This window comes from Chelmon rostratus, chromosome 13 (assembly GCF_017976325.1).
Source record: "Chelmon rostratus isolate fCheRos1 chromosome 13, fCheRos1.pri, whole genome shotgun sequence".
Lineage (NCBI taxonomy): Eukaryota > Metazoa > Chordata > Actinopteri > Chaetodontiformes > Chaetodontidae > Chelmon > Chelmon rostratus.
This window is the reverse complement of record NC_055670.1, coordinates 10787300-10929867: the sequence shown is the minus strand read 5'-3', so window position 1 is coordinate 10929867 and position 142568 is coordinate 10787300. Positions and strand designations below refer to the sequence as shown.

The 142568-nt window shown below is 42.8% G+C and overlaps 7 protein-coding genes across 13 annotated transcripts; 5 read left to right on the top strand and 2 right to left on the bottom strand.

The window, feature by feature from the left end:
* Positions 1 to 1547: 1547 nt before the first annotated feature.
* dop1b (DOP1 leucine zipper like protein B) lies at positions 1548 to 24569 on the top strand. Of its 3 annotated transcripts, none has more exons than XM_041950257.1 (38): positions 1548 to 1662; positions 5838 to 6015; positions 6620 to 6801; positions 6915 to 7085; positions 8068 to 8257; positions 8430 to 8528; positions 8906 to 9029; positions 9122 to 9228; positions 10452 to 10563; positions 10700 to 10820; positions 10933 to 11052; positions 11270 to 11378; positions 11708 to 11944; positions 12025 to 12329; positions 12418 to 12803; positions 13007 to 13278; positions 13376 to 13528; positions 13679 to 13779; positions 14817 to 15007; positions 15113 to 16721; positions 17008 to 17104; positions 17205 to 17396; positions 17592 to 17714; positions 17794 to 17928; positions 18015 to 18070; positions 18153 to 18257; positions 18385 to 18451; positions 18542 to 18701; positions 19125 to 19207; positions 19289 to 19398; positions 19481 to 19630; positions 20585 to 20646; positions 20825 to 20953; positions 21060 to 21196; positions 21636 to 21691; positions 21787 to 21930; positions 22062 to 22194; positions 23283 to 24569. In XM_041950257.1, the coding sequence occupies exons 2-38, from the start codon at positions 5878 to 5880 to the stop codon at positions 23538 to 23540; spliced, it is 6924 nt and encodes a 2307-aa protein (XP_041806191.1). In that variant the 5' UTR covers positions 1548 to 1662; positions 5838 to 5877; the 3' UTR covers positions 23541 to 24569. The 3 variants fall into 3 exon arrangements, 2 of the variants coding, with proteins under 2 accessions (XP_041806191.1, XP_041806190.1); XM_041950256.1 differs by having other exon boundaries at positions 1654 to 1784; XR_006007280.1 differs by lacking the exons at positions 22062 to 22194; positions 23283 to 24569 and having other exon boundaries at positions 1654 to 1784; positions 21293 to 21691; positions 21787 to 21879.
* Positions 24570 to 34218: 9649 nt separating this feature from the next.
* morc3a (MORC family CW-type zinc finger 3a) lies at positions 34219 to 51766 on the top strand. Its single transcript, XM_041950480.1, has 19 exons — positions 34219 to 34257; positions 35802 to 35874; positions 37345 to 37477; positions 37784 to 38010; positions 38375 to 38540; positions 41827 to 41971; positions 43115 to 43243; positions 43361 to 43480; positions 43584 to 43681; positions 43848 to 43952; positions 44052 to 44180; positions 45593 to 45670; positions 45791 to 45833; positions 46869 to 46979; positions 47153 to 47258; positions 47392 to 47464; positions 47552 to 48653; positions 49482 to 49675; positions 49801 to 51766. The coding sequence occupies exons 1-19, from the start codon at positions 34219 to 34221 to the stop codon at positions 49970 to 49972; spliced, it is 3243 nt and encodes a 1080-aa protein (XP_041806414.1). The 3' UTR covers positions 49973 to 51766.
* Positions 51767 to 67814: 16048 nt separating this feature from the next.
* chaf1b (chromatin assembly factor 1, subunit B) lies at positions 67815 to 76274 on the top strand. Its single transcript, XM_041950940.1, has 14 exons — positions 67815 to 67852; positions 68238 to 68383; positions 69077 to 69209; positions 69363 to 69483; positions 70112 to 70215; positions 70386 to 70482; positions 70636 to 70720; positions 71039 to 71132; positions 71763 to 71832; positions 71919 to 72010; positions 72110 to 72269; positions 72705 to 73280; positions 74906 to 74994; positions 75612 to 76274. Exons 2-14 carry the CDS (start codon positions 68258 to 68260, stop codon positions 75713 to 75715), a joined length of 1851 nt encoding a protein of 616 aa, XP_041806874.1. The 5' UTR covers positions 67815 to 67852; positions 68238 to 68257; the 3' UTR covers positions 75716 to 76274.
* A 1844-nt stretch (positions 76275 to 78118) lies between these two features.
* si:dkey-229b18.3 lies at positions 78119 to 87353 on the top strand. 2 transcript variants are annotated; one of them, XM_041950666.1, is made up of 7 exons: positions 78119 to 79500; positions 79731 to 79804; positions 80054 to 80282; positions 83128 to 85121; positions 85346 to 85558; positions 85964 to 86104; positions 86359 to 87353. In XM_041950666.1, the coding sequence occupies exons 1-6, from the start codon at positions 79137 to 79139 to the stop codon at positions 86066 to 86068; spliced, it is 2979 nt and encodes a 992-aa protein (XP_041806600.1). In that variant the 5' UTR covers positions 78119 to 79136; the 3' UTR covers positions 86069 to 86104; positions 86359 to 87353. The 2 variants fall into 2 exon arrangements, with proteins under 2 accessions (XP_041806600.1, XP_041806599.1); XM_041950665.1 differs by having other exon boundaries at positions 85343 to 85558.
* Positions 87354 to 103675: 16322 nt separating this feature from the next.
* On the top strand, positions 103676 to 131019 carry bcl9 (BCL9 transcription coactivator). 3 transcript variants are annotated; one of them, XM_041951158.1, is made up of 10 exons: positions 103676 to 103808; positions 105812 to 105982; positions 120566 to 121047; positions 123279 to 123592; positions 124303 to 124410; positions 124557 to 124743; positions 125387 to 125483; positions 125593 to 127774; positions 128330 to 128602; positions 128754 to 131019. In XM_041951158.1, exons 3-10 carry the CDS (start codon positions 120761 to 120763, stop codon positions 129791 to 129793), a joined length of 4488 nt encoding a protein of 1495 aa, XP_041807092.1. In that variant the 5' UTR covers positions 103676 to 103808; positions 105812 to 105982; positions 120566 to 120760; the 3' UTR covers positions 129794 to 131019. The 3 variants fall into 3 exon arrangements, with proteins under 3 accessions (XP_041807092.1, XP_041807091.1, XP_041807093.1); XM_041951157.1 differs by lacking the exon at positions 103676 to 103808 and adding an exon at positions 103853 to 104193; XM_041951159.1 differs by lacking the exon at positions 103676 to 103808 and adding an exon at positions 105631 to 105648.
* A 496-nt stretch (positions 131020 to 131515) lies between these two features.
* acp6 (acid phosphatase 6, lysophosphatidic) lies at positions 131516 to 138055 on the bottom strand. Its single transcript, XM_041950913.1, has 11 exons — positions 137939 to 138055; positions 136312 to 136537; positions 136058 to 136186; positions 135132 to 135262; positions 134889 to 134968; positions 134711 to 134798; positions 134389 to 134521; positions 133456 to 133556; positions 133269 to 133361; positions 133009 to 133174; positions 131516 to 132922 (listed from the first exon to the last, which is right to left on the bottom strand). Exons 2-11 carry the CDS (start codon positions 136528 to 136530, stop codon positions 132788 to 132790), a joined length of 1275 nt encoding a protein of 424 aa, XP_041806847.1. The 5' UTR covers positions 136531 to 136537; positions 137939 to 138055; the 3' UTR covers positions 131516 to 132787.
* Positions 138056 to 139271: 1216 nt separating this feature from the next.
* gja5a (gap junction protein, alpha 5a) lies at positions 139272 to 141434 on the bottom strand. Of its 2 annotated transcripts, XM_041950425.1 has the most exons (2): positions 140650 to 141434; positions 139272 to 140619 (listed from the first exon to the last, which is right to left on the bottom strand). In XM_041950425.1, the coding sequence occupies exons 1-2, from the start codon at positions 141412 to 141414 to the stop codon at positions 140263 to 140265; spliced, it is 1122 nt and encodes a 373-aa protein (XP_041806359.1). In that variant the 5' UTR covers positions 141415 to 141434; the 3' UTR covers positions 139272 to 140262. The 2 variants fall into 2 exon arrangements, with proteins under 2 accessions (XP_041806359.1, XP_041806358.1); XM_041950424.1 differs by having other exon boundaries at positions 139272 to 141434.
* Positions 141435 to 142568: the final 1134 nt, after the last annotated feature.

Below are 142568 nucleotides of genomic sequence, written 5' to 3'. Positions count from 1 at the left end.
CTCATCACACTGTAAGACTGTTGCAGGTTTACTTTGAACACCAGGGTAATCACAGGGAAACAACGGTTGTTGTAATTCAATATTCTGTTCATGCATCATGTGTGCTATGTCGGGACATAGCAGCCTTAAAAATGACTAATTTATTTTGATATTTCAAACATAAAACGCTCTCATTGGCCACATTATCTTAGTGGCCAGTTGCAGCAAAGGCAGGTTAGAACAGTTTTACTTAATATAGGAGCTCCATCTAGAGACGTAACCTTGTACTTGCTGGTCCTTGTGTGCACACACTATCTGTCCTGACCAAACAAGTTATAACCAAAACCTCAGCTGAAAATGTATTATTGTCACAACCATTACCTTTAGAATACAAAGGAATTTTGTCAGGATGACACTGGAATGCAAAACAGATCTAAATCCTTCAGCATATAACAGGGAAAAGGTCTCACAGTCATTATGAGAGGATAATGGAGTGATGTGAGGCATAATAGACAGTGTTTCACTGAAATTAAAAATAAAAACTCACCCTGATTTTACACAAGTTGTGAGGGGAGAGATGGGAGAGGGGGAGAGACTGTGGAAAATGAGAGGAAGAAAATAAGGCCTTTTAGTGAAACTTAACCAAGCTCTGTTATGTGAAAAATAGATTTATCAAAAGTTAGTCTGCTATGTGAAACCACAGAGAATGCCAGATTTATCAGTATTGGCATATACATATGTCAGACGATGAGTATAAGAATATGCAGTTCATTTTTTTTCATCAGTTTGTATCTTGTCCAACTTCTTTGACAATAAAGCAAAGTGATATTTATCAAATTTTTATGTTTAAAACACATGTAACAGTCAAAATATTGGAATGTGGAACGTAACTAAGTAGTTACTCAAGTGCTGTACTTAAGTACAATTTGGAAGTCCTTGTACTTAAACGTTTCATTTTCGGCTTATATGATACAATGCATTACAATAGGTTAAACTACCCAGCAGTGTATAAATGATAAATAGGTGCTCACGTACTAATGTATCAGTAAGTCAGTCAAATCATAAAATATATAATATAGTGTAACACTAAAAGGTGGCCTTCTGCTCCTTGATGAGTACTTTCATCAGCAAAGTATATTCTGCTGGTAATATTTGTTGCTGCTAATAAGATTTTTTGAATGCTAGACTGTTTCGCAACAACACTGGAAAACATAAGACATTATGTTTTTGATTTGCAGCAACAAAATAATAATATTATGGCTGAGGCTGGTTTTTGAGTCGCTATCATAAACTGCCTGGTTGCAATGTGTGTTAAATATCTAGCAGTGAAGTGAGAGGTTTGTAAACGCTGTACATCCTGGACTAAACCAAAACCTCAGGGCAGCGAGTTCACCCTGACGTCGACATCTCTATTTTAACGCTGTTCGAAGAGGAACTGGTTTCTTTTAGCTCCAAGTGAGAATCTAATGTGCCGTAAGTGCTTTGTGTATTGACTCAGCGACGACGGTTTGAAGACAAACACCTCCTTTAATGTGAGAAAAATCCCCGCTCCACCCCTTTTCTACCAGGAAGTGAACAGTCCTGCCGTGTTCGGCTCTGAATCAGCTGAGTTTGAGGATCCCGCCCCGCCCCTGGTGCTCTGGTGATGTTTGGAGACACACTCATCTTCAGTCCAAATAACAGGTTTGTGTACTCCTTTTTTTTAAGCTATGTTGGCGTGAAATATGCACCACGAGGAGCGGGATGTCACTTCTTCGTGTCGCACTGCTTTGAAACGAGTGTGCTCCGGGCTTGTTTCGCAGTTGGTGAGTCATTGATGCACCTGATAGCTAGCTAATTTTGTTTACGCTGGTGCTGTTTGCGCTAACGGTTACTTTATATTCTGTCCTCTTATTACAAGAGTTTTCTAAAAACAAAACCATAGCATTTAACGTTATATTTACGTTAACGTCACGTTTTTTAATGTCTTGCTAACCATATCAATTTTCTCTTGTTTAGTTTTTGTATTTAAGAAAATATGCTTAAGCTAGCTGTATAACAACCGCATTTGACTACCGTTAAAATTTGTCTTTTAACGTTACTTGCTTCTTTTCTTGGAGGCAGTGATATTATCATCCAGTCAGTGGTCCGAGGTCGTGTAGTTACATAACTAATACACTCAGCAGTGAGCTGTAACTTAACTGATGCTAGAGTATGCTTACAGGCCAAAGCTGCAGTAGGCAACTATCTTTTGGCCACAGGTAATGTAGCATATTTTCTCATCTGCCATCTCACAGCTAAACACCGTCACATTGAAGCCTGTGGTGGTGGTGGTGGTGGTGGTGGTGTCAGTCAGGTGACACATCGGGGCTTGTTAAGTGCCATAGTGTGTGTGTGTCTGTGTGTCTGTGTGTCCACCCTCAAAGCACACACTCCTCTGCCTATCAACAACCTATAGAAACGCATGGTTTTACCGCACTTGCTGTTTTGCTGATGCATACATAGAGGAAGTGAGAATGCACATTAAGTTCTGCTTGGCCTACACAATTTGATTATCTAGCTGTCATCTGTGATTCATCTGGCTTTTTAGGATCCTCATTTGCTTGCATGGTTGCACACAAATAAGTTGTCTCTTTGCAGGAAGACTTGCGGTCCATCTAATTCGAAACATCTGAGCATCATCTCTATTCTCATGCAGCATAACTTTTTGTTTTGCATATTTTGTACCCACTCCAAATGTCAAAAATCAATGTTGTCAGTGGGGAAGAAAATGTTGGAAAATTTAATCTAGTGACAGGGCTACATTTAGGATTTTGCAAATACTGCAGTCACAAGTCCTGCATGTGGCTTGTATGGATTAGAAGTGTTTTGATGTCATTAGTCTGGTTTGGTTAGAGCGGACTAACCGGCTGGCATGCATGTTTGCTATTTGGTAACAATGGTGGCACAACAGTGCCAGTGAAGGCCACTGTATGAAATGTTTTGCTGTTAGTTTGATATTTGTAAAAGGTTAATCGCTAAGATGCAAAATGTCCTGTTCAGATCATGTTGTATATGTGATGGGCTGATTAATAGCCATCAGCCAATGCCTGCGCTCACAAGGCTGATTAAACAAAAACAAAATGTTTTGCATACTTGTCAGAGACAGTGTACATGTTTCATTTTCAAATACTTTGCTGTGTTCAAGTGAGTAACACATTAGTGTGAAATATATGTTCATTAGGGCCAAAAACAAAAAGATGCTACTGTGTGCACTAACATTTTTTATTTTCTTTATTTATTTGTGCAAGTTTATGCATTTTTGTTCTCTCTCAGAAACAAGGAGATGCTGCTCATTACTGATCAGTGCTGTTGTTAAGTACACTAAAACTTTGTTTTTTGTTCATAAAGGTTTTTTTTTTTACAAAGTTTATTTCTTTGATTATGTGTGCAAATTTAGAGTTTAATCACATTTTTTTACTTAAAAGAAGTGCACTGCAGACAGGGTGCAGATCTGCTTAAGCAGAGACAATGCAGACAAAAAACGCTTGTTAAATAAATGTTAATTTAAGTTAGTCAGTTACTAACATGCTGACATGCTCATGGTTTTTCTTACTTGTGTAGCCTGTAAAATGTCACAAATAATCAAAAACGCCCACCGCAAGTGAACAGAGACTAAAGTGATGTCCTCATTTTGCTTATTTGCTTTGTGTGAGAAACAAAGAACCCTCAGTATTCAGTTTTTAACAGTGTTAGAGTGTATCAGCAAATTTTCCATTTTTTTTAAACTTAAACCAGCACATGTTGGGTGTTTGTGTTTCATAACTGGTCAGTAGTTGGAATTTTCATTGATTATGTTTCTGTCAATAGACTACCACTAGCACACAGCTGCCCTCAGCACGTGTTGTTGGGTTTGACCACGATGGTAAAGCCGCTCTCAGCTCAGGCAGGAAGTCCAGATGTCAGTGCTCCTCTAATCCTGCCTCCCTGCTCCCCCATCCATCTCCCTGTTTAGCTTTATTCAAATACACTACATGTACACACACACACACCACTGCCTATGCCATGTGCTTGAAAGCACAAAAGCTACTCTTTCTAGATCATAGCGTATATTTAGCACTGGGGAATTTGTTCGTGTTTTTTTTTGCATGTGTAGCCTAAATTAAGATTCTTTTCCTATTTCATTTTTTTCCAGGACTTTTATAAAGCTGCAATAATTAATACTGATATAAACAAAAGATCAAAATACAACATTTAATTTGAAAGTGTCTGGTCCTACTGATAAACCCACACAGAATTATCACTGGACTCTGTATTTACCCTCAGCTCTACAGAGCTTGTTAGCTTCTTTCAGCTCAATTGCTTTGATTTTATGACCTGTAACTATACTGTGCTTCCAGGCACAGCAGACAGCTTTTTTCATTTAGAAAGCTGTACACTATCTTGTAGTGGTGTCGTTAGGCCCCAGCGTCCGAGGCTACAGGCCTGAATGCTTTATGAATAGCCTGCATATTTTTAACAAAAATAAGAACAATAAAAAGCATAGCCCTGAATCGATTCATCTGTCATACAGATCATGCATTAAAGCCCTCAAAGTAACTAATTAATACATTTTGTATCCTCTATGTGTTATTCAACCAGCAGATCTACTTCACACTACTTGACACACATACATTTTGTGTGTGTGTATGTGAGAGAGAGAGAGAGCACACTGGTTACAGAGTTAGTCTTTGTTGACCTCTGGTTGTAGCTAGCTAATTGAAGGAGGATATGAGAGTGCCACTGCCTTGTCTAAAAACTCAGGTTAGTGGAAAAAGAGGGCTCTTTTGCTAGCTAGCCAGACTAGTTCAGTGGTTGTCAAACATTTTTTTTTTCACAAGACTCACCATTTATGAAAACAAGTACAGTATCCCCAAGACAAACCTTTACACGTGCTTTTAGCATAAATAAGACTAGTTCTCAAGCTCCTAAGGCACATCAGTGTGCGACGGTACACAGTTCGAGAACCACAGGTCTAGCTAGCCTTCAGTCACTGTGATATTAATGTGGAACAGCACAGGAAGGGAGGACTTTACTTTGTCTTTGTAAAATCTTATTAATAAGACTTCAAGCCATAATGTATTTCCAATCAAGCCTATGTTACACCATTTTCAACTTATTTCAGAGTAATAAGTTGAAAATGGTCCAATTATTGGGTGAAAATCTAGAGATGTCTATGCTGAGCTAAGCCCCCAAAAGTTTTTAAGATCCAAACACCACCTTTAGCTATCTGCCCAGCACCAAGCAGCAGACATACAAAGGTAGCTTGTGTTGGTGAGCATAGTAGAGCACTTAACTGCTAAAGAGCACATTTTCCTCAGGAGTTGGTGGAGATTATAATGGAGCTATAAGGAGAGTTATTACTGGACTTATATCAACAAGTAGCCAGAAACATGACTCCAAATGAATGATAAGATTGCTGTGTGTTTACTGGATGTGTGCTAAGACAGCACTATAAGGTCATAAAATATATAGTATGTCAATGTTGTCCCAGGTTTGCAGTGTAGACTAGAGAACTGTCTCCCTCTGACTGTGCCCAGTCCATAACTTTCTCTGGAAGTGCATTCAGGGACACACAGTTTGTGTTAGATTACTCCTCCCTCTTCAGACGAAGAGACAGGTCAATCAGACACTGACCAGTCATGAATGAGGACATTTGTCTCCATAGCGGCAGGGCTTGTATATCAGTGAACAGAGTTAATTGGCTAATTTTATTTGGCATAAACAAGCATCAGAGGCTGAAGGATGTCCAACAAGTTACAGATAGACAGATAATGTCATGGAACTGATTGGTCTTGTGAGTTTAATAAACATATTGTGTCTTTCCTCAAAACCTCTCGTTTGTCTCACCTGTTTTCCAGAAATATTGTGCTGAACATGCTGGGGTCTGACTGATGTATCATGGATCCTGAGGAGTTAGAATTGCAGAATGACTACCGTTACCGTAGCTATGCGGCGGTCATTGAGAAGGCGCTGCGAAACTTTGAGTCGTCGAGTGAGTGGGCAGATCTCATCTCATCCCTGGGCAAACTCAATAAGGTACAGTATGATGCACAGAGTGGACTTACGTCATAGATACACTAGAACAGCTACTCTTTTTATCTGGATATCTCAGCACGTACTGCTTATGTTCATAGTAAGCATGAACATAAGCATGCTTAAGTTGGTCAATGTAATGAACACCTGTGGTCTGCTGTTTAATCTGCTGACGTTATTTTGTGGGTTTCAACTTCATAGCTGCTTTGTGTGTTTCAGTTCTCTGTACTTCTGAGGAAGTTCTTGTTTCTTAGAGAGACCGTCTCTCTCTTTAGTATAGAACTTTATTGCTCGAGTCTTCTTGCCATTTATTTTGGCAAATAAATGTGCAACTTTTATTTCCACTTGCTGAGCAGATATTTACTTGTTTTGATGCATAAAAAATGTTCCTTAAAGCACAAAAAGAATGTGAGGGGAAAGAAAATTTTCATCAGCTAAACATGAAACTGTACTACAAAAATATGCCCAGAAATCTCTTCCAATGTGCCTGTGTGAGCTTATTTGTTTTAGTAGATGACTTTATCAACTAAAATTTTTCAACTAATATCTTTGCTTTTTGGTTAATGGCAACCCAGTTTTTTTCCTTTTTTCTGTCTCTTTCTCTCAGGCCCTGCAGAGTAACCTTCGCTACTCCCTCCTGCCCAAGAGGCTGATCATAGGGAAGCGTCTCGCCCAGTGCCTCCACCCGGCTCTGCCGAGCGGAGTCCACCTCAAGGCGCTGGAGACCTACGAGGTCATTTTCAAAATCATCGGTACAAAATGGCTGGCCAAGGATCTGTTCATTTACAGGTGAAGAAACTGCTATAAATCTTTTACTGCTTCAAGGAGAGCGCTTGCATGATTATGTGTGCAGCTTTATATAATCTAACTTGTGTATGGGTGTGTTTTTTACTGGTTTTCAGCTCAGGATTGTTCCCGCTGTTGGGCCATGCAGCCATTGCAGTGAAGCCTGTGCTGCTGACACTTTATGAGCGGTACTATCTCCCGCTGCAGAGGTCTTTACTGCCTAGTCTTCAGGCTTTCATAACTGGACTACTGCCAGGCCTGGAGGAGGGACTGGAGGTTTACGACAGGTACGTAGCACATGCTGTGTTTGTTTTAAATTTAAAGGAGAGGTCTGACAATATTCTGTGTGTTCTTATTGTCAGCAAATCGTGAAAAGACCAAAACCAGCAAAGACTTGATAGTATTGTATTGTCTGTATAGCCAAAGCCTGATATAGTTTGTTCCTCTGTGCCATAGAGATCCATTGTTGTCCATCTGGGTGGCATGTTATTTTGTTATCATGAACATGTGCACTGTAGTTTATTTTGAATCAATACCTCATACAGCATCCTGCTGCTGTTAATACTCACTAGATTACTGAATGTGTATTAATCCTCAAATGAAAAAAGTCCCCCAAAAATGCACCATTCCCTGGAAACTACAGCGCTCAACTGTTTTCGGAAACTGCTTAGCCTTTTCTGTTAAATGAAAGTATACACTGATGACTCAGTACTGAAGGAACTAATGGGCTCAGGGCTGGACAGGGTAGGGAAGTGGGAAAGCATTAAGAGGTGGACAGTTTTGGTTTCTCATTGGATTTGTTGACAGCCTTTTTCATAACAATATAATCCTTTTTTATCCATAATCTGTCAATCTTTCACTGTTTATGTTACACTAATATACACAGTAGTGCATGTAGACAGGAGGCCACAGCTTGGTATCAAAGAGTATAAGAGGAAGTGCTATACCAGTGACCATGCTATCATCATAACTGTATGAAGAAGCTGAGTTTGGGTTTCCAACTTTCTACATATGTGTCTGCAAAGACTGCCAAATACTTGCTCATGTTTGTTGTTTTTTTGGGTAATTTTGAGTGAGCCAGTTTTCCCCTTAGGATTGTATACTGCCTACACAGTACTTCCATTGAAACAATAGATGATTTTGATCAGAATTGATTGGTATGACATCACTTACCACGAGGCCGGCCTGCCACTAAGAGATATAGATTTATGAGCAGATGTGTTGGTGAACACATGACAAAGAGTTCTCTCCATTTTGTCTTCTGCTCAGAACTGATGCATTGCTGCTCAAGTTGTCACTGCTGGTGGGTCAGCAGGTCTTCTATGGTGCCCTGTGGGGTAGCATGCTGGTCAGCCCCGTGGTGCGACTGCCCGCCGCCGTCTTTATAGTGACACATTTTGACCGCATGTCATCCCTGCGCCAGCAAACACACATGCTAGGCTACGACCACAAGCTGGTGGTGAGTGTCTGCGTTTGTCTTACTGCACACATGTTGTATGAAGCACATCTGATAGTGAAGACCGCACTTAGGGGTGTATTTTTCTACTGCTGACATCTTTCAGTTTAGTTCTGTAGTCTGCTCCATCACCATCTTTCTTCGTCTGTTTGAACTCTCTTCTGTCTGTTTACAGGTGAAGTCGGTGTGTCTTTCCCTACAAGATTCAAATGTTCTGGTGCAGAGACATATGCTTGAAATCCTGCTCTACTTTTTCCCCTTTGCTGAATGTCTGGTAGGTACACAAATTAACACACTGTCTTCCAATCTATGGTTGAAGTATTCCAAGTTAATTGTTTCTCATTTTTCTGCTCCTGAAATCACTTGACAACTGGAGTTGTTTAGGGGGGGATTAAAAGCTAGAATTACTCTGTAATTATGTTCATGTACATTGCAACCTGTGTTACCATGATTGTCAACCATCCATTATTTGTTTCATTTACTCTGAGCAAACTGCAGCTTGCAAATATTGCGTTGTTACTTTTGTTAGTTATTGTCAATACGACATCTTTACTTTCTTTTCCATTGAATTTAGGGACTGTCCTGTCTTTACACCCCCATTCCTTCCTGTTGTTCCTCAACCAGCTGTCACCCTGTATGTTTTTTGTTTAGGACCCAGAGGAGTCCAGTATTGCCATGAGTGTCAAAGACATGATCACAGTGGTGTCTGCAGCCTCACTTACATTACTCCGCAGAGATATGTCCCTCAACAGACGCCTCTACGCCTGGATCCTAGGTGCTGATCGTTTAAACACTCTTCAGTAATGAGTTACCTGCTTAGTTTCCCAGTTTATTTAGTATTGTTTGCCTCTGGGTATGTGTTCTCAGGGACTGACATAAATGGAGGAATGGCATCACACCACACCCTCTCCACTACCACAGAAGAACATACATCCTTCTACTTCAACACCTACTCTAGAGATTGCCTTGTGCAGGTAACTTACTCATGTGTTAGCACACAGACACATGCTAAAACTAAAAAAATAACATGAATATATGTAGAATTTTATATGTTTGAGATTTTGTTAAAAACACTTACTTTCATGCCAAGAGTTAGATGTAAAGATCAATACCACTCTCATGTCTGTATGGCAATTATGAGGCTGCAGCCAGTAGCAAGTTAGTTTAGCTTACCATAAAGAATAAAACCCAACAGCAAACCTGGTAAGGTAACAAAGTCCATCTATAAACACCTCTAAAGTTCACTAATTGACATATTATATCTTGTTTGTTTAATGCGGTTAAAAGCAGAGTGTGAAGTTGTGGTTTTAGGGTGTTTATTTGTGGAACTATTTCTTGGCTACAGCAGTAACTTATCTTGTTATCGCAATGAGGCATCCGGCAGAGACAGCAGGAAGTGACTGCGTCCGGCTAAGAAATAGTCCCTCACACAACTATAATTAATAAATTAACATGTTTCCCAAAATGTCAAACTAAACTAAACTAACAAAAATGTCCACACTCAACAGTTAATGTAAAGATTTATAGAAAAACTTTTTGAACAGAGTAGATTCCAGCTTGTGCAGTAGATGAGAGGAAGCATAATTCACGTAATTTCACATTTTGGTCACACTGCAAAACTCAGCTCTCAAATACAAGAAGAAAAAGTAATAAAATGAGGGAAATGTTACTTAAGATAAGCAAAATGATCTGCAACAGAAGAGGAAAATTTCACTTGTCAAGATATTTAAATAATTAAAAATATCTAGTCTCAAAGACCTACAGTTATCTTAAAAGTATTGGAGACTAAAAATAAGTACATTAATCTGGAAGAAAAACTAATTCTGACTCCAACTAAGCGGTTTTGTGCTTGTCAGTGCCAATCAAACAGCTGTATCACTTTGGAAATTCTGGTTTCAAGCATCAAGTTACTTAGAAAAAGTAATGAAAACTGAGTAAGAAATGATTGATGATTATTGATTAATAATATTTCAGGACCTGTAGCTCGAAACAACTGAAATGGTCTAACATAAAAACTGCCTGGTAAGAAGATATCTCTTGTCATATAAAAAACAAGCACTTATTGGCTTGATGTAAGATATTTCATCTTAGTTAGATCTCACTTTTTGCAGTGCAGGTGTGTATGTTTGAACTGTTTACCAACGCATGTTTGTCACCGGTGTCGCATTTTCTAATCTGTTTGTTTCTGTCACTTCAGGCGCTAATTGACATTCTCAAACAGAAGGATGTGGAGAGTGACGCAGAGAATGTGATTGGATACCTCAGGCCCTTTCGCATCATCATCAGCCTGCTGGATAAACCAGAGATAGGTACAGTGTGGAGCACTGAGCAGGATCGTACACAAACACATCAAAATGCTGAATTACTTCATCCACCACTATTCGTTGATGTCTCAGCTTTACTCTTAGCATGTTTACCTCTGATAATGGTTGCGTTTTTGCTCAGGTCCAGTGGTCTTGAGCAGTGTGCTGTTGGAGGTGGTCCGAGCCTTCCACAGCTACTGTCGGGAAATGCTTGGGGAGGAAACCATCACCAGCTCAGGGCTCTCAGGCAACCAGCTTGCCAGGTGAGAGCGACAGATGATAGGACAGATGTAAGAATGTTCACTGTTGAATACATATTTAACTGAGCATGTGACAAAATTGCAACTGACAGTTTTCTTGTGTTGTCTTAAACAGTAAGATAAAAGAGAATAAGAATGCATCAGAGATCATAAAGACGATGAATATGCTCGTGAGCTCCATGAACAGTGAATACCTGTGGGAGTACATGACCCGACGCTTCTGCACATCTCTCAGGTATGGTGCAGATGGCATGAACTCTAAAACTTAAACCTATCAGGTGTTTACAGCACAGTATATGATGCCAACTCAAAAAAATGCAAGATTACTGGGAAAAGTCAAGATTTACATAGTGTAGCATCAGCATTACAACAATTATGTTAAAAAAGCCAAACCCTCAAACATTAGCCGAGAAGCATCACTGTTTTCATCTCTCTGTCTTTGCTCGATATAGTGACAAAGCTGACCAACCAGCGCCTCCTTGGCAGGACCGCAGTCACCCTGCTCCCTCTGTTGCAGAGATGTCCAGTCTCATCATTTTCCTACTTGATGTTCTTCCTCTGGTAAAAAGCTCACACACTTGCACACCAATGGTTCCCCAACCCATATGAAACCAAACTGATGCAGTGAAACTTAAACTGGCCCCAACGCAGAACAAATACTTGCTTATAATTCAAAATAGAGTCTATATTATTATATAATATAGACTCGCCTCGAAAAATGGTAATCTTTTCTTTGGTTGAACTTGTTAGCATTGTTCTGGTACTCAGTTAGGTTAAAACAAATATTAGTCGGCACTATTAGTCGGCACCAGTTGACCCATATGTGACTCATGCACACACCTAAAGAAATTTCTATACAACAGCGTTTCCTGTCTGTTTTTTTCCTACAGGAGCTTCATGCTGACATTCAGTCCCAGTTCCTCCCTGAGATGCTGAACACCATGCTGCGGACTCTGCTTAGCCACATGGACACTGTTCGCCTGGAAGATGTCACACAGGGTCTGCGTGCCTGCTTCAAGGTCCTGAGTAAGATCCAGATGCCTGTGGCTTATATGGATGTTGAGGCAGGGGCACACACAGAGAAAATGGAGTTACAGTCACCGGAGGAGGAAAGCAAAAAGACTCAGGTTGGGAATGTTATAGTCCATACCAACGTGTTTTCTTTTTATTTGAACTTTAAAATTCATATCAATTATACTCTGTCTAGGATATGGAGACTGAGGGAAAGAAAGATGGTGGTCAGGTTAATGGTCTGCATGGAGATGAGGAACTGAACAGAGATGGAAGAGATGAGGCAGAGCCTGCAGATGGTATTTACCCAACACTCAGGTCTGAAGACAGCGGATTGGGCATCAGCGCCTCACCATCAGAGCAGCATCTCCCACCAGGGATGGGGCTGGCAGCTGAGGGAAATGGAACTTGCAAAGCAGGGGAAGGAGTGTGGAGGAAGGGAGGCAGTGTAGACACCATGACCGAGTGTCTGCAGGACATCCTGGCTTTCATTACCACAAGGTAAAGTACAGAGCCAAAATTAGCTGGTATCCACACTGACTTTTATTAGCTGTGATTTCTAAATATTTTCCCTCCTACTGTGTTTCAGATACCTGCTGGTGCAGGTGGAGGAGGTCAGTGGACCTGACCCAACCGCTGCCTCGCTGAATCAAAAGACTTTGTTGGTGAATACTGGGGGACGAGAAATTAAAAACAAACTGACTGAACTGTTCACTCCAAACAAATTTAAACCTCGCCCTACGGCTGACGCCCAGCTCTCAGCAGCCCCCACAGACAAGAAAAAGGAGCGTGGGCATTTAGGGTGTCTGGACTGGGCGGCTGGCTACATGCCCCGCGGCAGGGCAGAGATCTCTGAGGCTTGTCGACAGGCCTTCACCGCCACCTGCCACCTCCTGCTGGAGTGCACCACCTTCCCTGTCTACCTGAGCGAAGAGGAGACTCTGGCTCTCCACACAGACGTGTTTGGTCACACAGGTTAGCACACAGTTTGATTGTGATCTTCCAGCTAACTTTAAGCGAACACACTGACCACCTTCTCAGCTACATGGGGTATTGTTTTTACAGGATTAGTTGTACCCCTCATGTTGAGTTAACTGATCTACATATGTAAAATCAGTGGCGTGCCCCTTTAACCCACAAAATTCTAACAATATTTTTAAAAATGTTGTTTTCCATAGGCAGTGACATGGACAGCTTGCCAGTGTGGTTGAGGTCCTTGATGACGCTGTGCTGCCTGTCCAGGGACTACAACATCCAGCACACAGCAGTGGCCTCCCTGTTGGAACTTATCAACCACTCCCAATCCTTAGCACTGGTCATCCAGGACAAGCACAGACGCTACCAGACATCTGACACCAACCCTCTGAGTGGGCGGCTGCAGATGGTCACTGTGCCACCCATCTTCCCTGCTCTGCTTCGTGCCATAGAGGAGCGCACAGATTTCTATCAGGTTCGGATTCTAAATAAAACATGTTGCCGTAACTTTAAGCTTTTGTATAATGTGATTTTTTTTCAAAATTTCTTTATGTTTTTTTCCTGTGACTCAGAGGGTGTCCCTGGTCCTGTGGAGCCAGTTGGACACAGAGCGGAGAGAACAACACATTTCCTGTGTGGAGCTCTTCTACAGGCTTCACTGTTTGGCTCCATCAGCCTCCATCTGTGAGGACATCATCTGCCAGGCACTATTGCACAAAGACAAGGTGAAATATACCAGCACACCATAGTTTGTTCACACATTTTTAATTTTCTCCCAGCATCTTCTAGATGTGTCAGTTTCACAGGGACATGCAAGCAGACCTACTAGGAAATGTGATGAGTTTGAAGGTGTGCCTTGTGTTTGTCTGCCCCAGGCTGTTCGGCTGGAAGCACTACACCGTTTCACAGTTCTATGGCACCTGACCAGGGAGATACAGACAAACAGGACTCTGTCTCTCAATCGCTCATTTGACCGGTTAGTACATATTGAAAAAGCAGTGTGCACTCAAGACAAGTGGAGGGTATTGCCTTTATTAGGGTATATCACTGTGTTTCTGTGTAATTCTTGAATACTGTATATTCTGTCTCAGTGCACATCTTATGCAGCTTACATTGTCAACATATGTGCCAGTGCTCTTCTAAAAGTGGCTTAGCCCGATGCAAAGTGGAAACTAACACAATTAAGATGAGAAAAGTTCAGCTTTGTGCAAATGTAAAACCTCAGAGCAAGAGCACTTATGTCACAACAAATATGCAGCAGTTAAAAACTGTCCAAATTCCCACGGTTGATATGTAAATATCTAAATCTAGTGTCAGTGTATATAACATGATGAAGTCAAACAGACTGCAAACCTGCAGATTAAGTAAATATATGACATACTGTCATCTTTGTATCCATAACCCACCGTGAGAAACATCATCATCAAACTCAACAGTTTGAAGGTATTTTGAGAAGGGCAATGTTTTTTTTTTTTGTTGGAGTCTTTAATTTGTCTTTCATGTGGTGCCACCAACAGATCAAAATTACTGTCTAACATTAGAGTTGATGAAAGGATACCTCTCAAACAAATTACCACATTTAGACTAATTTCGACTTTTAGCTGAATGCTAACCTTAAGCATCCTAACATGACAACATGCTAAATCTTAACCATGCAAACCGTTCATTTTCAAATTAAAGTTCAATCAAGAAGTATGATGAGCTGAGCCAGACAAGCTGATTTTGGGATATTCTAAAATGACCACTGTATAGGAGAGAACCCCTTTTAGGTAACAGTTCTAGCCTCAGGCCAAAATGATGTTCCTCCACTAGAAGTAAGATATTAGCCAACAGCAAATATGTCTCTCCTCTCTCTGTATTAACAGCCTGGATGGGGTCATACATTGCATTCCTACTGCTGGTGCAAATTTGAACCCCACTGAGCTTTCTTTGTGACTCTGTCTAACTGAGATCATTTTGAGATTGTTGATAGGGCTTTGTTTCTGACTGTTGAAATGTGTGTCTCTCTCTCAGCTCCCTGTGTGTTGTGGTGGACAGTCTGAGCTGTACAGATGGCTCAATAAGTGCAGCAGCTCAGTGCTGGCTGGTCAGGGCTCTTTCCCTCAGTGACGTGATTCGGATCCTGGAGCCTATTCTGTTGTTGCTGCTTCACCCCTCCACTCAGCGCTGCTCCATTCAGAGCATCAAACAAAATGTCACTGCTGGTAAGTGCATTTGCCAGCATGTGTGCCTTATATTGTGTAAATCAGAAATGGTTCAATTGGATGAACTTCTTTGCTCTGACTGTATGTACGTTTTGTTTCTTAAAGGAACCCTTAAGGCCCTAAGCAACAGAAGCCGAAACTCCACCAAAACTTCTGGGACATCTGTGGATACCATGACAACAGAGGTCACCACCTTAAATATCATGAACATTGTGGACCGGGAATCCCTGTGGGCCGAGTTGGACAGTGTCATAGAGTTGGCCAAACCGCTGGACACTTTGGTGGTTTCTAGAAGTGAGAGTGAAGAGACAGAAGAGGATGAATATAGACAGCAGGAGGAGGAGGAGGAGGAAGAGGAGGAGCCCGAGAGTGAGCACACTGAGTCAGCTGACACCAGTGGAGCCCAGGTATCCACTGAGAACTCCAGCTCGGGCTCTGCCCCCTACCGCAGCATTGACGAAGGAGGTGTGGTCAACGGCCTGCGGAGGGCAGAGTCCGAGCACACACAGGCATCTGATTCACTCTCAAGTGAGGATGAGGAGGATTTAGAGCTAGAGGCCATGGCCAGGTCTCGCCTGCTAAAACAGGAGCGTGAGAAGAGAGAGGCCATCGACTCTCTGTTCCGGCACGTGCTGCTGTATCCTGTTGCGGGCGGCTGGCGCCATCTGCTCCAGGGCTTGGCACTGCTAGACAGCCTGCTGAGGAGCAGTGCTGAGTGCCCTCTGGTGGATGCACTTTCCTCCACCTCTCTGGACACAAGCTCTGCAGCACATTTAAACCTGGTCTCCAACCTCCTGCAGCGCCACCAGCAGGCCCAGGATGGTCAGGGCTTCTATGGTTGCCTGCTTTCCCCTTCCTCCTCCCCCTCTGTGCCCCCATCCCTGCTCATTGAGCTGCTTGTGTCCTTGTGTCTGCGATTCCTGCGCTCTCATTACCCTTCCTTTCTGAACCTGGGTCCTCTTGACCTGCAAGGGAACAGGGAAGTTCAGGTAAAAAGTGTCGAGGTACTGACGCGGATGATGAACCAGCTTGGTTGCATGGTGCAGGGACAAGAGGTCAACAGGGCCAGTGTGGAGCCCATCCGCAGACTCCTCTCAGGATGTAAAGTACAGCAATATGCTCTGCTTACACTTTCTGCCTCCATGTATGTCAGCCAGAGGGGAACGGACAAGGGACCACCCAAGGGCATGGAGCTGCTGGATGAGCAGGGAGGCCTGTCAGAGGAGAGTCTGGTAAATCTTGGAGCAGGAGGGGGCCAGGAACAGTACCCCTTACAAATGGAATTACTGAAACTGCTCCATGCTCTCATAGTCCTGGAGTACCATGTGTGGCCTGGTGGGGCTGTCTCAGCAGCTGGGTCAGGTGGCCCATCTGGCCAGCCAGGGGAGCCACGTGAATCCCCAACTGCCAGCACCCCCCTGGCTCGTGAGTGGCAAACTGCAGTTCTTTTTCAGCAGTCCATCAAGGCAGCTCAGTACGTCCAAAGCCACCCCATCACAGCCCAAGGAATGTTTGTCTCTGCCGCGGCCAGAGCTCTGCAGCCACAGTACGGCTATTCCATGCACCCACATTGGGTATCACTGCTGTGCTCCTCTCTACCATACTTGGGTCGCTCGTTAAGCATCATCGTGGCTCCACTCATTAATCAGATCTGCAGGAACTTGGACGAGCTGGTCAAGCTCTACGAGCATGATGGAGGAAAGACAAATCAGAGGTAGGCTGATGCAGGCTCTCACTTACATAATTTTGTACACTATTTTCCACTTCCCAAAGTCAGTGTAAGTAAGTATGTGCTCGGAAGTGTATCATGGTATTATGGCAGGCATCAATTTATTAATGGTCAAAGAAGGAAAAGAAAACAGAAGTCAATGCATTTTGTTAAGTTGTGGAATTCAGACACTCACATTTTTTATCTTTACAGCTCGATGCTAATGTGATAAAATCACGTTATTTGTATTTCTTAAAAAAATGATTGATGTATATTTCTGTCTTCTGATCAGCCTGAGTGGAAGGAGGGAAAACATTGCCCCTGACTACCCTCTGACTCTGCTTGAAGGACTGACCACCATTACCCACTATTGTCTACTGGACAAGAGGGTGAGGAGTGAAATTCGCACACACACATTCTGATATGTACTTCTTACATCTATGAAAATGTGAACACTCATTTCCCTCTCTCTCTGTCTCTCCCTGTCAGTCCTTGGTTGCCTGCGATCCCGTGGATGTCCGTAATGCACGCAGCGCTGTGATCGAGGCACTACCGCACATGCTCAGTACTATGGCATTGTTATGGGGAGTAGTCATGAGGGAAGAGCTTCAGAGGCGGGCATCTGACTCTTCGCAGAGCAGCAGACACTCCTCTACCTCTGTCTACTTTAAAAGCACCAAGGTGTGTCTTAGATACATGCAGATTTTCGACATCTTCTTGTGCCAACACAAATGAATGTAATGACAGGTCTGTGTCACTTATGCTCTGTGTGTTTGTTGATCCTGTAACATGCTGACATCTTTTCTGTTTCCTGTTAATCCATGTGCATGTACTATTATGGAAAATTTCATCCATGCACATTGTGTGCATGTTAAGATCTTACGGCAGCGGATCCTGGAGTTCCTGGTCCCTCTGATTGGGCAGTATGGGATTCAGCTCATGGCGTCACTAGGAGAAGTTTGGAGCAGAAGAAAGAGTAAAAGGAGGAATAAAAACAAAGTAAGAACTGCAGTGAGTCTAGAAACGAAGAAAGGGCACAGTCACTCAGTCATCTGTCTCACACTCCTGTCTTCTTTAGGTTTTACCTGTGGCCAGTGAGTCTCGTTTAACCATTGTGGATTTGGTGAAATCACTGAACACCTTGCACACAGATACCATCCTACAACTGGTCAAGGAGGTGGTGAAAAAACCACATCAGATCAAAGGAGAACAGGTACACAAATGTACACACATGTACAGATGCTCAAAAACATGACTCAATTTTCCCTCGCTGACGTTTTCCACTTCTCTCTGCATCAGAAGTCAAGCTTGGTAGATATTCCCATGCTACATTTCAGCTACGCCTATATCCAGAGGTAAGTGGGAGAATACCATGCAAGTCCCCACCTCGGGTTGCTGGATGTTCATGTTTATAATAGTCTCTGTTTCTGTGTGCAGTCTTTCAGCTCAGGCTCTGCAGGAAAATGTTGCCCCTCTCCTCAGTCTTTTAAGGGAGTCTGTTCAACTCAACCTGGCCCCACCTGGGCACTTCTTACTGCTGGGGTCAGTTTTTACACATTCAGTGCTTATTATGGACTGAGCTGGTTGTATTTTTTCCAATTGTTAATCATGTTTTCTTGTTAATTTCCTTTGGAAAATTTGTTATTCATTAACGAGTTTTGCCTTGCAGAATTCTCAATGACTTCGTCAATAGGCTTCCCAACCTGGACAATAAGAAGGACACTAGAGATCTGCAGGTATAATGTGTGTTTTGTTGCTGTATGTATGGATTGTATTGAGTGAGTATGAGATGCGGTGGTAATATTGATGGTGATACTGCTTTGCAGGAGGTGACTCAGCGGATCCTCGAGGCAGTGGGTGGGATCGCAGGGTCATCTCTGGAGCAGACCAGTTGGCTCAGCCGCAGCCTTGAGGTTAAAGTTCAGCCACAAGTGTGCCCTGAAGCAGATGAACCCGATGATGCAGACGTGGATGGTGACCATTGTGGTAACTTTAGATGTCTCTGACGAATACATACATGAATTGATCTGCAATGCCCAGCCATTGGTTGAGAAAATTAACCCAGGGAATCGATATAGCAAAGACTGAGGAAAATAGTCATTACATTCTTAAAAATTGTGAACATATTTTAAGCTTGAAGTGTGTCTCCCCATTAAGAAAGACGCTGTGCACATTCACACACAAGGCACAGCAACGTAACTTCACACTGACAGGATTGGTCAGGATCTAATGTTAACTAATGTTCTGTGTTCTTCTACACATCCAAAAGGTCACATACACAGTCCTGTAAAACAGCTGTTTATCTCCTAATTGTCACTTATTTGTATATCCGCATTTTGTTGAATTACTACAAGCTTGTTACAATCACAAGTGAACTCACTCTTCTTTCTCTCCTTTTCTTCTTGTCAGAGTCAATGGCTCAATCTAGCACCATGGTCTCCTCTTCGGCTCCCTCAATTTACAGTGTGCAAGCTCTTGTACTCCTGGCTGAGGTAGGATTTTTTTAGGTTTTATTTGTGGTGAGAGAATGAATCTGTGAATCTTTGTCTTTAACATCTTTTCTCTCTGTCTAGATCTTGGCACCACTTCTGGACATGGTCTACCGAAGCGATGAGAAAGAGAAAGCTGTCCCTCTCATTTCTCGACTCATGTACTATGTTTTCCCCTACCTGAAGAACCACAGGTAAATACTCTTGTGGGGCTGTCTTAAATTAACAGCTTTAGTCTTAAAAGACTTGCTCTAACTTCGTCTTTGCTTGCTCTAGTGCCTACAACATGCCCAGCTTTGAAGCAGGTGCTCAGCTGCTGAGCAGTCTGAGTGGTTATGCCTATACCAAAAGGGCCTGGAGGAAAGAGGTCTTTGAGCTCTTCATGGACCCCCTCTTCTTCACCATGGATGCCTCCTGTGCTTCCAGGTTAGTATGTTTGTTTGTTGGATAGGACTTACAATCATTCACCACTCTTCTACAGCTAGGAAATATAGGACTGTTGCATGACATGAATGCACACAAACAGAAGAGTCACAAGTCCTACAAAATAGTTTATACTGTAGACACACTGGAATACTTTATCAGCATAATAGGTGTTAATTATGACAGTAAAGAGTGAAGGATGACGTCACAACGAGCCCCAGTATGCAGGATTGGGGCTTACCACTTGGACAGCAGAGTAGAAGAGAGCCTCCCATCAGTCTGCTGCAGAAAATGGAAACTGCGGTGGCCCTGAGAGCTCAATGCACTGCACCTGAAGAAAACACATGCAGATAGACAAAACATTAGCAAATAATTATAATCCCATTATCGGCTAACATGATGAAATTAAGACATTTTATATCCAAAAGGTCAAAGGTCACTGTGACATCATATTGTTCAGGAAGAACACTTTTCTGGCCATTCACCGCCATAACTCAGCAACCGAATGGGAGATTGGGACCATATTTCACATTTTGGTCAGATGCTGAATTGGTGACACTAACCTTGGATGTTTACCTTGAAACTGTGCTGACTTTATAGATCTTCTGTGCTGTCGGGTTGAAGATATTTGTGAAGCATCTGCGTTTTACAGTTTGTAGCTTCTTTGCAGCAGCATCCATATTTTAAGCATTGTAGTCCACAACAGTTCATGAGAGGTGTGGCAAGTTCACATCTGTGGCTGTAGGAGCAGGGAAAACCTTCACATGACAACATGAAACTGTTGAAGCCGTTATTGTAAAGAGTCATGTGTAAAATTATCTTAGGCAATTTACAATGTAATTATGTTTATTCGTGTTTTTATTTTATTTTTATTTTTTTATGTTATTACATGAATGAATTGGAGATGTTTAACCAATGTCTAATGTCCTCTGCTTGACTGCATCATGTTCTCTATAGTTGGAAATCCATTATTGATCACCTGCTGACTCATGAGAAGACCATGTTTAAAGACCTCATGAGTGAGTACAGCCTCTAGGAAATGTTTGTGGTGCTGTAAGGATACAGTTGTAATCTCCATGTGAGAGCTAATCTGTGACACATTAGGCTAATCATGGATGTTAATGAGATAATCAATTAATAAAAAATAGATCTTTTTGATAATTTGCTGTTACAAACTTGTATTTGTTTGTGCTGTAGGCATGCAGAGTGGCTCCCTGAAACTGTTTGCTAATGTAGACCAGAAACCCATGCTGCTGAAGCGCCAGGCATTTGCCATGTTCAGCGGTGAAGTCGACCAGTATCATCTGTATCTTCCCCTCATCCAAGGTATAGCGCAGGATATTTATGTAGATTTTTTATGTAGGTATGTTCAATTTAGTGGTGGAAATGGACATTAAACTTGCTGTATTCACTTCACTACCCCTCCTTTCAGAGCGTCTCACTGAAGCTTTGCGTATGAACCCCAGCGCTGCTGTTTCAGCCCAGATGTTCCTGATGTTTCGTGTTCTCCTGTTGCGGATTTCATCCCAGCACCTCACATCTCTTTGGCCAATCATGGTCACAGAGCTGGTAAGAGATCCCATCCTCTGAGAGCCAGGCCTGATACACAGGGCCAACAAGTCCATCCATCCATCCATTATCTATACACCGCTGAATCCTTTGCAGGGTCACGGGGGGGCTGGAGCCTATCCCAGCCGTCTCTCGGGCGAAGGCAGGGGACACCCTGGGCAGGTCGCCAGCCTACCACAGGGCTACACATAGAGACAACCAAGCACACCACTCATTCACACCTACGGGCAATTTAGAGTCGAGAGTTTAGGAAGCCGGAGAACCCGGTGAAAACCCACGCTGCACAGGGAGAACATGCAAACTCCACACAGAAAGAACCGGGGATCTTCTAGCTGTGAGGCGACGCTGCTAACCACCGAGCCACCGTGCAGCCCGCCAACAAGTCTCTATTTTAATTATTGTTTTATTATGAAAATTTAGCTCTCTATTTGTTTTCCAGATTCGCGTATTTGCACGTCTAGAGAAAGCTCTGCAGGCAGATAAAGACGTCTCAAAGTGAGTTAATTCGTTTATTCATATTTTGTAAACGCTCTGTTGAAGCTCTCACTCAAAATACTTTGTCTTTTCCTGTGTTTTTGTGAACCACCTAGGCTTGCTAAAGTGGTGCGTGGAGCCCATGACAGAAATGGGCCGGTGAATTTCTCTCAGGCAGAGTTGGACATGTACCTGTCAGCCTGCAAGTTTCTGGACACCTCCCTGGCTTTTCCTCCAGAGAAAATACCCCTCTTTCAGATGTAAGAGAGCCCAGTTCAGGACAAAAGGACCTAAAAAACATTTCATAGGTTCATGGTGTTGCATTAGTTATTTTGTCTGCGTATCACTTTCTGCCTTATCTGTCCTCTCTAACTATCTATTCCATGCACAGGTATCGTTGGGCATTTGTCCCTGAGGTGGATGTGAACCGCTACGGCGGCCCAGAGACTGCACTGATGGAAGGCGAGCAGGAATGCATACCCCATGTTGTCAGAGTCCTGGAAGGGATTCAACAGCGATACGGGGTAAGATCATATGATGAGATACGTAGAATTACTGTACTGGAAAATACTTGTTATTGATGGGAGGACATCTCAAGTTTGCTTTAAGTCAGTAGTTTTAACCTGGAATGTGGGACTTTTACATAATAGATGAACGTCTGTTGCATTCAAGGGCCTTTCCAAACAAATTCCAAGCAATTCTGATTAAACCGCCAGGTAACTCTGTATTTTACAGTTTACAGAAGTTTTTAAATCTGGTGTTTGTGATGACATTTCCACGCTGGAGCACCAATAGTGTTGTTTTATATCAACTAGCAGCGACTAGTTTGCCAGAGCTGAAGGGGGTAGCAACCATAGCGACAGAGTGGGTTACAGCGACTAGGAGTATGGAAGTATGGCAGAGCATATGGCAGAAAAACCTAAGAAGTGTCCAAGAAAGGAGAGGGGCACAAGCTCACCTGTAAGCATAAGTCATGATCATGTGTCAGCAGTTTTTATGTAATTACTCTTACTGCCAGAAGGGGGAGACAAAGGTTCCACACTGCAGGTTTAACCATTCAGTATAATTGTGCAAGTTATAACGATGTACAACCATGATTCCAAAAAGTTGGACACTGTTTAAAATGTCAATAAAACAAAATGCAATCATTCGCAAATGAACTGTGTTTACTGACAGCAGTTCTACAAAGCTAATGCAGTAACATCCTTTATACAGCCACATGTTCACAAAGTGGTGAACCTCGCTCCATCCTCGCTTGTAACGACTGAACCTTTCCAGGATGCTCCTTTCATACCCAATCATGGTACTATCACCTGTTACCAATCAACCTGTTTACCTGTGGAATGATCCAAACAGGTGTTTTTGGAGCGTTCCACCTCTTTCCCAGTCTTTTGTTGCTCCTGTCCCAACTTGTTTGAAACATGTTGCTGCATCAGATTCAGAATAAGCAGATATTAACAAAACTCAATAAGGTTGATGTGGTAAAATATTCAATATATTGTCTTTGTTTACAAATGAACATGCAAAGTCCAAAACTCATATTCATTCAGGTTTTGTTTTGTGAAATGACCAGAACTCACTCTGATTACCATGTGCTGTCCTGTTATTCCAGGCACTGAATGGGCTGAGTGAGGAATCTTCCACAGACCATTTGGAGTTCCCCCTCCTCACTCAGCACTCCCTGTCCTCCATCACCCAGCTGCTGCCTTTCCTTCGCACCCTTTGCTGTTCCTTCCAGGGCCCTCCCTCCTACAGCCACCCTATGCCCCACCTCCCAGTAGCAGACTACCCAGCAGCCAGTGCGCAAACAGTCCTGGATAAGCTGGAGCACATCACTGAAGAAGAGTTCCTGGACTCCATGGAGAGTTAGAACTCCAGCATGAAGCTTTCATGGACTAAGTCTTCTTCTCAAGCTTTTTTGACCCGCAGCCGAGTGGGATACCTAAAATAGGCACAACCGGTGATAATGTTGTTCTGTGATAAAAATGTTTGGAATTCTGTTTTTTAATGTTTTAACTTGTCTGATCTCCGCATACATTCATGTACCTCTGAGGTGCTCTCACACTGAATCTGTACTGGAAATTGCAAGGGACTTTGTAGTAGTTATTTCAGTGGGCTTTTTGGATGTCAAAGAAAAATGGTAGAACTATTAATTGCAAATTCCTGTAGAATGCCTCTTTCTGTCTGAAGGATGAGTATCATCTCAGTTGCAAAGCATTCACACATTTGATTGTGTCATAGTGTCTATACTGTTAGCTTTTTATGGTTTTAGACTTAAAAAATGTTGCCACTAAAAATAGTGATTATGTAAACCAACTTTAAATTCTTACCTATTATTGTTATTATAAGGCATGCTCCCAAAAATAACAATAGTTTTCAGTAAATATTTCAGTTTGACACCTAATAACAGATTCACTGTGAAAACCTTATTAAGTATTGTTAATATGTTCTTTTGACTATTTCATAACCTCTGGTTAACCGCTCTCTCTAGTACATACATACATATGTCTGATTGACTGAGAATGTAAAGATTACAGTATATGTCTGTTGTTGAGGTACTTTCTGTTTAATTCTTATTGGATACATCATTTTGGGACCTCACAAGTTAAGATAAGATTTAGGTTAAGGCTTCTATGAGTATGTTACTGAATGTGATTTGTGTACATCAAGAAAACCCTTTGAAATATTATTGGGTGTACCTCGTTAAAATACATGCTTGCCATTTTTGGTGTTTAAGGGAAATCAGCGTTTCTTTGTAGTTGTTCATGGATAGTTTTTACATCTGCTGTTGTCTTTTTTCCACAATACTGAATGCTTAAGTAATTTATTTTGGATGTTTAAAGGACCATGTCAAGTTTTGAATTAACAAAAAGAAGAACTCATTAAATAAAATATTAAGCTTAAATACTGTGTTTTCACTTCACAGCTTTAGTTTTTTTGTTTACCTGCATTCATGCTGGGACTCAAAAAACCACAGGACAAAAACACTGACCCCTCCTTCCTTGCATGGTTGCGTGCTGCAATTGTGTAGCTGTATTTGCATGTGGGACTGGCAGGCAAATGGTACATAGAAATGTAGTTTGTTAGGTTGAACAGTATGCTCCTCAACACTCATCTAGTTCCTTATTTCTTTCTGGTTGGCTGGGGGTGTGCAGGGTTTATCAGTTAACCCGGTAGCTTCTGGGTAGTACTTCTCCTCTACAGGTTCTCTTTACGTTTGAAATGAGCTTGACATAGACAAACCTGTAGCTGGACTGCCAGCCATTACAGGTAAAGCATTGTGTTTTATGCACATCATCCACACAATGCCACATTACTGCACACATCATCAGAACATGTATTAGCCATGTTTCAATGAACACCACAGAGGCATGTCTCTTCCATCATAAAGTTGTTGCCAGACTACAGATATTGAAACAAGAAATCCCTCAGGAGGAGCCAGAGAACTTGGCTGCTGGTTAAATCAGCTGCCATAACTCAAACCTGTGAATGCGTGGAATAATGGACAAATAACTGTGTAGTTGACAAAACTGATGGCAGGTTTTACAACACTGCTGAAAAAAATCCCTACAGACACTTACACAACTGACATGAACAAATACTGCACTCTCAAGAGGTCAGAGAGGTGAGAACAGGAAAAAACACCCTGATTGCTGTTTTTTTCTTAATTGTTTGTTTTGATTTTTTTTACTGAGACTGCATTGTGCTGACTTTCATCACTTTTAGAAAGTTGCAAACAGAAACCCCTTGGGACGTAAGTTGCAATGACACAGGCCTGTTTAATAGCCATAAAATGTGCTTGTTCACAGAGGAGCAACAAGAAAAAGAGAAGTATGATCAAGCAAGGCTGAGGTTAAAATCAAATCAGAAATTAAAAAAAAATGGCTGGAGGAAGAAAGAGTGGGATAGAGAAAACAAGGGTAAATAGTACAGAAGCAGTAGAAATGGAGAGAAAGACATTCTATAAAGGAATAGGTTTGGTCACACCAATCTGAAAAGTACATGAAACATAATGAATAAGCATGCTATAGGTGGATGTGGACATGGACTACTGGGTGCAGCTTGTATTTAGGGACACGGGGCACGCACCGTGTCACTGGTTTTTCATTTCTGTCCAGTAGAGATAGATCCTTCAGATTACTCTATTCCACAGCTATTTTTACATTTTTTGAAAACACACCAATTAATATCATTTAAAGTAAAAGTGCCGTAGCTGTTCTGAATCGCAGTTCATACCAGAAGTTGGCTGTAATGCACCTAAAAGCTGTTTGCCAACCGCCATTAACGATAAAAGAAGAAGAAGGCAATGTTGCCAGATTGGACGGTTTTCCGCGGCTTTGAGTTGCATTGAGTTGTTTGCCATGTGTTGAATTGACTTTTAAACACATATACATACTATACAATACAGTATTTTCATAAATTGTTGAATATAATTATGCAATGACATCCAATCATACAGTGTTGTCTCCTTGCATTAACATATGAGTGATTTCTCCTTGCGTATTAGTCAGACTATTAGGAAAGTGGTGACAATGCCCCCTTGGATATTTCTTCTGGCGTCGACACTGATGTGACATGATGTTTAAGCTTTTCACTCTGCTGAGAGGAGATGTTAGTAACCATCATCGCCATCCACCAGCGGCTTGCCCTGTGAATGTGATTTTGCAAATCTGTATTTTCATTGTAACAGAAATGTAGCAAACCCACTTTGTGTTTTGCGCTTGCTGTTTCTCGTTTTGTCCACCAGAGGGCAGCTTGCACTGTTTATGAGTTCATTTGAGAGAAACAAATAGTATTTTGACATGATTCTTTATAAATATATTTCATGATTAGAGTTGTGCTAAAAAATGTAATTTCATCTATATGTATGTGTATATTTTGTTCATTTAAGAGCTAAAAGGGTTCATCTTAAGAGTGCAAGATTTTATTTTGAAAGCACTATATTGTACTTCCGGTTTAATAGTGTCGCCGGGAAAATTCAGCCATGAAAACGGTATGAACGATTTGACGGTAAAATTCTAAAGTTGATTGTAAGGTAAACAAGGGTAAACACACGTGAAGCAGCAAAACAAAAACGTGACGGAAACAACGTATATTTTAGCAACCCCCCGAAGAGGCACAAGGTTGGTGTGTGATTGCAATTATATTTTTTAACAATGTGTATGTGTAGGAAATTTACGCTAGCTTGTTGCTCATATGTTTAGCGATCTTACGATATGTTGCTGAGTATTCAGTTACGCTTGCACTGTGATTGTTTACCAGTTGTTATATAGGAAATGGTATTAGAGATGTGATTTGTTGTTTTCTTTGTTTTCTTATAAGTTCTCACGTTGGTTTATTGTGAAATTTGAAGAAAGGAATAAACACTAAAAACCATCAGTCGAGTCTCTTACCATCTTTCGGAGGGTATGCTACAGTGAGAACTTCACCCAGCGAGGGACCAGTGACAACTTGTATGCAACATCAGCTGTTTGTGAGCTATACAATCGTCAAGACACGGAGCAGCGCTGCAGCATCGTCATGGGACGGTAAGGAAGACAACTACAGTCAAAATGGATGCCTTAAAGGAACGGATAAATAAACTAAAGGCAGAAATTGAGGAAAATAGAGGATTATTAAATCAAGGAGATGAAGAAGGCTTGTTGTCAAGGCAGGAATTAAAGGCGCTAACTGAGACTAAAAGAAAACAGTTAGTTGAGCTGGAACATGAAATGGAGGACACAGAGGAATTAAAGACATTACGTCATTCATCACGCAAAAGTGTACCCACAGAGAAATTTCTTGCCTACCAAAACGAAGAACAGAGTAAAAAGAGAAAAGGGCTGCTTAGTCTTTATGAACAATGGAAACTTCAAATCAGATCAACCAAAGAAAGTTTAAAGAAAACCACGTCAGATATGGAACTGGCTAAAATGGCAGACAACATTGAAAATGGAAAGGATAACATAATGAAAGTTTACCACGAAATAAGACAAGACACAACACCATCTACGGATCTAAGACGCAAAATAGATGCTTGTGATGCCGTCACCAGAGACATTATGAAAATAATAAATGAACGCTTATCTGGAATAGATGATGACTTTGATGCAGAGCGTGAAAGGCAGAAACTCCGTGAGCTACAGGCTCATGACTATGCCCACTCCATATATGGCACTGCTTCTCAGTCAACTAGCAGTCATTCTTCTGAATCAGTCATGGCCGCAAAAAGAGCTGAAGCAGCCGCAGAGCTTGCTGCAAAGGAGACTCAATGTAAACTAATGGAGGAAGAAAGAAAGCAGAAAGAAAAAATAAGGATGATGGAGTTTGAGTTAGAACGTTTACAAGCAGAAAGAGACATACAGGTGGCACGTGTCAGACTAGAGAGCTACGACAGAGAAATCAATCAGGAAGTCGACAGTCAGCCCTTGCAGCGACTAGACAGTCAACACATCAGACAAGACCCTGTTATTCCCTCTGTGCATGACCAAAGCCCTTTCATTGCCCCACCAAATCCCTCCAATGACATCTCCTCTCTAGCCCAAGCGATACAAGACAGCATAACCATTAACAGACTCCCCATGCCAATGCCCACTGTGTTTAGTGGCGACCCTATCCACTACATTGAATGGAGAGCTTCATTCATGTCATTGATAGACAGGAAAGGTATTTCGCCAGCCGACAAACTTTATTATTTAAAGAAATATGTCTGCGGCCCTGCACACAAATGTATTGAAGGCACCTTTTACCGAGACGATGATGAAGCATACAAAGATGCATGGAATAAGCTCAACCAGCGCTTCGGGCAGCCATTCGTCATCCAAAGGGCCTTCCGGGACAAGCTGTCAAAATGGCCAAAGGTGCAAAACAAAGACGCTGAAGGATTAAGGGCTTTCTCTGATTTCCTAAATGCCTGTCTCCAAGCCATGCCTCACGTAAAAGGTTTGGAAATCTTGAATGATTGTGAAGAGAACCAAAAGCTGACACAGAAAGTCCCAGATTGGCTAGCAGCACGCTGGAATCGCCAGGTCTCAATAGCCCTCATGGAAGGTGAAGACTTTCCCACTTTCGAAGTTTTTGCCACATTTGTGTCAGTTGAAGCGGAGATAGCATGTAACCCAATCACGTCCCTGCATGCTCTGCACTCATCTAACTCATCCCATGTCAAAAGAAGCACAAGTGAAACTAAGGGAAACAGAGTAAGTGTTTTCAGCACTCAAACAAACGCAAATACTGAAAATTCGAGGTCAAATGCTGGAAAAGAAAGGCCTCCCTGCATGTGGTGCAAAGACGACAAGCATCAACTACCCAAGTGTACGAGTTTCAAGGAAAATTCCCTCAATGAACGACGAGAGTTCATAAAAGACAATAAGCTGTGTTATGGATGTGTCAAACCTGGTCACAGTGCCAAAGAATGTCGTCACCGTCACACTTGTGAGCTGTGTAAAGGAAGGCATCCTACCTGTCTACATGATGAAAACTACAAAAGATATGAGGAAAAGGACAGACCTGTAGCCATGGACAGAAAGAAATCTACAGCTAATTTGATTGCAGCTTCAAACTGTGCAAATGAAATCGTGACTGCTAGCCCACTCTGTGTCACTAAAGAAGATCAGTCATGCAACACATCCATGATCGTACCTGTGTGGGTCTCCTCTGCTATGCAGCCATCCAAGGAGCAGCTAGTCTATGCACTGCTAGACACCCAAAGTGACAGCACCTTCATTGAGAGAGAAGTAAGTGATGAATTGCAACCAGTCACTTTTCCTGTACAACTGAGGCTTACTACGATGTTGGGAAAGAGCACGATTATGAAAAGTGAGAGAGTAGAGGGACTCCGCGTCAGAGGCTATAGTTCAAGTGTTTACATCGACCTTCCTCCTTCTTACACAAAAGACTGCATCCCCCTGAATCGTGATCACATACCTACCCATCAAACAGCGAAACAATGGCCTCACCTAGCAGCAATCGCAGATCAGATGCCACCTCTCCTGAGCTGTGATGTGGGACTCCTCATCGGGTACAACTGTCCCAGAGCAATAAAACCCAGACAAATGATTGATGGAATGGACAACGAGCCCTATGCCGTCCTCACAGACTTGGGGTGGAGTATTGTGGGCTGCTCCACACCTGGCCTCAATGAAAGTCAATCCAGTCTATGTCACAGAGTTGCAGTAAAAGAACTCCCTCCAGTAACGCCAATGGATGTGATAAGTGTACTGGAGTCAGACTTCAAGGACACTAAAGGAGATGACAAAATTGTCTCACAAGAGGATCTCATGTTCTTGAGCAAACTCAAAGATGGAATAAAGAAAAATGCCCTGGGTCACTACGAAATGCCTCTTCCTTTTAAAGAACGGCCATCTTTACCTGACAACAAAAGGCTCGCTGAAATCAGGCTCAACCATTTACAGCGAAAGTTCAGCAAAGATGAGAAATACAAAAGAGATTACACAACGTACATGAAGGAAATCATACAGAGAGGTGACGTGGAAGAGGTGCCGACAGATGGAGCTGAAGGTGAGCGGTGGTATATTCCACATCACGGCATATATCACCCTCAGAAGCCTGACAGACTGCGTGTCGTGTTCGATTGCTCTGCAAAATACTGTGGCACTAGCCTAAACGAACATCTACTCCCAGGGCCAGACATGATTAATAACTTGACAGGCATCCTCATACGGTTCAGACAGCATCCCATCGCTTTTCTATGTGATATAGAGAAAATGTTTCACCAGTTTCACGTCCAAGAGGAAGACCGCAACTACCTCCGGTTCCTCTGGTGGAAAGATGGAGATACCACCACACAACCTCAAGAGTACCGCATGAAAGTACATCTTTTCGGGGCGGTGTCATCGCCTGGGTGTGCGAACTATGGACTCCAATATTTAGCAAAAGAGCACAGCCACTCACACCCAGCAGGTGCCCAGTTTGTTGCAAAAGACCTTTATGTGGACGATGGGGTAACAAGTACCGACACTGTGGAAAAGGCCATTCAGTTGGCAAAGGAAGCAAGGGAGATATGCATTAAAGGGGGTCTCCGTCTCCACAAATTTGTGTCAAATAACCATGCTGTGTTGCAGAGCCTTCCCCCATCAGAATGTGCAGCAGAGGCAAAGACAAGGGATTTGACATTCAGTGACACACTGGAGCGAGCTTTAGGAATCCAATGGAGTGTAAAGGAGGACTGCTTCAGATTCAACAGCACCTTAAAGGACCAACCAGCCACACGTAGAGGCATATTATCAACTGTTGCTTCCATATATGATCCTCTCGGCTTTCTCGCACCATATGTCCTCAACGGGAAGAGAATCCTTCAAGAAATGTGCAACCAAGGCACTGGCTGGGATGAACCCCTGCCAGAAAGACTCAGACCACGGTGGGAGAGTTGGAAACATGACTTCATCAACTTGCAAAAGGTAAAAATAGCTCGCTGTTACTTACCTGCCAACTTTGGGGAAGTTGTTGAAACTGAGTTACACCACTTCTCAGATGCGAGCACCAGCGGATATGGCCAATGTTCTTATCTGAGAGTCAAGAACAAGAAAGGAGAGATTCACTGCTCACTGGTGATAGGAAAGGCTCGTGTTTCCCCCACGAAAGTGACTACAATACCACGGCTCGAATTAACCGCAGCAGTGATTTCCGTCTCCATCAGCAACATGCTCAGAGAAGAATTGAGAATTGTTGATGTGAAAGAATACTTTTGGACGGATTCAAAGGTGGTGTTAGGCTACATAAATAATGATGCTCGGAGATTTCACACCTTTGTCGCCAACCGAGTCCAGAAAATCCGCCACTCCACAAATCCCCAGCAGTGGTGCTACGTTCCTACGGATGAGAATCCAGCAGATGGAGCATCTCGAGGTAAAACTGTGAATGACCTACTTGCATCCAACTGGTTCACCGGCCCCATGTTCCTCTGGCAAAGGGAGATACCCAGAGTAAATGATGCAGTACCAGACCTCTCCATCGGGGATCCAGAAGTCAAAAGGGCACAAACCCTGCAAACAAAAACCACAGAAATAAAGAGTCTTGTTGACCGTCTGTCCAAGTTCTCATCATGGTCCCGAGCTACCAGAGCTGTAGCTCGTCTGCTTCGGAGAGCAAAAGGGATGACATCACAGACCCTTTCTACAGTGAGCGAAAGAGAAAGTGCCAAGCATGTCATCATCAGAGATCTGCAAAGACAAACGTATGAAGTGGAAATCAAGTTGTTGAGCAAAGGTAATCAACTACAGCGTCACAACAAATTACACCACCTTGATATTTTTCTCGACGCAGATGGTCTCGTTAAGGTGGGAGGACGACTCTGCCACTCGTCACTTACTGACTCTTTCAAGCATCCAATTGTCATTCCTAAAGAGCACCATGTGACAAAGTTAATAATCGCTCACAACCATGAAAGGACAAAACATCAGGGAAAAGGATTCACAATCAATGAAATCAGAGGCAGCGGATATTGGATTCCAGGAATGAATAGAGCAGTGGCATCATACATCCATCAGTGTGTAACTTGTCGTAAACTCAGAAGAGCTGCAGAGTGTCAAAGAATGAGTGACTTACCTGTTGAACGTGTCGAGCCCTCCCCTCCTTTCACATACTGTGGAATGGACTGCTTTGGCCCTTTCACGACTACACAGGGAAGGAAGCAGCATAAGCGATACGGACTGCTCTTTACTTGCTTTTGCTCACGAGCCATTCACATCGAGATGTTGGAAGATATGTCCACTGACACTTTCATCAACGCCCTGCGATGCTTTATTGCTCTTCGAGGTGCAGTTCGACAAATTCATTGTGACCAGGGCACTAACTTTGTCGGTGCTAAGAATGAATTCAAAACAGCATTGCAAGAGCTTGACACACAGAGACTGAACACATTCCTGTCACAAAAACAGTGTGACTTCATCATGAATGCACCCCATGCCAGTCACACTGGAGGCGTGTGGGAGCGCCAGATAAAGACTGTCAGAAGTGTCCTGAGCTCTACTCTGTCTCTTTCTCAAGGCAGGCTCAGTGATGCTTCATTAAGGACTGTATTGTACGAAGCTATGGCTATAGTCAACAGTCGACCCCTCACTGTTGATAACTTGAACTGCCCTGACAGCCTTGAACCACTAACCCCGAATCACCTGATTAACATGAAGTCCAGCGCAGCACTCCCTCCACCAGGCACATTCCCCAAAGAGGACTTATATGGAGCAAAAAGATGGCGTCGTGTGCAGTTTCTTGCAGACCAGTTCTGGAGCAGGTGGAAACGAGAATACCTGCACAATATCGCCACCAGACAGCGGTGGCACACGCCAAAGAGAAATTTAATGGTGGGTGATATAGTGATGGACAAAGATGAACTGTTACCCAGAAGTGAATGGAGACTCGCAAGAGTCATAGAGACTGTCAGTGGTAAGGATGGACTTGTGAGGAGGGTGAAAATCTCTGTAGGAGATAAGAGTCTGAACAGGAAAGGTGAGCGTCTTGCCAAACCTTCTATTTTAGAACGCCCAGTGCAGAAGTTAGTTCTGCTGTTTGAAGCTTCTTAAACTGTGGCTACATAAAGACAATGACACTCTTACTGAGAAAATTATTCTTTGTTCACATCATTTAATGTGAAGCATTCATAATTTTGGTGGGAGTGTAGCAAACCCACTTTGTGTTTTGCGCTTGCTGTTTCTCGTTTTGTCCACCAGAGGGCAGCTTGCACTGTTTATGAGTTCATTTGAGAGAAACAAATAGTATTTTGACATGATTCTTTATAAATATATTTCATGATTAGAGTTGTGCTAAAAAATGTAATTTCATCTATATGTATGTGTATATTTTGTTCATTTAAGAGCTAAAAGGGTTCATCTTAAGAGTGCAAGATTTTATTTTGAAAGCACTATATTGTACTTCCGGTTTAATAGTGTCGCCGGGAAAATTCAGCCATGAAAACGGTATGAACGATTTGACGGTAAAATTCTAAAGTTGATTGTAAGGTAAACAAGGGTAAACACACGTGAAGCAGCAAAACAAAAACGTGACGGAAACAACGTATATTTTAGCAACCCCCCGAAGAGGCACAAGGTTGGTGTGTGATTGCAATTATATTTTTTAACAATGTGTATGTGTAGGAAATTTACGCTAGCTTGTTGCTCATATGTTTAGCGATCTTACGATATGTTGCTGAGTATTCAGTTACGCTTGCACTGTGATTGTTTACCAGTTGTTATATAGGAAATGGTATTAGAGATGTGATTTGTTGTTTTCTTTGTTTTCTTATAAGTTCTCACGTTGGTTTATTGTGAAATTTGAAGAAAGGAATAAACACTAAAAACCATCAGTCGAGTCTCTTACCATCTTTCGGAGGGTATGCTACAAGAAACCTCCGTGTTTACAACATAACAAATTATTATTTTGGCCTTTTGAAAACATGGGGTTCTCTCTTAATATTCTCCTATCTGCACTCGTGAAACTTGTATTGTCTTAAATGTTATGTTACATTGAAAAATTGCCATGCAGTTTTAGAACTAATCTGGCAACACTCGAAGAAGACCTCACGTGCGTCTTCCTACTGCCGTATTTACGGAAAAATGGCAGCGCAAACAGAGCGCGGTGTCCCGCTGAGTACGGTGAGTGGAATTTACTCATTTGTTCAGTGGATTTTAACAGATAAACTATGACATAAACGGATGTGAACAATTACAAGCGGATAATGTGGACTGTGAGGTTACATATATAGTACGAATGCTGTTTCAGCTGCATTGCTGATCCATACTCCACATAGCTCTGTGGTCGCCTTTAAAGTACTGCGCCAGCTAGCAAGTGAGCGTTAACGTTAGTGGTGCCAATGAGCGAGCAGATAACGGTAACTGACGGTAGCTAAAATCAGCGTTCGTAGCAGCGCTGTCTGTCCGTTTATCACTTCAAACCACGGAGTTTATTAGGGCTAAGGGTGACTTCCGGTTTGCTAGTTAACGAAACTACTGATGTCTCTTCTGTCGCCCCACTTAAAAACAATTAAACAGATTATACCAACAGGCTGTGCGCTGGTTTAACTACGCTGCTTTTCTAGTTTGTATTTTAGAATCGCACGTTCTTTAACTTAGTTGACGCGCGCTGACAAACGCCAATCAAAATGCGTTATCGAGACATTTGCCAATTTAGATGGTGTTAGTTTACAGTGATTAAGCCAGCTGTTTTACCAAATTTTATGTACTTTTTGCTGTTTGTTTCTTCCATTTCCATTAATAAAAGTGCCAACGTCACACTGCTGTTGGCTTATTTATGAGGACGAGCTTCAGTTTCACTTTGAAGAAGACGTGGGCTGGTGCGAGGGAGGCGTACACATAAACACACGCACACACGCACATTTCCCGTCTCTTTTCACTATGTCATGTCAATTGACACGCCTAGGTCCAAAGACACTTTGACTGAATTTGAATAGACTGAGGTAAAGTATGAAAATAAGGCCACTTTGAACTAACAAACAGAGATTAAATCTAAAGTCACAAGTCTTGGTGTTATCCACAACTCAGATCTAAGATTGAAGTCGTACATCCACAAGGTGACCAAAACTTGATTACTGTAACGACTTATTACTGGCCTCCCCCCAAAAAACACTGAGACATCAGCGCATTCAAAACTCGGCAGCTTGGAGGTTTCCAGCAACGGTCAAAAGGAAATCGGGGATGCTGCCTTTGTCCATTGCTCCCCAAAGCTCTGGAACACACTGCCTATAGACTTCCCAGAAGCAGCTCGCTAAAAACTTATCTCTTCACTTTAGCCTGTAACTAACTAGCTATTGGTTCCTGATACACACCTGAAACGTTTGTGCTTTGCTTTGTGCAATTTTTACCTAGATTTTGATATTTGATTGTGTTTGTTTGTATTTTATTTTATTGTCTTTATTTTTATTTTTGTCCTTATTATCATTATCAAGTGTGTTTTACTCTCAGTCGTATTTTACATTCATTTTTGATCTGTTTTTTTTTTGTCCATTCTGTCTTTTCCATGTGAAGCACTCACTTGGCGCATGTCATTTCTTTCTTGTAAAGCACTTTGAACTTTCAATTCCTGTATGAAAGATGGTATACAAAATTGTATTTATTTTTATTATTTTTATAATAATTGTTATATTAACTATCTCGTCATTCTTAATGTGCTCCACTTGCAGCTTTGTCCCAAGTTTCTTCACACAAATTCTACCAGCCACACCTGGCCCTTCAGCGCCATAGCAGAGCTCATAGGTGAGTCATCATCACATTGTGGTATATTCAAGACAAACAGGCTGTCTTAAGTTTCGGTTTTACTGCATGTCCCCACGTGATCTGCATGATTGACTATTGGACGATATGATTATGATCTTATGATTGCTGTATCTACCCTTTATTATGCATCTATGGTCGGGGGAAGCATGCTTTCGGGTGGTCACATTTAGTCAGATACCGAATACACTAATCTTGGGTGTCCACCTTGAAACTGTGCTGATTGATACTACTGTCTGTGTGAAGTAATGCTTCACTGATTACACTACTTTCACATTACTTCACCATAATGACCACAGAAGTGTGACTAGCAGATTTATTGCAGTTACATTTGGTTTGTAATAATAATGCTATCGACTATAGCCTCAGCATAACCCGGTTTCTTTGGCTGCTTTACCTTGTGATTGCTATTGACAGGGATTTTACTGCCAAACTTTATCAGATGTCTTTTTCCACCTTCATGTCTTACAACAGATACACTCTCATTTAATCTATGCAGCTCTGTCTGCACTGGCTCCGTTTAGGCTCACTCCTCAGCTGAGTGTCATAGGCATAAGCATGACCTGAAGTGGTCACTACTCTTTGAATTATTTTTTCGACATTACATGGGTGAATGAACTGAATACATATATTTATGTTTTTCAACCTAGGTGTATCTAGCCTAGGTGGCTTTCTGCACAGATACAGCCACACACACACACACACACACACCTTTTTGCACAAAATTTGCTGAAAGCTGGAGCTATGGAAATGGCCCACCTCTGTACTGGGAAAAAATCAACTGTAGCCTGTTACTTTTGTAATGTGTTATTTTGGTGAAAGTAATCCAAAAGAAACAGAATCAGAATCCTTTATTGATCCCCCAGGGGAAATTGGGTAAAAGACATACGAGGCAGCCAGGAGTGGAATCTAGAATCTTCTGATCAATAGTCAGACGTGTTATCATAACCTATCCACTAGCCTTTAATATAATCAGTGACACATTACTCCACGCAGACAGTAAGTGTTGTTGCTTACTTTTGTCAATTACTTTCCCATGTCATTAACTAGTAATATATTACTACTACTACTTTCAAAATGTAATGTATACATTACATTTTGAAAGTAACTCACTTAATTATTAAATTAAGTAACTCACTTAATTATTAAATTAAGTAATACAATTAACATTGTCAACATAGTGATAACTTCTATTTCACCAAAAAATACACTTAATACATTTTATCAAATTCTTCACTACATATATTACATGAGTTTGGACCGACATGGCGTAGCCTTAAGTTACATGCAGACAGGCCTGCACCTTCTAACTGCGCCAGTGGACTCAACACTGCACAACTTTGGGAAGTCAGCTGAAACAGTAAAAGTAGGCAAAATATACTTGCGATAGATTAGATAAACTAATTCCAATTCCTGATCGGACTGTCTTCTTTTGTAACTATCTTTTGACAGACAATGCCTTTGATCCAGATGTCAGTGCCAGACAGTTGTGGATTGATAAAACTGTGGTCGAAGGACAAGAATGTCTGAGCTTTATGGATAACGGAAATGGACTGGACCACAAAACAATGCATAAGATGCTCAGGTACAGACAATGCTGGTTGGTGTTTTTGAGGGAAATTATAGAAAAATATGTTTCTGCACTGTCAACATTTTTAGAATAAGAAAAATGCACATTTATATTTGTGTGTCATTCGGAATTTTGGTGTTTGTGGATCAGAATCTATTATTTGTTGTAGAGTGTAAAGGTCCACTTGATGTTGACATTGCACTGCCAGCACATAAAACCTTTAGAAATGAATGTTGTACATGATGCTACACTTATGAATGAACCATGAAGTGATTCATAGATATACTCACTAAAGTATATGTGCATTTTTCCCTCCTCAAGCTTTGGGTACAGTGACAAGAGTGCTTTAAATGGTATCGAGCCAATTGGTATCTATGGCAATGGTTTCAAGTCTGGATCTATGCGTCTGGGCAAAGATGCCATCGTCTTCTCCAAGTCAAAGAGTTCCTCGTGCGTTGGGATGCTCTCTCAGAGCTACCTGGAGGACATTGGTGCTCAGCAAATAATTGTACCTATTGTCTGCTTGGAACAGGGAGAAACAAACAAATATATCCTTAACCTACTGCATCAAGGCATATTGAATCATGTAAAGCGACGAAATCTAAATGTAAATATTTTCTTGATTTATTGGCATCATGAAAGTATTGTGTTGTCAACTGAGTTGGATACAATTTGAATGTAACATATTGAAGTCAGGTTTATGATTTGATGCATTTTTCGTTGTGTTTCTTAATGCAAAAAGGATCCTGGTGTAATTATTCATTTTTATTATTTATTATTCAAGTATTCAGTGTGGGCTGGATAAAAAATGATCAGGAGTTTCACATGTTTCAGAGAGGCACATTTTATCTTAATGATGCATTCCATTTATCCTTATTTTGCATTGGAAGTTGTCCTTAATTTCAACTTTACTCAGTGTAAGAGAGGAGCACAAAGCCAGTCTGCAGGACATTTTGCACTACTCCCCCTTCAAGACACAGGAAGAACTGCTCATTGAGGTTGATGCCATCAGTTCCTCATCCACAGACCCACAGGAGACACCAACTGGCACACGGATCATCATCTGGAATCTCCGCAGGTCTGTCTGTAGTCCACACATACAAAGATGTATGTTTTATTTCACAAGTCAAGTGCTAAGGCATGTACGAACATTTTCACAACGTTGTACTCTGCCATTGTTCAAAACCTAATTTTTATATTTATTAAGTTTTAAGAAGGCAGTCCGGCCTTAACTCATTTTATCTTGGAAATAATCACTGGGAGGAATGAATTTAGATATCCCACCAATATGAGTTTGAATTATTCTGAAATATTGATTATAACCTTATTTGACATGTGTGGATTAGATTTTAAAGTCTGATCTGGATTAATAGTAAATATTCCACAGGGTGGCACCATATCAGTCTGCTTTTACTGTGACGTGACTATTTTGAATTACCCTTGTATAAATTCTATGTATGTGTGTAAACCATGGCTTGAACATGTATAAACATTAAAAAACAAAGCAGGCTACAATGAATTTCTGTGCAAAACAGCTTTTAGTGCAAAGATTTCCACACAAGAACAACTAATAACAACTAATACAGAACAAAAAAACATACAAACAAATAAACTGTTCAATAGACTGGTGGACTGTCCTGGGGTGCATTTTGTTGCTCTGTAAAAAAGTTAAACCCTGAGGAGGACTCTTGGACTGTCTTTGGGTTAATAGCAGCCTCTACCTGAGCATCAGTGCAAATTCTATACAATTGTTATTTTGGATAGAAAATCTTAGAAAACAACTTGCAAGACTGTACTTCAATTACAAAAAATATTTCAAGTATTAGAGAAATAGATACAACTAGAATAAATAAGAAAATATGAACATACAGCCCACTGTTACTACTAATATAAACTCTGCATAGACTGGTGGACTGTCCTACAAGTGTGTGCAAATGAGCTCCTTTTTGAAAAACAGGAGATCTGCCCCTTCAATTCTTAATTAAACAATAACAAAATGCAATGTAAACAAATACAAAGCAGTTCCATATTTTATGGCTTCTTCTGCCTGTCCATCTTGTCTTTGGGCAAATTAGTGGTAAGAAAGACAAGTGATCTGACCTTCGAAGGCTTGAGGCGACTTCTCTGAGATAATCAGTCTGGTTTTTGAGAATATTCTCTCAGAGGGAACTGATGTCGCCACAACACACAGCTTTTTGGCTATCAGCTTGCTAAGCCTAGGGTGCACAGGGGCCAGACTTTCCCACCACTTGAGGGGGTCCTCATGTTTTGCAACAACAGTCTCCTCTAACTAGGCTTGCACCTCCATGACAGCATCTGCCATGGGATTCCAAGCTGATACTGTTCCTGCTACCTGCTCGGGGTGGGAGATAAAACAATGGGGGATACAACAATTTTTTTATGAGACTGTGATATTAGATGGTTGTCATCCTAGATTTACAGAAAAAAAATGTGATACATTTTTGTCATCCTCATGGAAATAGCTCCTAACAATTGATTCAGCTGCGGCCACACTGCCTGCTTCTTCCACTTCGACTGGTTGCTGGATGGGTTGGCTGCTGTTAGGACTGAGAATTCCTGCTGCAGTTGATATCCTCTGGAAGGTCTCATCTGCAGTTCTGGCATCAGCGAAAGCCATCCTCTTAAATCGAGGGTCAAGAGCAGCAGCATCTGCAAGGATGTGGTTTGATTTGATGGAATCTAGTCGACATGCTTGCACAAAGACAGTTGACCAGGTCTTTTGCTGCCTGTGTTGTTGCCCTCCTCCGGGAATCATTTGTGGCTCTTTGCAGTCCCCTAGCCAGCAGTATGACTTTGGAGGTTGTCACGTGCATTGGTGATGGCCAGGGTGGACAGGATGAGATTTTTGTTGGTCAGAAAACTCTGCAACATTTAATACGTAGAGTTCCATCTTGTGACACAATCCTGTTTGAGTCGTAGTTCATCCATCTTCATTTGGAGCTGTGTTTCCTTCAGTTTTTGTGCAGCCGCTGTGCTTCTGTGAAAGTATTCCACTGCCTCTTTAACTTTATCGATGATAGATTGTGGACCTTTAAGGGCATCTCTGACCACAAGATTAATGGTATGGGCCAGGCATGAAAGGTGGCTCCATCCTGTTATTTGAATAGCCTTAATGTTTGCAGCATTGTCAGTTAAGCAGCACGGCACTTTCTTATCAATCCCCCACTCTGCTGCAACACGACAAAGCTTTTCTGCCAGGTTGTCTGCTGTGTGCCGCTCATTGAATTCAAAACAGACCAGTTGGCAGGAGGACATGTGGAAATCTTCAATAAAGTGGCATATTACAGACATGAATGAGGTAGTAACCCTTGACGTCCAACAATCTGTTGTTAGGCACACTGCTGACACTTTGAACAACCTTCTCCTAAGTGATGCTACTTCCCTCTCATGCATTTCAGACACTCTCTGGATTAGTACCCTCCTACATGGAGGAATATAGGAGGGGTTGAGAGCATAGCAGAAGTTTTTGAATCCTCTGTCTTCCACAATTTCAAATGGCTGGAAGTTGGTGGCTATCATCTTTGCCAGCTCTTTATCTATCTTCCCCTGTCTCAGTGGGGCCAAGACAGGAGCTGTAAAGTACTGACTGAGAGATGTCTGCTTTGTTTCTGTGGTAGCAGCAGCAGGTGCCTGGACAGGCAAAGATGTGGGCCCAGTGGTATCAGAGGCTGCTGTACCTGTAGCTGTAGCTGGCTCTCTTCTCACCTCTGCCACTTTTACTGTTGGATGTTGAGGTTTCAGGTGTCTGTGCAAATTATTTGTGGAGCCTGACTTAAAAGAAATATTTTTTGACAAATACTGCATTCAGCCTTACTGTCTGCCACGAGAGAAAAGTGCATCCAAATGCTGCTTCGTTTCCTTAACTGGCTCATATTGACTCTCCTCCTCCTCATTTAGACTGCTCGCTGCTGCTGCGGCGGCTCTCCTTTTTTTGTTACTGGTGCACCCACGTGAAGGCAGCGTGCACAACGTGGTGTGATCCTATTTGCATATCTAATAGGTACCGTGCAGGGTGCGCTGGGCTGCGCTCCTCCCTATGTAACTGGGAGAGAACGATTCCGCGCTGCGACTCGGTTCCCATCGTTCATGTTAATGAGCCGTTAAAGAACCAGTTTGTTCATGAACGTCACAACACTATCAGGTGTGCCCTTTCCCTCACCAGTAACAGAGATGCAATTCGCTCTTTTTTCTTTTTTTTTTTTGGCCTCTACCTTCAGATCAGACCGCTTTTTAAAATTTCTGGTACTGTTCTGTCTGTTGCACTCACTGCATTAACCACAGCAGCAGCAGCGTGCTGTCACTCGCTGGTCCATTCACCTATACCGTTTGTTTTGTTTTTTTAGCACATCTACTGGAACGACAGAGTTTGATTTTGAGACTGACCGCTATGATATCCGAATTCCATCTGATGTCTACGAGTCAATGAATGACCCATCCCAACATCCAGGGGTCACATCATACATCCCTGAGAGTGTTTACTCACTGCGGGTAAGGATCAGTAATAATACCAATAGGCACCAATTTATGCCTTATCTACACTCAGTCACTTGTTAACAAATGTGGAGTTTTTGCTGATATGTTGCCCATGGTTTTCCAACTTGCAATAGGAAAAAGTAAAGGGCAGTTCAAACCAAAGATTCACAAGACAAAAATTTCCCCATCTCAGCTGGGATCAAGACAGCTGATGGCGTAACCATGTAACCATGTCAATAATACAGCGTTCATGGTGTATCCTTAGGAGAAATGAGTGCTTTCAAGGGGAAGAAACTCTTGATTTCATGCATGAGGAATATCAAGGAAGGGAGCGCCCAGTTTCCAGAGTTGACACAGTAAACACCATGTTGGTGAAATATTATAGATAATACTCTGACGTCCCATTCAGGTGAAGGCAGCATGGAGCTGCACGACACAAAGCTGACAGAAACACTGAAGTAAATCACCCCTGCTATGTAAACGATAGACCATCTCGTTGTGTCGCATTTGTGTTTAAATTTGCATGTTTTGCAAGATTGCAGATCAAATTCTTTTGCAAGCTTGTCACATTGTGAATCTTTGTTGTAAACTCGCCTTAATCAAAGGCCCCCCTCACAAACACCTTAACTTCCAGCGCCCCTTCTGTTCAGGCAGTAGGACCCCTGTTGAGAAACGCTCCTCTAAGAGCAGGATTTTGTGACATCACGGCTCGTTTCAAGGCCAATCATTGTCTAATATCCTACTTAGTGTGATGTGGAAACTTTACACTGAGAACTGACATTTCAGTGAAGTAGGAGACATCTTGCAGTTCGACATTTAAATGAAAAACTGAGCAATATTTCCGTATTCACTGATGTTTTTCAGTAAAGTGGTAGGTGTTCTTCCAAGCATATTATTTTTGTGTATCATAGAACATGTTTGGCGGGGATCAGTAGTAACTAAAGCCTAAATACTAAATTAGCCAAAATAGGCTAATCAAAGTTTTTTTTCTTTTCTTATTAGTTAAGCTGGGCCTCTTGTTTTTAGTCATAGCCATTTGATTGTGGGTATGCTGTAACACAATATATTTCATATATTTTTTTAGCTTGTGATACTGACTTTATCACTTTCCATTTACACAAGTAACTAAATTGATGCTTGTGTTTTTAATGGTCGTAGGCATATTGCAGCATTCTCTACCTGAAGCCTCGGATGCAGGTCATAATACGTGGTCAAAAGGTGAAATCTCAGCTCATTGCTAAGAGTCTGGCCTACATCAGAAAGGACCACTACAGGCCCACTTTCTTGGTATCCTTTCATCAGATGCCATTTTTTGTTTACTGATATGCTGAGTATTGATAAATGTGTCTAATTTGGGACTTTCTGTATGTGTCGATTTTGGGTTTTCCTTAAATATTATTTCAGCCCAAACGAGTTCCTATCACTTTTGGTTATAACACCAAAAGTAAAGACCAGTATGGAGTAATGATGTATCACAAGAATCGGCTCATCAAAGCCTATGAACGTGTGGGCTGTCAGCTTAAGGTGAGTTTCTGTTGTTTTGGTGAGTGTGTTGGTTCATTACAGATATTTCCAAATGTTTTTCAATGTTATCATCTGTGTTCTTATGAATCCTTGCCTTCTGCAGGCCAATAACAAAGGTGTTGGGGTCATTGGGGTCATAGAGTGTAACTTTCTGGATCCTACCCACAACAAACAGAGCTTTATTGAGACAGATAAGTACAGGTAAATGCACTAACACCCTTTTCTGATCACATTTGTCTGATTATGGTCTAAATTGAGTTCATGTCAGTTTGAATCTTTTAAGATATTCTCATAACCGTCATCAATTTACTGGATAATTTGTCAACATGGGGCCAAAAATGCAGAAGTTTTTCATTTACTGTTACAGGAAAACTATGAACAATTTGGGAACCAAACTGGAGGATTACTGGCAGGAAATCCGCCACAAGAGAAACACGGAGCATCCAAACAGCATACCAGTGGAAGATACCATGTCAGTACCTTTTGCTGTGACTGGCATGTATTCTGCACAAGTGTTTTTCTAATCATATTGTCTGCATACTCTAGTACCTGTCTATATCTGTGTCCTCAGGAAGCGACCAGATCAGAACTGGGTGCAGTGTGATGAGTGTTTGAAATGGCGCAAACTCCCTGATGGGATCGACTGCAGCAAGCTGCCAGATAAATGGTACTGCCATAGGAACCCTGATCCTCAGTTCAGGTAAGCAGAGCATGGAATTACAATTGAAATCTGTCTGTCTGTCTGTGTGCATGTCTGTTTGTCGATTTTCTTGACAACCTTTCATCCAGTCGACTTCACACTCTGCAGGTGTCTTGCCCTGTTGTTGATGCTGCAAGATTATTGCAAGATTGTTGCAAGATTATTTCATGCTCAAATGAACATTGGGGAAAGTATTAACTTTAACCTCCTGTGACCCTGTAATGTTGTTTTATTTTGGGTTTGCTGCCCATTATCCTTCCTTCGGCTTAACTTAAGACAGGTTGTCAACAAGATATAAGACCTAATTAAATTTTATGGATGTAAATTCTTTATTTATACTTAATAATGTTTATAGTTTGATATGGCATACAAATTTGAGAAATTTTGCAATAGTAACAAGCTACAATGCTGCTTATTAGGAAATACTTGTTTGAGGGTATTGGACCTTTATCATCATTCATGCAGAGAGAGAGATGAAGACCAAGATAGAGAGAGATGGAGCATGAGAACATGGACAGAGGTGTTGACATGATATAAAAACTGTCTTTGATGATGAAGCTTAATGTTACTCTACACTTCTGTGCTTTATCAGTGATGTATGTGAACTACGCTGCAGACTGGAGTCTGTTAGCACAAGAATTATACATATAATGAAGAGACGGTGAACAAAGTTGGCAGAGTTCGCAGGAAAAGTATGAGGCGTAGGATTGAATCCAGTAAAACTAGTAATGGGCCTCGCTAGAGTAGCTAGAAAAAGTGGTGGTAAACTTACAATTATGTTTAGTTGTGGATGCCTATTCTAATGCCTAAATGCACACAGTTAGCAATAAGAAAGGTACTGCTTCTGTGACCCTAAGGTTAGCTGCTGAGTTGTCTCATCAGCATCAGAAACGGGGAAACAGATGGTGTTGCTGCTGCAGGAGTATGAGCTGAAGATACAGATTTAAGTTAAAGCAGAGACGGGATCTTCTTTTCTGTAAACAAAAGAATCTGCTTTGCATGTTTTTTCCATGGCTGCCTTTAATGCAGGAAGTGCAGTTCTGTTGGACCAGCAGTAATGTTGACTACAGAGGGGGAGGTCTACTACACCACCTCACATTTGGCCTCAAGTGACAAATCCAGCGACTGCAAGTTACACTTGGCCTCTTGTGACCCCAGTGACTCTAAAAGCTGCTGTTTTATAGTCAGGAGTACTAACGACCCAAGTAGTATCAATGTGATAACTGATAACAACCCCACAGAGGTTAAATATCTGGGAAACTCCACCAGTCAGTTAGGACTGAAGAGTGAGTAAAGTGTTTATTGATTACTGATATTAAAGCATTTGGTCAAAAATGGTTCGACCCAAACAAAGCTGAGACTCAGTGGACGTTTGCTAATGTTTTCAGTCTTTATCTAATTTGCTGTCCCAGGAACTGCCAGGTGGAGCAGGAGCCTGTGGACTCTGATGATGAGATGCGACCTTCATACCGCAAAACATATAAACTACAGTGAGTCCCATTGCAATACTCAGTAACAATTGCACATTGTTGTGTAAAGGTGCCAAAATTAGACTTAATGTGTTAATTCAGAGTTATGAATGAAGTGACTCTGTGATTTATTTTTTACAGAGAGAGGAAAGACAAAAAGAATCGAGAGACAAAAAGACAAAAGGTATGGACACAGTGTCTTCTGTAAATCACCAGCCATTTTTATACCTGTTTTTGATATTTGCTCCACATGGTACCTGTAACACCTTCTCGTGATTTAGAATGAATAGTTATTCTGCCTGGTAATATTGATTAGGGAAGCCCAGATCAACTGGCAGCCGATTGTTATCAGCTGTTATTCAGTAAACATATGTGATAAGGACATTTGTAATAATGCTTTTCTGCTTTCTAGATAGCGACCTCAAATGTGAGAGCTTTTTCTCATATCTAATTGTTATTATGCTATTTCTATCTTCGAGTCTGACATAGGCTAATAAAAATGACATTAAATATTTGTACATAAGTGAAAATATTAAACGATAATAATTGGCCGTTGGCCCTTGGACAAATGTAGTTGAAGGCCCCTGGCGCATGTCACGCAGGAGAGCCAGTAAAAAACAAATGGAATGGTTGGGATGTTGACATTTAAGGTGTGCTGATTGCTTCACAACATTGCACAACTGATGCATTGAGCAACATCCAAGAAAGCATTTCATCTTTAAAGTTTCTGGTAGCTGCCGGTAGCCTTTGAATTATTTTTTCCCCCCTGTTCATAGTTATCTAATCTTAACTAGTAAACAGTTATTTTAACTAGTTATTTTATTTGTGATACATTTGCAAAGAAACATGACAAAGCCAACCTATTAAACTTGCCTCTGTATTAGCAACGAATACATAACCTTTCAAATAAGTGTGTGCACACATGAGCCATCATAGGTGCCCTCTGGTACTTAGACAGATAGCACTACACCTCTGAACAAGATTGACTTTTTGTAGTTTGTAGTATAGCCTTGGTTACACTGATCTACACTGTTATACCAGTTTCTATAACTAAAAGACTATTGATATTGGCTGTGTATCAGCCAATATGGTTCATAGTCTATCAGCAATCTGCATGGGTGGCCAAAGAAACATGATCGGGATATCCCTAGTATTGATTTCTGATTCCATAAAGATTAACAAGGAATTAACAGTTCTTTCGGGATTTTTTCTTGTCAAGGATGAGGAGGATCGAAAGCGTCAGGAGGAGCAGTTCAGGGCTGATCTCGCCAGAGAAAAACAGGCCCTTCAACGGCAGCATGAAAACCTGACACGGAAGCTGCGTCAATGCGTATGTTTTCCTTTTGACACCAAGGGAGCGATGACTAAAGCCAACGCCAAAGATAATAATTGTGTTAACAGAAGTTTTGATAAATTCAGTTGCAGAAGGTGCTAATGGGTTAAAAAAAATAATCATTATGAATAATAAAAAAAAAACTGTTTTCATTTTGTTCTTTTGAACAGCCTGCCCATTCCCCTTCCACCCCCACTACCCCAAAGAGTAGGTTTAACACTGAGTCACCAAAAGGGGGTGCTGCATGGCCCGAATCCCCCACCATTTCACAGGCTGGTAAGCTATATTGCTCTTAGTGTGTGTGTGTGTGTGTGTGCGAGAGATAGAGAGAGAGAGAGAGAGAGACAGTGTGAGAGAGAAAGTTTGAAAAAGAGAAAGTGGAGATTAAAATGTCTGATTTTTTCTCTAGCTTGCAGCCCCTCCAGTAGCAGTGACCTCCCACTTATTTCTAATATACGTTCACTGTCAACAGGCCCCCTGAGGTATGATTTTGTTCTGTTTGTGAGCTTAAATATATCAATTTGACTTTGTTTAGGAAGCCTATTGACTCCGCTTTGTGTGTAATGCAGGAGGAAAAGAACACAACCTGCTACTCCACAAAGAACACCCAAAAGACCCAAAGTTAACGGCTTCCATTTGGGCACCTCAGATACATCCACATCAGTGGATGTGAGCCCACTGAGCTCCCCATCAGTGCCTGGTATTGATGATGACGATGATGATACTGATGATGACATTTTCATCTTGGAGACTGCCAGTACCCCTAAGCCACAAAAGCCTGGCTTTGATTGTACTAAAGTGAAGGCAGAGCAAGAGCAAAGTGACATGAGCATGCCGTTGGAGCGCAGCGAAGATGCTGCGCTGGATGCCCCGTTGGAGACGAATGTTGCAGGAGCAGGTTCTCCAGGGCGGGCGGATGTGGGAACCAGTCCCTGCCCAGCACCCCCAACAAAGGTGGCCACTTGCACCACTCAGACAGAAGTACCCGTAGTGAAGAAGGAAGAGGAGGACCAGTATCAAATTGAAAGGGAAGAGAGAGCAGGGCAGAGTGGTAAAGAACAGACTTCAGATGTGGACATTAATGTCTGTTCAGGGCAAAGAGTAATTAAGCAAGAGAGCAGCGGAGACACTAGTGGTGAGAATCAAGGCAAGCTGACATTGCAGAAAGGAGTGACGTGTTATCTCAATTGCGAAGACGATGCTCGACCTTCCTGTGCAGATCCCTGTGACACAAGAGATTCTCCACTTCACCACCCCAGTATGACTGAGGCACAGGAACAGCAGGACCAGCTCCTAGAGCTCATGCAGGCTACAGCCCAGGAGAGAGACTCCTTTAAAGAGCAGGTCAGTGAACTTACCAACCAGCTGCAAGACATGCAGAGCAGACTGCAGGAGCTGTTGCAGATCAATGTAAAGAGGGAGTGTTCTCACCAGGCCAGCCAGACGGAGGAAACAGAGGAAGAGAAGGACTACAAAAGTCTGTTTGAGAAGGCCAAGCAGAAAGTCGATGAATTGATTAAGGACAAAGAGGCTTTACTGGCAACCACTGAGACCAGGCCCAGTGTTGCCCAAAATGAGGAAAAGGACATTGATGAGATTGCACTACAGGTTGACAATCTGCTGCGGGAACTAGATCAAAGAAACAGGGAGAGGGATGAACTGCACTCACAGGTCAGTGTTCCGGCTTTATTTAAAGTACAAGATTGGCAATACTTTGTATTTTTACTAATTGTCAACAAATCCCACAAAAAGACCAAAGACAACCGTTTCTCACTGCTTTCAGACTTCCCCAACCTGACGTTGGCTTTCACCCCAGGCCCATTTGCTCTTACTGAAGAACTTTTTAAAGTATTAAAACAAGTGTATTCTTTCAATTACTGAAACAGGCTCAGTGATTTCCTAAAACAGCTGAGCGCTCTAGTTTTTAGAGAATGTTTCACCAACAGGAGTACATAGTGCATTAGTTAGGGATCATTTTCAGGTGCAGGTTTAGTGTTTTAGTAAACATCTATGGCAGCAGGACAATGTATGTGGCATTGGGTCAATTATAGAAGACCAACAGACTTACTTCCTTTCCAGTGTCTGATCTTTTAATGCAGTCATTATACATATGTTCATTATTCTATAATGCACAGTTGTAAGCAGAAAATTATATGAAACCATAAAACGTCATCCAAGTCTTGAGCATGTGGGTTCCTTCTTGGCCTTTGGGTACATCATGCCTTATGAAATAATCAAAACTCAACAGCTTTTAACCATATCTCATGGTCTTCTTCAATGAATGGAGCTGACTCATCACCTCCCTGTATGGTTATATATTACCATTGTCTTTTGCATAATTTGCTCTCTCCATACATACTGTATATAAACTTTGTTTGCTACACCATGTAGATTTGTGTTAATGTTTATGCCTTTTATTTTATTGATGCTGACCTGCTTAACCTCCCAACTTTGTTCATGTTCTTTCCTCCTGGGGTTCACTGTGTGCTGCGCCACCAGTTGGACAGTCTGGAGGAGGAAAGGGCAAAATTGACATCCCAGTGTGAGGAGCTCAGGTCGAGCCTGCAGCAGCAGAGAGAAGAGGGAAGCACATCTGCACACAGAGCCACTGATTCGTCTGTGCAGTCAGATCGACAGGCGGCGGGAGGGACAGCAGCTTCTGACACAAATTCAAGCTCAGATGCATCCAGAAGGTTGGATTGTCCTTTCATGTTGTGAATTGAATTATCACTATGTCATATGCCATGTTTGAAAGCAGCAAACCTGTGAACAACGATGCAAATATGATTTTCGCTCTGTGTGTCTCTCCTCCCCTCAGTTTGATCGAGCTTCGGCACAACATCGGCCGCCTTCTCGTCTCCTACGTGCCTGCGCTGGACCTATGCCAAGTGAATTACGAGTGTAATGTAATCGATGAGATCCTAGAACAGGTTCTCTCCAATATGGAGTCTGTTGCATCAGTGGGGCCCAGTGTTGGAGCAATAAATTGATAAACAAATCATGTATCGTGCATCTACTGTAACTGCAGCAGCCCACCTGTAAATAATTAGCACAGATACCTATGAGTGTGATACATTAAGTCGTATTTGTTTAAACTGTGTACATGTTTACAGATTTTATATTGATATACGTAAATACAACACACAATGGCCTACTTTATTTATCTTAACAGATAACAGTTGGAGAAAAAATGTGTAAACAATATAATCACAGCATACATAAATTAACGGTTCATTAATCAGTTGACTCGAGTCACATTATTGCCTTCTGCAATCCAAACAAACAAAAAACAATGCTGTCAGTGGTACTTTGAAAAGGTCTGGACTCCCAGTGAGTGTTGACTGTTTCCTGTTTGGTTTGTATTGGAAAATATTATGTATTGAGCCTGTCAAATATATTTTTATATTTCTCAACTTTACTCTGTGGTTAAATGCTCTGTGGATCGTTATCCTTGTCAATCCCTCTGATAGAAAAAATATTGTAGAAGATGGGGTCTGCAGTGAACCTTACAGTATGTTGGGGTGATACAAACTGAAACTTAACCGAAAGAGTTATCAAGAACGTCCCTTCTAAGTCCTGAAACTGGTCGTACTTGCTTGAGCAATGTTTAATACAGTTTTACATAATACAGTTTTAATACAAGTTTTTGGGTGTCTGTTGTGTTAATCTTTATGTTTTTGGGAAGGCAGATTAAGATCAAGCTCTTTTTTTTGCAAGACCAAACTGAGAACAAATTACATTTATTCAAGATCACAAGAAAACCAGCAGACACACTGAGGTCTCCTCATCTTCATCACAGTCCACTTGTATAACTGAGGTGGTGTGCAAAATGAGTAAATGTAGGAAGTGTATACAGTCACTGTGCAGCAAAGATTTTTCACATCTGGGCTGGACATTAACCATGGCCACCAATTATCCGCTGTATGTGAACCCCTGTGGCCGCCAAGTTTTAGCAGGTCTCTGCTGACAATGAGACTGCCTGTCTACATAAAAGACCCCATAATGTAAGGCACAGTTCCACAAACATCCCAATTCATTCTGTCCTTCGTTCAACAGTCTATGAAAACAACAGTACTTTCTACATGCTTGCTGCTGATATGTCGAGGCTACTGAAGTATTAACTGAAGCATCTAAACCTGCTCAAACAGTGGAACCGCAATCATAAAAGGCTTTGAAAGAACCAAGCATATTTTAGAAAAGAAGACTACAAATACTGGTTGTATTATGGGTGTTCTACTGCTTTTTGTCATGTTTTTATTGCAGACATGACAGGGCCACGCTTAAACTGTCAGTCTGTAGTCTGTTTAGCTTAGTGTGTCATGCATCTTCACATTTGGCAAATTCTCATAAAGTTTCATCTTCATGATTTCTCCTGTGTACATTGATCCTCAGGAGCTTTTTCAAGAATGTGATTTGAGAAAAACAACTGCTGCAAATATGACTCCACACTTCTGTGAATTCTTGTGTGTGCTGACCATGAACCAGTAGAACTGATTTCGTTGACATGCTCGATGACGAGAAGGGATTCTTGATTCTTGAAATGAAATTACAAACCGTGTTTTACAGATTTAGGTTGCAATTAACACCATTTTCACAACATAATTAATTATACAATATGAGTGAAATTGAAATTTTTTGGGGGGTTGCAACAAATATAATATAGCAATCTAATGTATTTGAATGCTTTATTGCATGTTTGTCTCTCTTCCTGTCAGCTCTCTATTGTTTACATTTTGACAAATTCATAACATGCCCCAAATATCCTTCAAATAAAATAATTAACAGTATTTAAGGGTTTAATCTGCAGCAAAAACATGAAGCATCTCATTGATTTTCTTGTTTCCATAGTAACAGTTAATTTTTGTATCATAATGCCACTTTTCATGACTTTTGATGCAGTTGTCTCGCCTTTCAGGCAGTCACATGACCCCAGTAATAAAAACAAAATCTCCCATGAAACACTGCTGCTGTGAAAACCAAAACGACTATTCGTAATGAGTTGGGTTTAAAATTCATTTCCCAGTTAATTGGTTTATTTCTATGTTTTAAACTTCTTATTAATTGAATTATCTCTGTCTTATTTATTTGTTTAAGTCAGATTTCAGGTTTTAAATCTCGCCCTGAACTTATCACAGCGCAGCAAGAATGATTCAATGGAAATGGACACAAAGTTTGTCTTGAAGTCTTCAAAAGGTGGACATTTGCTTTCACCACTGATCACTACACAAAACTAACTTCACAAATAAATAACAAATGACTTAATTAAATGCAACGCATTTTATCCTGATTAAAGCAGCAAATGGATGTTTAGGCCTTCAAGCCCAGTGAAAGAGTGAGTGAAGATGACTGTTAAAAGATCAGGGTTGATCAGTTTTAGTATGATTAAATGTAGGCAATCCAAACCCTGAGTGTCGACAGTGTTCATGTTTTGCAGTCAATTTCTTATTTCCTGTTGGTTCATTTTAACCTGCAGCAATCGCTTCTTATCTTTCTTTATATTGTCCTACTTCTATGTTTATTGTTATGCACCAAAACAGCAAGGTCAATTCATCCTATGTGAAAAGCGACTTGCCGATAAAACTGATTCTTTTGGCTGAAACCAAAAATCAGAACCACGGTTGGCAGCAGCGCAAAGAGCTGAGAAACATTCAGCACCTCGGACAGAGGCAGCTCACAATATGACTGAACTGCTGCTGATTCTGCCAACACACTCACACTTTATTCCTAAAACTGGATTTTACATATATATACATAATATAATTTTAAATAAGTACAGATGGCCCAGCACTGGCAATTATCTACTTTGTTTATTCATAACAACTCATTATTTTATTGTCTTTTGACCAGCAGACTTTTAGTCTGAGTTACACATCTGCAGCTATGCAGAAACAGTTTCAATTGCAATTTTCAAATGATTCATTTTTTTTTTGTTGTTGTTTTTTGTTGAATTTATTTTAATAGTGGGAGGAAACCGAAGCACTCGGAGAAAACCCACAATAACCACAGTGAGCAGGCGTGAAAAGGGCCTGTCCTACCCCACCCCCCGACCCTAAGACCACCGATGATTACTGCTTATTTTCACTTATTTTACTGTGTGTAATGCTGCTGCTGCACTGCAATTCCCAGCTTGGGATAAATAATGTCTTTCTATCTATCTATCTATCTATCTATCTATCTATCTATCTATCTATCTATCTATCTATCTATCTATCTCTCTAGACTACGGAGTAATTCATTTAGCCCCTCTAAAAAAAAAAGCTTTAACAGAGGGAGGAATCCGAAGCACTCGCTTCGCCTTGATCCTGAATTGTCTGATGATGGCCTTTTTCAAGGTGTCCTTGTTTGCCTCCACCAGGTACTCAATCAGGGTGTCAGCTATATATTCTATAATGTCTTCATTCAGCAACAGGGCGATTTTCACTGTGTCGGGGCCCATAGTCTTGCACATGCGCTTGTGCGCGTCCTTAGCTATCTCTTCAAATGTAGTGTTCCTCGGCCTGACAATGTCAGAGCCTATGATCTTTGTCTTGAGCATCGCTTTCAGTGGCAGCGTGATGTCACCGTTAGCGTCCCATGGCACCTCCATCTTTCCCTTTCTCATAATCCGCTCAACCATTGCTCCTGCCATCGTTGTGAAGGCCAGGTCGTCCCACTCTTCACAGGCCTGTGATGCGTCCTCACTTGGAAGTTCAGCAGCTTCATCTCTGATAGCTGGCACTGCTTCAGCCACAGGTGTCAAAGTGTCTCTTTCGCTTTCCAAGGAGCCCTCTGTGGATGCTGTCAGATTTACCACTAGTCCCATAATCTGCCTCAGAGTATCACTCACGAAGTCTGTCTTCCCCTGAAGATTTTGTGCCTGCTGGTTGAGCCAATTACATGTCAATTCCATGAAAGTGTCCACTTGTGTCTCAACCTTGATCACAACGGGAAGGAATTGTCCTTCTTTTGGACTGAGATGGCGCAAAGTGACCCCTCTCAGTCGCTGATACATAAGTGTGTGCCGGCCGTTGGAAATGTCGTCGGCAATTCTTTTGTAGAAGAACAAGTCATCTGTGCCTTTCGATGTCGCCTGATCTTTCTGGGGCGAGATCATGTCCTCCACCATCCAGTCCACCACATCCATCGGCTGCTTCAGCCAGGACGTTTCTTCAGGCGCTTGGAAGCAGTCACAATCCTTCATCAGTTCTGCCAGAGAGTGAATGAACAACTCCTTGGCAAGTGTGCGGAAAACAAAGGCTTTCATTTGCTTTTCCACGCTTTCCCAGCAGGATGCTTCGCTGGATATGTCCTCTAATTCGAGCCGCATCTCAGGTGCGGCGTCTGTCTCCAGTTTAAGTGCGATCGTTATAACTTTAACAATCTCAGACGCGGCCTCGTCTAAATCCTGGGAGCAGATGGTCTTCAGCAGCGCCCTTTCCTCTGCGGTGAAGTCGTTGTTGATAGCAATTATACCCCTCACCTGCTTCTCCAGGATCTTCCTGACTTCGACGTAGATTTGATCACCGAAGCTTCTGCCGGAAGAAACCTTTTCTGATTCATCTTCTCCCAGAGAAATGACGGGGGTCTGCCAATTGTCCACACTTTGAGCCATCTCATTGTCCTGGTCAACTTTCTTTCCCACGGGTTGTTTTGACTGAACCCCGAGCGGGACCTGAGCCTGGTCCAGCTTTTCTGTGTTGTTCTGAGCTGTATTCATGTTAGTATCTGTAACGACGTCAATGTTTCCTGAAAAATCTCTCAACTAAACTCTGAATTTCGGTCACGTATGAAAGCTAAAAGCTCGCAGATCGACTGTGTTCGTGTTCGGATGTGAATGTTTTCTGAAAACTCTCAGCTAAACTCTGGACTTGTGATCTATAGAAAGTTTGCTTTGATCTTGCTCCACGTCATACTTCAAAGCCAAAAATGGCCAGTCGCTAAGCCCCGCCCCCATACAACGGGCAACCTAGCAACCGTAACTAGGCAGGATGGCCAAAAAATGTGATGATGAAATGAAATGATGAAAAATGTCCATCGCACGTTCTCACCGGCTATCCATCTTGCTCATTTATAACTACTCCTTATGTTGTCCTGCTAACCAGCATCTACAGCTATGCACAAATAATAAGAAAGACACATTTTAGCAGATGGCAAACAAAGACTGTCTCCAGGGAAACAGGTCAAACTGTTGTCAGTGGCTGAGACCAGAAATCAGGACTTTGGACAGCAGCGACAGGTCAGCAACAAACAGGCCTGTTGCTGTGTTATGATGCTTGTTGTGATGATTATTATAGGTGAGGCTACCCAGCAGCATAAAGTCCTTAAAATGACCTTTACTAGATGCAACATTTAACCGATGCTTATACATGAACCCATCAATAATTCTAATCCAATGATGTTCTATTTTATTGTTTTTGAAATGGGCCGTTTTGCATCATGAACAATCTTACTTTAGCTATTTTTGTTCATTTTGATGCAAATACTGATGGACCTTTTCTTGTAATAGAGTATTTCTACACTTGGTAGTGCTATTTATTCATATCAGCTGAAACTACATATCACTTGCTCCCCAGTGAAAGGCCTAAACAGTCTGTTGTCATTCAGGATTTCATTGTTGGATGGGTCAAAGCCACTTTAGCTGCGCCTTTTCATTCCAGAAGTTACTGCTGTTTCCAGCTAGTCTCCCTCAGATGACTGTAGCGCGTCTGGTCGACTTTAACACTTTCCAAATCTGTTTCAATACAAAACACTGCAGTTTGTATTTATTACCACAGAGAGGACTTGAATTCAGCACAGGGTTGCACACAGCTTTTACTCCAGCCCTCATCACAGTCTACAGCTTCCTGACAGATGGTGTGTTGGCCTGGGCTTTCGTGTGTTCAGTTCTGGGAGGTGATCAGCGACGAGCACGGACACAGCGAGCTTCAGCTGGACGGGATCAGGGTGTTTTACAACGAGACAACTGGTGAGTACATACCCACGTGTCCTGAGGTCTGTGATAAAATGAGGTGAGACGTCCCGCACTGCAGCTTTTGGATGTGAATGAAATGCGGATACATCAAATCAAGCCGATGCTTTTTTATCAGACCCAGCAGCAGGTGGAGTCGTGTGAAGCGCGTCTGCACTGACACTCATAAACTGGATATCAAATGTCTCTGAAAGTAGATTTATCTGCCTCAGCACCAGCATATAGTGATGAATAAGAAACAAGTGTCCAAATGCTCGAAATCTACTTGGACCCCGATCACTTCCTTTACTTTATAATATGTATGCTTCATAATTGTCCCTGTATTGCATTTATTGTGTTTCAGATATAATTATTTCAAAATGGAAGAAAAACCCCTTGTTGTTCTGGAAAGAAAACCAAAATCGTTTCCCAAGCCTTGCTCGACTTGCATGCAAATATCTGGCCATACCTGCTTCCTCTGCACCTGTTGAGAGGATATTTAGTGTTGGTGGAAAGATATTCTGACCAGAGCTCTTCAAAACGTTTGAAGAGCTGATGATCATTAAATGTAACACTTTTACCCGTGAAGTAAATAAAACAATTCACCACAGCTTTGTGTTATTTGATTACTTTAAAATGAAAATATATATATTTTTTTAATATAAGTATGTATGCTTAACAATAGTCTCTGTATTGCATTTATTGTGTTTTGGATATAATTATTCCAATATGGAAGAAAAGCACATGCAAAGTATCACATTCTCATTGATATGTTGTTAGAATGAATCTCTCTGAATTGCAATGAAATTAAAATTCCACTTCCTGTAATTCCAATTCACATTCAATTCCAGATCCTCTGGGGGTGGAGCCAATTCAAATTCAAATCACTTCCTGAATTGAATTGAATTCTGAAATTCTGAATTTTGTACAAGCCTGGTGGAAAGATCTTCACCCTCTAGAGAAGGACTACAGCCACTACATTTTACAACTCAGCTAACTTTAATGATTGGGCATGGGACACAAACTACGGCTTGATCACCCTGTAGTTGGCCGCCTCTGATGAGGGTGTATAGCGAGTAAAGGCCGAAACACCCCTTGATTCAGAGGAACACTACTGAGGATGTGTCCCGAAATTTACATCTGATCCCACGCTAAAGAATCTCCCATGCCACTCATAACATCAAGCAAACATCATGTGAGTGCACACCACCTTTTGGTACAATGGACAGTTTTTAACATCACGTCCTGTGTTTTAATGATTCTGATTCTAAAGCTGCAGTGCGGGACGTCTCACCTCATTTTATCACAGACCTCAGGACACGTGGGTATGTACTCACCAGTTGTCTCGTTGTAAAACACCCTGATCCCGTCCAGCTGAAACTGTGTCCGTGCTCGTCGCTGATCACCTCCCAGAACTGAACACACGAAAGCCCAGGCCAACACACCATCTGTCAGGAAGCTGTAGACTGTGATGAGGGCTGGAGTAAAAGCTGTGTGCAACCCTGTGCTGAATTCAAGTCCTCTCTGTGGTAATAAATACAAACTGCAGTGTTTTGTATTGAAACAGATTTGGAAAGTGTTAAAGTCGACCAGACGCGCTACAGTCATCTGAGGGAGACTAGCTGGAAACAGCAGTAACTTCTGGAATGAAAAGGCGCAGCTAAAGTGGCTTTGACCCATCCAACAATGAAATCCTGAATGACAACAGACTGCTTAGGCCTTTCACTGGGGAGCAAGTGATATGTAGTTTCAGCTGATATGAATAAATAGCACTACCAAGTGTAGAAATACTCTATTACAAGAAAAGGTCCATCAGTATTTGCATCAAAATGAACAAAAATAGCTAAAGTAAGATTGTTCATGATGCAAAACGGCCCATTTCAAAAACAATAAAATAGAACATCATTGGATTAGAATTATTGATGGGTCCATGTATAAGCATCGGTTAAATGTTGCATCTAGTAAAGGTCATTTTAAGGACTTTATGCTGCTGGGTAGCCTCACCTATAATAATCATCACAACAAGCATCATAACACAGCAACAGGCCTGTTTGTTGCTGACCTGTCGCTGCTGTCCAAAGTCCTGATTTCTGGTCTCAGCCACTGACAACAGTTTGACCTGTTTCCCTGGAGACAGTCTTTGTTTGCCATCTGCTAAAATGTGTCTTTCTTATTATTTGTGCATAGCTGTAGATGCTGGTTAGCAGAACAACATAAGGAGTAGTTATAAATGAGCAAGATGGATAGCCGGTGAGAACGTGCGATGGACATTTTTCATCATTTCATTTCATCATCACATTTTTTGGCCATCCTGCCTAGTTACGGTTGCTAGGTTACCCGTTGTATGGGGGCGGGGCTTAGCGACTGGCCATTTTTGGCTTTGAAGTATGACGTGGAGCAAGATCAAAGCAAACTTTCTATAGATCACAAGTCCAGAGTTTAGCTGAGAGTTTTCAGAAAACATTCACATCCGAACACGAACACAGTCGATCTGCGAGCTTTTAGCTTTCATACGTGACCGAAATTCAGAGTTTAGTTGAGAGATTTTTCAGGAAACATTGACGTCGTTACAGATACTAACATGAATACAGCTCAGAACAACACAGAAAAGCTGGACCAGGCTCAGGTCCCGCTCGGGGTTCAGTCAAAACAACCCGTGGGAAAGAAAGTTGACCAGGACAATGAGATGGCTCAAAGTGTGGACAATTGGCAGACCCCCGTCATTTCTCTGGGAGAAGATGAACCAGAAAAAGTTTCTTCCGGCAGAAGCTTCGGTGATCAAATCTACGTAGAAGTCAGGAAGATCCTGGAGAAGCAGGTGAGGGGTATAATTGCTATCAACAACGACTTCACCGCAGAGGAAAGGGCGCTGCTGAAGACCATCTGCTCCCAGGATTTAGACGAGGCCGCGTCTGAGATTGTTAAAGTTATAACGATCGCACTTAAACTGGAGACAGACGCCGCACCTGAGATGCGGCTCGAATTAGAGGATATATCCAGCGAAGCATCCTGCTGGGAAAGCGTGGAAAAGCAAATGAAAGCCTTTGTTTTCCGCACACTTGCCAAGGAGTTGTTCATTCACTCTCTGGCAGAACTGATGAAGGATTGTGACTGCTTCCAAGCGCCTGAAGAAACGTCCTGGCTGAAGCAGCCGATGGATGTGGTGGACTGGATGGTGGAGGACATGATCTCGCCCCAGAAAGATCAGGCGACATCGAAAGGCACAGATGACTTGTTCTTCTACAAAAGAATTGCCGACGACATTTCCAACGGCCGGCACACACTTATGTATCAGCGACTGAGAGGGGTCACTTTGCGCCATCTCAGTCCAAAAGAAGGACAATTCCTTCCCGTTGTGATCAAGGTTGAGACACAAGTGGACACTTTCATGGAATTGACATGTAATTGGCTCAACCAGCAGGCACAAAATCTTCAGGGGAAGACAGACTTCGTGAGTGATACTCTGAGGCAGATTATGGGACTAGTGGTAAATCTGACAGCATCCACAGAGGGCTCCTTGGAAAGCGAAAGAGACACTTTGACACCTGTGGCTGAAGCAGTGCCAGCTATCAGAGATGAAGCTGCTGAACTTCCAAGTGAGGACGCATCACAGGCCTGTGAAGAGTGGGACGACCTGGCCTTCACAACGATGGCAGGAGCAATGGTAGAGCGGATTATGAGAAAGGGAAAGATGGAGGTGCCATGGGACGCTAACGGTGACATCACGCTGCCACTGAAAGCGATGCTCAAGTCAAAGATCATAGGCTCTGACATTGTCAGGCCGAGGAACACTACATTTGAAGAGATAGCTAAGGACGCGCACAAGCGCATGTGCAAGACTATGGGCCCCGACACAGTGAAAATCGCCCTGTTGCTGAATGAAGACATTATAGAATATATAGCTGACACCCTGATTGAGTACCTGGTGGAGGCAAACAAGGACACCTTGAAAAAGGCCATCATCAGACAATTCAGGATCAAGGCGAAGCGAGTGCTTCGGATTCCTCCCTCTGTTAAAGCTTTTTTTTTTAGAGGGGCTAAATGAATTACTCCGTAGTCTAGAGAGATAGATAGATAGATAGATAGATAGATAGATAGATAGATAGATAGATAGATAGATAGATAGATAGATAGATAGATAGAAAGACATTATTTATCCCAAGCTGGGAATTGCAGTGCAGCAGCAGCATTACACACAGTAAAATAAGTGAAAATAAGCAGTAATCATCGGTGGTCTTAGGGTCGGGGGGTGGGGTAGGACAGGCCCTTTTCACGCCTGCTCACTGTGGTTATTGTGGGTTTTCTCCGAGTGCTTCGGTTTCCTCCCACTATTAAAATAAATTCAACAAAAAACAACAACAAAAAAGAATCATTTGAAAATTGCAATTGAAACTGTTTCTGCATAGCTGCAGATGTGTAACTCAGACTAAAAGTCTGCTGGTCAAAAGACAATAAAATAATGAGTTGTTATGAATAAACAAAGTAGATAATTGTCAGTGCTGGGCCATCTGTACTTATTTAAAATTATATTATGTATATATATGTAAAATCCAGTTTTAGGAATAAAGTGTGAGTGTGTTGGCAGAATCAGCAGCAGTTCAGTCATATTGTGAGCTGCCTCTGTCCGAGGTGCTGAATGTTTCTCAGCTCTTTGCGCTGCTGCCAACCGAGGTTCTGATTTTTGGTTTCAGCCAAAAGAATCAGTTTTATCGGCAAGTCGCTTTCCACATGAAGATGAATTGACCTTGCTGTTTTGGTGCATAACAATAAACATAGAAGTAGGACAATATAAAGAAAGATAAGAAGCGAGTGCTGCAGGTTAAAATGAACCAACAGGAAATAAGAAATTGACTGCAAAACATGAACACTGTCGACACTCAGGGGAGTGTCGACAGTGTTCATGTTTTGCAGTCAATTTCTTATTTCTTATTTCCTGTTGGTTCATTTAACCAACAGGAAATAGAGATTTATTTCATTTAATCATACTAAAACTGAGTAACCCTGATCTTTTAACAGTCATCTTCACTCACTCTTTCACTGGGCTTGAAGGCCTAAACATCCATTTGCTGCTTTAATCAGGATAAAATGCGTCGCGTTTAAGTCATTTGTTATTTATTTGTGAAGTTAGTTTCATGTAGTGATCAGTGGTGAAAGCAAATGTCAACTTTTATTATTTCACCAGCAAGACTTCAAAACAAACTTTGTGTCCATTTCCATTGAATCATTCTTGCTGCGCTGTGATAAGTTCAGGGCGAGATTTAAAACCTGAAATCTGAGCTTAAACAAATAAATAAGACAGAGATAATTCAATTAATAAGAAGTTTAAAACATAGAAATAAACCAATTAACTGGGAAATGAATTTTAAACCCAACTCATTACGAATAGTAATTTTGGTTTTCACAGCAGCAGTGTTTCATGGGAGATTTTGTTTTTATTACTGGGGTCATGTGACTGCCTGAAAGGCGAGACAACTGCATCAAAAGTCATGAAAAGTGGCATTATGATACAAAAATTAACTGTTACTATGGAAACAAGAAAAACAATGAAATGCTTCATGTTTTTGCTGCAGATTAAACCCTTAAATACTGTTAATTATTTTATTTGAAGGATATTTGGGGCATGTTATGAATTGAGTGTAAACAATAGAGAGCTGACAGGAAGTGAGACAAACATGCAATAAAGCATTCAACAACATTAGATTGTTATATTATATTTGTTGCAACCCCCCAAAAAATTTCAATTTCACTCATATTGTATAAATAATTATGTTGTGAAAATGGTGTTAATTGCAACTTAAATCTGTAAAACACGGTTTGTAATTTCGTTTCAAGAATCAAGAATCCCTTCTCGTCATTGAGCATGTCAACGAAATTTGCATTGCAACCCCCGTGTAGATAAAAAAAAAGATAAGAGAGATAATAAAATAAAGTAAAGATAAGGGAATAAAGTAAACTAACATGCAGTAAAAATATGCGTAAATGCGTGAATGGTCTTGATAATGTGATTAAGAGAAGCAGGCTGATAGCAAATTTTAAAAAGGTCTAAAGCACAGGTGGCATTCATCCAAGAAACCCACTTGACAAAAGAAGAGCATGAGAAATTTAGAAAGCTCGGCTACATAAATTCGTTCTTCTGCTCACACAAACCTAGCAGGTAGTCTCTAATTCTGTCTCTAACAGAATTAGAGACTACAGTGATTACACTGTAGTCTCTAATTCTGTTAATTTTGAACTGATGGAGGAAGACTGTAATAAAGAAGGTAGATGTGTGATTGTTAAGGGAAGGATTGACAATACTATTGTCACTCTAATTAATGTTTACTCTCCGCCAGAGGGCGATCGGAAGTTCTTTCAATTATTGTTTGACATGATTACAACTAAAAGTGAGGGAATTTCAATCTGCTGTGGGGATTGGAACACAGTTTAAAATCACTCCAAGGGCACAACTAGTACAAAAATAAATAAAAACAATAAATCAAAAGACAATAAAAGGTTGATAAAGGGGCAAATTTGAGGCTATTTGGTGTGTTGAGAGATCGTCACCCTCTGGAGAAAGAATACACTCACTATTCAGCAGCTCACAAGGTTCACTCCCAGATTGACTTTTTTCTGATGAACAATATTGACAGGCATCAGATCATAGACCGCAGCATAGGAGTAGCTGATATCTCTGATCACAATGGTATAAAATAAGTTTTAGATCTCAGTTCAAGAATAGAGGTGATACAAATTAATGTTGTTCCCCAGTTGATGTATTAATTAATTATTATTAACCATCTTTGGTCTTGACAAAGTCCAGTTGACTTTTTTGCCATTCCTGGTATTGATCTCAACATGCATTAGGACTCGGCCTTGACTCAAAACTAACCGGACTTGGCTGAAGCGATCTCGACTACACCCCTGAGAGAGAGGTACGGTTGCTGAGTTTGCTGTACTTTCCTGCAGCTGCCACTAGATATGACTAAAGAGCCATTTGCAACTGATCAAACCTTCCCTGCTGTCTTTCTTGTTATCTACACGGGGGTTGCAATGTAAATTTTGTTGACATGCTCAATGTCAATAAAGGATTCTTTAATCTTGAATAGTGTTTTGCAATAAATGTAATGATAGAAACTGTCCAGCAGATGGCGCTGTCTAACTCTATCCATGGAGCAGAGATTCCTTCATATTTAGCTCTGTTGGTGTGTCGAGGAAGTCCAGCCTGTGTTTTTCTCAGAGGGATCATTTAGAAGATTCAGAAGAAGAAGTTGTTACATTTTCTTTGGATCCGAGATCAATTTTTGGCTTGGTTGAGTTGGGTACAGCTTTGATAAGACGATTTGAAGTAGTTGAATCCTTGATGCGCACACAATCACACACGAACACATTGGCACTGTTGGCATGGCGACAAAGCACAGTACAACCTCTGTGAAGCATCTAATGATGACTGAATCCCTGCGTCCTTCAGTTTCACAAGTTTTATCTCAATAGGAAGAGACCTGGTTGTAGAGAGGAGCTCAAGCAGTTGAACTCGCCATCAGTCCTTTTCCTCCGTCCTCTTTTTCTTCTTCTATCGCTCTTTTCAGAGTCTCTCCCTGTAACCCTCCAAAATGGCTTCCAAATAAAGTTCAGCTTGTGTTGTGATCAGGCCATCAAGACACCTGGAAGCAGAAGGAAAGGTGTGCAGGTAGCACATTGCTAGCACATGCTAACTCACAGTCAAAGGAGAACGGCAGGACCTCAAGATTCTCAAGATTCAAGCATGAATCTTTCAGTCCGTCAGATCATGTTTACCCTCAGTAGAGAAAGAAAAATAACTGACAGACTGAAGCCAGGTAGCGGCTGCTGTAGCAGCACATGAATGAACAAGGTGTCCAAATCACCAACTATCACATACGGCTACAATGTAAACAACTTTGGCCACCAAGTACACTTTAATTCATATTTTTTGGTTATTTGACGGTAAAGTTGGCAAACTATCCTGGATATATTGGGACTATATAAACTATATTTATAACCTGATTAGACTAATATGATGCAGATCTTATAGTGTTTGAAAATCTAGAAATCTGTAGTTTTGTTATTGCAGCACTGTCTTCAGATTTTGTCCCAGTACGTCTACCCCTGCTCCTCAGGCTCATCCTCAACGCTGTGCTTGTCCTGAAAGACACAAACAGCACAGACTCTTCACTGCGGCTCGGGCTCCCTCCTCTTGGCCAAGTGCTTCAGCAGCTCCGCCTCCTGACACTGGAGGGAGACAGCAGGAGGATTTACACTCAGCTTCTACCTGTGTGAGCGTGGTTTCGGTCAGGGCTGTCTCAACTGTGTGACTGTGAGTCTGTTGAGAAAGAACACTTGGTATTTTTTGGGCTTATTTTTTCATAGCATCATTTCTTAATTGACCACTGCATGATGTCACCTAAAATACATTCTCTATCCAACTATGCGGCAGACTTAATGCTGACAAACAGAACTCTGGCTAAAAGAGAAGCTCCAACCAAAATGTTCGTCTTCGAAAGTTTATCATCTCAACAGATATTCATCACTCATTACACTATAAAGTCAGTTGTTGGGTATATCAGTTTTAGCTCCACGACTTTTCTGTCTGTAGGTCAGTAAAAATGTGAAAGTGAAAGCTGACAGTGAAAAATCTCAGCTGTGGTGTCTGTGTGTGCAGGAAGGATGCAGGAGCAGAAGAGGGACACCAGGGGGAGCTCTCGCATCTTCTCCTTGTATGTTGGAACATTCAGAGACAGAAAAAAGAAAACTGCAGTTCAGCCATAAATATGTACAGATTCAGTCAAGTGAACAAGACATCATCTAACCAGGAAACATTACTAAAACCTGTCAGAGAGAATAATCAGTGAAGTTTTACCAGCTACAGTCATTCTGCTGCTGCTGCTGCTGGTGCTGTTTTAGTCAAAGACACTGTGGTGAGGTAGAGTCTGTTCCTGAGGAGAGACAAGGAGCAACACTGAAGAAGATCCAGCAGAGTAAGTGCAATATAACTACTCTCTGGTGTGAAGAGAAACCTGCAGAGAAAACAACAAACTGAAGCTTGTTAAGCTTCTTCAGAACCAGGGTGCCCTGGGTAACGCCTCTCAGGCATGACACAGAAACATCTTAGAAACATCATTCTAAGAATTTTCTTACAATTGTGTTACTAAGAGCAACTCTTTGCACTAGGAATATGTATGAATATGACCCTAGGCGTTATAAAGGTGCAAAGGGGCAACACATCATTATCATTTGTTTTTGTTGAAACGGGTCATTTTGGAGGCTGTTTAGTTTCTGTTGCTGTTGAATTGTATTGTATTATACTGAGAGGCGTTTTTAATATTTTTCCACCTCATCTGTATCAATAAGGAAGTGAGTTTGGAGTGAATATAACAGTTGCAGGTTCTGACCATGCAGAAAGGCAGATGAAAACAACAAGTGTGAGTTACATCCATGTCTGTCCAGACTTGTATAATATATGTAGTGAAGACTTTCATGGGATTTAATGAAGAAGAATTAAGTGTATTTTTGTTGCAAAATGGAAGCTCACACTATATTGAAATGTATGATTCTAGTGAATAATTTCCAGTGAGAAACATGCTGTCTTCACTTAGAGACTATTTTTCCAGAGGAGTACACAAGACTGATAGAGAGCTTCATCACATGGTACAAAGACAATCACCTGAAGCTCCATATCAGCAGAACCAATCAGCTTGTGGTATCGACTACAATGCTTCAAATATGGATGTTGCTGCAAGGCAGCTGCAACTTGTAAAACATGTATACTTCGCACACATCTCCAACCCAGCAGCACAGAGAATCTATAGAATCAGCACAGTTTCATGGTGGACGCCAAGATTGGTGTCACCCTGTACAGATAGGGATATGTAATGTATATATGTTCATCATTGCCCCCCCCATATAGATAGATGTTTGTATGTATGTATGATCAGATATATATAAGTATATATGTTCATCAATCACTGAAAACCAAAATGATTCATGAAAATCAGTTAAATGTAAATGTTCGTGCTCTTTATTCAGAAAACCCACCTGTCACATCTACGTTTATTATAAACACAGATGTTTCATATAAATATTTTAATATTTATCATCACAATAACAGTGTTACCTACACTGGTAGCAGTAAATCTCATAAAATCATTAGACAAATACATTGGTTTGGTGCTTACCTATGTCCTAAACATATAAGAAGTAAACATTTATAATCATCACATTAAAAGTTACATACGTTGTTTTTGATGCATATTTGTCTCCCAAATATATTAGTGTGTGTGAATGGGCAGATAAAATATATTAACTTAAATCACTTTGTAGAAAGGCACTTTATAAAGTTTGGTCCATTTCCTTGCATTCGTTTACGGGCAGATCTGCCTCATCCAATATGGCGGGCACGCTGACGTATCGCAGCAACGGGCCAACCTGCTTGATGAGGTGTCTACGTTTATATGTCTATGATCTTAATCCTTTCTAAATCCCCCTGTATGTCCACAGCACTATTAAAAACCATGGCAATAAATGCCCAAAAAACTCTGATCCATGCAGATATGCTGATCAGATCCATTCCTTTGCTGCTCCGGTTCCTTTAGACCTGCCACTATTTCACCATTTCTCTCTCATGACCAGTGTTGGACTAGTGACTTTAAAAATAAAGTCCACATTACTAGTTGCTTTAATTTGAATGTAATAGTTTGCTGTGTTATATTCCTACATGCGAATGTTACTTGGTAACATTAGTGCTTGTAAAAAAGTGTTTTTACTATTCAGAACATGGCGGTCTATGTTGGTCATTTTTGTTTTTGTGCTGGTTTATTGTCACACTTGTGATTCTTGCTGAGTGAACATCTCCTACTCCATACTCCTCCTTCTACAAGCTTTCCAACCACATGAGGATCCTTGAAAATCCTGCCTATTTGCATCACCATCATTTTCTGCTCAAGATAATGCTCTTATTTCCTCACTTTCTGACTGGAAACTACTAACTACTGCTAAAAGTACATTTTAGATACTTTGCTCTGTGCATTCTTACTATGTTGTTTCATAGGCTATATAAACATGGACAATATCCCTCTGATACTGTGTCATTGTAGGGCCAAGCATACATTGTATTGGTAATCAAACTGTCAGTTTTTTTCTGTGAACACCAAAATGTCTTGAACCTAAATACAAGAGTTAAAACAATTGCTTCTTCATGCTTTAGCTGAACTTGTAAATTGTCCTTAGAACCAATTCTTAAAGTTACTATAATTCAGAAAAATGGTACCTGTGAGCGTTATACAATATTTTCCTCTGAACTGTAGTGGAGTTAAAATATAAAGTTGCATAAAATGGAAATACTCATGTAAAGTACCTCAACTGAAGTACAGTACCTGAGTAAATTTATTTAGTTACATTTTACCACAGCAGAATAAACATTTGAAATCTTCATAGGTGCCTTTTATCATTCCGAAATGACTGAAACACAAACAATGGTATCAAACATGTTTTTTTACTAACTTGATAAGCACACAAACATTCAAAACAAAATGTGTTTCTGAAAGAAATTTCCAAATGACCCAAAGAAATTAACTGTCTTTGTTTTTTATAATCTATGACAATTAATGGCATCCACCAACTTCAATCATTAGCAATGTGTCAATTTGATCACAACTGAACTGTCAAATTTTCACCAAGATACTCATCAAGGTACCCAGACTCCCTTAAAAAAATCTCTGTTTCTAAACTTTATGACCTCCTCCCCCCTCCTGTAAAATCCTGTAATATAATTTTTTTAATTATTGTTTTTTTCTGCCTATTACTTTCGAGCAGGGTGAATAAAATTGCACATCCCCCCATAGTGACCGCCTCTTCCGCGTTTTCGTCCAATCACTGCAGCCCCCTCGACCGGAAGTTTTGAACAAATGGTACGCGGGAAATTAGTGATCGCTTCAGCTGGAGAACAGAGGAGGTAAGGCAGTATAAATTACTTCGAGCTAACCAGTTAAGAGAATAAACAGATAAAACTCCACTGTATTCGTAACGAACATACTCGTAAATTAACAGTAACGTATGTACACGTACCTGGTTTTGCCGTTTCTCCATAACGTTAGCCACAAACTATCCAAACAAACCCGTGAAGTTTGTTGCTAACAGTGTTAGCTAGTTGTAGCAGCCGGTTCCGGTGTCTGTGCTGCCAACGTAGCAGTTTTATCAAATTATTTTCTCCTGTGTTGCGTAATACGTAGTTCGTATCGTTCAGCATATAGAGATAAACAGTATGATAGCTGCTGAGATAATATCAGCCCATTTGAATCCATCAGATGTATTAAATATGCATGTTTTCCCCCGTTGAGGTCGGTGTTGGATATACAGAATGAAGGTGGTAACGTGTGAGATTGCATGGCACAACAAGGAGCCAGTTTACAGTCTGGACTTCCAGCACAGCTCCGATGGACGCATTCATCGGCTGGCCACAGCTGGGGTGGACACCACAGTCAGAGTGAGTGGAGATGGAGGAATGAATTTATCTTGTTAATGAATAGAATATCAAAACAATCCGACCAAGAGCCACTTTCATGTGTGTGAATCTGCGTACATGCATTTGTCTAGGATTGGAACAGTACAACACAAGGAAAAGCAAATGTTATTTTGCCTTTGTGCATGAAAAGCAAAACTTAAAAGCATACTTCATGTTTGCAGCTGTCAGTGTGCAGGCCCAAAGAAGTGTGGTTCGCTTTCTGTTGAAGAAAACGTGTAACATCAAAACACACCTTACAGATGTTAGCAAATGTTACACAGATGTTACTTCAATTAAAAACAATTAGTGAACTTGTGTTTGACAGATAAATAGACAGACAGACTTGATCCTGTAAGGGAAATTTTTATGAATCATCAACTGATTAAGAGTAATAAGAACATCAAAAGAACAATTGCAGATCTGCAGGGAAAAACACTGTATGTGGAGTAAAGATTTGTACAGTATTACTTCAAAAATGTAATTGTAGTAAGAGAAAAAACAGCAGTTAGAACAGGGTGCAAAAATGGCAGTGAGTACTATATCAGTATGTATGTTTACAAACAATATGTACAGACTGGTAGTGCATTAGTGTGTTCACCTGTCACACAGAGGTGAGCTCTTGCACAGTGTTATGATGATTTACTAATATGACCCTTTGTCCTGATGTTGATGCAGCTGTGGAGGGTAGAGACGGGCCCAGACGGGAAGGCGGCGGTGGAGTTTCTATCTAATCTGGCCAGACATACCAAGGCTGTCAATGTGGTGCGCTTCAGCCCTAATGGAGAACTGCTTGCCTCAGGAGGAGATGGTATGTCACAAATAATACACAGATGTGAGGTAAAATTTGTGCTATGTAAAATTTTAAGGTCTGGATTTAACAGGTACCGGTGGTGTTATTTTCATACCAGAACAGGTATTTTAAAATACACTTTAGTAATCATATGGCTTTTACGTTGTACAGATGCAGCAATTCTGCTGTGGAAGCTCAATGACTCAAAGGAGCCTGAGCAGGCCCCCGTGTTCCAGGAAGATGAAGATGCTCAGCTCAACATAGAGAGCTGGTCTGTGGTGAAGACACTAAGGTACACAATCCCATCAAACATGTTTTAAAGACAATGGCTGTCTTCTGACTGGCACTGCGTAAAAAATGCAGCCTTCTTATTAATTTCTGATGTGATCACTGGGCACAGTGTGGGGACAGCCTTTGCCTTAATGCTATATGCTATCATTGGGCAGTGCACCGTGTTGGCCAATCAGTAATGCAAGTGCACTTTCCTGGTAGAATACTTTGATTTTTTAACACTACCACTGTTTTGCTGTTCACCTTGCACTTGTCAAGAGAGGATAAAATGATTCCAACCTCAATGATAAATCAAAGTTGTAAAATCCTGCCCTGTAGTATTATAAGACATTGTGCAGTGATTTTGTATGTGCTGCTTGGATCCTATTTTATATTCTATATTCTGGTGTTGCCTCACCCTATTTGGCTTACTTTGCAAAACTGACAATCATATATCTCAGACATTTCTCAAATGTCTTGGTCAGTGCTTAAAATCCTCACGGTCAGACAAGTGAGAGAGTTCACATTCCAGAATTACAACCCACTATATAGATCTACTTGTTTTGTCCATTTTGCTATCTGATTGATTGAGCTTTCTAACAATATTGTGGTTTTACAAAGAGATTTCTTTCCATTTGATTTGTCCTCAGGGGACACATAGAGGATGTGTATGATATCTGCTGGACGCGGGATGGAAACTTCATGGTGTCTGGGTCTGTCGACAACACTGCTGTTATGTGGGACATCAATAAAGGTTTGCTTACACTTATAAGTAGATATGTGTCTTCCATTCATCTTCAGTTTAATCTGTTGTATTTTAGTGTTTTAGTAATGCAAATCCACAGCATACTGAAAAATATTTGAATGTATATGTTATTTTAGCTTTGCATTTATTATGTTGGTTGCAACTGTTTCTGTGTTTAGGACAGAAGCTGTGTATCTTAAACGACCATAAGAGCTACGTGCAGGGGGTGACCTGGGATCCTCTGGGGCAATACATAGCCACTCTCAGCTGTGACAGGTAGAACAACAGAGATTCAGACACCCTGTGTCAGACCCCTCTGTGGGTCTAATCCTCATTAAATGAATGTGTTTGCTGTTGCTTAGCTAGTCACTGACAGTGGAGTTTCAGCAGCTTGATGCTTAACACGTTTTCATTTTTCCTCCCATTCAGAGTGATGCGTGTTTACAGCACTCACACCAAGAAGAAGGCCTTCTGCATCAGTAAAATGAGCTCTGGGCCACTTGCAGATGGAGAGGTCAGTAGAAACTTTGTTTTTGATGGCACTTGAATCACTCCATAGTCTCTATCTTTTTCCCCCTCAATCTACTTAAATACTTACATGCTTACACTTATACTTTTTGCATGTGCCTTTTAGACATAATCCTACTCACACTCCTGTTTCTGTGGCCTGAAACGTGTTTATGAAGTTTAATGTTTGTTTTATAATTCCCTCTATTTGATCTTAAAATAAATGAAATCTCTAATGTTTTAAGAGGTCTTCAACTGTGCTGGTCAGTAGAGTGAGACATGTAACGTGCACGGTCTGCTGCTGCATTTCTCTTTATGTTTGCAGGTCAAGCAGTACAGAATGTTCCACGATGACAGCATGAGGTCATTTTTTCGACGTCTTTCATTCACACCAGATGGGTCTTTTTTGCTCGCCCCAGGTACGCACGCAGCCTGCTCGAAATGTGGCTTCTACCTGGCATTTATGAAATTTACTACCTGGATTCCAAAGAAGTTACGACACTGTGTAGAACATAAATAAAGAAACAGAATAATTAAACTGTGTTTACTGAAAAGTTTTACAAAGTGTTCCTGAGCCCATGTAGTAACATCATTTATACAGTCACGTTTTCACAAAGAGGTGAACCTCGCTCCATCCTCGCCTGTGAACGACTGAGCCTTTCCAGGATGCTCCTTTCATACCCAATCATCATGCTATCACCTGTTACCAATCAACCTGTTACCAATCAACCTGTTAACCTGTGGAATGATCCAAACAGGTGTTTTTGGAGCATTTCACAACTTTCCCAGTCTTTAGTTGCTCCTGTCCCAACCTGTTTGAAACACGTTGCTGCATCACATTCAGAATAAGCAGATATTTACAAAAATAAATGAAGCAGTAAACATATTGTCTGTGTGCTGTTTTCAGTTGAGGATATGTCACAAAGGATTAGCATGTTATCACATTCTGTTTTATTTATGTTTCACACAGCACCCCAACTATTTGGATTCGATGTATAATATCCTAGTAAGGATAATTTCTAACAGTTATATACTTTTTTTAACCTCAGCTGGATGTGTGGAGATTGGAGAAAACATCATAAACACCACCTACATCTTTTCCAGGAAGGGCCTCAAAAGGTATCTTTTGTAGCATGCCATGCTATCGTCAGTGCTGGATAAATTAGCGGCTATAACTGATGCTCCACTCTATGTCTGTGTTTTAGGCCTATCGCTCACTTACCATGTCCATCTAAAGCTACGCTGGCCGTGCGCTGCTGCCCTGTATACTTTGAACTGAGGACCAAGAAGGGAGAAGGTAGGGCATACGCCCCATTAGTTAACCGCAAGAATGATAATGAAGCCCTGTCTTTTTACTGTATGCACACTTTATTCTTCCTCCCTTTCTCCTCTGTAGATGGTTCTGTTCAGGCTCTTCCCAACGTATTCCAGTTGCCGTATCGTATGGTGTTTGCCGTGGCGTCAGAGGACTCCATCTTCTTGTATGACACCCAACAGACCCTTCCTTTTGGCCTGGTGTCCAATATCCACTACCACACACTCAGCGACCTTTCTTGGTAAACTAGGACTCCGTCTATTGCCTTCTTTTGTAGTGAATTCTTGCATAGCCAAACCCCTTTTGGAGTAGTTACTTTGGTCATGAATTAAGGTGTGTGTGTCCTGGTCCTAAGTGGTAATGATTTTAGTTATAAAATGCTTCACAGAGCAAATTTTACAGTTAGACAAGAATACTGTATGTACACACATTTTTGTTCATTTTTGTGTCACTATAATGTAGCTGGCTGTGTAGGAAGATGGTGTCCCCATTTTTAATCTGACCTACTATAATAAACAAACAACAAAATAATACTAAACTTAATTTATACAGCACTGAAAACATCCAAAGCACGACTTGTGTTGTTTGGGCGTTCTGTGCGTAACATGAATTTACCTCTGTGTGTTTCATTCCGCCCTCCACCCACTCACATTTGTTTTTATTATATCCTCTTTAGGTCTGGTGATGGTTCCTTCCTGGCTGTGTCCTCCACAGATGGATACTGCTCCTTCTTGTCCTTCTCTCCTGGGGAGCTGGGCACTCCGCTGAAGGAGCCCCCCGCCCTGGAGGTCTTCGCCCCAAACAGTGGTGTTGAGAAAAAGGGCAAGAAATCGGCCAGGACCTCATCTCCTGTGACCCAGCCACCAAACTCAGTCCCGACTCCCACATCCCAAACCAGCCTCGGCAAAGACGCCCCCTCTGTCACCCCCCCAGAGGAGAAAAAGAGCACCCCCAGTGCCAAGTCTAAACCTCAGCCCCGTAGGATCACCCTCAACACCCTGGAGGGCTGGGGGAAGCCCTCCACCCCTAAATCCACAGCTCCTTTATCACCTCAGACCCCTACATCTGCAAGCACAAGCGCACCCTCTACTCCCCAGTCCCGTGTTGGCCCTGTCACCCCTACCAACTCCTCTAAAACCCAGCGACGCATCACTCCCCTCACTCCCTCCACCCCTAAAGCCCTCAACAGTGCTAATAGCGCTGGGCCCACCACCCCTAAGGATACAACCACCCCAAAGGGGCCCACTCCAAGGTAATATATACAAGAGGAGTTATCGTGTTTTATTCTGTCAGTGTGAGTGAAGGGCAAACAGGGTTTTTCTGTGGACATAAGAGGAGGAAATAATGATGTAAACCCAGCACAATTTCCTAGACCCCCAGGGGGCGTCTTCAAGCTGCTTGTTTTGTTCAAAATCTTTCATTTCATTTGATTTAAAATTGAAAAAATATGCAAATCCTCACATTTGAGAAACTGGAAACATGACATTTTTGCTTGATAACTGACTGAATGAATTTACCATCAATCAGGTAATCATTTAAGCACTAGTGTATGTATATCACACTTTCTTTGTGTTTACTGTCTAGGAATGTCAACATTCATTTTCATACATTAATTACCTGGAATCATAACCACTACTTGCCTAATCTTAACCCTTACCATAACCTTAATCCAAGTCTTCACCCTATAATTTAGTGATTTATGTTATGGGGTCTTGCGTTTTGTCCCCATAAGGGAGGCCCCCACGGTGTGACTGTGTAAACAGATTTATGTCCCCACAATGTGAGTAATACACATGCACACTCTGCTAGCGGCTTTGCTAGCCTGGGGCTAACAACTCCCTAAGCCTGGGGCTGATTGCAGTGTGAAACGCCTGTGAGGTGAAAAAATGAAGCTCTGTATGGGAACATATCCTCCAGAACAGTATATACTGTTTCACTATAAAGTGAAATGTAAATTGTCTGATGCTAGTCATCAGTTAAGCAGCAGTGCTAGCACTCTGCTGTAACATATTAAGGACAGCACTGACTGCCATGTCCGTGAATGGCTCGCAGTCAAAGATCACAGCGCTGCTTGCCGGGGGGAGAGTGTGGGGCATGCCGTCGGAGGCCTCACTCAGCCGGTGTGCCACACGGTTGAGAGTGATGCTGCCTATCAGTGTGGCAGAGGTCGATGGATTCATAGAGTTTGCTACTTTAAACCGAGTATTCTTTTTCATTAATTAGGTGTATTAGATGGAAATTTATGGAAATTATTGAGCCATTCAAATGTGTTGTGAGTCAGCTTGAGGAAGTAACTACACAGAGCATACTGCATCCACCTCCCTGCCCCCTAATGATTAAAGTAACTAAGATGATTATCTCTAAAGATGCAGTTTACAGAGAAAAATACTATTAAGAAGTCTGCTTTAAAATGTTTGAAACACTTTTTAAAAATATACTTTTTCTTCTAACGATGCAGGACAAATATGAATAGCCATGATGGGCTTGTAATGTTTTTGTTGGTTTACATGTGCTCTGTACTACTAGTGAGAACAAAGCCCTGTCTGGTATGAAGGATTCGTTGGACCCCCCACTGACGATAAAATAATAATCCCTCTGACAGACTGCATATAGACAATGGCAGGTCTGCACATGCTTTTGTATTTGTCTTGCATCTGTAACTTGGAACGTTTGCTTTGGCTAGTCTTGACTAGTTATACTAGTGGGCAATGACTGAATCAGAAGAACAAAAAAGGATAAGTGAAATGGAACAGTGATTAACTTTGTTCTTTGTAGAAGACTACAGATTATTTTCAGATTCTACGCTTGTGTTTTCTGTTGATCTCATGCTTGAAGCGTCTTTACAGTTAGTTTTTTTTTTTTCCTGTTTGCTCACAGGAGGGTGTCTTTGACTCCCATCGCATCCCGATCTCCAGCTGCCGGTTTACTCTTCTTCACTCCCTCCTCCACTGAGAAGGCCAAACATGGTTAGTGAGGGCAACCATGTCAACTGCAAATATCGCACACGTTTTCTGATTGAATTTCATGTACGATTGTGATTCCTCCGTCCTCACTGGCAGTGTCAGTCCCACAGTATGTTATGATCAGGGATGCACCCATTCAACTTTTTCTCTTCTGATAGATCAGAGACCACAGCACAGGGTATGTTATGAGACAGAGCAGTGATCGCATACCAGTGCTGTCTTTCCCAAACGAGGCCAGGAGCTGCTGTGGCTCCAGAAAAATAACAGATAGCAGAAACAAACCTTTGAATGGCACCGACCAAGACACCGTCATGTCCTGTTTCATATTATCAGGCCTGGGCCAATCAGTGCATTGCTAATTGTGATCAGGCTATATTTGCAAAAACTGATTTTGTTGTGCCTTGATATACAATATTCCCAGCACTTTAATGACACCTGCTGTTTGTGTATTTCTTTAGTTTGGCAGAGAAGTAAGAGCTTAAAAATTCTTAACTTAAATGATATTACAGTTTCCATTTTGAGGCTTAGATCTGAGAACATGGTGACATTGTTGCACTGAAGTGGTGGAGGAGGTTACATATTGACTTGTGGGTCTGATCTCCTCATTTGTATTTGTCCAGAACGTCCTTCTCCTCCCACTGATCCAGTGTGCCAGCCTCCGGAATCCAAGCGGCCCAAGACCGGGGAGCCCGAAGCAAAGACCAGTGTCACCCAGGACAGTTAACTGGGATCAGCACGGTGCTACGGCAGCAGAAAAGAGCGCATACAGCAGAGGGCGACCGTTCAAGAAGCCTCAATGCAAAACCGCTGAGGCACGGCCCCAAAGATAGCTTTGTGCTCTGGGTTGATATTGTCTGTACTTCATGTAACTAGATGAAGCGTTAACCTCACATAATATACTCGGTTATATATATATATTTTTAAAAAGCTAGAAAAAAAAGTGTCCTTGAATTAACTTAGTCGTGTGTGTGTGCTCTGTATCGTACAGTAAACAACTTTTGATGTAACTGTATTATGTTTGATTTGTTTGACATTCAGATGCTCAAGTGCAGTTGTAAAAAGGAACATTCTGTCTCATTTCTTTTCAGAAACATGTGGTTTTGAAACTTAAACTGCCCTCGAAAAACGCAAGGAAGGGGGGAAAAAAAACAACAATCAGGCGCTTCAAGGTTTCATGCCTTGTGAGAGCTTTGTATACAACCTGAGTCTTGATTTGCTGAAGACTGGTGAGCAGCAACTTGAGTGAAAAAACGAGCATTTAAGAGTTGTTTTCTCATTGTCTAATAAAGAATGTTTTTAATAAGATGATCCTTTATTAATCCCACAGTGGAGAAATTTGCGGTGTTACTGCAGCAAAGGCCTTGACATATGGGGCATGTTTAAGTGGTTTGCATGGCTGTGGCATGATTCATGCTTTCTTAACTACAAGCAGCTGGCAGTGCAACCTTGTTTTCTATTAGGAAAATGATCATTCATATGCTGTATGGAGCATAAACTGATTGGAAGGCTCTCTTGAGACATCGTTACAGTTGTATTTAGTCTAATGGAGATCGCTTAGATGTGCATGGCTGTTTGTCTCCATTTATTTAGGACTGAAGATAGGATTTTTAACATGCTGAGGTCACAAAATTATGAGTGCAAACCAAAAAGACCTTTTTTAAAAAAATAGATTTTCAATGAACTGTTGAGTTAATTTGAATTATTTCTTTATGGTTCCAAAAGAAGATCTAAAAACAGAGTAAAAAAAAATGCAAGGATCATCCAGTCAATTACACAACACGGAAATTTTACTACTAAAACCTCCAAAGTCCCGCCAAAATACAGAAGACCTGACCTCTGTGTTATCAATAGCAACTCAGAGCGTCTTCCAGTATTTTCTAATTGTTTTGCTTAGGTTTTTTTGTGCAAACCTTTATTGCAAAGAGCCAAACAGATGTCCTAAATTCTTGACACAAAATGTTGTCCCTACGTACAAAACTAAAGCTGATGCTCAGAATATACACAACTCATAATAGCACAAGTTTCAATGCTTGTGATTAATTGAGTTAGAAATCAAAATCAATGTACATATCATCAATGCAGCATGTTTGCAAGCATTTCTCCTTCAACATTGCCCGATAATGACTGATGACTTCCTCACCATAGCAGCGGTGGAAAGAAAAGGAAATATTGGATATTCAGTAGCAAAAACTGTTGGTTACATGCTTTGCTTTTAGCTTGCTGTTTTTAAGACCTTACAAGTGACTGGAACATACTATAAGGTGTAGTGTCATGAATTAGAAAGAAAATTGGTGGTCAATACAGAACAGGAAGCACAAACAGCCAGTGAAATACCATCACAGTCATCACTTGGTCTACTCTGACTGTAGGATTTAGTGAGGTGTAAATTTAGACTCTACAGCTCATAATCTGTATTTACAAAAGCACAGCATACTACAAAAAATGAAGGCTTTGAAAATGAAGGCTTTCAAAAAATCATTCTTAAAATGCAATAATTGAAATTTAGTAATTAGCAATATGTTAATAGGCTACTGGGTGATGTATTAATTTGATACTTTTCACCTCTCATTTCAAGGGGCCTCTTCAGTTCTGACTGGTGGGTAGTTAAAGGTACACCTGGACGTTTTCAGGTATCTGCAAGCAAGTGCAGCTGCCCAAGACCCTCCTTGGAAAAGCTGTTCTAATTTTCTAAATTCTAAAATTTGGAAGGATGCATTTTCAAAAGTTTTGAAAATTAAAATTCCTTTGTGAAAATGGAGCCAAAGCAACTGTAAAATTAATGCTGAATTTCAGCATTTGTAATTGACATTCAGATGATAGTGATGGCTAACATTTTAAAACATGAAACCATTTGATGGGATTTGTTCTGGGTAGATAATGTAAGGTCATTGTCAGAAGACAACAACAACCCCCGCTTGATGGTATCTGCAAGATATCTGTATCACGTTTAACTTGACTGTGTAGCAAGTGAGGCAAATACTAGGCATCGTGTGCGACAACCTACCTTGCTGGGAAGGGACGAAAGCTAAGGTGAGTGGCAGCTCCATCAGCCAGTCACATTCCGCCTAGCATATGCTCTTTAAAGCTTCTGCTAATGGCCTTTGTCTGAAGGCGGGGAGGACTTGGCTCCGTTAGGCTGCCGATTAGCAACAAACAGAAGGTTACGAGTTTAAGAAATTGGACTATTTGACCGCCAGACCTGCTTTGCGGCAACGAGAGGTGTGTGAACTATGTCGGGTGTCTAACCGGAGCTTGTTGGGTCGCTTTTGAGGGGACCCGGCGGTGATTTGTAACATTTCGGGCTGATAGCGGAGCCAACCTCGCTTTTAGGTCGTTGAAGTGGCGATGCTGAGCTGATAGCTGCGTCATCATGTTGCTTCCGACTCGAGTTGGAGAAAAGAAATCTCAAGTTAACGCCAGCGGCGAGGCTGCCCGCCGTCATCCAGCCCCGGAGGCCACTCCCGACCCCTGAAATAGATGGAAGACGGACTGCTGGTGAGCGGTTAACGGCGAAGCCTGTCCCCGCGGTCGCCGTAAAAGTGGTGACTTTACATCACTTGGCTCGGCGCTGTTGGCGCGGTACTCTCTGGGCTGCATTTATTATCTACACTTGGATGGACGGTCAAACATTGGTGTTGGTGTTGCGCAGCGTTGCAAACCGCAAAATCGTACAGAAATATGACCAAATGTTTTCCGAACAGGAAGTGCAACTATACTGATATTTTACGGATTTTAGCCATAACTGTTTGGATAGTGGGAAGTGATGCCCTCACTGACAGCTAGGGTACAGAGCAGGACCCTTCAGTGAAATGCTTCTGACTCCTGCCTGATGGTGACTTTCTTTATTAGCCCCAGTTGAGAAACACGCTTTTATACAGCATAATGAGAGACGTTACGGCTCATTTGAGCTCAGTGGCTTTGTAGCCGTCCACTGGGATATGTCAATCTATTAGCGGGGTGTCAGTGTGTTTGTTGGGACTTATTGTTTGCTCGGTGGTCTGTTGTCTGCTGTCACCGCATCCACGTGGACTTGGTCGGTGGGTTGAGTTCGGCTCGCAGCTCCGGGCCGAGCAGGAGAGGGCTGAGTGTTTGCTAACAGTCAGAGAGGAGGAAACTGTGCTCCTTCTCAGCCCGGACAAAGTTACATGTCACATCACAATATAGAACCGGTTAAAATGGCTGGCGACTGCACCCACTCCAGCGCTTGTTACGCGAACGCAGAGACGTTTTGTCCGTCTAAACCCTGGACGGATGGAGACGGAGAAATGGAGTCAGCTGGCATCTCCAAAGGGCGTGGAAACCCCGCGCAGTGTGCGCCCAACTTTGAGGTGATAGACGGGCAGCTGTACCGCAAGAAGCTGGAGAGGGGCTTCATCAACTATCGGGAGGTTTTGGATGAGGACCGGAGACATGAGGCCCTCTCCACCTTTCATCGGCGGCGGCCTGGTCAGCGCCACCTGTCCCAGGAGGAGACCTACAAATGCGTGGCTGAAAACTACTGGTGGGAAGGTATGAACATCACTGCCTGCCTTACATCTGCTCTCAAAGGACAGCATGTGGTTTCTGAGACTGTAAACATACTTCTTACTGGTTATCTACATCTAATTAGAGGGTCTATTCAATTCTTATTGTCCGGACATGCAGATGTATTTGCCACAGAAAGACACTAATGATGGATGTTCATCATGGCCTGGTCTTGTTTGCCTTTATAGTCTGATGTTTGCATCACCTCTTCACAGGGATGTATTTCCAGATCAGAGATTTTGTCCTGGGATGTCCAGAGTGCCAGAGCCAGCGCATCAAGAAAACAAAGGTAGGAACAGGCTGGAGTCACAGGCTGACAAGTAACCCTGAGGTCGCTTTCCGTCACGCTCCCATCCAACTTTCAGCCCCTCTTTGTTTTCATCAGTGCCTCACTTTTCTGTTCCTCACACATTTTAATTCACACTTCCTCGCTCTCATTCTCACTTAATTCTGCTCTCACACTTTGATGCTTTCTCACGTTATATTCCTGTAATGAAGCCTCTTTATCTGCTTCTGTCTTGCCATCTTTGCCTCTCAGGAGCTGGGTACCAGAAGATGCGTCACAAAGACGATGGCGTCACACAGCGCTGACATGCTGAGCAAGCTGCGGAGTCAGCGGGAGGCGGGGCTGTTCTGTGACATTACCCTGCGCACAAACGGGCGACCCTACTTGGCCCACAGAGCTGTTCTGGCAGCCGTCAGCGATCACTTCCAGGAAATCTTCACAGAAATGGACTCCAACATGAAAGCAGACATTGATCTCACTGGTAAGAACAGCCAAACTGACACTTGAAAAACATCACTGCTTGTTCTGTGTCAGTTTAGGGTCTGATTCAGGACATGACTGAGCCTGCACCTTGTCCCCAGATGTCAGTCAAGTACCAGAGAAGGCAAACGATCCATGTAGGCGTTTAAGTGTTCCTCTTTGACTTTCAGCGTACCTAATTAATAATAGTAATGCGTCTAATTAAGGTGCCAGTATACTCCAACAGAACCTCTTGTCAGATGGTCAAACAGCTTCAGAAACCCCCTCCCTTCTCACCTTTCCAGTGTCAGACTTGGGGATCCAGCATTGCAACTGTAAGATATCGGCAAAGCATAATTCACACCTGTTTCATACAGCAATTATCCAGATGTGCAGAAGTGAAAAAGTAATTAGCATTAGAACTTCTCTCTCTGGCTCTCTTTTTCATTAGTTACCCAACAATTAGTGTCACTTATCATGCGTACAAACTTGTGTAAAACTATGAATTCGTTCCAAGAAAGTCTGTTTGTAAATGTGCACCATTATCCTCATATTTAAACAAATATTCTGTGTCAACCGTCTCTATGACTGTTACATTTTCAGCCTGGTTTCGAGTGTAGCCATTCATAACATCTATAAACACTTCTGCCTTCTGACACAGTTGGTAAACATGTTGTATAAACTCTTTTTTTTTTTCCTACAACCTCAATATAAAAAAGATTGGGACGCTGTAAAACATAATTGAAACAAAATGTAAATATTTGCTAATCGTTTTTTGACATATACTCAATTGAAAACGGCACAAAGACAATATATTAATTTTTTTACCTCATCATCTTCATTGGTTTTTGTAAATATCTGCTTATTCTGAATTTGCCAGCAACAAGTTTCAATTAAGTTGGGACAGGAGCAACAAAAGGTTGTGGAACGCTCCAAAAACACCTGTTTGGATCATTCCACAGGTAAACAGGTTGATTGGTAACAGGTGATAGTATCATGATTGGGTATGAAAGGAGCATCCTGGAAAGCTCAGTCGTTCACGAGCGAGGATGGAGCGAGGTTCACCACTTAGTGAACACATTATATAAAGGATGTTACTTCAGGGGCTCAGGAACACTTTGTAAAACTTTTTTCAGAAAACACAATGATTTGCATTTTGTTTTTATTGACATTTTACACAGCATCCAACTTTTTTGAAATCAGTATTATCGATAACTTCACCTTTATTTTCATTATTGATTAAACTCAATATTCAATTAATTGTTTTCTCTATGAAACATAAAACATAAAAAAATTGCAGGTTCCCGAGAACAAAAGATGACATTTAAATGACGTGCGAAGGTTGCGTGGTATCACAGTATATACTATGCAACGGTAGAAATGTGTCCACTGATAGAGATGAGGCAATACCGTTTCCACTAAGCAGTATTTACACACTGTAATTCACAGTGTATGCACTGCTACTCTGCAGCACAGCAAGCAAGTGGCCGTGTTGACGACATTACATGGAATGTAGCTGCTCTGTACCCTTTTTCTGCTTGTCTGTATATTGTTTTCAGCTCTTTCATGGCGGATATGTCCAAATACATGTGTGTCCTCAATAGTCAAAAGTGCTACATGTGCGAAAGGGCAACTCTGGACAATGTCTGGACCTTATTCTGCGGACATTGTCCAGGTTCATATGAGGAAATAGCTTTAGTGTCTGTACTATATATTCAGGGTGGGCAGTACGATGTAGTAATCCAACTGCCTCGTAAGGGCATTTGATTAGGGCGGCAGCAGTGCTTCCACATACTCATGTGACCTGGGTGTGACAGTTGGTGGCTATAATACACCTCTGTTACTGCTCTGCTGTTCTCATTTGGAACTTTAAAGCTTCTAACTTGAATGTTAGTTTTACTGTTTTGAGGCTTTTTGTCTTAAAACAAGTGTTTGAGGCAGTTGTTTTTGTTTGTATGGAAGCTCCAAATAAAAAAAAGAAAATAATCAAATGTGATAAAGCATGGCACGGTATGCTTATTGTAATCCATTTCTCAATTGAACTTACAAAGCAGTTCCTATACCTGGAGATATACCATTACTGTGATAGAAAAGCCCACCCCCATGACTTTTCAAATGCAGAGGCATTTAGTTTACTATCATCTTTGACAAAGTATAACATCGTTACATTTGATAAGATGGTACCTGCTACTTTTATGTGTTTAATTTACACTTGAAAAATGATAATCGTCTAAACTAATCATCAGTCTCTCTGTAAGTTTCTTTGATCTACATGTCCAGGCAGGAACAGAGGAGTTAATGCCTGGTTCCCATTATTTTGCTTGTGCAGTGGCTTTCCCTTTACTCTGGCAGTTCATGTGATACATTTATGTGTCACTGATGACCGCCTGAATGCAGTCACATGACAATTCCTGACTTAAATTGATACGGTTCATCTCTCATTATCATTCAGACAAAGGTTTGTAGGGAAGTGGAGCTGCAGATGATACACTGGTCATTCAGGCAAAAGGAGGCTGCATTTCTCAGTACTCTTTAAACGGGACTGCCTCGTCAGTTTATCATGATGTGTTTGGTCTAGAAATCCAGAGTTGGAGATTTCAGACCCAGAACTGGGACACAGCCGTAGTCTGTCTTCTCATTTACTTATGTCTTTGATGTGTGTCGTCAGACAGGAGCAGAAGTGGCCCTGATTAAAGCACTTGTTATATTGTCTCCTGTCTCTAGCACCATGTTTACTCTTCGCTCCCCTTCTGCCTGCTGTCTCTCTGATCCTCTGTTTACACCGAGTCACTTTCATCTCACGCATCTCACTCACTGATTGTCCAGGGTTCAGCATGTCTAATTTAAGTCTCTTTTTTTCCTCTCAGGTTTTAGTGAGGACAGCCTTCTGTCTCTGCTGGATTTCTCCTACTCCTCCACTCTGTGTGTTCGTCAGGAGGACCTACCTGAAGTCAGCGCCATGGCCCGCCACCTGGGCATGTGGCCTGCAGTGGAAGCCTGCTCCGCTCTCATGAAAGAGCAGGAACAGCAACTCCATCCTGGCAAGACCTTCACCTCAGCCTGTGCTGGTGCATGTCAAGAGCATCAACGGCAGCAGAGGCAAAGAGTTTTTGGATTAGAGGACAGTATGAACCACAGCTTCAGTCTAATGCTGGATGCATCAGATGAGTCTTTAGAAGGAAGTCCAAGACGCAATTTGCGCAGGACACCAAAACCTCAAGTCCATAATGGTCTCCCTCTGAGTCCCTCGCACAGGATGAAGCTCATGGACTTTAAATCTCCCTCTTCCAAGAAAGCTACTGCACCTCGGCACGCCATAGCTGCCCCACAGTCACAGAATTACTCCCCCATATCACCATCAAATACCCGTCTTCTCCGTTCCACTCCTGGGGCTGCCAAGGAGGTTCAGAGATTGCTTCCCGTGCAAGAGACCCCTCGACGAAACAAAAAACCTCACTCTATCACCCGGCTCTCGCATGCCTCCAGATTGCGGCCCAGTACTGTGTGCAGCCCCGTGAGGGTGAAGCAGGAAGTAGAGGAGGTTGGAGAGGATGAGGAGGATTATGCGAGAGCACAGGAGAAGTACAAGCTGATGAATGTTCTTGGGTTACAGAGGACCGCCCTCCTTCCCAGACCAGAAGATTTGATCGGCTGGAGGCAAAAGAAACGACTGAGGAAGCTAAAGGCTAACAACTATTCACTGACTAAGCGGCGGAAACCACGCTCCACCTCTCCAGGACTGCCATTTGGGGATGTAACGCTCGCACTTCCCCTCTGTAACCCTGTTAATGCGCGCCTACTCAGCAAGTCAGGAAAGAACAAGCCTTCTGGTCGAGTCATCACAGAGCAGAAAACAACAAACAGACCAAAGATCGTCCCGCGACACGTCCCTCCAAGTGACAGGAGCATGCGAAGTAAATGTGTGTTACCAGACATGTTTTCACCTTCCTTCGGGGGCAGGGAACTTAGGCGGTCCGTGAGGAAGGGTGACAGTGCCCACCCACCTGCCCGGCAGCCTCTGCGGCGCAACACCAACAAAACTCTAGTGAGGAACACAGTCCAGATCAAACCAGAACCAGCTGAATACTCTATCTCAGGTCTCCATCTTCTGTCAAGCACTCACCATGGCCACACGTCTCACAAATCCCCACCCTCACAGAGGGAGAGGACACAGGCTAGAAAAAAGGTCACTGTAGAAACGGTCAAAACGCTGCGTTACAACAGCAGCCGACCAGCAACAAAAGCCAAGCTTAAGCGGGGCTCCACAAGGGAGGTGGAGAAGACAAAATGTAAGCCCAGAGAGGAGGGGAGGAAGATGGGAAGCCAGGGGCTGAAGGGGCTCATGGACACTAGACCGAGAATGGAGGTTAATGAACCTGGTGGGCTCCAGTTTTCAGAGCAGGCACCTCCTCCGTCCATCTACAACCACCCACTGTACAAAGTCATCAAAAAGGAGCCGGCAGAACCCGTGCCAGTTGGTGGACCTTTCTCTGATCCTCCCTCACCAGACCTGGGCAAGCGCCAGAGCAAGCCCCCAATCAAATTACTGGACTCAGGCTTTCTGTTCAGCTTCTGTCGGCCAGCAGGGGGGGCGATGGCAGTACTGAAGAAAGAGGAGGAGAGCGTTGATATCTGCTTAACACGTTCTGTATCGCAAGTTGGTGAGAAATTTGGAGCAGAGGAGTCCCCCCACAGGGCACTGAGAGCCAGAGGGCCACCCAGCCTGCCTGTGGTGAAGAGGGAGAGGGAGGAGAGGAGCGTTAGCCAAAGCAAGGTTCAGAGACCCAGGCCAAACTCCCAAAACAACAGGCTTCACCCGGCCAAATCTACGAGGTCAAAGGCCCCACAGACCATGCCAAAGGTAGATGAAGGGGAGGGTAGTGATTTATGATGACTGTGATTTCTTTAGGGACCATCCAGGAAAAAGGCAGTAGGAAATATGTACTGTAGAAGATCACAATATTATAATCAGCAATCTGTAAAAGTAGTTGGAATAGGTATTTGGTGTATCTTGCATCTACAAAACGATTGTAAACTCATCCATTATTGTCCTCCCTCCCTATCTTTTTCTTGCATCTCCAGCAGCAAGGTAAACTCCCTCTGAACAGCAGGAGCTGTGTCATGCTGGATTCTGTACGCCGGGCAAGGCTAAAGCAGCTTCGAGGGCCTCGCAGTCAAGCCCCCAAAGTCCCAAAGGCGGCCCATGCCTGTCTTCAGTGCCCAGCCTCCTACAAGGACTGCGATGCTCTAATCATGCATCGCCTCAGGCACATTGAGGGCAAGCACTGGCCATGCCTGGTAAGTCCTGGCTTTATTAAACCTTAACAATCTAGAACTAACCGACTCTGAAGGATCGAAAATTGAGACAGGAGCGGCAAAAATCAGCAGGTTTCATTCCCACCAAGCAATATACCATGTACTTTAGACGGAAGTCTCATCGTGTAGTGAGACACTGAAATAATTTTCTTGAGTACAGTTATGAAGTACTTGTTCTTAACTTGAGTATTTCCATTTTATGCCACTTTATACATGTACTTTAGTACATTTCAGAATGTCCAACTTCTCCTTTAAGGAATTAACACTTCTTCCACTATTGCCATGGCCTCTCATTTGTATCCTCAGTGTAACTGGAAGCTTCTCCACTGTCCTCTTGTGTTGATTTCTGGGCTGTTAACCCTTTGTCTTACCCTCTCTGCTGTGTAGCTCTGCAGTAAGACGTTCTTTCGACTGAGGAATGTACGGAATCACATTCGCACCCATGACCCCAAGTTGTACAAATGCCGGAGCTGCATTGTTGCCGGTTCCTGAGGCAGCTGGAGGGTCGGCTCTAGCAGCGAGACTGAGGTGGGTGAATGTGGGAAGGCTGAGCTATACTCAACTGAATCGCCAATATGCTTCATTCTTGGTTTGCACATCTGTCATCGATGCTGTCTGAAAGTTTTAATTGTTGAAGGTGTGCAGATGTGTGTTCAGCTGTCACTCTTCAAACTTCCCGCAGAAGCAACTGTCAGTACGCTGCAGTGCATCGTGATCAACATCTGCATTGATTTTCTTCGAGGCACCTTGTCTGTTCCCTAACACTCGTGTTTATTTTCCAGGATGAAGGCTGTCAGTGTCTGACACCAGCGAACAGTCTGAAGCCAGAGGCACATGATCGATCAGCAGCTTGTACATAATGCATCCGTCACACACAAGCACAGCGGTCTGTGGAAAGGCATAATGATTCTAATCATTGCTGTTGTCAGTGATTGCTAATGTTATTTAAATAACCAAACCAAGATTGCTGGTCCTGTTTGCTTTTCCGTAGCTACAGAAGGTTAAACTTGAACATTACACTCAGGGGGCGGGGAATGTGATGCCACGGTATTAAGTGATTTAACGTCACGGTTGTGTATAAAATGAAATGTAAAGTGATTGTTATAACTATTACTGCTACTTATTGTTATCATTATTTTTCTATGTATAGATGAATTTTGAGTGCACTTAAATCATGGCTTATGTTGTAAACCTAAGAAGCGGTCATGAAATTGAAGGTTTCCGTGGAGGGAATACTTGAAGTGATGCGAGCGCTGGAGGGAATACTTGAAGTTGGAGGGAGTCTTAGCAGTGAGACTGTCTTTTGGGTGTTTCAGTGGGTGTTTGTCCTTTGGTGTTCTAACTTTTAAACAACTTGACTAGTCTGTCCCTCCTTTCCTTATTGATCCGCTAGTCTCTTGTAGCCCGTGAGTCTGGGATTTGGCTCAGGGCTGGTATGGTGACACCACTGCATGTGTATTTGCAGGCCATTTGTAGTCCACTGTCTTTTCTAAGGCTGCCAATTTTAAAAAGGGAAACATTTTTCGTTTTTAATGTGAATTTCTGAATATTAATCAACGCAGCTGTGTCATTACAGGTGTTTTATTGATCTCCCATTACACTTTAATCCAAGACTCTCGTAGTCTTGTTCTACTTCAATTTCCCCTCCTCCTTTACTGAGTAAATGCGATGTGTTCACATGAAGAGATGTTTATGTTTCACGAATTGATTTTAGAAATAAATGAGCTGTCTCTCGCTATCTGTCCAGACTTAATAAATTTTTGCTTTTTTCATCATGTCATTCTTGCTTTAATTGCATGTTTTTAATATGTACTGTACACTGTAACTGAAACAAAGTTAGTGTCACATTTCCTGACTATTAAAGCAGGATTGTCTTCATGATTCAAACTAAAATGTAGCCATGATGCAAGAAAAGCCAGCTTCAAGTTAAAGTAGATCATCAGAGGAGTTAAAGGTTTGTTGCCAAAAAGAACCGTAATGTTCTTCCTGACTAGTATTTCTTTATTACCAGTAGGTGCCACCTTTTCAAACGTCAGGTGTGATGTTTTGTTCATATAGATCATATGCAGTATAGAGTAGAGTTGAAACAATTATTAATCAACTATTTCAGTATTTGCTGCTTTTCTTTGTCTTGTGTAATATTAAATTGAAGATCTTTGGGTTTTATATAGTTACTCAAACATAACAAGCAGGAAGAAAATTTATGGAGATCAAACGATCAATTGAGAAAATAATCATTACATGCAGCTTTATAGAGGAGCTATTGTTTATCTGGTTTGAAAACATTTCCATCCAAAATACTGTATTAACTATGACTTTCTTCTCTTTTACACAAGTATTGTGGTGGTGATAATACACATCTGCAGTGGGTTCAGCGCTGCATTCATCCAGTCAGGAGGAGGATGGGGAGGTCGAGATCCAGGAGGAGTGAGGAAGAGCTTTAGTCATGAATCACATCTTTGCATCCTTTCTGACTGACTCATCAGCAGCAAAAATGGAGGTCTTTGTGTTATCACATGTGCAGCAAGACAAGATGAAACTTTGATGATCCGTCTGGAGGACATTTGGCCGTTAAAGCATTAAATTGGGACATGTAAGCCTACAACAATGAGGAGCAATTAATAGCAGCAGCGGGAGTTCAGTGAGGCGATCAAAACATGTAAAATATGCTAATATGACATCAAATATGTGAAAATTAAGGATATTGAATACATTAAATGTACTGAATTTCCAAAAATGTGAGTGAGTTTGGGGGAAAGTAGGTATGCAGCCTAAATAAAATTTTAATCTAACTGCAGATGTATATCACATGTACAGAGCAGAGAGTGACAAATTAGCGTTTTGTCCTGTTGTCATTCACATTAGCATAACAAGAAAGCATTGAAGGATGGAAGGGCGGAGGGGCGGAGGGGCAGAGGCAGGAAAAATGCCCTGCCTAACCAAAAAACATAATGCAGAAGAGAACAGATCAGAGAGGATGTATGATTAGGAAGGATTTGATGTGCGGTCAGTACAAAAGAGCATGTAAAGCAGGGCTATGCTGGAGACTTAAGGTGCTGCAAGGAATGCTAGCTCATTATATAGGGTGGGAGGTGTTGTCTCAGATGAGAGTTAAATCTCATCCTCCCTAAGCAGCTGTCAATGCAGTCTTTACTCCTTTGTTCATCCCACCTGCTTCTCTATGGAGTGAAATTAGTCTCAATACTAGTGATACAAGTGTGATTCATGAATAAATAAATGTCTACACGTAGTTTCCAACATGAAGTTCTTGATTTTAACAGCATTTCCTTTTGAAATGCTTCTTGTGCATATAAATGTCTGATACAAATTGCATTGTAGTCAGATCCCTATTGCAGATCTGACCAAATGGCTCAGCATCCGTGCACATTCCACTTCGTCCTGCTTGGTCCTGCACCTGTTTTTTGGGTTGTGTACTTTTTTCCCTCCAATTAAAGTAGCTTTTAAATACGTTTTTTAAAAATGTCTTTGAATCTATTAGAGATGGTCACATCTGCATGCACAAATCACATGACAGTATTTTGAAACTCTTGCAACATCCTGGCATTCACAAATACATGTTGCGTTTAAGTGCTGGTGGCTCTACAGATAAACTTTAACAGATAAGCTTTTTAGACATTTATATGCACAGGAAGAATTTCTGAAAAGAAAAAATCAAATATCGTTACATACACTTACTTAAGGCGGCGAATATGTGGAACACTTATTCAAGGTGGGTCCTATTCGTCTGTGTATATGAGATATGCATTTACAAATTGCCATAGATTGTAGGCTTCTAATTTCTCTCCATACTCCCCCTCCCCACCCTATTTCAAGCACAGGACGCATGTTGAAACCTCAGCATTTGCACAAGTGTCTTAGAGGCAAGTCACTGAAACCCGAACTGCTCTGCAGCTGAATCTCTACTCTCACAAGCTGTGAAGGCGACCAGTCAAAAGAGAATTTTTCAGCAAAGAAACCTCAGTGGTGTACTTGCTGTAATGAGAATGCTCATCAAACCAGACAATCCAGACAGAGGACGCAGGCACTTCTTTGTTCGCTCTGGGTTACACACAGCAAAGAGCATCATGATTCCCATTCATATTTCTCTCCCACAAACTTTAGATTGTTTCTGTATCTTATTCTGTCCCCGATTTCAATTGAGTAAACTGCTCTTTTGCTGTAATGTTGCACAGGTTTTGAAGTGGCTCTTATCCAACTTGAAGCCTGCGTTGGTGCCGCTCTGAAAACATGTGTTTCATTAAACCAACAGTACCCAAACCTGACACTAGATGACAGCCTACACTAGTGGATAACAATGGCTGCTTGGTAACAAAAAGACTACAATGCAAAATGGTTCCAGCCATACCAACCCCTACTTCTGGAAACCTCCAGACATTCCCAGTGTGGAGCATCTGATAGTTCATTATGGAGTTGCTTTCTAGAGCACATTTTAAAACAACAAATGTTGGCCAAAGAGCTAGAATGATAGTGGTGATTACTTTGTGAGTAGAAATCCTTCCATGACTTCTGGCAAGGCATAAAAAATATTAATTACCTTCATGTTCTTATATTTAATTACCCCTAAAAGCAGGCGCAACAGTGCTAATTAGAAAAACTGTGAAAAAAAGTTAAATGAATGTGGTTTAAGCACTCTTCATTCTCAAAGGTCAATGCTGAGTGACCCTGTTAGTGAGTCGTGGCTTTGAATAAACTGTGTTTGATTGCAGGAAATCAGTGAGCAATACACAAAAGTGATATTAGTAGCCTGACACTGCTTGTGCATAATGAAGATTAATGGTAGCGTGTTCATGTGTGCATTAATGAACTGAAAAACGAAAGTATGTTGATGTTAACCTTGCAGTACCATTAGCCTCAGTATCTGTTGCAGCTTATTATAGAGTAAAACTCTCAATGCCCTCACGCTGCAGCATTATTCGGGGGCCTTGGTATACTTTTTCCGACTCATAACCAACAGGGCTTACTTGGGTTACCCTTGTCCCACCAGCGGCTGCATATGTGGGCTTACGTGAGTTTAGGGAGCCATGGAGAGTACGCCCAGGAACAGCTGACAATTTATGCTAGTGGGGCCCCACATTCTCAGAGAGAGAGGGAGAGAGGGAGAGAGAGAGAGGGGGGGGGGGGGGGGGGGGGTAGGGGAGAAGGAGAGAGGAGGAAAAAGAAGGGGGGATGGAGAGGGTGGAAGGAGCAAGGAGTGAGTGTGGGTGGGAGCAGAGCAGACTTGGGGTGAAACGGTGAGAGAAGGAGAGAGAGAGAGAGAGAGGGAGAGAGGAAAAAAAGGGGAGAGAGGGAAAGGGAGGCTGTCTTGTTTGTAGCTTGTCAGCAATTGCTTGAGACAAGCTTCCCCTCCATGTGTGAAAGCTACTTGGCAGGAATGCTTGGGCCGTACCAAGTGCTGCCAGGCGAGAGGGGGGTTCCACAAGAGGAACAGACCCGGATTGAGGAGCCAGTGTGTGGCTGAAGTAATCCTTCGGTGGTGTCGGCTCTTTGATGTTGTATCTTTGTGGATGTGTGTGTGTGTGTGTGTGTGTGTGTGTGTGTGTGTGTGTGTGTGTGTGAGGAGAGGAGGGAGGGAGCAGTGTGTGGGTGTGAATGGGGCCGGAGAGAGCGTTCTGTATGGATATGTGCTCTCTCTCTCCCCAGCAGCAACAAAAGAGAGGGAATGAGACACCCCCCCTCCCCTTCCCGGCTCTCAAGAGAAAGAAAGCAAAAAAAAAAAAGGAAAAGAAGATGATGAAACCTGAAGTGGTCCTGCAGTGTGAATTGTGTGTGTGTGTGTGTGTGTGTGTGTGTGTGTGTGAGTATGTGTGTGTGCATACATACACACAGATGCTCAAATGTGCATCTACATATTTGTCTGTGTGTGTGTGTCTGCATGCATGCCAGCATGAATAGCTTCTCCAATTTAATCTGTTTACTAACAATCTGTGTGTGCTATTTATATGTGTGTGTGTGTGTGTGTGTAGCCCAATCTGTGGGTGGGTTTCTGCATGCAATTGTCCCTGTGTGTTTGAGTGGTGTGGTCATGTTATGTGTTTTCTCCCCAGTAGAGGCTGTTATTGTCCTAAGAATGTGTGTGTGTGTGTGTCTGTGTGTGTGCGTGCATGTGTGTGTGAGCGTGTGCGTGTGTGTGCGCGCCCACGAGGTCAACCTCCAGTAGCCTGTTGCTTTCTGCTTCTGACTGCTCTCAGCTCCACATCAGGAGGAATGCAGACTGAGATGGATTCCTGCAGGATTCCTCTTCCCTGGCTTCATCATTCCCAGTGCCGCTGCTGAACAAACACACACACAAACACACGCACATTTCTGCTGGCTTACAGGAGTATTCTACGACCCGATCTGACTGGTTTTAATTATGAGTACACAACGAGCGGTTTACTTCCTTTTCTCCCAAAAACTTGAGCAACTTTCCACTCTAAATGACTGAACTACTAACTCTTGCCCCTGAGAGAGGGCTCTCATATTCTCACAGATACACACTCTACTGTTGGCAGTCACAGGGTTTTATTTCCACACTCATCCTTTGTGTGTGTGTGTGTGTGTGTGGAAAAGCAGTAAAGTTTGAGAACGTCCAGTCAGCAGCAGTAGGCTACTGAAGAGCAGCAGCCTCTATATTACACAGAAAGGACTGAGAGCTCCTCTCATCTCCTCACCCCTGCTCATCATCTGTTTCCAGGGCTTGTGGTAAAAAAAAAAAAAAAAAAGAGGCCAAGAAATGGGATGCAATTTTAGATGAATTAGGCCGTGAAAATTTTTCAGGATGTCAAAATGTATTGGGGTGAAGGCGTTTATGTAATTGGAGCACTTGGTTCACTGGTATACAGCTTAAGAGAGGAAATTCTTTATTAGGACTGGAACGCTCCGCACACACGCAAGCCGTAACGAATACGCACAGAAATTCATGGACTTTAATTTGTGCATGTATGCGTTGGTGCACGCCCACGCTCACACCTGAGTGATGTGGTTGATGTACTCGACTGTGCTGACCTCATTTACATGTCCTCTTGAGGAGGTGTACTGTAAAGAACGGAGGGGACGAGGCAGGAAGAAGACATATGAGGAGAGGAGAGGGAGAGGCAAGGAAGAGTGGAGAGGAAAAGACAGGGGAGGAGAGAAAGTATGGGAAGTAATAGGAGGGGAAAAGAGGAGAGAGGAGGGAGAGGAAAGGGGAGAAAAGGAAAGATAAATAGAAGAGATAGGAGGAGAGGGAAGAAAAAGAGAGGAGAGGGAAGGTGAGACAAGGAAGAATGAGACGAGTGGAAAGGAGAGGCACAGAAGAGAGGAGGAAAAAGAGAGAGGGAAGGGAAAGGAGAGATGAGAAGAGAGGTTGAGTGGGCAGAGGAGAGGAGGAGAAGAGAGGTGAAGAGGAGAGGTTAGGAGATGATAGGAGAGGAAAGGAAACGTGAGAGGAGAGAAATGTTTAGTGAAGAGGTGATGATAAAAGAAGACGAGTTGTGCAATGTAACGTGAAATGAAGGGGAGGATAGGCTGATCTCTGAGGAGAGGAGAGGAGAGGAGAGGAGAGGAGAGGAGAGAAGAGAGGAGAAAGGAGATGCGAATTTGAAAAGAAGAGCAATAGGAGGCAAAAAACGAAGGGGAGGAAAAGCTTTAGGAAGTGGGAGGGAAGGATGAGGAAATAAGGCAGGGAAAGAGGAAGTGAGGGAGGGCAGGAGGGAGGAGAAAAAGATGGGGTGTAAAAGGGTAGATGAAAGAGAGGGAAAGTTGAAAGGTAAAGGGGGCGGAGAAAGGAATGAAGACTGTGGCGAAGGAAAGCGGGATGGAGGGAGGGAGGCTGGTGGAGGAGGGAGGGAGTGAAGGGGAAGGGAGGAGGGTTGATCTCTGGGGTTTGAAGCACATTAGTATTCATGGGGAAGAGGAGGCCACAGACAGCAGAGAAACAGAGGGACCAGACTGAGAGCAGCATACCACACACACAAACATAAATACACTCACACTGCGTGTAAGCAAGCGCTCACACATCTCTCTGTGTACGTGCCCACACACACACACACACAGTGTACATATCATGTGGATTTAGATGCTACAGAGGGCCTAATCACTCCTTGCAGTGAAAGCAGAGGCATTTGCGCTCCATCTTGCTTAATATCTCCAGGTTGCGCACATTAATGTGCACACAGGCCCCGATAATCCTCCCCAGAGATGGTTTAGTGGTTCAGGCCTCCAAAACCACACGCACCCCCGCTGGCCTCGGATCGAATCCCGCTTCAGAAGCGTCTCTCTTGTGCTTTCACCGCTTCGCATCCCTGTCCTCCCTCCTTGCTCTGTCAATAAAAGCAGAACACACCGGAGGGCTGCGGATGACGTCTGCCCAGTTTGCTTTTCCCTTTCAAAAAAGAAGACCTCGGCCGCTACCGTATACCTACAGGAGCGTAGAGGAGCGAAGGAGTGCAGGTGACTCATTTCACTGTGGGAGAGAAGGGGCTGGGCTGAGCTCTGGGGAAAGGGTGGAAGACAGAAAAGATTCCTATCGTGTTGGAGGCCACTTGCAAAACACCGCTGACGGTGGCAGGAGGAGAGCAGGGAGAGGGAAGAGGAGGTGGAGGGAGAAACAGCAACACTCTCTGGGTGTTCTATTCTTAGTCTCTTCTCCTCAGACTTTGGGTGTACGTGTGTGTGTGTGTGTGTGTGTGTGTGTGTGTGTGTGGGCAGGCAGGTGGTGTACAGCTGACAGTTGATTTGCTGTGACACCAGACACACTGGCTGCCTTGGACTCCCGTGGCCTAGATATCAGAGTCTCCTGGAAGCCCCTCACACTCTATTTCACACGCACATGCATGGTCACACACAAACACACACACACACTTAATCACATGCACACACTCATCTGTGTCACCCTCTTTTCTTTCTCTTTTTACCCGTCTCTCCAGACCTACATATCATTTTCTGATTGGCAAGCAGGTGGTCTCTACTGTATGTCCTTCAGGGTTTGGGGGGAAAAAAACTTAGCCTAGTAAAGATAAGACCAGCAGCAAGGCAGCAGGCGAGAGGAAAGAAAAGGGACTAAGGAGTATAGGGAAACTGTGACAAGAGAGAGACAAATAGAGTGAGAAACAGGAAAAAAGGGAGAAAAAATTAGAAATAGAGGAGTGATAGAGTGCAAGAAGCTGATATAGAGAGAGAGCGATGGAGTGAGAGGGAAGAAAAGAGTGAGATCCCATCATGTAAACAGTCTGAAGCACTGCATAGAGATGGAGGAGGCTGTTGCCATGGCGGCAGAGGCTGCATCCTTTTGTTAAAGATGTCACTCAGGGGGAATCAGGGCTAATGAGGAAGGACTTTGCGCCTGCTCGTGCGTGTGTGCGCGCCCGAGTGTTTAGTCCATGTGTATCTGAGCAACACGGTCCGCTGGTATTCTTGGCGGTATAATGGTTCTTACTTCAGGAAATACAAAAAAAAAAAAAAAGTAAGGAGTGATGGTGGAAAATACAGTCGAGAGCGTGAGGATGAGTGGAGAATTAAAAATAGAGGAGAGCTGAAGTCAAGCAGGGGTTACACGGTCCATGTGGAGAAATGTCAATGTCATTTGTGAGAAGGGCGCGAGGCAGTGAACTACAGATGAATGTATCTGTGTGTGTGTGTGTGTGTGTGTGTTTGTGTGTGTGTGTGTGTGTGTGTGTGAGCGTGCCTGAGTGAACTCTATAGAGACTTAGGCAGTGATGTGCGTGTGTGTGTGTGTGTGGTTTGGTGTGGCGCTGTGCTGCGTAGGTGGTTTGTTCTCTGTGCTCTTCATCTCACTGCAAATTAGTGAAGAATCAAAGGGAAACAGGTTTCATTTAATCCTACCCTCTCTGTCTCTCTCCGTCTTTCTTTCTTTTTCTCTCTTCCCTCTCTTGTCTCGCTGTCCTCGGCAAACAGCCTTGAGCCTCCCACAGAGTGAATGCAGACATCTGCCTGCACTTTCTCTATCTCTCAGTCTCTCCCTCGTTTTCTGTCTTAGAACCAGCGCACAAACTCGCACGCGCGTGCGCCCGCACACACACACACACACACACACACACAGCATATTTGTTTTGCTGTCAGCACTGTCATCAAAGAGAGTGAGAGAGGTCTTTGCGCCATTCTTCCATTCTACTCCATTTCCCTCTCCTCACTCATTTCCCCCCTCTCTACCAGCCCTTCTTTTTCCTGATCTTCCTCTCTTTCCCTCTCTTCCTCTGCCTTTATAGACAGGGATAAATAATTTGATCTGGAGGGTTTTTAAATTCCACCACTCTGAGAGGCGTGACGTTAATCTTTTATTATCTGCTCTCTCATTCTTCCTCTCCCTTTCTCTTCCATTCCTTTTTCCTCCTTATCTCTCTACCAGCCCCCCCATCCCCACACCCCCTCCCGCCTTTCCCCCAGCCCGTCCTTGCAGTATTCTAATGATTCATATTTCACATCCACTGCCTTTTCATTTAGCCTGTCTACACCGCTTCAGGGACAGCTACTCACGATCTTAATTGACTGAGGAGATAGAGGGGCTGGGTAGGTGGCAGAGGTAGAGCCACCATCCAACCCCCCAGCGTGCACAAACAAGGGTGAAACGGAGAAAGGCGCGAGTGCACAGATATACTCTCTCCAGCTTCCGCACATTGGAGGAGAAAAACATCAATGCATGGGCAGGCATGCAGATTTGCACGCTGTGGTAATTAAGCTGTCGATTTTTCTTAGGGTCAAGGGAGTGACGCAGGAGAGCAGAGCAGAAATGATGATGTGAAGCAAAGGATGCTCAGATGAGGAGAAATGAGAGGACGCACTCCCTCCCTTTCTCACCTCTCTCTCTCTCCATCTCTACCTCTCTCCTCCTCTCTCTGTCTCTGTAACCCCCCCCTCCAAACCCGCCCTCCCACCCCCAACCCATCTCTCTGTCTGTCTGTGCCTCTCTTTGATCTCAGCCTCTGTCCCACACTGCATATTAAGATGCCCGGGCCCCTGTTTGGTATTCTGAGGCGGGCACTGGGATGCCAGTCTCCATATCCTCTCCTCGCTTCTCTCTGAAAGAGAGCAAAAACCCCTCTGTCTGTCTCAAGATGCTTATCCCGCTAAATGGGTCTGAAATAGCTGGAGAACAGGGCGGGGGAGCGGTGGTGGCGGCAGGGTAGAGAAGAAGAGAGATGCATGGTGGGGGAGAGGGCGGTAAGGGGAAGTATTAGACACACCACAGACGGGTGGCGGGGGAGGAGGGGAGGGGGCAGGGAGTGGGAAGAGGGGTAAGGAAAGAGAGGCAGAGTGATGGGGCTGATTTTAGCTGAGAGGATAATTAAACGCTATTATCACAATGGGCCAGTAATACAGCTAGCTTGTACATAGAGAAGCCAGCCCTCCCATGTTTGCCTCACTAAAAGGAGGGAGGAAGGAATGAGGGAGGGAGAGGAGAGGAGAGGGAAGCACAGATTAATAGGCGGAGGAAGAGCAAGAGAAACAGAGGGAGAAAGACGGGGAGGGGAGGGAGACAGAGAGGGAGAGAGACAGTGAAATAGGCAAACAGAATTAGAATGGGAGAGTGAGTGGGAGAGTTTAGCGGTGGGGTGATTGCTCAGTGTTTGGGATTAGCATGACTCTCTCTCACCCACCCTCTACCTCTCTCTCTCTCTCTCCATATAGCTCCCTCTTTCTTTCTCTCCCTCTCCTTCTATAAGCCCTGGGGATGGCACAGCTTTAGTTAAACTGCTCTATTAAACGGCGCCTGCTGAGAAAATCAAATTATAACTTCCTTTAATCAGCGAGTATCAGTGGCCCACACAGGAGCAACCGGCTCTGACAGCACAGAGAGAGAGAGGGAGAGAGAGAGGGAGCGAGAGAAGGAGACTGTGACTGGAGACCTGAGGGAGGCCGATATGAACCTGTCTCCCGTCTGCTTTGGTTCCCATGGCAACAAGATAGAGTGAGGGGGAATATGGGTTGTGGAATGTCTGCATCTATCGTTTCCTCTCGGTAAGCATTCATACACAGAGATAGGAGAGAGGAGGAGAATGCGCTCAGTGAGTCAGGCTGTTCTTCTCTTTGGGTGGCGTTTGAAGGTGGGTACACACGCTTACAACTATTGTCATCTGTGTGGCCCCTGTGAGACCTGAGCCGCGGTGGAAAGTAACTAAGTACATTTACTCAAGTACTGTGCTTTAGTACAATTTTGAGGTACTTGCACTTTATTTGAGTATATCAATTTTCTGATACTTCTGCTCTGCTGAAATTCAGAGGGAAATATTGAACATTTTACTCCATATTTGACATATACTCAATTGAAAACAGCACAAAGACAATATATTTAAAGTTTTATCTCAGCAACTTCAATGATTGGGTTAGGAGCAACAAAATACTGGGAAAGTTGTGGGATGCTCCAAAAACACCTGTTTGGAACATTCCACAGGTAAACAGGTTCACTGGTAACAGGTGATAGTATCATGGTTGGGTATTAGAGGAGCATCGTGGAAAGGCTCAGTCGCTCACAAGCAAGGATGAGGCGAGGTTCACCGCTTTGTGAACACATGATTGGATAAAGGATGTTACTGCATGAGCTCAGGAACACTTCATAAAACCATTTTTTTTGATTGCATTCTGTTTTTATTTACACTTCACACAGAATACCATCTTTTTTGGAACAGGAACATCTACTCACATATCTCCCTGCATTGTTTTCCCAGTTATGTTGTACAAATAAAACAACTGCTGCCTGTATTATGTTCACAAGCGACCTTTTTGGCTGGACTGCAGCAAAGCGGGGTCAACCCTGTAAACGTCTCTGACTAACTGAATGAGTGAAGTTGGTCGGTTGAGTGTTGGACTTTCCCCGCTGGCCGTAGCTCCTTCAATATGAATAGGGGCTAACAGTCCTCAGTATCGTCCTCAGGGGGCTTTTACAGCGGTTCCACTCATTGACTGCCACTCCTTCCAAGTCTATCACATGCTAAGAATGGAATATTCTGCTGGTCTTGTATAATACTGTCTCAAGACTAAAGACTTCTTCACCATAAGTTCTCTGTCAAGTCAAACATCTTAAGATATGAGTGGAAAGTATTGTTCTTGCAGCTGCATTTCTAACATTTTTGGACTCAAACGTAGCTTAACCATGTCATGTGATATACTTCAGTGCACTGTAAGAACAAATCTAACTGGGACCACTACAGATAATTACAGATGAACATTTGATATTCAGACATTCACATTATAAACATTACCACTGACTATCTGAGTAACAAGTCTGCCACAATTTATCCCAAAGACCTACACAATCCAGCCATTTATTAGGTTTTGACCAAGTCTTGTTTTTCAAGCGAATGAAGCGCTACATTTATGACCCAAACCAGAGTTGCAGGGACCAGAGACTGGGGTTCGTCTGTGGTTAGGTTCAGGCAACGAAAGCACTTTAGGCCTGCGGTTTCATTTCAGTGTTAACTGTAGACTTTAACTGTATTAAACTAGATCATGATCTTTTCCTTACCAAAAAGAAATCCCAAAAAATTCAACTCAAATTTGTGTAACAGGACTTAAAAACCAGCTCCACCTGAACAAGCAAGCAAAATATTACTTACTCATTGCATCTGCATTAACAATCTATTAATGTCATAATACATCAGTCTGTGTGCTTTTACTTTTGATACTTTAAGTACATTTAGCTGATAACAGATCTGCTTTAAATTTGGTTTAGATTAGGCAGAACTTTTACTTGTATTATTATATTGGTGCTTTTACTCAAGTAAAGGACCTAAGTACTTCCTCCACCAGTGGAGCTCAGTCCCTGTTATCACTGTTAAGGCCTCAGCTATATAGGCATAATAGCCTCGTGCAATCATAAATCCTTCTCGTTAGGAGGCGATCTAATCGCTTTTGCCTCTGATTAGTCATTAACAGTCCAGTTAGTGAAATGGTGAGACGCAGGTGGGTGGGCAAGTGCTTAGATCTCCGGGGTCTGCCTTGACTCGTTAATGATCGGTTAATTAACATTGTTTCAGTCCTTCAGCTTGTTTACACTCACCTGCCACGGGGAAGAGTCAGAAAACACTGCTGCAGGGGACAGTAAACAAGGGGAGGAGGGAAGAAGACGGCAGGGCAGAGGGGAATAAATGAGCTGAAATTATGTCGAAACTTATAATTGAATTCAGTCTGTATGTCTGCTATCTAAGTTCATCTTCAGCGAGACCAATATGACTAGAAGACGTGCGGAAAAGAGCAGGACCGGTGGTGAAAGTGACAAGAATACACTGGAATAGAATAAGCCAAGTGGCAGCATCTCAGTGCATCAACCATCATTAGGGATCCGTGAGGCAGTGCTTGTCTCTGTTACTCATAGCAACACTGCATACCATGATAATAGGCTGACTGATGATTGGTCAGGCTGCCACACTCCGGTAAGTGACCTCACCGCTGTGCGAGTGAGCTCACTGTCTCAGTATTTTGATAACCCAGCCAGTCCTGGCGTTCTTCGCAGCACTGCCACCGAGCCTATTAATGAACAAACCTGAATACGACCAGCCTATCCTGCTGTAGGCCAACACAGGAGCCCCGGGGATACAGTGCACACGCCCCCCATCCCCCGAACCAACCATGCATCCCAGTCTTCCCACAGCTGCTGGTCTGAGGCCAGCTGAGTGCCTGTTTTACTGTATTCTGCTCATATTCAACATGTTCATTTTACTGCCTTTATGGATAAAATGCATCACACCTCCACACCCCCCACCTCACCCCTCCCCTTTGTGTCTACAGTGTGTCTCCCTAGCATAAGAGTGTTTATCGAAGCTTTAAATAATGCAGATGGTAATATGATAAGTGAACAGTCAATGTTGGTGTCCTGCTTAAACACACACACACACACACACACTCACACAGATGATGCACACGCCCACGCATGCAGACAGACAGATGAGCAAACACACACACACACACATACTGTACTCACATTGCAATAAATATGATTCAGTTTTTCTTCAGTTTTAATCTGACATTTGGCAGAATCTGGATTTTTATTTTCCTCTTTCCAAAGTATTCTGGGTTAGTCATGCCAGAGAGTTGCAGCGCTGGAGAGCCAGAACATCGACCTGAAGAGCTTTGCTAGTGTGCATGTCTAATGCAACCCAGTCTGGGAATACTGCCAGTCTACTGTTACTCCACCAGTGGGGTTTATCATACACACATGCACACACCCACACACTTACACACACGGAACCAGAGAGGGAGGGAGTGTACTGAATACGTGTGTGTGAGAGAGAGACAGAAAGAAAGACAGAGCTTTGTGGTGTGTCACTGATCTCTGCTAGCATGCACAAACATGTCCCACGTAGCCATGGCCTGCTTTGTCAAAAGTCACAAATATGCAGAACTCATCCCATGATTTTATGTCCTATGTACAGTAAGCCATCCCGCCATGCTTGCTGCAGTAAAAGGCCTCAGTGTTGCTGGTGCTCAACAGCCTTGTACCATGCATGCAGAGAGACATATGGTACATTAACAGAACTAGAAAGAGCAATCCCAGCTTTTAAAACGAGAGTATCTGTTGGCTTGCTTTGTCTTCTAGGATTGCAGACTCTTGGGTTTTGGACCATTGGTCTGACACAACAAACAAATTTCAAAATGTAAACTTGGGCTTTAGGAAATTGTGATGAACATTTTACACCTTTGTCTGATATTTTGTAGGCCATGAATCGAGTGAAAATAATAGCCATGTCTAATCAATAAGGAAAAGAATAGTTTCTGCTCTAAATGACACAAATATTGAGCACAAAACATGCAAACTGAACGACTTTTGAGCATGCCACATCTATTTTCTGTGTGTTCAGTTCCAAATCTGCTGTTACTACAGGCCTTTTTCCAGCTATTTTGGCATTTTGAACATTGTGAGAAAAAGAAGCCCTGCTACTAACTCACATTTATTGATGCAACTCCTCTTAAAAACTCAAAAGATACAGTACACCCATGATTCTGTCCTTGTGCATTTAGACTGTCGTGCACACGTAAAACCGAGCCTTCAGCCTCAAATAGCCTCTTGAAGAAGAATGCTCTCAGTTTGCAAAAACATCTTCACTTTAAGAGTCTGAATCAGTTCTCAGAGAAGTAAAGGAACTGACACACACACACACACACACACACACACACACGCACACACACACACACACACACACACACACACACAATCAGGCCAGCTAATAATGTGTGCACTTAAACACCAATTCATTCAATCCCCATGTCATGATTATACATTTGGGTTAGATTTGAAATGTATCTTGATTAAATATTGAGGAGGACCACTCTCACATTGCAAGTCCTTAATGTTTCACTCTTCCTCTGAGACTTGTGATAGTCTGATAAGTGTGTGTGCGTGCATGTGTGTATGTGTGTCTTCTTGTAACATTAAATGGGTAAACAATCTGCATCGCCAATGACAAAGACCCCCCATATGAAACTAAAACCTAAACTAAATCCTAGCCATTTATACATACAGTAGATTTGTATATACATATTTAAATGTACATGGCGGTATGCAAATCTGTAAAAGTATGCAAATAAAAAATGGATGTCTTGATGAAATGATTATTGCAGACCCTGCCTGCACTGGAGACACTGTTTTCTTCTTTCTGTCTTTCTTTCACAATTCTTGTTTTTTTTATCTAATTTTCTCTGAATGATTAGAGTTTGCTCATTATAACCACAATGGTAAAAATGCAATCCAGCACTATATGCTTCACGAATTAACCTGTAGTGGTACAAAAACTAACACTGATGTTTGTAAGTGTCTTAAAGGTGAACTCTCTCTGAATGCTTTTATACTTTTGATCAGTTTACTGGTAACAATGGGTACTGCTCAGCCTCTGCAACACTGAAAATATTTGTCTAATATCTTCTGGGGCTTTGAAAGCAACTTTGTGAAGTCTGAATAAAGCAACCCCTGATGATGTCATCAGGGTTATCTCAGACTGCACATTTAAAACAGAAAACATGAGTCACAAACTGGAGGTGTGAGGTCTGAAAGACATGGCCATTTTCCAGGCTGGGAGGATCTAATGAAAAAATGGTTGCATTATGGGAAATGTAGGATTGAGTTAGGAGTTTTTTGGGAGCCATGCTGAGGGCCAAAAAACTAAATGTTGCAGCCTTTGCTGCTTTGACTTTGTCTTTCTCGTGTGAGTCCCCAACTCTAGGGAAGTGTAATATAAGTAATATTAAATGGCTGTATTACTTTTAACACAAATGTAGGTACTTCTTGTGAAAAAAAATCAACAAGACACTTTGATACAGCTGCTGCTGAACTGACAGCTTCATTAAAGGAGACAAACATCTGGACAAAGAATGACGAGAATATTAATTCCACAAATGACTATGAGTAACACCTGGACAGTGACAGTAAAACTTGCACCTAGCAATCATTTTACGTTATAGATTAATTAATTTCACTAGTTGATTGATAATTTGATCTTTATTAACAGAAGATAATGTCCAGAATATCTATCACTGCCTGTTCACTATCACAGAAGACAAATAAAATTGCATTATTTATTTATTTATTTAGAAGCATAAACTAGAGACGTGTGTCAGTTTTTGTTAAAAATTTTTTTTCCAATGATTAATCGATTACCAAAATAGTTGCTCATTATTTAAATGTAAATCAACGGCTAGACTAGTCCTTTCAGCGCTCAACACCGGAAATGCTTTCTTTCTTCTTCTTTAAAAAAAAAAAAAAAAACTGATTGGACTGATTATGACATAACGGGCGCAATTGCACTGAAAATCCTTATCCTGTGGGAACTTCCACAAGTTTGATGCTTTACTACTCCCAACTTCTTTCATGTGAAGAAGTTCGATGTCACCACAAAGACGATGGTTTAAATCCGCAAAATAAAATAAAAAAAAAATGTTTCAGCCACAGTTCAGGTGTGTTTGTCCTCTGTACAGCTGCATCTTATATAATGTTTACCGTGTTACGTGGAGTGGACATTGGTGTCTCGCTGCTGTCCGACAGTAACATTCTCACTGGCACACAGACCTGACCTAGAATTGCTACTTAGAATTCGGGCTAAACCATCGCGCTGGAACGGAGGGGGGGGTGGAGAGACGACAGGAAATCTTGACTGGGATGTAATGGAGTAGGACCACTGGAAAGCTCTGGCGAAAGGGGGGAGACACATTTCTATTTTATAATGTTACCGTGATAATGTTGTGATTTGATAAGTGTGCGGTATGAATCCGTCGTTCGAGGAAAGCGGAAATTAAGCTAACATTCCAGGTGAGTGCTCTCTTTTTCAAATCCAGGTGGAAAGTGTCGGTACCAGAGCTCGCCTCCTGGCAACGGGCACACGCGGGTCCTCCTCCCGGGGACATCTCACTCCGGTATCCGTTCTTCTCTGCCTCTGTCCCCGAAGGCTGGCTAGCAAACCCACGTCGTGTCTGGCCCGGCAGACAGTGAGCACCCTTTCAACCGTGAATGCCGATTTTTTTCCCAGCGCACCAAAAGCGGATTATTCACGATGTTTTCAGCATGGTGTAAAACCCGCGGAGAAATATTGGTTTTTACCCCATTATACTGGAGGACCGCCCGTGCTTCGTGAAAATGAAAAAAGGATACAATGCAGCATGCATGTTCTGCATTCTTCGGGAGTACCACACCGCTGGTATTGTATTTCCTTTATTAAAAATGTCTGTGATATGATTTATAAACGCGTAGCGAGATTACAGGCCTCGGCTGCTGATTGTGTCGGCCAGCCCTATCATCTGCCGAGCGATTTAATTGTTACATTGTTAACGGAGCTAGCACAACTTGAAAATGAACGTTTGCTCAAGGAGTGTCTGAATTGTTTTATTAGCAGGCAAAGCCCTGAAACGAAACGCATTTTGTGTGTCTGTGTGTGTGTGTTTTTTTTGCGTGTGCTTGTGGCCGACGTCGTTGTTCTCGCTCTCCGCCGCCGTCCAGTGCCTCCCTCTTCGGGGAAGACTTTGTTTGCGCTGGCCGACGCTCCATGAATGCAAGTGCTGAAGTCCTCCCTTCCCCCCCAGCTCTCTGGCGAAACAGGAACAACTTCTTTTAGGAAAAAGAAAAAAAAAAGTTCCTGGAGTTTCAAGCGCCATGGAATTACTTTGTCCGCCAAGAGTTGTCCAGTGAGGCGCTGAGATTTCAGGGGGGGAAGTCTAGACTCTGTAGCTGTTGTGTGCTTTACGTTTATTTGCAGAGTTTTAGGTTTGTTAGATGTCTTGTGTGTATTTTAGGAGGACTTCCTCGAGTAGGCCCGTTTGAGAGTAACTTGTGTGGCATTGTGCTGTGTTACCTTGGCAAGACCAGAGAGCTAAACATAGCAAAGAATGTGCTCAGTCTTTTAGTTTTTTTTTTTTTTTAATCAGTCTTTTTTAACTTGGCTTGTAACTGAACAAAATCCAGAGGCCCTGTTGTGTAAAAATGTTTCGTAAAAGACATCAGCTATCTGGGAATTTTTATGAATAAACTCGTCTAATGAATAACATCTTGACTTGGTACCTTTCATGAGTTTATTAAAGTGCCGCTAAGTCATTTATTGTAATCTTTTATAAAACATTTTCCAATCACTTTTACAATGAATGCTTATCCAGCATCACATTGGCTTAATGCTAGTGCTGTTTTCTCCCCCATAATTGTAAGGAGAAAATCTCAGCGTCTTTTGTGCTTTGTTGCAGTCTGCCTTTAACTGATGCTGTTATCCAGAGCGACTTTTGAGTTCGCAGGTAGGGGTTTGGTGTCTTTTTCAAGGACTGTTTTGAAGCATACCTGCCAGTGGCTGAGACCGAACTGCAGACCTTCCTGTTACAGGACTCTGGTCTCTTCAATTGCTAGGCAACACCGCTGTCTGCCATGAACGTGTCTATCTGTTGCATAGTCTTTGAGGTTTTTCATATTTATCTTTTCTATGGGCACCGATTGTACCTTATTTTCTTTGCATTGTTGAGGTGTATAAAAAAAAAAGGAATTTTTCAGAGGAAGTCCTCTTGGATGCAAAGAAGCACAGAAGCTCTTGATGGAGTATCATATGCTATCGTGTAGTCCCTTATGTGCACACCGGTCGATAACCGAAGTATAAATGAATGTCTGGGTTAAAAAGGTGAGTGTACACCGCTCCTGTAGCCCCTAATGACCTAAGCTTTGCGCTGGTTGTGTGTTTGCAACACGCTGGTCATGTCAACACCAGCGACTGAGTGCTTTTCCTTGCCATTTGCTTGTTTGTGTTTCACCCGATGAGCAAAGTTTTTCTCCCTCTGTTCCAGGTGTGAATGACTTGTGGCTGTAGGGTGTCGTGAGTGGGCCAGGTTCCTGCACAGCACAGCCTCCGTGGCTGACTGGGAGGAGTCGAGTGGAGAGCAGACATCAGTGCCCAGGGGACCTGAGACCTGGTTCTCCATATGAGGCCCTGCTGAAAGGGCAGGGGGGCTTCTGAGGTAACACAGCTCAACTTTGACTCTCTCTGTCTCTTTTTTTTTTACTTTGTCACACTTAATCACATACTTAATCATACGCACACATCTTGACAGACGTACAGTATATAGGATTCTTTCATCTTAATTGCTTTACAACTATATGAGCATAACTGTGGAAATACTAATAAACAAGTACCATAAGATGTGGCAGGAGCATGTCGGCTGTGTCAGACGTTGCTCCCTATTTACTATGTAGCACACTATATTTACTGTCCGCCATTTTATTTGAATGTCTGAATTCTCAGTAAGTAAATTTGTAGTGCCCTTTAAAAATGATGAAAAAACTGTGTCCATGGCATATACAGTACTTTCTGCTCACAATCCCACAATGCAGTGCATGAATGATGTGTACCTGTTCTGCCAGCGTTTCCTCTCGACTTTAATGTTTCTGTTTTTTAAACCTAAGAACAACTTTTGTTGCATTATCAAGCATGGCAGCAAACACTTCTCTCCTGCACTCAAAGACTAACTGGTGCCACAACTTGATAGCGCAACGCTGCTCTGATGCAAAACTAACAAGCTAGGCGCAGGCTCTTCCTGACATTGGTCACTATCTCTTTGACATTTGTCTATGGATGTGCGCACACTGATAGCTGCGTCCTGATGGGAGAGGCCTTGAGTTGTAGAGCGGTTACCCCTGTGAGGCTGCTCTTAATGCTCAGGGAAGTGGCTTGAGGGAAAGGACCTCAGAGCTGCACCGCTTCGGACTATCAGAGCGATGTTCGGTCTTATTCTCTGATCTGCACATGCTGAGGACACGGCGTGGTCAGGGCGCTATTCCTGAGAACGCTGTCCACACTGTTTATTTATCTGCTATCTAATCCGAAGCGTGTTAACCAAAAACCACAGTGAGGTGACGGACGCAGGGAAATGGATATTGATGTAAAGTGGCAAAGGATTTATTTTTTCCTCTGTGAATTGTCCTCTCATGTTTCTGTGCATTTGTTTGCATAGGTTTTCTAATTAAAACTCGCATGGCTTGTTGTGTGTGACATGGAGGGATGTGTTGGAGGGGCGGTTTGTTTCATTGCCTGTGCAGTGGGTGTCAGTGGGCTCCCCTCCCCATTCACGCCGTAGGTTAGACCCAAGTCAGTAGGTTACACTCAAGTCTTTTGCTAGAAATGTTTTTTTTTCACTCTGTTGCCTCGTTCTGATCTCTTTTTTTGATCTCTTTTTTTTTTTTTTTTACCTGTTTGCTCATAAACTAAGGAGTGTTGACATTTAGCAGAAACTCATCTCTTTCTCATTTACACGGTGTTCCGACTAAGATGTCCATTCACAATTAATTAAAGAATTTAGTTCATCCACTGAATGACTCCTACACTAGTCAGGCTTCCATTGTACAGCAATTATGTAGTATCCCCCAGGGAGCGGGAAAAATGCTGTTCGGTTCTTAACCATCGCAGGGCTGCTGGTGTACATTCAACCTGTTTGGAAGTTTAGAGGGATGTTTCACATTTCCCACAGAACATGAGAATATGTTAGTACAATACACAAAAAGAGAATTGAAAAATTGTATTTATAGAGGGGATTTCTTTCTGTGCATATCAGGAAACTGGCTTGATTATTCCTCAGTCTGTAAAAGTTAGTTCAAAACTGCTAGATTTAACTTGCCATTTGAGGACGTAGTTTGAGCTTTGAAGCTAATGGCAGATTGGGGTAAAAATAAACATTTGATTTGTGTCGATTGATTGCTGCAAATATTGGTATGTTTCCTCCAGTAGTCATGCCTTCCTTGTCAGTCATCTGATGCATTTAATCCGTATCAGCGCCTATATTAAATGAATGTTAGATGTGACCAGTCCACATTAAACACTGTTTCTGTTGGTATAAAATTGGGCCACCACAGTATATAAAGCTTCTCAACACAATATAATTAAAATCAGCTCATCATTTCCACTTGGTGGGTTGTACAGAGTGTTTTTGACAAAGAAAAGAGTGAACTGGTATAGGATAGGTACCCTGTATCAGCTAATTATCCAAGTTTAGATATCAGAATGATTAGTCTGCTCAGTCTGTAGTCATTCATGCCGTGCAGAATTTTCAGCAAGATGCAAAATAATCCATCATACTTTCTTGCTTTATTCATTTGATCAAATTCTAAGCTGACCAATACAGAGCAGTCTTCACTCAGAAGCACGGTAAAGTTGAATTATCACAAAATAAAGGATTGACTATACAAGGTTGGAGGGCTTCGTTTTGAAACAAATATTTTAGTAGTAAGTCTTTACAGCTTATTGTGCCTATCCAAACAGTCACAGCTATAAATATGAGTGTGTTTCTCCTTTAGCTGCATTTCATATCTTTTCTAGTGTGGGAGGTCTCAGTCTCACATGTGTGGATGTGTGGTAGGATTGTTGCCCGTACAGGATCCTCAGGGACGTGTCTGGCTGAGTCAAAATGTACCTATAATTCTGCTTTCATGTTTCTCTGCTGTGATTGACAGTTATTGCACAGACGGGCTGCTCCCCCTGCTGCGAGGGGAGGGGTCCTCTCGACCAGAGCCGTTCTCAGGTAGAGCCTGGGGGCCGTGGTGACCTGCAGTCACCTATCAACTATCCATGCTAAAAGCTGCTAGCCAGGACCTGGACCTGTCCAGCTACCAGGTTGACTCTTGCCACTAGCTAGCCAAGTTTAATGTAGCATCATGACACAGTGTTCACCAGCAGACGTTAAGAGCAAACCCATTTTAAAATCTGGTTTTCACAGGCCACTTTATTAGACACAAGCACAGTAATAGCACTCAGGAATAATCCATATCTGTCTACTGCAATCAGGCTGAAGTGTTAAAGTTAAGATTTTAGCCACTACACTTGCAGGGATTTTTCATTATTTTATGTTTTTCTTTATTTATTTTTTGTGCACGTGGCTCTCCAACAGGCAGAAGATGAGATACTCTCCTGTTCGTCACTTTACCATAAAACTTGGTGCATGTGACACAATTCATAGAGCTTGGTTTTAATTTGAAATCAGTTTGCTAATTTTATGAGCCAGTGATAAGCATCCATCAGCTGTGTCAAATGTTCATTATCAAGTGTTCTTTGACTACTCTGTCAGTGTAAATGAGAGGAAGCTTCTGGTGTGTTAAATCCTTTATGTTCCATGGTAGAGCTCCTGAGAAGTGAGACTGCATATGTGTCAGTGCTTTGCAGAAACTCATTGGAAGTCTTTCACGTTAGTTTTGGAGAAAATAAGCAAATCTTTACTGACGTGAATATTGTTTGCGCTAACCACGCTGTCTAATGTAGACATTTATTCTGCATTTATTTCAGCGAGAGCACACTGAGATCTTTGGTGGAATTTTGAAATGTGAATGTCACACTTGTAGTGGTGAGTGTATTTGCTGGTTTTAGTTTATGTAGTTTCAGATTTTCAGAAAGGTTTAGTTTAAGTTTTCAGTTTTGTAGTAGTTTTAGTTTGTTTTTGTTTATTGTGTCAGCATGCAAATACGTTTACAAAGTGTGCTAAATCCTTCAAATGTTCTACGTACATGTAGCATGGATTCAATTTCACTGTGCAACCTTGTGTTGCCAAGTGACAATACACGAACCATGATATGGTATTGCATTTTGATTTTATTCTAATTAGTTTTGTAGCCCAGCAACATCATTTCAGTTTGGTTTTAGGTCTTAAATGGTATCCTTTTCATTTAGCTTCAGTTTAGGTTTACGATAATAACTCTGGAATGTAGTTTTTTCAGAACTATATGATGGATAACTGAATACAGGTTCAGTTTGAAACTCGAGACAGATTGAATGAGAGGCATAAATTACGCGCTGTTTATGTTGTCATATCATTCCAACACTATAGGCGGCAGTCAGCAGGAACCTCCAAATACAGTCAGATCTCTTAGGTATTAATGCTTATATTTAGCATCTATTGGCATTCCTGGAGTACTGTAATTCTTATTGTATAAGGTTGTGGTTTAGGAATTTTGGTGTTTTCTGGTTGCTTTTTAAAGATCGGATGAAATAAAGTTGTATCATAACACAGCTTACTGAGCTGTGTCTGGAGTCTGTTGGGCAGGTAAATCAACAGGTTCACTTCTTCCTGCTTCTACAGTGTTTATTTCTGGGTGGTGACGAGCTGCCAGCATGTTGGTTGTTATACTGCGCTAATTTATTTTGTTAGCAAAGAAATGTAGTCTTATCACGAATAATGTCAAATTTTAGAATTGTGACATCTAAAACAGTGCCACACCTTGGATTAGAACTGCTCAAATCTTGTCTCTATTCTCCATGTTTGCTTTTGCTCATTGTCTACCAATTTGAGCCATTTGCTTTTGCTCATAAACAAAATGAAGTGACTGTTTTTTATGCCGCTCAGTTTATTAGTTTTACCAACCTTGAATGCAATGAAAACATCAGTAATATGCCTTAAAAACACATTGATTCTGGAGTCATAATGATGACACAAAAACAGGAGTGACAATAAAGAGAACGTTCAACAGCAACAGCATCTCCATGTTCCTGAAAAGACACGGTGGTGAGTGTTAGGGAGGAAGTTCTTTGTGTCAGGGTTAATTGGCATCAGGATTAATTGGCAGGCTGTGTTTTAAGCCACTTTACCTGGGCTGCATGGGCAACATACAGCATGCTTTCAACATGTTGCTGTTTCTTGCTTTAGAGGAACCTAAAGGAGGCTTAGACAGAAATGCACACAAGTGAGCAAGCTCGGACTCATGGGAACAGTAGATGCCATTTACTTGTAGCAGAGTTTACAGTGCATCTCAGACAGTATTAGGACAGCTAAGTATTGCTGCGCGTGGGTATTTCTATGTGCAAAAGTATGAGCGTGTACATATACATTTCTCTGTGCCTGTATATTTAATTGGGCAGGTCTCAGCCAGTGTGTTTAAAATTCCATGGGAATGACACCAGAGTGCAAACTGGGGTAATTCAGGGACACAATCTGGCTCATATTGTCTCCAGAGTGCTAATTTTGTTGTGTCTTAGCGGAGAGGAGACAGCACACGTATTGCGTACTCTGCATGTTTTTGAGTGTTCTGCTTTGAGTAAAATGTTTTTACTTGTTTGTTTTCATGCCAGGTCAGTAGAGATCCCTGAACTGTGTCACATGGGCTGACAGGTTGAGATGTCACTTTTTGTTTCTGTCGCGTAGTGATTTGTAATGCACAAAAAGAATCTAAAAATGTTTTGGGCAGCACATCTTAAAATTTCATTCCTTTCCTGCCTGATGTTCTTAGCGCTATAAACTGAGGTTTTGCACAGTGTGGGTTGTATTGACTGCTGCTTCAAATGTGGGTATTTGATGTTTCTGTGCTGTTTGTTGTGAGGCTCAGTATCAAGACATTAATGACAGCCATGTGTTCATTTTTTGCTTGTGGCAAGTGTGTAATATATTGGCAAGTGGCTTGGAAGAAGAGCCTTTTGACTGGCAAGCGAGGAACGCAAGCGTCCTTTACACTTTTACGTCTACACGGCCTCTAAAGGGCCTGGCCGTTGGGATTTCCCACAATGCTTTTAGCCACAGGGAGACGTCCTCCCAGCATGAGCAAGGGAGGAATGTGGCCCGAGTGTGGGAGCGACAGTCGGGTTGGAGGGAGGGAGTCATGGACCAGAGAGCATGGTCAAGGGAAGGGAGGAAAGAAGGGGTCTGCACAGAGGGCAGCAGATTTTCTCTTAAGCAAATGGAGTTTCTGTTTGGCTTTTCATTTGAGCTGCAAATGAGAGAAACCAAGTGTAGGGAGAAACATGGAGTTTTTTTAATTTGCAGATTTGCTTAGTGTGTATGCATTTGTACTACAACTGTGTCTTACTTTACTATACTGTTAATGTCTCTGTTGCTACCATTGATTTCAGTGGCACTATAAACAGAGCAGATTGAGCCTGCCTTAATTAGCAGTTTTATTTTGCTCAGTCACAAGGAAGTGCTCTTCTGCCAGAGGCCTTCATGTGTTCAAAATTTTGATCCTGTGGAAAACTCACCTGAACGAATGGGCATAAATTGATAGACAAAAAGTTCAAAAGGGATCTGAAGACATTCAGACCCAGTCCTGACCCAGACAGAACTAGACCTGAGTATAATAAGCATAGTTAATGGGGGGCTTTCATGATGTGTTAAACCAGTGACAGTCAACTGAAGTGTTTGCTGGCAGTTTGCAGGTGCAAAGTTGAACAAATAAAGTAATGTTAAATGAAAGAGAGCATGATTTTACGAATTTTTGATGAAGATCAAATCTTGCTGCCTCAAGATTGCGAACATCGTAGTTGTTCATCTCCGCAGGTTAGCTTTAGCTCTGCTCATGGTTCTTAGTTTGGCTTTCCTTGCTTGCACTTCCCCTACTAGTGGAGGAGAGTGAGATTATGAACCTATTTGTTGCTTGCTTGTGGTGACTGCGGAGAGGGGTGGGCTCCTTTAAGAGCCCAGTGTATGGACTGTCACTATTGTGTTTTGTGTAATATCAGGCCTTTTTAGAATGATGTTAACTGTTAACACTCAAAAGAAATTAGAACATGTTGGCCAACAATCACACAATTAAATTGTAATCAGAGGTAAATGCAGCCCAGCAAGAAAAGCCTGAGCGTGAATGTCAAACTGCACTTATTGAACCAACAGCGAATTGAGCATGGACTGATGCTGCACAGAAATCACATCAGCAGCAGATCAAATATGCTACTTATGCTACGAAGACCATAGTGAGAGAGAGCATGAAACAGTAGCTGAGGCCGCATAAAATGCAACAACATTGACGCAGTTTCCACATTGACCAGATTATTAAAAATATATTCAAACTCACCATTAATGTTTTCAGAGCACAATCTGCCTGTTGTCGAAAACTTGTTGATGCACACGGGCTAGGAGGCCGCACGGCATTGAATGCTGCCTTAAATGTTGACCAAATTGGATGTGCAGCCTGACTTACACCTAATTGCGTTGCACTTTGCTTTGTTGTTTTCTTTCGTGAAGCGAAGCAACAGTTTTGAGCTTTTACCACGGTCCAAATCTCAGCGTGTTGTTACGTTAGCCATGCATGCTTATATCGAAACAAAGCAACCTGCTGTTGTGTTGGTGCGCGATGGAGACAGGTCCTTGTTGATATGTAGCCTTTGTTTGCTGTAATAAAGGATTAATGCGTTTAGAAAACTGATGACTATGAAATTCAATTTTTTCATACGTACCCGATTCTTGGCATTTTGGTTTTGTTTATAATTTGCAACCTAAATTTTGTTTCACAACCCTAAACATGAATGGATGTATAAAATTGAAGAGACACAGACACGCTTCACTTAAAATACTTTCAAGTCAAATGTCTGACACTTTTCACAACCAACCTCCTTATATAAATATTGCTTTAAAGTGTAAGGTGTTAATGCTCACGCTTTTGAGTCCAGAAGTTGTCGTGTGTGCTTAAGTGATCAGTCCTCTGTCTAATAAAAGTCAGGGTAACCTGTGTGTTTGCCTTGTTCTGTTTTTTATCTTTAAATGTTTGGCCACAACAATCGTACCGTAAACATTTGATACTGGCACACCCGTAATTTGCACCCACGCTTGTCGTCAGAGACATAATGGCACATTGTTGCCATTTACCCAGTCTCTTTGTCTCATATTGAGTAGAAGTGTGTGTGTGTGTGTGTGTGTGTGTGTGTGTGTGTGTGTGTGTGTGTGTGTGTGTGTGTGTGTGTGTGTGTGTGTGTGTGTGTGTGTGTGTGTGTGTGTGTGTGTGTGTGTGTGTGTGTGTGTGTGTGTGTGTGAGCAAGACACACCCACTTTGCCAGAGATGCAGAGACAGAGGGCAGATCGACAGAGATGGGAGTGCAGGGTGAAGTGTGTGAGACGGAGATCACAGCAGGCTGGAGTGCTGAGTGCCAGTCCTGCTGCTGGAGCTGGCCGCCACACATGGCACTGTGCCCAGGCTACGCCAGCAGATGTGTCACTAGTGAGTCAGCTGTGTGTGTGTGTGTGTCCAAGGCACAGACACCCACCCTCACGCTCTGTCATGAGAGCGACTTGTGTAATAACCCCTCCCTCCTCCTCCTCCTCCTATGGGTATATCTGTATTGCACCCCTTTCCCATCCTCCTGTTTTCATCGCCACTTCCATCATTGTGATGGACACGGTGAGGCTTCTGTCACCACGATACGACATGACAAAATGTGACATTACACACATGTTGCCTCCCTGGGGATGAAGGGGCATCGTCTGCCGACCAGAGGAAAGGATGCACTGAGGACAGGGGAGTGGGAGGAGTTGTAGAAGTGTAGGACAGACCGATCAGCAGAGAGACATTTGATGTTGGGGGTAACAGAGGGAGCAAGGGGGGGCGAAAACTAAAACACATTCAGGTGAGCAGGCGAGAAAACCTGGGTAGAGAGGGATGGAGATATGCAGCTATTGTACTGTGGGAGCAGTAATGAGTTTGGAGAATGCGGAACACTTTTAAAGTTCATTGTAAATATTTGCGTGGCTCGGTTTCAGGAGGTGCGGGCGCTCTCGTTCCTGTCACGGTAGATGTATTATGTCAAATGTTACATCTGTGGCGTCACAGCTCTATCTTTAGCGACACTCAGCATTCCTAACATTCTGTATGTACTGAGCGTGAATCATGAGTGCTGTGTGCAGGGTGTGGCATGTCGGGACAGTGCTCTCGGGAAGCCACCTCAGCAGGCCACTTTGCAGGTGTTTCCACACCTAGAGTACCGTGGGTCGTCCGACTGATCTTTGCCTGGAGGGCGGCAGACATCTTGCTTTTTGTTCCTTATTTCTGTAGTTAATGCTGTTTGTTCTGTCTGCGTTTAGTTACTGTTTCACTAGCCGCCAGGCAGGTATGTATGTGTAGGAAGTAGTTGTAGTTAGGAAACTGGTTATTTACAAGGAAGTGCTGAGCTTTTTTCTTGAATTGAGGTTAGCCCAAAAATATGAGATTGATATTTGTACCATTTACTGATGTTAGTGAAAAAATATCTGATGAAGTGTTTAGAAAAAGTAAAGTTTCAGTATTGGTTGAGGTTTAATTGTAAAGAAGCAACTAAAGGATGAAGAAGTAACTCATTCATTTTTATACAAATGAGAAATTTCAGTCAAAATAAGTCATTTACTGACTTCATGACTCAGCTCTCTAAAAAAAACTGTTTAGTTATTTTGTCATAAGAATTACTACAAAGTTGTAGAACACTAAAAACTTGAATCTACGGGTGCGTCAGATCAAAAGAGATGCTGTTTTGTTATATAATATCTATCCAGTACCGTGTTCATCACTTTATTTAAGACGTTTTAGGCCTTAGTCCATCAGGGAAAAGCCATAATTCATATCCCAAGAGGACAACAGGAAGTAAACACACACTGTAGTACCTCGTGGGAAGACTTGACTGCTGTTTCCTGCTCATGGTCCCATTTCTTAACAAACTGATGATGGTATTAAAGTATTGACTCAGGAGGATCTTAAAGTATGAAATTTCAATGTGCCATTATCTACAAAAGCTACTCCGCTCACTTTCAGATTTGTATTATACTTTTGGTTTAAAAGCATTTTTTAACATACTTTCACTTAATATGCAGATGTAGTCTATCAGACCTGGCTTCTCGGAAAAATCTTTTCATTTAAATTTGTTTTGCAAAGCTCTGACTTGTGAGCTGGATGCTGCTTCTACACACGGCGCAGTCCCCTGCTTATGGCTGCCCACATTTGTATATTCTAGCGGAAAACTGTGAGGAGAGGTGGAAATAATGTTTCTGATATTACCCTAAACAAATAATGGACTAAAGAAATTCTTGAGATGGTGGCCGGGCAGACGGAGAGCGTGTAGGGGAGCTAGAGAGCGAGAAAAGAGAGAGCAATACTCCATTGTGACTGAACTGCAAAATGGGATTTGCATAAATAAGGCTGAAACATCAGCAGGCCCTTTTACAGCCAACAGCAGGACTGAGATGAGGGAAGAGTAGCTGTGTGTGTGTGTTTGTGTGTGTTTGCACGTTTGCACTTGAGTTTTTTTTTCTTTCTTCTTTTTAAAATAATGTCTTTGCAGCTTTGTTGTGTTGAAATTTGAGCCAGTGCACCGGGTTGGCAGCAAGGTCATGGTTGCTCTTCTGCTGTGGATCCCAGTGGATTCTCCACTGGTATAAAGCCTCCCATCTCCCCTTCAGAGGAATTTGGGTGACGTAGCAGGGAAGGGTCTACTCTCCACACTGTGCTCAACCAGCGTACAATGACTGTTACATAAGCATGAAATGAAATGCTCCTTTTTAGTGCCACCCGCATTTGAAAACCCAAATCTAATTGAATTGAACTATTTTCTGCCCTCTTTTCATGTGGAACCTCATATTTATATCAGAGGCAAAAAGCTCATTTTTAGAGCCTCATTATACTGTTTTCCCATTAACTTGCATGCGCTGCAGCTCCTCGTGTGTGCTGTGATAGACAGTTCAGCGTCTTTACTGGAGATAGAGGAAGAGAAATCTCTGATTACCTCTACGGTGCTTTGTTGTGTGAGCGCGCGGTTGGCTGCAGTGTGCGCCTGATGTGCGTGTGTGCGTGTCAGTGTATTCCTTATGACAGTCTTGTCAGCAAGCTCCCCAATTAGTGTCTCGTTAGCGTGCGATTGGAGGGAACAGATGATTGACAGGTCCTGCTGTTTGTGTCTGTATTCGTGCACATGCTCGCATTACACACGTTTGCGTATGATTGGGGTTTAGGTTTAGATAAGACCCTTTTAGGGCAGAAGGGTTGGGTTTCTATTTTCATGTTGTCCAGTCGTGGTTATTGAGGTCGTCGATTAGGTAGGCGATGCGATCGCCAGGGAGCGGCAGGAGTAGTAGGGGATGGGGGGAAATATGCCAGTGAATTGTCAGCATGGACAATTTAGTCTTAGTATCAAGGAAAACATAACAGCTTGTACATGGGGATATTATGGGTTTTACCCAGTTCCAAAGGTGAACTTTAGCACTGCAAGCAAGCTATGTGAAGGACAGTGGTGCAGTAGTATCATAGCATCATGTTCAGTTTCAAATGATGATCAGATGATCTTATCAAATGATCTTATCTTTAATATCACAATCCAAATCATGTCCATGTTAACAACTCTTATGGACTGCAGAGCAAAGGTTTGGTGACAGGCACATGAGAACGGAGATGCAGGGTGTCAGCTCCATGGAAATTAGACAGGAAAGTAGTTTGTCATTAAGCATTTAAAATTCACTCACTTGTGCTGATTATGAGGCGCAGTGGGTGGACACCTCGCTCCACCAGAGACATCTTTAAATCCAAAGTAAGGCGCAGACTCTAGAGATCATTTTTATAACATCTTAATTTTGATCATAAGTTTGTTGAAATCACCGTATTACCGGCAAGGGACAAAACAATCATCGATCATCCCTTCAGTGAGGCCATTAGCAGTTTATTGGTCAAGAGAAAATAGCTCATAACGTGAAGTCACATGGCTTTTGATGTTAAGCTAGCTGGCTAGCTAACTAACTTACTGAGATGAGTCTTCATCATCTACAGAGCCGACGTGCCTCCTCTACAGATGCTCCAGCGTAATTGATGTGCTGCCATGCCAGGTCAGCTTTGCAAATGCTGCTTTTCGCAACTTTTCTAGCCGAGTTAAGAGTGAAATGCTTCCACACTTTGGAGGTTTTTGGTTGTGAAAGTGTTGCCATCGTGCTATTGTTCACTGCACTCGAGTAATTTCCAGGATGTTCTCCAGTGGGTGATTGGCCATCATGTTGCCCCTGTGGTAGATTAGCCAAGACTCTAGTCTGTCTGTACTCGCCCCACAGTGGAGCAGATCCATCACTGCCCATCCACAACCAACCACAGCAGGCCGGAAAACTCACCTTTTTAAACAGAGCCAAGACACCTCGTGCCAAAGAGCTCCCTACGCTTCAAAGGAAAGTCTTTTTGAATGGGCAAGCAGCATATTTAATTTGAACATTTATAGCATCTAACCAATTGGAATAAAGTAAATGTAATAACTTTTTTTGTCCTCAGATGTTGTCAGTTGTATAAATTATTGTGTTTGAAGCTGTTCGTACATTTTAGGGTTGCAGCAGTATGAGATTTCACGGTATACTAACTGTGTAACACAAGTGTTATTATTATTGCCATTGTTGTTATCTGTTAGGGATGTGTCTTTTAATGAGTGTTTGCCCACACTGTCCTTTTTGATGCAAGAGCTTGAGATTGTGAATGTTATTATTTACAGTGTTTTGGCCGAGAGCGGCTGTCTGGCAGGTCTTTTCCACTGTGACTTACGCAAGCCACTGCTTCACTTTGATGCGCAAATAGCAGTCAACAGCAAAATCAAACCGCATCTGTGTTTTTGCCACTTTTTCATCTCGTCCTCCCTCGCACATTGTTTTCCTGCCCTTAATCCAAACTCTGCCCCAACAAAACCCCAGAACCCTTGAAACAACCACTGATCTGAAAATGTTGGACTTGTGTAGACACAGAATTGAAACTGTGAGTGTTCATAGTAGTTTTAAAGTTACAGCAGAAGTGTGTGAAATTTCTGTTGATTTCTGTGTGCTGCAGAGCTACTCTTGTATAATTGTGCGTTGCGGTTCTCGTTTCCAAAGTTATGTATCAAACTGTGTTGTGTCGCAAAATAGAAACATGTCATTTCTCTTAGAATAGAGGTCTTTTAAGCTGTTCTGTTGTAAATATGTCAAATCATAAGTTCAGCAATCAATAATCAACCCACCACTTCTCTGAAGAGCCTCCACTTCTGTCACAAAGTGTATTTTTATATTCAAACGGTTAGTCTAATCAATGTAGTTTGGATAAACAAGGCTCCTCTGTGCTTCCCCCTCGCCGTCCCTGTGTAGAAGCCAGCCTCCGCTCATGTGCAGCAGTGATCTGTGGTCCTGATTGTTGTAAATCACTTCTCCTACAGACCAGGGAGAGTCGAGTGCTCCTGCTGTAGCAGGAGACGGTGTATTTGTCTGGTTCCTGGTGACCACACCCCCACCCGAACCCCCCAAACACTCCACCTCCTTCTCCCCAGGGGAACTCTGGAGCCAGTTACAATGTTGAGTGTTTTGGAAGAGCTCTTAAATATTTTCAGGATGACAATGTAATCTGACTGACTGGGCCGCTCGCTCTCAAACAGATTCTCATGCGATTCTCGTGCTCACTCACCAACACACACACACACACAAACACAGCAACACACAGTGGTTAGTGTGGACCACAGTACTACCTTTTCCATTCCACCACCACACTTCACTGTTTGCTACGGTTGCACTGTGGTGCTGGTATTCATTTAGTTAAAGCGATACCCCACCCAAAATCGTTCTAGCATCGAAGACTAAGCTGCCCGATATTCGACTTTAGTGTTAATTTTGTCATCTTTTGTTTTTATTTAGTCTCAGACCTTGTTAATTTTTATCATATTTAGTCAACCTCACCCTTTATTTCTTTTTTTAGTCAGGTTTTAGTTGATTAGTCTGGGCATTTAAGTCGTAGTCAGAAATAAACTATTTTTGTGTAGTTGCCAACTGTTAAACTGTTGCCATTGTAGTCTTTTTTTTAAGTAATTTGATTTATATTGAACATTTCAGCCAATGCAGTCTAGACCTTTGTTATTTTGTCATTTTTAGTCTAATTTCACAAGATTGAATGTTGTTATTTGATGAAAATCGCATGTTGAATGATGAAGAATGCAGCTTTGCAGAAAGTGTCTGGTCTAGAGGTCTGATTGTATCAACTTAAGGAATATATCCAGATCCATTGTGTTGTCAAATCAAATTAATTTTGATGGGAATGTGATGGACAAATAAACCATACACCATTTTTATGTTTCTGTTAGCTGCTCGGGTGCTAGGTTCATGCCAGGCTGTGGTTTGTGAGTGCAAGGTGTAGGCTTTTAGCTAGTTAGCTCACTAGTTTTAGACTGAGGCTCCTACGGCTGCTTTAAATAAACTTGCATTCTAGCTGAAACATCAGAATTGCCCATGTTGTTTGTCCTGCAACAGTGTCATGGTGAAATTAATGCTAGGATCCCTTAAATGTCAGTGTTTGAAGAACAGCCATGATATGTGCAGAGCAAAACAGTTGAAACATCAAGTTGGAAACTCAGTGTTCTCTGGTGGACTAACTATGTAATGATGACTCTCTTTCTAGTTGAACCCAAAGGCATCTTTGGCAGTTTTTTTATGGAATTTCTTGGTTCTTATCTTTTCACATATATCTGCAATTTGCCGATCCGGCCTGTTTATTGTTCTAACTCCATGAAAGACCATGGCGGGTTGAGAGGTAGCAGTGAGTTGGCAGCATGTTAAAAACTCACATTTTTGCCTCGTATCATACGAAGCACAGGGATGGAGATTATGCTGCAGGAGAGTTTTGAGACATTTTTTATTATTAACACCTGTGCTTTCCCTGTCAAAATGTCGGCAGGGAAAAAGACGTACTGGAATCCATTCCTGCTGGCACAAATTAAAGTTAACAGCCACCTTTCAAGGCTACACGAGTAGATTGGTGCTAAAAAGATTTTGGGTGGTGTCTGACTTTAAGTTTGGTCAGAGTGTGGCCCTCTTTTCCAGTTTTGTTAACTGTCCTTTCTCCTCTCTGCTCTCTCTTAACAGTGTGCCCAAGGGCCGTTGAAAGCCCCCTTGGGGGAGTTTCATAAATACACACCGAACAAGAAAGACTCCTGGACTATTGTTATTGTTTTTACACACTTTCTCACACACACACACACACACACACACATACACACACACACACACACACACACGCACAAACACGCACACATCCACACAGACAAGGACATAGAGAGAATGTTGGAGGTCCAAGAGGAGAGGCCAGCGGCGGCAGGTACAGCAGCGACACATTTCAGCAAGAAGGAGCGAGGGAAGAAAGAGCGAGAGGAGGCGAAGGACGGTCGGGGAAACCTCTCGAACATTGGGAATCCTGTTCCTGGCTCCAGGAACGTGCGCACAAAAGCGCCGCTCTCGCACACAGGCAGTCCTCACCAGCTCATCACTCCACCCTGTTCTGTAGTCCTGGGAGCCCCATCAATGCACTCCAATAGGCTAAAGAACTCCCCGTCCACCAACACACAGAGGTGAGTGGACTCGCACACCGACATCCTGCTGGTCAAGTGCTGTGGTACAGTTATACAGTGCTGTGATAGCGATAATAAGCAAGCACTGGTTTGTGTGTGCATGTGAGCTCATGATGCTTGTTTTAACAGCCTAATCAGCGCAACACTGATGTGAATGTTGATCAAAATTATGCCTTTAATCCAGACTTTCTGCAACTGCACAGCAAGCAGAAGTAAAATTTCAACTGCTCCATGTTGAACAGATTGTTTCTATGGCTGCACAGCATTGTTGTTGTGAGTAAGAGACACTAAATCAAGGTTACATACTAATGTCTTTCAACATCAATAACATAAACAGGTTTTGGAGAAGCACAGGCTTCTGTCCAGTCCATAAACCTGTTTCAAGTAATTAAAAAAATCATCACACAATATCAAAAATGAATAAACATTAGCTGTCAGTGTTTATTAACAGTTGGGAAGAGAGAACAAACACAAACACTCAACCCTCTGTTCAAACAGAATTAAGCGAAATAAAAACAGGTCTCTGTAAAAACAAAAACACTGATGCTACTTGAAGAATGTATGGACCCAAGACTTCAGTGCAGTTCAGTCAAGTACAGAAACCAATTTTAAGCCGTCTGTCAGCTGATATGATTGGTTGCAGATTGGTCAGTGCATCCCTCATCCTGGTGTTGTGAAACTCTCAGTTCTCACCAGTTGCAAGGTGCTTAATGTGCTGAGTTTTGAATTTGGAAAAAGCTGATCAGGAGCAAGTCTACAGAAAACTTCAACTACAGCCCTTAAACAGCATTTTTTGTTATACTTTATTAATACCTGTGGGGAAAAGTGACCCATCCCATCTATTAATGTACAGTGAGCAACCATTTCTAAGGCCAGAGGCTTGGTCGGTGGCAGAAGGCTCTCTGTTACTTAACATTCCCATTTTTTTTAATGGGGGAGGGATTGGGATGACCTGGAGGGAACCCGTGTAAATTTGAGGAGAACGTGCTGTCTCCACACACAATGAGTCAAACCTGAGGCCTTGTTTTTAGGTGTCAGTGTTAACTAGTTCCATGTGCTTTTGTACACACACTTTACCAAGTATGTGGACATGGTATGCGATCAGTAGTGAAAGTGTAGTCTTGGCAGTGTGATTAAATGGACACAAACCTGAGAGTCACATTTTCCTCACCCATTCTGTGTTAGGAGACCAAGTGTAGGTCAGGTGTAATGCAGATCTAAGATCAGCCTCCCCACTCCATTCTTTTACCTGAAGGGTCTTGATGTTTGATCCAGAGCTGTTCTAGGGTCAGGGAGTACACTAAGCTTGGAAGAGTTTTCCCTGCTGACTCATGGTTCTGGAGCCTCTGGAAACGGCTGTCTGGACTGCCAAAGTTCTGGCTTTGCCTCCTTTTTCTACTAGATGTGTGTCTGTGTGTATGTACATAAAGTGTGCTAGGCTGCGGCTGTGCTTTTTGGACATGTTGGCATTTGTTTCATGCTAATTGTACGTGTGTGTGTGTGTGTGTGCGCGTGCGCGTCCGTGCATGAGTGTGTGAGAGACAGAGAAAGAGATTAGGGTGTGGTAAGGGAATTCTCTGCCAATTGGATGTGTCCCACTTCCCTGAACTGAACTGCTCCCATAACTAGTAAGCAGTAGTCATTTGTAGATGGCCTGTGTCTGTTCAGTCTGTGCTCATGGATTGCCTAATACCTCTAATCTTATGTTCATAGACATCCATACCAACTGCTAGATGCCATAAAAACATCATGTTAAGCAGTTGCAAAGGAAAAAAAGTGGGCAAGAAAGAAAAATCGCATTTTCTTTCCATTTCTTGGGTACCACAGTGGGCAACATTGGTACATGTTATAGTGGGAAGCTGGGGAATATCTTGTGGTAGAGACCATCTTATAGACCTCATGGATACCCGGTTGCCTGGCTATGTACCGCTTGTCTTGTCTAGTTTGTGCCCAGTTCCAGAGCATGATTGTTGGGTAACCTCACTTCAAGCTCCAGGCTTTTTGCTTGACAAGCCCCATTTCCACCCTGTTGTGGAAATGGGGTCACAAATGTATGTAGGAAGACAAAACATAACATTTTGAAAGTCCACTGAGTGACCGTTGTATTAAAATTTGTAATACATAAGTCATTTTGCACTGTTTTGATCAAACAGGAAATATTTAGTTCTTTATACACAGTATGAATGTAGTAATTATGCCTGTGACCTTTTTCTCTTTCCTCTGTCTGTCAGCCCTAAACCTAAGACGGAGGCCATGGTACGCTCACCTCCCGTCATGTCCCCCTCCACTGCCACCCAGATGGACTCTAAAATGCCCAATCAGGGTAAACCTGGGAGCACCGGCAGCCAATCACAGCCCTCACCCTGTGACCCCAAGACCCTGGGTGCCAAGGGGGCTCAGAATGTGGCAGGGGCAATGGGGTTGAAGAATGGCCAGGGCCTGACCTCTGGCCCAAGCTCCAAGGTTAAAGTCAAAAGGGAGAGAAGCACCTCGGTGGAGTCATTTGAACAGCCAGAGAGCGGCACACCCACTAGTGAGGAAAAAGGTAAGGACCCCTGTAGCCTGTACTTATTATTGTCTCATGTCCGGCTGGTAGCTGGGGTCACAAATTGTCAATTAGTCTTTGTGAAGTGCTATAAGTCATTCTTGAAGTTTGACAGTATAAATTCAAATATCTGAGACTATTTATAATGTTGTTTTTATTCTCACCAGAATGCTAAAATAGTTGAACTAAGGTAGGTGGGCAAGGTGCATGAGTTCATTGATGATGTTTTTAGGAGAGTAATAGGCAGCTTTGCTTTCATAAAGTGTTGCTGAAGTTCTCTCAGTTTGTAAAGAAATGCTTTGAACTGCTCAGCATTGGTAAAATACGTACAGTGCTTAAACAATGCCATCTCAGTAGTGTTTGTGTTGTGATTGTTCCTATGCATCTCATAGTTTTACACATCATTCCCTGTAGAGACGGTCTGTCAAATTTATTCAGCACTCACTAATGGAGGAAATGGCACACATTCTTCCTAATTACAGACAAGGTTGGTTTGTTGTATTCCTTTTGTTCTGTACCACTGCAAAACTTTATTAAAGTGTTGCAAACGTAGTTCTTTGTTTTGTCTTGGGTATACAACACATTCTGCCCAGAGAAGCCAACAGTCGGACATGCTGTAAAAGGTACTTTGCAGTCCTTCATTGTCACTCACACAGATAAACCCAAGCCCACTGATAGTTGTGTGTGTGTGTGTCTGTGTGTGTTTCCAGACAGCAGCAGGGTGAAGAGGATGTGTGTGGCAGAGAGGAGGCAGCCGTATAGTGGAGCTGACTGGTGCTCTGGGGGAGAAAGTGACGAAGATGACAAAGGATTCTTCAGTAAGTGTGTTAACGTGTTCATCCAAGCATGTGTAGCAGTCCCTTTGCTGATCAACTTGACTTATGACAGCTCCTTGGTAGAACCACAGTGCCCATAAGCTGGTGCTGGTCCTAAAACCATGGTCCTCCCTGTTGTCTCCCTATAGACTGCAACTCCAGTGACGTAAAGCCCCAGGACTCAGTCACACATTCTACCTCCAATGCCGGACTCAGTCGCTCCTCCACACCTTCCCACAATATACTGGGAGGTCAAGGCTCCACAACAGAACCTCCTACTGGCCAGAAACCAGGCTCAAAACTTGTTTATGTCTTCACTACAGAGATGGCCAACAAGTAAGGAAGCTGAGTTACTATTTTTATCTGCCGTGGCTAGTATATATATTGAACCTGATAATTTGAAACCTAAATCTAGAATTTTTTGTGCATATTTTACATATATGTGTAGTTACTGAACCATTATTTGGTTAAGATTTAGTGATTAGAGTTTGCGGTTAAAGACTATTTCTACATGTTTTTTCATAAGCAAAACACACACCAACAGCAAAACCCTTTGCATAATTGCATTTCAGAATCAAATGGAATTACTAACAATGTCAATTGTCTGAAGTATATCTTTGTGCCCCTGTCAGTGGTATTACCTTTTTCCCACCCCTTGTCTACACTCCCTTAACTTTCCAAGTTGTAGTCTAAATCCTTTGTGTGTATCTGCACAAACGTGGGCTCAGTGGGAGTATACACTTGTCTTAGATTAACACTCTGTTGGGAATTAGAGATCAAAGATGTGGATACTTGATGGAAGGTGTCTGTCTGTGTCTGCTTAGTTTGTTGACCTTGGTTTTACCTTCATGGTCCCATGCAGTACTCATTCATCTGGCTCACTGTCTCTCAAATGCACACACTCCCACACACACACACCCACGCACATATTTATTGTGTCTGATGACTGATATCTGACTGTCTGCCTTCTTGTCCTCAGGGCAGCTGATGCAGTTCTAACTGACCGTACAGAAAACATCATTGCCTTCCACATGAAAAACATCTCCAACAGCAAGGACAAAGCTCACCTCCTCCTGGTAAAGATGCACACAAGCTCTCTTTTATCACACACATATGCTTTCATACACCAACATGTGGCATGAGAGTGTTATGACTTAATCCTACATCTGTCCCTCTCTGTTAAAGAACAATGCAGCAAGCGCCCTCCGAAACGACTCCAAGCCTCCCCAGCAACCGCCTTCGCATGCCCAAGATCAGAGCCACCAGCCTGGATCTAAACCGTCCTTACCTGGCATGGCAGAGCCAGCCCCACCCCAGCCTTCAAACCAAGGGAATCAGTCTGGTGTTCTTCCGCAGGAAGGGCCATCCTCTGCAGGCATGGAATCCAAAAATCTTCCTGGCAGTAGCCCCAGTAACACTACTGCCCCAGTTGACCAGGCCTCTGTCACCCAACCTGAGGCTGGCCTCAACCCTCCAACAGTAGGTGAAGGAGGGCAGGGTGGAGGCTCTGGTGGAGCAGGTCTGACACCCCAGCAGCAGCAACAACAGCAGCAATTGGCCCAGGAGCTGTTGAACATGGAGGCCAACACAGAGGGTTTGTCCCAAGAACAGTTGGAGCATCGACAGCGCTCTCTGCAGACCTTGCGAGATATTCAGCGCATGCTTTTCCCTGATGACCGTGATGCACCACCAACTGGGCCCCCACAGTCCCATGGTGGACCCCATGATGGAGGCCCTGACGGTGCACCCCGTAGGTCTGAGCAGGGCCCCCTACAGGCTATGATGGCGCAGTCTCAGAGTCTTGGACCACCAGGTGGGCCAGGAGGGCCTCGTCCACAAGGTCCACCCTTTGGCCCACCCCATGGTCCCAGGGACATGCCCCCATTTCCACAAGATGAAATGGGTGCACACATGGGGGGGCCTGGGGGCTGTGGAGAAGGAGATCAGATGACCCCAGAACAGGTGGCTTGGTTGAAGCTGCAGCAGGAGTTTTATGAAGAGAAGAGGAAGAAACAAGAAATGCAACACCGGCCACTTCCTCCAGACATGATGATGCACCCTCATGGTCCACGTGGCATGATGCGAGGGCCCCCACCTCCCTATCAGATGGGCCCAGGAGAGATGTGGGGAGGACCAGGTGGTCCACCAGAGCACTACCAGGAGCGCATGGGCATGGGCCCTGGCCCCAGGGGTATGCCACCACATATGCAGAGGATGCCTGGCTTCTCTGGTATGATGAATCCTGAAATGGAGGGACCACCAAGGCCTGGAATGGGCTGGCCTGACGACATGCCTCCCCGTATGGGAGATGCACGAGGATTCCCTGGAGGACCCGGGGGAATGTTTGCTGGTCCAGGGGGTCGCGGTGAGCGTTTCCCAAATCCTCAGTCAGTCCAAGAGGCAATGTTCCACCAAGGTATGGGTGGAGAAAAGGGCCTCCCTCCTGGGATGATGATCGACATGCAACGGATGATGGGGCACCAAAGAGGTGGAATGGAACCTGGTAATGGCATGGGTATATTTCCCAGAATGCCAGGTGATGGTCCTATGAGTCCATCCTCGAGGCTCCAGGGAATGGGAGGCAGGGAAATGGGGCCTGAGTTTGGCATGGGACCTGGCCCTGGGCCGGGACCTCATATGCACCCTTCCAAACTACGAGATCCTAGCATGAATATGAGTCCTGACGAGATGATGAGAATGAGAGGAGGTGGAGGACCTCCAATGGAGAACATGGGCCCACAGGGCAGGCCCATGCAGGGGCCTCCCTTCCCTGAGCAGACACAGCCAGGAGACTTTCCTATGGGGCCTGGGCGGCCCTTTCCAGGGGGTCCTGGAGGAATGAGGGGTCCACATGGAGAGCAAGCCTTTGGTCCAGAGCACAGATCTACACCAACAGGAGGTAATGGCCGTATTAACCACCTCCCCTCTGCAGGTGGCCCTACACAAGGTCAAAGGGGCCGCAAGCCAGCAGATCTGAATGTCCAAGCAGGAGGAGGGAACTCTCCCAGTGTTAACCCACTTAAATCCCCTCCTCTAAGGCAAGTGCAGTCCCCCATGATGGGCTCTCCCTCTGGAAACCTTAAATCCCCTCAGACACCGTCCCAGCTGGCTGGCATGCTCACTGGTCCCACAGGCCCCAGTGCCCCTCCAGCTCCTCCAGCTTCAGCACCAATGAAGTCCCCCCACTCCATGATGGGATCAGCTGGTGCCTCTCCTGTTCATATGAGGTCTCCTTCCCTTCCTAACCCCTCCCCAGGATGGGCTTCCTCGCCAAAACCACCCATGCAGAGCCCTGGAGTACCACCTCAGGGTGGCAAGCCTCCTCTCAGTATCACCTCACCAAACATGATGGGCAGTATGGAGCAAGGTATAACAATCTTTCTTCCTTTTACTGTGTTCATTAGCATCTGTGTCTTTGTTTCTTTGCCCAATATTGAATTTTCTCATCTTTTTTTCAGTGTATCTTCATTAATTAACATTCATTAACATTCATTCAATTTAATTCATTTAATACTGTAATTTCTTTTGTGAATGGTTTTGTGTCAAATTTTATTTGTATTGCATTTTTTTGTCACTGGCCTAGTAATTGTTATCATCACAGGTGAAGTATCTGACTCTGACTGTCTGACTTTGCCAATTTTAGTAATTTGAAATCAGAATTAGTCTACAAAACTAAAAACTGAAAATAGATATTGGGGCTACCATTCAAGTGTATAACTCATTCAAGTTAACACATCTGTATGAGGGGTGGGGTTTGGTGAGTTATGGTCCAGTGGCTCCCTCTTGTGGCCACATATGTTGGAATTTATTGAGTGCCACACACTATATCCAATATCATCACAGATAATAACAATCTGCCAGTCTCTCAAAGTTTTCACATGTCTTTGTCATGTCATCTCTTTGTCATCATGTCGTCCTCTAGGTGGGAACGGCCCTCCCTCAGCCCCTCCTTCATCAGGGGCTCCATCTGGCTCCATGTCCCTCCCAGGGAACGTCCCGTCTGGCAGTCCGTACACCATACCCCCTGAGCCAACTCTATCCCAGAACCCTCTCTCCATCATGATGTCACGCATGTCCAAGTTTGCAATGCCCAGCTCCACCCCGCTCTACCATGATGCCATAAAGACTGTTGCCAGCTCTGATGACGATTCGCCCCCGGCTCGCTCGCCTAACCTGCCATCAGTGAACAATAATGGTAAGACATCTGAAATATATTTTGTTTGTTGTTTAATTTGTCATTTCAATTCCACGCAACATGGGCCATATTTATACCTGTCTTCCTTTGATCTGTTTCAGAAGAGCTTGTTCTGAATATATTATCACCTCTTTTTATCTTGCACATACAGGTATGGCAATGAATCACCAAGGCAATCCACGTATGATGGGACCTGGAAACGCTGGACCTATGTCTGCCCTCAGCCCTCTGGGTATGAATCCAATGGGATCCCAGCCCCTCTCCCATGGCATGCCCCCACAGATGCCCTCTCCCAATGCCCCTAATATGGGCCCAGGCATGATGCCTCATGGCATGATGATACCACCAAATCCTCAAGACCCTGGTATGGGAAACCCTCAAATGATGCCCCAGGGACGCATGGGTTACCCTCACCGAAGCCAGGCATACCCCCTCACCCAGTCCCCGTCCCAGCAAGGCCCTTTTTCCCCGCACAACGGTCCTGGTCCCCAAGGTTTCCCTGGCCATCCCATGGGCTTCCAGGGAGAGGGAGGGCCTATGGGAGGACGGATGGGCAATATGCCTCATGGGGGAGGGGGTGATGGGGGTATGTGCAAGCCCAATACCCCTGGAGGGCCAGAGTTCAACAACATGCAAGGTGGATTCAGCGATGCAGACCTTCATGAGGTGATGCGGCCGGGAGCATCCGGCATTCCTGAGTTCGACCTGTCCAGGATAATCCCGTCAGAGAAGCCCAGCCAGACTCTGTCTTACTTTCCCAGAGGTGGAGGAGACAACGCTGGGGTAAAACCACCGCACCCCTCTGGCTTCCCCATGCAGGGCATGATGGGCGATGGTCCACCGAGGATGGGGATGTCCATGCAGGGGATGGGGGGGATGCCAGGGGGGCCTGGTGGGGGAATGGGCCCCCAAGACATGCCAATGGGCAACCCTGGCCACAACTCAATGCGGCCACCAGGATTCATGGGCCAAGGCATGATGGGCCCCCAGCACCGGATGATGTCCCCTGGGGGTCCGGGAGGGATGATGCAGGGGAGACAAATGGCCCACCCAGGCCCTGGCGGCTCACCTAACATGATGATGTCACTGCAGGGCATGGGCGGCCCCCCACAGCAGACAATGATGATGGGGGGTCAGATGAGGCCACGTGACATGGACATGGGGTTCAGTCCGGGCCCTGGAATGTTCTAATCCAGCAGAAACCTTGTATCTAGAATGTTCTTGGACAGTACACATAGATGGAGTAAAGGTTATGGCGTGTGGAGATTGTTCAGAAAACTCTGACGGACTCAAGTAAAGGAGGTACAATACAAGAGAGAGGATGTACCCAGAAATGAACAGAATGGAGCTAACCAGTCACCTAGTAATGTCCTGTGGGAACTATTCCAGTGGAGACTCGGACAGGCCCAGATTGGAGTACTTTTGCCACAAGAACATTTAATTTTGACTCATGAACTTCAGAATGTATGGGATTGTTGTGCATCAATTTCGCAAAACTGTTCTTGTGTTTTTTGATTATCTGACTATAAAGATGACTTCAACATCAAAGAGGAATCAACCTAACAAGTCAGCGTGGAGATGCTACAGTATATGTCTACTTTTTTCAAATTTAAAAAACAAATTTGTCATGAAAGTGGTGTGGAACAAGAGAAAGGAATAAGAAGAATTTGTGCTTTGTGAAGACTTTAGTGGAACTCCATCTTGTCTCTCGCTCCATTGTTTTGACTGTTTCTGTACAGTATATACGTGTGAGAGTGTGTGTGCGTGACAGACTGTATGTTTGTGGTATGTGTGTATGTGTCTGTATGTATAGGCATTCTATCAGTGACCTCTCAACTCCTCTTACCCAACTTTCATTGGGGGAGGAATGCCCCCTAAAAATACTGTACTGTTTACCATTGGTGGGCTATTCGAATTTTAGTCTATTTTAATTTCCTTTGTAACTCCAGTGTATAACAAACCAAACTATGACCTCATTAAGATAATAGTATTATTAAAAAAGCACAAACATGGACCGTCTGCAGAAAGCGTCTTCTTTCTCTATTTTTACCATTGAGAGCAACACATATAGTGTGAGGATCCTGGCAGCTTTGCAGCACAATGATAATCCCCAGTCCATTACAACTTGTGGATGACAGTTGACTTGGTGCTCCAAATCTTTCAGGACTCAACTTTCGCCAGCGTGAATAATACTGCTAATACCCAGATGTGCTATGTGTGTTCTTCTTGTTCCTGTTGTGTTCCTGTTTTGTTTTGACTCTGGGTAATAATCATTCCCACAGCAATAATCCCCAAATGGTCAGCAGAATGGGACAGGAGTGGCTGAATGCCACAGCAGGTATGCCAGGTGTTATAGAACTAGAGCTAGGTAGATCTGGTGAAAAAAAAAAAATAGTATGGCAGGTGTGGTGTCGAGAGTGAGACACAGAAATGTAAACACATACTGCTTACCATCCAGTTGACTTCCTCTCTTTTCTCTATTGTATAAGCTTGTCATGTGTTTCTCCATTGGCTTTGGTGCAGAATAGCCTACCAGGGCTGTGGTGATGGACTACAAATAAAAGATATTGTTTTGGTATATACATGTTGTCTATGGAGTGTGTGTGTGTGTGCGCGTGCTAGCGAGCGTGTATGTGTCCACGTGGCTCCTGACTATTCACATCTAGTCAGTTACGTGGACCAGGTGGTGTCTGTCATTCTACATGTCAAACCAGCTTACCAACATTTAGCTGGAACAAAGAGAGCAAGTCATAGCAAGAAACCGCATTGCCAAGTTGACATTTTATCAGGTGGTACTTACTGAGAGCTATTTTCAGAAGACATCACACTTCCAAAATAGATGCAAGCACGTTGATGCATTTGAACTCTACTAAACTAGTTGTGCTTGTCCAACAGGTGTTCTACTCAGCTGGTAGGAATAGTACATAGACCCTTATGGGACAGGAGCCAAAGAAAGAGACTCAACATTGATCAAAATCTTTATGCCTCACCAATCCAAACCAAACCTTTACATTTTAAGCAACAGGTCATGGGAACTCCCTGATGAGGTACAATACGTGTTATTGTAACACAGTAACGCAGGTGTATATAATGGGCATGTACTTATGCCTATTATACTGTGGTCTGATATTATCAACAAATTCCCACAAGAGGACAACCAAGTGTTTCACTCTTCATACTACAGCTGAATTATTCCCATTCTGCAGGTTCTACATGATTATGAAGACATTCACCTACACACTAATGTACAATCCACTTTGTGCCTCCTTTGTTAACAAACATTAGATACAGTACATGAAAATGCCTAGTATTCCCCTGAGGGGTGAAATGACCGTAAACTAAAGATTTGATTGTTAACACAACCAAATTGGCATAATTGCATCAGCAATCAAATACAGGCATTGAAGATACCACATTGGTCAACCTTTAAGACGTCCATATATGTAGTGTTCCTTAAACGTCCATTGTTTAACACATACAGGAGCCACATCACTGGGTGATATGTTCCTTCTTTGTAACAGACATGGGCACTGAATTGTGAGTCAATCACACATATCGTAGACTGTCCTAGTGCCGTGAACACTCGGTAGAACAAGTTTGTGTCGATCCGCAGCTGAACATAGTCCCCGTCAAGTGCACAACTTATTCCTGTTCAGGTACTGTTTGTGAAAAACTTGTGCCCAGCGATTTTAGGGAATTGCTTATACTTTTTAAAAAAATGTAATCTGTTTTAAAAGATGTATGAAGATACTGAGAGATGGGCAGACATAATTGGTTTTAGTTGGTGACACCTGCTTTCATCATTAAGCCAAACAGATTAAGTGCAAGCACACATACATCTATGCATCATACAAGTGATATCAGGCATAGACTGCAGAGCAAAATCATTCAACGTATACACTTGTCAATATGCCATAATCATTAAGTTAATTTACCTATATGGAACAATTTACTGCCATGGTTACACAGAGATGAAGAATTATGAAATTAAAAGTCTGATGTAAACTTAAAGAGGCTCTAATCCAACACTCATTGGTGTGCCCAAGAAAGTTACCCTGGAGTAGTCCGACAGTGAGGTATAATTACTGAGAATGGCTGGATGGAGTGAGAACTGAAAACGTTAAAAAAAACTGAGTGTAATGTGATAGGCAGCACTATGTTGAGACGTGTAGGTTTGTTGAGGATTCAGGGTTCGGTCAAGCCCTCAGTGTTGTTACAAAGTGACTGGTAGAGTTCAGAGCTCAGTGAGTATGCTGAGAGGGCCTGTTTGAACTCCTCCAGGGGGCAGTAGACTCCACTACAACCTGGTATAAGCTGATCCTACAGAAAGACAAGCAGAGAGTAAAACACAAGGGAAGAAAAGCAACAGCTCATCAAATAAATGAAGACAAAACCTCACCCCCTACCTGGCCTATGTATGACACTTTCACAAAGGCCTTGTTGGTCTGCTGGTGTTGGTGGAGCTCCAGAGTGATATCAGCAGCATATGGTGGCCACCTCATATCAAACACCCCCATGGCCATCAGACAGGGAATCAAAGTGGTGTCATGTGCAGAGTACAAAAACAGCTTCCTGTTTGAGAGAGGATTGAAACAGTGGGCCATTTAAAGACTAAACACAATCAAGCTTGTGCAAGAAATGGGTGTGTCCACCCGTGGTGTCCAACCTGTTTGGCTCTGATGAGGTACCCTGCAGTTTCTCCTCAATGTTGGTTAACAGTGTGTGAAGGAGGGGTCCCACACACAGCTGCAAATTCTCCCTGCCAAAAAGAGAGCAAAAGAATTAAAGGTGACCTGTTGAAAACGAAAGGGTTCGCTAACGCTTCCTCATATGCTGACTTTGTTTAATCTAACCTCTTGCTGGGTTCGTAAACATGGCAGATCATGTCCACAGCTCTCTGTTCCACTTTATTCCTCCAGGTGTCCAGTGCTGGTGGGCAGGGCAGGCCGTGCGTCTGTTAAAGTACAGAGACTTGACATTGTTGGTAGCAGTTCTGCTGCTCAGCAACACAAAACTAGCATGGCTGAAGATTTTGCTCACCATTTTGCAAAATGGGTACTTTATTATAAGATATTTGCCATTTTCCCCTTAATTATAGATATTGTCCTAAGTGCTGTCTATATGGCAACTCGCAGTAAAGAGCTGCACTGACTCAAAAATGTACTACTGTAATTTGTCTGTTAGTTTGAATGAGTGATAACTCATAACAGGTGGATCTGAACATTATCAGTGAGAATGTTAAGCAGGGCCCCAGTATTTGGCTTTGGCTGGTGAGGGAAAAAGCAAATTCAGCAAAGCCCAATTAGACGCCCCTTCGGCCTTGTTTCAGATCTTTTAGTGGCCCCAGTTTGCACATTCAAAAGATGGGTTATTTGAACATCTACGAAAAATGACCCTCTAAGCCTGATATTACCCTACTCATTCAACTATGCAAAAAATGATTTTCAGTCTCTCGTCCAGTAATGAATTTCTTTCACTGACTGAATTGGAAGTCTTTAGATTTGCCATCTATGCAATTCCGCATTCAATGGGAAATCAACTTATTTTAAAATATCTTCAATTACAGTACAGAGTACATTAAACTCTAATCATACTGAATCTGTTATATAAGCTTGTTAATCTCTAGAAACTTGATAAACTCTGCATAGAGTTTCATTTTACATAACTAGGAGCTTGCTAGGTTTCCACCTTGGGGCAGGCTAAGTCTTGATAATAATGGTATGTGCTCTGATAGCTTGTGGTGAGACCTAATAAAAGTCACATGAATCATGATGTGGCAGTGTCACCTCTCTGGCAACCATGTCGTCCCTAATGAGGATGAAGTCAATATGCTGGTGAGCAGCAATGCCCAGTGCGCTCTGGATGCTCTGCAGGTCGGCTGCAATGTCTGGCAGAGTGGACGACTCTGCCCAGCGGTGGCTGCACAGAACACACACAGTGTCAGCCACAAAACACAGACACACCATGACAACCTGTCAGAGGGATCTCAACTCGTCTTACAATTTTGCACAACACATTATTCAAGTTTCCAGTTTTGGGCAGCGGGTGCACACGGTGTTTGAGGCTTGGTGTGACTCTTTGCTTGGAATCAAAATATACTCTTCATACCTGCCAAGGATTTTGAGCATCTTGCATCCATGGTAGTTAGGATACAAGATTTCAGATTCTGCCTCCGTTGTTAATATAGGCACAATTTCTACAAGTAGAACAGAAAATTACAAAAACAGGTTATATGAGATCCAGAATAGAATAAACAACATCATGCACATGTGGATTTCTACCCTACCTTTTTGTTTCTGTTGGAAGAGCCCCGCTACCAGGCATTTGGCAGATTCAATGGTCCTCACAATGTTAGTGGAGCGCACACTAAAAATGGAAAAAATAGGTCATGGAAGGCAGCCAACTTGAAAATAGCAAAGCTTTTAGGCTGATATCATTTGCACTGTACTCATAAAGCCAATGTATTAAAACTGTAGAGTACAGAAAAGTGTTTGTGCTATTGCTATCCGTCATGATGTGCGGCACTTACTAGACCTCGGCTGGGCTAAAGGTAGAGCTGAGGAAATGACTCTCCTCAATGTATCTCCTCCTCAGCCTCTTGCCCAGCTCATACAGCTGCTGCATGCCCACTGTGGTCAGCTGACCGGGGAACGTGCCACCCTGCAACAAACAGGATCAAGTTTTACTCACAGACACACACCTGTGATGGCATGCAGGAATCCAGAGTGAATGTGGTACAAGGATGGCAGGAGTCCATATTGTGGGATTTAGTTTTCTAAGCTAAATCCTGCGCAGTAAACCTCTTTAGCAAAGTAGCTAACTCAGCACAGGAAACTATCATTTCTGTGGACTCTGTGGCTGGCAAACAGAAAGCAATATCTCACTGGGAAGCTCCACACACTGTTCAGCAGTATTGCAGAGAGGAGGTGAATGAATGAACCCACTTTAATGTCATCTGTATGGCTTTGTCATGACTCCTAACGGCCACTAGAGGGAGAAAGGCTAACTGAATGAATAAAACCAAGACATGCATTCTGAATCCACAAGGTTGTCCACATCTGTAAAACAGATATCTATAGAAGGTATTTAATGCCAAACGTATTTACCACAGCAGATATTAACTTGTCACAGCAGAAAAAGAAGAGACTGACAATTCTACTGGTTAGTCTTGCCCCAGTTAGTGTCGAAGTTTACTGTGCCAGGTTGCACAATGTCAGGGCTGTAACACAGGCACACCTACATGGAATGACATTATTTTACTAATTACATCCGTGCCTTTCCAGCTACTAAACGTCTAAATGTCTGCAATGAAGGTTCACGTGTATTTAGCCATTCCCCTCCAACAGCACGTACTGTATTATCAGGAATCAACTGCACAAGCTGCTACAACTGAATATGTTCTTTGAGCTCTTATTTTTCGGACTGCATTCAACACCACAAAACACACCTACTCACGGTCAGTACGTTTTTCCGATAGCTGTCTTCTACAGGAGCTGGGGGCTTTGGGCCACCATGAAGATCTGTCACTACGTAGTTGATGTGGGTGTACGCTGGAGGCTCCAGGAGCGTTGGAACCCATTGGACCTTTGACAAGACGAACGTGCCCAGACAAAGAACTGCTTGGTTTAACATACAAATATCATGTGACTTCAATTTAGAGAGACAGTGTTAAACGAGTTTGTAGAATGCAGTTTTTTTTTTTTTTTTACCTCCATCACATCAGGTATTGACTTTAGTGGCGTTCGAGCACCATGTCGGAACAGGACTTGCACCAATTTGAGTTCGTAGGGAGAGGCGTGATTTGTGTCAGCAGAGGTGCAATTGGAAGCAACCTGGTCTGATTCAGTCTTTTTCTGAGACCACAGCACAGAACCAAAAGCCATCGACACCGAACCTAAAACACCTGCTTTGGTCCAAAGACTCCTCATGGCTGTGCTGTGAAAAACAAAGAAACAAAAAACAGACCAAATGTCTTTAGTGTGTCTGAATTAACTCTGTGTACACTGGGGTTAATATGAAGAACAAGATCAAGTAGACATGCTATCATAATGACAATAACTTTAACTGAAATGATTATTTTACTGGTGGCATTAAGAAAGGCTCTCAGTCTGCCTAATGTTACACAACAGTTTTGCAACACACTAGCTCAAGCTTCCTTTGCACTCTGTAGTAAGACAGCAACTAATGATTCACTTCACTCGCAATCAGGAAATTACTTTCTCAATTAACTGATTAATGGTTTGACATATTCATACTGCGTCCTTGGTCACAAAGATATTTAGTTCATTGTCACAAAAGGCTACAATAACCAGCAACACATATTTTCGAGTTCAAAATGTGTATTGATTCCGATTTTCAGGCAAACGACTAATAGATGAATCGACTAATCCTTTCAGCGATGGCGAGCTGCAAATGACGATTCTTTCAAGTATTGATTAATCTGTAAATTAGATTACTTTCTCAATTAACCGATTGCTTACTTAGTCAACAAAATACCGAAAAACGTGAGAAAATGCTTGTTGCAGTTGCTCAGAGGCTAATTGTTCAGTCCACATAGTTTACACTTTTATGATAAAAGACATATTTGAGAAGCTGGAACCACTTGCTTTCATGGCATTTGACTGAAACGATTAATCAATTCTCAAGATAGCTGTCAATTATTATTATTATTATTATTATTGATGACGACTGTTCGTTTTAGCTCTACTTTCAGCTGTTATAACGTTACTTTGTATTATGTAACTTAAGACACTGACCTGACACAATTAAGTCCAGTGATGTCGACGAAGATAATGCTGCAGTAGCGTTAATTAACTCGGACAGTTAAAGTAAGGCAGAGCGAACAGATGCACAAGGCCGATCAACAGGACGACCCTTAAATATTGATCATATTTGACGTTAGACATAAACTACGTTAAGTCAGATAAAAGCTAACAAATGTGATGTAGCACATGCTTGTGTAACGAGCTGTTCAGGGGGCGTAACAGCTTTTCTACTCAAATATTTATATGGTTCATTGATGAAATATATAAAGTTCATACAAGATAGTTATGCAATAAAACTCCCAAATACCGGTTCTCTAAGATTAGGATTTTTTACACTACAGATAAGCCAAGTTAGCCAACAAACATTGCTTAAGTCGTTTCAACACAAACTCGTTGCTAACTGAAGCACGTTAAGAAAACACCACTTGGCACATGCTAACGTTAACTCTTTCAAAACTAGCTTGTTGCAACACAACGTGATAGCATGAAGTTTAACCTCCGTCCCAGCAGTCAACCTAGCTTACGTAACCGTGACAACTAAGCTCTCTCTTATCACGGGTATACTACTTACTTCGTGAGAAGAAGTTCTTCTGTTTCGATATAAAACACAGTTTTCAGGAAACGATAAATTCACTTGTCATTCGGCAGCTGTAGCCACCGGGTTCAAGCCAAAGGAGATGTCGGGAACTGTAGGGCAACACACGCCGGTCCACAATAAAAGTAAAGGCGAAACCCAGGAGGATAAAAATACATTTCCCAACGTCTCCATTACAGCGTGACCCTTCTTCGTCTTTGAAAAGATATACGATGGCGGAGATGCCTCAAAGTATGGTGCTGCCCTCTGCTGGACATGTGCACATCACACTGCTCCAGTGCTTATGTTTGTTATCCCAAACAGGACAAAATGCAGATTGTTCTGATTTCCAAACCCCGTGGTCTCAAGCAATGACAATAAATCATCATTCATACAGGTTTATGAAATATTGTCCAAAACAAGAGAGTCTCAGAGACTGAAATCTGAGAAGCATATTCCACCTTGAATGTTCATTTTAACACCCCTAGAGCGCATAAAAACATCACCTCAGCTTTGATTTTATTGAGCAGCAACGTAGTCTCAAACAGTGATGATGAAATGGGGGTAACTTTGCAGCAACCAGCAAACAAAATGACAGCAACCACCGCAGCTTTCATCTCGGTCTCAGCTTGTGACAGACCAAGTTGGATATTTGCACTTAGCTTCCTGGCAGAAATGGCGAGACAGTCTTTGCTTGTGTAAATACTGTACCGCAGTCTGTCTCCTCTCTGGTGAGCACAGACTGAAAACTGCAAATGGTGACAGGATCCTGATCTAGAAATGCAGAAAAAACCCTCATCTTTTAGCTACAGCATTAACCACAGGGTTTCTGATATGCTACAAGTTGGTTTTAATGTAACCTTTTATAGATCCTTTTGTACATACATCTGTATATGTTGATGTAGCAGAAAGATCTAAGAAATGCTTAAATAAATCACCTTGAGGACAACAGAACAGATTGTACAGTTGATGATTTATTAGTTCATGATGGGTTAGTGATGACATTTATTGCATAAATCTGTGAAAGAACCAGAAGCTGCAGTGATTATACAGTAGGAATGAATGTTTGCTGTGGGAAATATGTGGTATTAAACTTCAAACCCCCAGCTGCAGTCGACGTTCATTGGCAAACTGCTGTCACACACAACCTGTAAAATTATTCTGCATATAGTAAGAACAAGACATTCAAAGACCTCACATACATTGCATAGGGACAAATTCAGTATTTACACAGTGGCTCCAGGAGAGAAACTGAAAAACGTAAGTGCAATGTTGCCACCCAGTGGCCGGATCTGCTCATAACAGCATCCATGCGTGACCTCGTCTTTTTCCATTTACCTTGAATCTCTCGAGAGGAAAATCCCCAAACCGGCTACATTCTCTCATCACCTCTGCACACAAAAGGCTCCTGTCAAATATATAACTAATGAATACAGATTCACTCACACTATTTTAGATTGGAGAGTGATTATTATTGATTAACATTTTATGTTTGTTGACCTGCGTGTGTAGTGCAATCAGGTTTGCAAGTCAACAGATGGCTTACTTTAAATTTGCAGTCTTTGCCATACTGGCTTTTGGAAAAATATACATAGAAAACATGTTATGTGGAAAGAGATATATTTTTCACACACGTTAAGGCACTTTGATTAACTGAAATGTGCTGCGTACTGTAAAAGCAGCCAATTTATATACCGTCAAGCTTCACAGTTTATTGCATAGCAACTCCTTGTTTTCTTTTATTGCATCTCTTATTTTTTGCAGCAGGAAAATGAGACTGTTGATTGTGCTACTTAAAGTTACAACCTAATCTATAATTATGTGAATAGTTGAGATGTGTGTCATATTCTGCCGTATAATGAAATGATTCCCTACGTCATCTCACACCAAGCACCATCATTCTCACCACAAAGTCTCTTTACCTCTCTTCGTTTTTTGGCTTTAACTGTTTCACTAAAACATTAAATGTGCAATAGTCAGGTCTCACACCTGTTACCCTGTACTCATTTCAACGTCGTCTTTCTTTTGCAGTTTGGTTGTCAGTATGTCGCTATCTGCTCACAGAGCTCACACAAATTTACATGGTCCATTCACAGATCTCAGTGTCTCTCTCTAAAGTGAACATTTAGTCCATCGTCTACAGTCAAGTGTCAGGCTGCAATGCCACAGTTTGCATAACTAGCCTGCACTCATGTTCTGACCCCTTCACTCAGAAATATGACTCGGCCTCCTCTTTGTGTCTTCCTAAACTGATCTTTCTCCTCTCTCTCTTTGGCTCTGAAGGTCCAGCCGCGCCTCCTCTCTCCCTCCCGGTTGTGAGTCTATACTGCCAGGTCATCTTGGCGAGCCCGGCTGCTGCTCCCACTGGTCTTGCTCAGGCGCCGTTTGTCCCTCATGTAACCAGTGTGCAGCAGAGGCGACGGGGAGCAGCTGTTGGGCAGCTCTGTGGGTGCTTGATCGTATCTCATCCTCAGGAAGTCCCCCTCGTCCTCCAGGTTGTCGGAGCTGTGATGCCGCTCGGTGGCCAAGTTGACTGAGTTCTGCTGCAGCGCCATCCTGTTGTTGAAGGGATGAGAGGCCATGGAGGTCATGGGGTTCATGGAGCTCGGGGCTGCCAGGCACTGGCTGAAGTCAGGGGGCGGGGTGCAGGAGGTTGAGGGCCGAGGTGGACTGTTGGGCTCCAAGGCTGCAGACACGGCCACTGTCACAGCTCTGTGGTCGTTCCTCTGTATGACCTTGTTGCGCACGCACCTCCTGATGCTCTTCCAGCCGAGGTGGTAGAGCTCCAACACAGAAAGCAGCAGGGACACGCCGGCCACCACCAGCATGAAGATGATGAAGACGTTTTTCTCCGTGGGCCGGGACATATAGCAGTTGACAGGGTTGGGACAGGGCCAGGCCTTGCACAAGTACAACGCCTTGAGGAACACCCCGTAGATCAGATACTGCACCACGATAAACGTCACCTCCATCACCGTCCGGATCAGGATGCTCAGCATGTAAGTCTGCAGCAGAGCCCCTTTCAGGCGAACACGGCCAGACCCATTAGATGTCACCCCTCTTACACTCTCCTTCTGCTGGAGATACTCCTTCTCCCCCTCCAGGTCTCCCCCGCCTTCCCCTCTTGCCTCCCTCTCCTCCTGCTCCCTCCTCCGCTGCTTCTCCTCCCTGCGCACCGTGTGCATGGCGTGGCCCATGTAGATGAGGGACGGCGTGGAGACGAAAACGATCTGCAGCACCCAGTAGCGAATATGGGCGATGGGGAAGGCGCTGTCATAGCATACGTTGGTGCAACCGGGCTGCTGAGTGTCACACAGGAAATCACTCTGCTCGTCGCCCCAGGAGGACTCGGCCGCTGTGCCCAGCACCAGGATGCGAAAGATGAAGAGGACGGTGAGCCAGACCTTCCCGACCGAGGTGGAGTGTTCCTGGACCTCCTCTAGGAAATTCCCCAGGAGACTCCAGTCCCCCATCACTGCTCACAGGCTGAACACACACCTGAGACACAAAGACTGGAGAGAAAAGGCAGACAGAGGGTGATCTAGAGGTGAAAAGGTGAAGCCATTGAGATGGAGGATGGACAGAGCAGAGAGGAGGACAAAAAAGAGAAAAGAGACAGATAGTCAGTCACAGACAGCTGTAGGCTCCTCTATATTCCTGCACATGAAATGACTTGGGTGTGTGTGTGTGTGTGGCATCATATGCATAAAAATAGCCTCTCTGCCTGTGAATTGCTTGAGGACTGGACACTGGCATGTGAACAACCAGTTTCCCATGAGTGAGAGAGAGACGAGGGAGTGAAGGGCAGAGGAGAGGAAGTTCGGGAGTCATATAAAAGTAAATATTGAGGCTGTTTCAAGGAAAATGATTCAGTATCATGTTATGTTTGTTTACGTTCCCCACGTGCTATTGCGAGTCACGTATGACAGACAGGGACCGCGGGCCAAGTCAAAGCTAGGACACTTTGTCCTTTTATTGCTGTGACCTGGTCTGAGCTGCACATCTCGCCTGTGGACCGTGACCCTCAGACTTCGCTCACGCTCACAGAGCAGCAGCTATGATGTCCGCTGTCCTCTGTGCAGTAGTGAAAACCTCCTACACAATGCAATCTGGGTCTATCCCAGAACGTCAATCAGAGCTATCCATTGTGTGTGTGTGTGTGTGTGTGTGTGTGTTCACCTCTTGACTCCAGCATTAGTGAGAGTTTGGGTAAGACCCAAACATGGCAGTGACAGGCTGGCAAGTCTCAGCCGAGAATGACCCTATAAGGCAGCTCACCAGGCGGCTTTAAGGGTGCAATAAATGACCCCTGTCGTTGAAGGGTTAAGAGGACCCATCAAACTCCATCGAGGGGTGGCCTCCTGCATCTATATTCCCTATACGCCTACTGCCAGCTTTTACTATGTAATTACAGATGAAAGACAGATGAGTGATAATGTAAGAAAGGAGGGCTGAAAGTAACAGTTTGACGGGTTTTTCCAGCACGTCACACAGCTGAGGTTACCGCCCTACTTGGCAAGGTTAGAGAAAACGTATACATTCCTCCAAAGCTGTGCGTTAAGACAAAGCGTTCTTTTAATGGCGTGCCAGGTAGGATACACAATATAATCACTACGATCACAGACAG

Bases quoted from the DNA above. Each gene is read 5' to 3' on its own strand.
- chaf1b (XM_041950940.1), top strand. From the start codon at position 68,258: ATGAAGGTGGTAACGTGTGAGATTGCATGGCACAACAAGGAGCCAGTT. The intron at 69,210-69,362 runs GTATGTCACAAA...TACGTTGTACAG, and splicing joins GCTTGCCTCAGGAGGAGATG to ATGCAGCAATTCTGCTGTGG. The intron at 73,281-74,905 runs GTAATATATACA...GTTTGCTCACAG, and splicing joins CCAAAGGGGCCCACTCCAAG to GAGGGTGTCTTTGACTCCCA.
- bcl9 (XM_041951158.1), top strand. From the start codon at position 120,761: ATGTTGGAGGTCCAAGAGGAGAGGCCAGCGGCGGCAGGTACAGCAGCG. The intron at 124,744-125,386 runs GTAAGGAAGCTG...TCTTGTCCTCAG, and splicing joins ACTACAGAGATGGCCAACAA to GGCAGCTGATGCAGTTCTAA. The intron at 128,603-128,753 runs GTAAGACATCTG...TTGCACATACAG, and splicing joins GCCATCAGTGAACAATAATG to GTATGGCAATGAATCACCAA.
- gja5a (XM_041950424.1), bottom strand. From the start codon at position 141,414: ATGGGGGACTGGAGTCTCCTGGGGAATTTCCTAGAGGAGGTCCAGGAA.
- si:dkey-229b18.3 (XM_041950665.1), top strand. From the start codon at position 79,137: ATGTCACATCACAATATAGAACCGGTTAAAATGGCTGGCGACTGCACC. The intron at 79,501-79,730 runs GTATGAACATCA...ACCTCTTCACAG, and splicing joins TGAAAACTACTGGTGGGAAG to GGATGTATTTCCAGATCAGA. The intron at 79,805-80,053 runs GTAGGAACAGGC...TTTGCCTCTCAG, and splicing joins AGCGCATCAAGAAAACAAAG to GAGCTGGGTACCAGAAGATG.
- morc3a (XM_041950480.1), top strand. From the start codon at position 34,219: ATGGCAGCGCAAACAGAGCGCGGTGTCCCGCTGAGTACG. The intron at 35,875-37,344 runs GTGAGTCATCAT...ATCTTTTGACAG, and splicing joins CGCCATAGCAGAGCTCATAG to ACAATGCCTTTGATCCAGAT. The intron at 49,676-49,800 runs GTTGGATTGTCC...TCCTCCCCTCAG, and splicing joins AGCTCAGATGCATCCAGAAG to TTTGATCGAGCTTCGGCACA.
- acp6 (XM_041950913.1), bottom strand. From the start codon at position 136,530: ATGAGGAGTCTTTGGACCAAAGCAGGTGTTTTAGGTTCGGTGTCGATG. The intron at 135,263-136,057 runs GTGAGTAGGTGT...TGTTTGTTGCAG, and splicing joins ATCGGAAAAACGTACTGACC to GGTGGCACGTTCCCCGGTCA. The intron at 133,557-134,388 runs GTGACACTGCCA...GTACTTTAACAG, and splicing joins ACGACATGGTTGCCAGAGAG to ACGCACGGCCTGCCCTGCCC.
- dop1b (XM_041950257.1), top strand. From the start codon at position 5,878: ATGGATCCTGAGGAGTTAGAATTGCAGAATGACTACCGTTACCGTAGC. The intron at 13,529-13,678 runs GTGAAATATACC...TGTCTGCCCCAG, and splicing joins CACTATTGCACAAAGACAAG to GCTGTTCGGCTGGAAGCACT. The intron at 17,715-17,793 runs GTAAGAACTGCA...TGTCTTCTTTAG, and splicing joins AAAGGAGGAATAAAAACAAA to GTTTTACCTGTGGCCAGTGA.